General features: G+C 37.8%; 2 protein-coding genes and 1 long non-coding RNA gene across 5 annotated transcripts in view; 1 reads left to right on the top strand and 2 right to left on the bottom strand.

The window, feature by feature from the left end:
• LOC100439895 (neuroblastoma breakpoint family member 4) overlaps nucleotides 1-1,120 on the bottom strand; it is a 21,642-nt gene extending 20,522 nt beyond the window's left edge. The window contains exons 1-2 of the mRNA XM_024254787.2: nucleotides 858-1,120; nucleotides 543-755 (exon numbers count right to left, since the gene is read on the bottom strand). Of these exons, the coding sequence (XP_024110555.2) occupies nucleotides 543-755; nucleotides 858-1,053 (409 nt within the window). The 5' untranslated portion in view covers nucleotides 1,054-1,120. The remainder of the gene's footprint in view (nucleotides 1-542; nucleotides 756-857) is intronic.
• On the top strand, nucleotides 1,089-38,894 carry LOC129049830 (uncharacterized). Its single transcript, XR_008513203.1, has 3 exons — nucleotides 1,089-1,266; nucleotides 1,922-1,987; nucleotides 38,692-38,894. It is a non-coding gene; the product is annotated as an uncharacterized LOC129049830 (long non-coding RNA).
• A 7,094-nt stretch (nucleotides 38,895-45,988) lies between these two features.
• On the bottom strand, nucleotides 45,989-120,001 carry LOC100439522 (mitochondrial adenyl nucleotide antiporter SLC25A24-like). 3 transcript variants are annotated; one of them, XM_024254784.2, is made up of 10 exons: nucleotides 119,056-120,001; nucleotides 111,454-111,580; nucleotides 105,678-105,765; nucleotides 99,896-100,007; nucleotides 73,982-74,140; nucleotides 70,408-70,560; nucleotides 53,345-53,452; nucleotides 50,784-50,951; nucleotides 47,940-48,090; nucleotides 45,989-46,865 (listed from the first exon to the last, which is right to left on the bottom strand). In XM_024254784.2, the coding sequence occupies exons 1-10, from the start codon at nucleotides 119,617-119,619 to the stop codon at nucleotides 46,687-46,689; spliced, it is 1,809 nt and encodes a 602-aa protein (XP_024110552.2). In that variant the 5' UTR covers nucleotides 119,620-120,001; the 3' UTR covers nucleotides 45,989-46,686. The 3 variants fall into 3 exon arrangements, with proteins under 3 accessions (XP_024110552.2, XP_054386455.1, XP_054386456.1); XM_054530480.1 differs by lacking the exon at nucleotides 73,982-74,140; XM_054530481.1 differs by lacking the exons at nucleotides 70,408-70,560; nucleotides 73,982-74,140.
• Nucleotides 120,002-144,179: the final 24,178 nt, after the last annotated feature.

The following is a 144,179-nucleotide window of genomic DNA, read 5'->3' as shown; positions in this document are numbered from 1 at the left end:
CCTGCTCTTGATGCTGTCACTTATGGCTGCCACAATTACTATTAGGAGCAGTCTCCTCTTTAAACTCCTTAGAGCGGATGCTGTGTACTGTCATTATTTCCCCAGGCTGCCCAGAACAGAGCTCTGCCTATTGGGCCTAAAAGAAGCTTTAACTGAATGGAAGTTCATTAGTCCCAGACATTTAGATGAACAGACTAGAGGTTATTTGTCTGCAGCATCTTACATGGTACAGAGAAGATTCTCATAAACATGATTTAGCCTCTTACTGAGGAAAACAGGTGGTTCCGTGCCTGTGTCAGCAGTCAATATGTTGGATTTTAAGTCTACTCTCACCTCACACCAGAATGCAAATGTGGAAAAGTTGCTAAATACTTTGTGCCTCTGTTTTCCATCCTTAACACAATGAAGTTAAAAACCCATTTCTATTTTCCTAGAAGTATGGGAAGGATGAAATTAATTTTGATGAAGAGACCATTCAGTTTCTCAGAGAGAAGACAGGTGATCATTCATCACGTTCCTGATGGTGAATCTATAGAACTTACTGTATTTCTTCAGCTGGTTGGCCAGGGAGTAGGCAGTAGCTTGAGTCACAAGGAATTTCTCTTTGAGGTCTCGGAACTGCTGATTGCTCTCTGCCAGCTGGGAGCACAATTCCTGGTTGATTTCTAGGACGTTCATCTCTACCCTCTCGCTGGACAAAGGGTCGGCAGATACCACCATGCTGACGTTTGTGGCAGAAGAGGTAGAGCCAAGGACTGGGGAGAAGAAACCCAAACACATGATGGGTCAAAAACTAGTGAAATCAATTAGGTTTAATCAGGACTGAGAGATGACAACAACTGGAATTGTTAACTTACGGTTGAGAAAAAGTTGATGAACACGCCACAACACTTTAGAGTCCTTAACCGCAAAAACAGGGACCAGGATGCCTGAGCTCAGAGCTGAAGGCTCTGCCTGTAGCTCCAACTCTGACAAGAGTGAGGGAGGTAGCAGCCAGCGTGCCAGGTAACGGTCTGCAGTTGCAATAACAGAATTAGAAGGTGGAGGTGTCATGGAATCTTAGGAGCCCTGCATTCCAATTGCCCAGTCTGTGCTGAAACACTAGGCCCCCTGGTCTCACCTGAGGGTCACTGATGGGGACCATTTCTTCAGCAGTCACTCTCAGTATTTGTGCACCCTTGTGACAATGCCACAGGCCCACCTCTTTCCCAATACGTCTAAGCATATTCCTCATTGTTCATCTCCTGTGTGTATAAAATCATCAAGGTAGGGATAGTTTCCCAAAAGGTTATATTTTCTTAGTGGTAGTCACGAAGTCACTTCACCTTCTCTAAGTTAAATCAGATCTTAAGGCTTTTCCACAAGCGAAAGATATCAAACTTTTAGACTGCCATGATATCCTCTGGGTCTTCTGCATTTTTTTCTGTAGCTACTGACAAGTGAATGAATAATTCATTTTTAAAAATATTTTCTCTCCTGGCTCAGTATTCCTCTTGCTGCATCCCATTGTTATGTTGTTTTCTTTTCTCTTACTGGGGCAGCATCTTGGCTTTTCGTTACACTTAAGACCAGTTTCACATCCCTACATCCATAGCTCTTCCTCTGTGTGTAGGTTGATTTGTTTTTTTAATGTCACTGAACACTCGTTTCATACTTGTCACTTACGAATGTCATTCTGGTCCCACAAGAGCTCTTTTCAAGGTATCAAGTGATCAGAATCATTTGTATATATCCCCTGAAAACATGTGTGGTCATGTATCTTGGGAAGTCTTGTAAACCTGATGGTATTTTGTTGTTTTTAGTTTTCCCATATATTGAAAAGAACAGGGCATTGAATGCTTCTCAGGGAATATTGTTGGAGATATATATATATATTGAGTTGCTCTAACACTGTTGATGTGTAGTTGCATTCCCCTAACAGAGCCTGGCAAGATCAAGCTCATGGTCGGGGTGGTTGGTGATCCTCAGTGTTCCTGTGTGGCAGAAGGTGAGTTTGAGATGAGAGGGATGAGTAGGGGAGTGTGCTCCCCCAAACCACCTCCTCACTTTCTCAGCTTCCATCTTCAACTAGGTTTTGTGAGGCTAGGACTTGGGAGATTGTCCTGTAGCCCAGGTCTCCTAAGTGTGGCTGCTGGACTTGCCTGAGTTGAGGGTGTGATGAGTGTGACCATGGACCCCCCAGCATTCATGTGGAAGTGAAGGAAGACGACTGGATCAATCCCAGTGGAAAGCGCGCCTCTCAGCAGCCTGCACCATCCTCCACCTACACTGTGTAATGACAGTGCTTTGAGATGTAGCAAGGGCTGTAAATTTATCTATTCTCTGGTGTCTCAGAGACCTGACATTCTGTGTCAGAATGAGAATCTGTCTAGTTTCTTCATTTTAAAAATGATGAAACTGCAGGTTCACAAAGTTACATGGCTTACTTGAGGTCACACAGGGATGTGTTTTGAGCCCTGCCAATAAAAGGAATCACAATAATTATTCAGTAATTATTTATAGAATCCATGTAATTCAGTAAATAGTCACATAATTCTTTATTGACCAGTTCGTACTAGGCATTTTGTTCAAAACTGTACACATACTTGGATATCATATTTTCATCATAATCCTTAAGGCAATATTATTATCCATAAGAAACAGGTAAGAAACCTGAAGAAGAGGGATAGCAAATCATGTATTTGGCCATATTTATATTTTTTGGTTTCTGTGATGCTGGAAGAATGACCAGAATGAGTCATGGGAAGAGCATTCATTCCTGTGTCATTTTCCAGGACAGAGGTGTGCCCTCCTTCAGCATTGGGACCAAAATTCAGAAGTGTCTGCAACCTTGCTTTAACAGTGTGGGAAATAACCTCTATTACCTGGACTTTCACTGGAACTTTGGAATATACAAGAGAAACATGAGACTTGGGTCTTCCCTTGGCTGTTTTAATTCACTCTTCTATTGAGTACCAATGACTCTCATTAAGACTTTTGCCTTTTTATAACCACAATATATATTTTATGGAGAAGTTTTTACTCTTAGCTCTATTTAGAATGAATAAATCTAAGCTCTGGTTTAGGTTTCATGCCCTGGACTTAATATTTTTTCTGATTTCTGTTTTGAGATTAAATTCTCATGTAAGTAGAAAAATGCTTCTTATTATTTATAAGAGCAAATTAGTTATTGGTTTGAATTTCTGAAGTCGAAGCACAAACTTTTGTTTTCAACCTTTTTCTGTCCCCATCAGCGCCACTCATTGTCTCTCAGTATGACCTGGCCGTGCTCCTGCACTTACCCTCGCCTTGCTGAACCATTTCCACGCACTGTCCAATTCCTTCAGTGATTCAGGCTTTTCCCAAAGCTCCTTGAAATGGGTCCAGGTCTCAGGGTGTCAGATACCTTCCAGACACAAAAGCAACCCATAGCATAGACAGCGCAGCTGGGTTCCAACCTCCCTAAAGTTGGCAGGGATGTCTCAGGGCAGGAAGGAAGGCTTTCCCTTTTTAGCGGGTCTTTTCTTCATGTCTCAGTGCCTCTGATCTAGTGAACACAACTGTCCTGAATGTGAAAGAACTTGCTAAATTTCTGGTTTATTTTTAGGTGGCTAGAACAGATTTATAAGACTTCCTTACTTACCCATGTCTGCTGAAGTTTGAATTCTTAGTAGTAGGATTTTGTTTTTTTCCTTGTAAGGTGAGCAGCTTGCAGAAGGCTGTACAAAAAGATGTAAACTTAATTTCTACTCAAAGCAAGCTTGAATTTGAAACTAGGGCTTCCACTGTTCCAAAGTTGGACTGTCACTGCCTCGGGCATGTGTCCCGAAGGGCTAGTGTCTCTGCCGTACTCAGGATCAAGTTAAGATGGAGCTCAGCAAGCCAGCTCTCCTTCACTTCTAGGTTCCCCCAAGAGTTTTCTCTGCTTTAGAGACTGCATTGAATATATTCTTGTTCTGCCTTTGTGTTTGGGCTTTGGAATGATGTGATGCAGCTCAGTGGTTCCCACCCCCAAGTTGATCAGAATAAGAAACACCTGGAAGGTCAGTGCAAATACAAGTTCAGTGTCCTCCTTGTAGGGATTCTGATTCAGCGCACTCAGGTGGGGCCTGGAATGTTTGTTAACATGACTCAGATGTGCAGTCAGTTTGGGGACCCTCTGATACCATGGACCTGAAATTTTATGGGATGATTCTGTTTTGCTGATGAAGAAACCAAGGCACAGACAGTCTGTAACTTGCCCAAGTTCCCTTTGCTGTAAGTACTGGAGCCAGATCTCAGGTAGAGTCTCCCTCCCACAAGCCCCATTCCAAGTTTTCCAATTCAGTTGTGTGGTTCTTTCCAAGTAGGTGTTTCTCTCCCCTGTACCTCATTTCTGCCCCCAGCCTCAAAAAAAGTTTTTGAATTTAATTTGTTTCATCTAATAAATTTCCTCTTGACATGCTGTCAGCAACCTATTCTGGCCACTTACTATGTGACATGCCTCTTTTTGAGACAGGGTCTCATTCTGTTACTCAGGCTGAAGTGCAGCGGTGATTACTGCTCACTGCTACCTGAAACTCCTGGGCTCAAGCGATCCTCCTGTCCGAACTTCAGAAGTAGCTGGAACTCTATGCACACATCACCATCTTGGCTAAGTTTTTAAATTTTTTTTAAACTTTTTTTTATTATTATTATACTTTAAGTTTTAGGGTACATGTGCACAATGTGCAGATTAGTTACATATGTATACATGTCCCATGCTGCTGTGCTGCACCCATTAACTCGCCATTTAGCATTAGGTATATCTCCTAATGCTATCCCTCCCCCCTCCCCCCACCCCACAACAGTCCCCAGAGTGTGATGTTCCCCTTCCTGTGTCCATGTGTTCTCATTGTTCAATTCCCATCTATGAGTGAGAACATGCGATGTTTGGTTGTTTGTCCTTGCGATAGTTTCCTGAGAATGATGATTTCCAATTTCATCCATGTTCCTACAAAGGACATGAACTCATCATTTTTTATGGCTGCATAGTATTCCATGGTGTATATGTGCCACATTTTCTTAATCCAGTCTATCATTGTTGGACATTTGGGTTGGTTCCAAGTCTTTGCTATTGTGAATAGTGCCACAATAAACATATGTGTGCATGTGTCTTTATAGCAGCATGATTTATAGTCCTTTGGGTATATACCCAGTAATGGAATGGCTGGGTCAAATGGTATTTCTAGTTCTACATCCCTGAGGAATCACCACACTGACTTCCACAATGGTTGAACTAGTTTACAGTCCCACCAACAGTGTAAAAGTGTTCCTATTTCTCCACATCCTCTCCAGCACCTGTTGTTTCCTGACTTTTTAATGATTGCCATTCTAACTGCTGTGAGATGGTATCTCATTGTGGTTTTGATTTGCATTTCTCTGATGTCCAGTGATGATGAGCATTTTTTCATGTGTCTTTTGATGGCATAAATGTCTTCTTTTGAGAAGTGTCTGTTCATATCCTTCGCCCACTTGTTGATGGGGTTGTTTGTTTTTTCCTTGTAAATTTGTTTGAGTTCATTGTAGATTCCGGATATTAGCCCTTTGTCAGATGAGTACGTTGCGAAAATTTTCTCCCATTTTGTAGGTTGCCTGTTCACTCTGATGGTAGTTTCTTTTGCTGTGCAGAAGCTCTTTAGTTTAATTAGATCCCATTTGTCAATTTTGGCTTTTGTTGCCATTGCTTTTGGTGTTTTAGACATGAAGTCCTTGCCCATGCCTATGTCCTGAATGGTAATTCCTAGGTTTTCTTCTAGGGTTTTTATGGTTTCAGGTCTAATGTTTAAGTCTTTAATCCATCTTGAATTAATTTTTGTATAAGGTGTAAGGAAGGGATCCAGTTTCAGCTTTCTACATATGGCTAGCCAGTTTTCCCAGCACCATTTATTAAATAGGGAATCGTTTCCCCATTGCTTGTTTTTCTCAGGTTTGTCAAAGATCAGATAGTTGTAGATATGTGGCGTTATTTCTGAGGGCTCTGTTCTGTTCCATTGATCTATATCTCTGTTTTGCTACCAGTACCATGCTGTTTTGGTTACTGTAGCCTTGTAGTATAGTTTGAAGTCAGATAGCATGATGCCTCCAGCTTTGTTCTTTTGGCTTAAGATTGACTTGGCGATGCGGGCTCTTTTTTGGTTCCATATGAACTTTAAAATAGTTTTTTCCAATTCTGTGAAGAAAGTCATTGGTAGCTTGATGGGGATGGCATTGAATTACCTTGGGCAGTATGGCCATTTTCACGATATTGATTCTTCCTACCCATGAGCATGGAATGTTCTTCCATTTGTTTGTATCCTCTTTTATTTCATTGAGCAGTGGTTTATAGTTCTCCTTGAAGACGTCCTTCACATCCCTTGTAAGTTGGATTCCTAAGTATTTTATTCTCTTTGAAGCAATTTTGAATGGGAGTTCACTCATGATTTGGCTCTCTGTTTGTCTGTTATTGGTGTATAAGAATGCTTGTGATTTTTGTACATTGATTTTGTATCCTGAGACTTTGCTGAAGTTGCTTATCAGCTTAAGGAGATTTTGGGCTGAGACAATGGGGTTTTCTAGATATACAATCATGTCATCTGCAAACAGGGACAATTTGACTTCCTCTTTTTCTAATTGAATACCCTTTATTTCCTTCTCCTGCCTAATTGCCCTGGCCAGAACTTCCAACACTAGGTTGAGTAGGAATGGTGAGAGAGGGCATCCCTGTCTTGTGCCAGTTTTCAAAGGGAATGCTTCCAGTTTTTGCCCATTCAGTATGATATTGGCTGTGGGTTTGTCATAGATAGCTCTTATTATTTTGAGATACGTCCCATCAATACCTAATTTATTGAGAGTTTTTAGCATGAAGGGTTGTTGAATTTTGTCAAAGGCCTTTTCTGTATCTATTGAGATAATCGTGTGGTTTTTGTCTTTGGTTCTGTTTATATGCTGGATTACATTTATTGATTTGCGTATATTGAACCAGCCTTGTATCCCAGGGATGAAGCCCACTTGATCATGGTGGATAAGCTTTTTGATGTGCTGCCGGATTCAGTTTGCCAGTATTTTATTGAGGATTTTTGCATCAATATTCATCAAGGATATTGGTCTAAAATTCTCTTTTTTGGTTGTGTCTCTGCCCGGCTTTGGTGAGGTCATGCTATGTTTCTCAGGCTGCTCTCAAACTTCTGGCCTCAAACCATCCTCCCACCTAGCCCTCCAAAATTGCTGGGATTACAGGAGTGAGCCACTGAACCTGGCCTTAAAAAGCCTTTTTTTTTCTTTCTTAATAAAAATACAGGACATGGAGGTGTGGAAAGATACCTCTCTTTATTACTGCTGTTATTATTACTTCTAAAGTATAATTCATATATCACAAAATTCACCATTTTTATGCATATCATTCAGCGTCTTTTACTATATTCCGAAGGTTTTGCAACCATCACCACTACCTAATTTCAGAATACTTTCACAATGCTGGAAAGCATACCTGTACTTACTGGCAGTCACTCTCCAATTACCCCGTTTTTGCAGTCCCTGACAAACACTAATCTACCTTCTGTATATATAGATATACTTGATCTGGGCATTTCCTGTATATGGAATAATGCAACATTGCCTTTTGCATCTGCATCTCTTACTTAGCACAATGTTCTCAGGGTTCATCCTTGTTGTAGCATGCATCAGTACTTCAATCCTTTTTGTGTCCAAATGATATTCCATTTTATAGTTAGACCACATTTTGTTTACCTGTTCATCAACTGATGGTGGTTTGGGATATTTCCACTTTTTCACTATTATGAATAATGCTGCTATGAACATTTTTGTACACGTTTTTGAGTGAATATTTGATTTTAATTTTCTTGGTTATATACCTAGGAGTTCAATTGCTGCATCATATATGACTTTATGTTTAAGTTTTTGAGGAACTGACAGACTGTTTTCCAATCTCAGTGGCTACAGCATTTTACATTCCCACTAGTAATATATGAGAATTCCATTTTCTCTGTAACTTTCCAAACATATGTTGTGTTTTTTTTAAAGTCACCCTTGTGGGTCTGAAGTGGTATTTCATTTTAAGTTTACATTTTCCTAATGAGGAAAAACATTGAACCTCTCTGTATGTGCTTGTTGGCCATTTGTATGTATCCTTTACAGAAATGTCTATTCAAACTTTTTTCCCATTTTTAAATTGTCTTTTTTTCTCACTTATATGAATTCTTTATATACTCTAGATACTAGAGCCTTGTTAGGTATATGATTTGCAAATAGTTCTCCCATTACATTATCTTTTCACTTCCTTGACAGAGTCCTTGGAAGCATGAAAGATTTTTTATTTTAATGAAGTCCGTTTATCTTTCTATTTTGGAGTTGCTTGTGCCTACTTAAGAAATGTCTAATCCAGAGTCACAAAGATTTGTACCTATGTTTTCTTCAAGACATCGCTTTTGGAATGAGAACTTTCCTGGCTTTTAGAGGAGGACAGACATTGTTTATTTATGCCTCTTTTCTATTACCAATATTTCCCCTGATTGGTGTTGATATGCCCACCACCCCCCCAGGGAGTATCCCGTGGCCTGGAACAGAGCTCTGGGGACTGGCATCCTTCCACTGACTTTGATGCTGATGAGAGCCCTGATCATGTGATTCAGCTGGCCTTAACCCGACCCACATGCACGTATTCCTCGGCGCATCTAGAGCTGAAATCGAGAGCCTCTGTGGGAACGCTTGGCAGCCCATGCTGTTCTAAGGCTGGAGCAGACTTTCTTAGTCTATTCCAGGTTGACAGGCCTGCAGGGGGTCCAACCCCTACAAGCCCCTCTGTCTGGAATAGACTGCTTTCATCTCTGATGTTAGAAAGCAGACCTGTTTCAGGGTTTGGGGAAGGTTGTTCGATATGAACTGGGTCCTCTCTAATTATTTTTACTGTATGTGTGACTTCTTCCTAGAAAGAATGGAAGAATGTTTACGTTAGAACATTTTATCTATTCTTTGTCAAATGTTGTTTGTCTGCGATTTTAAAGTAAATAAAGGATAGCTCAATGTAAATATATTCTTAATAATTAATTACGGTTGAAGTCCACTGCCGTGAGATCATATTTACTTCTATATAGGATCTATTACTTACGAATTGTCCTGCTCCTGATGAGAAAACAGACTCAGAAAGATTACAAAATTTACCCTAGGCCACAAGTCTAGTGGGGAGAAGAATACGAATTAGAAACTAGTTTCTTTTGGCCTTCAAAGCTAACCTTATACCATTAGATTGAACTGAATGACAATACTTTTGCTAGAATAAGTCTCTGAGTTTGTGGTTCTGCATTGTGTTTCCAAGGAAACAGTATGTCACTTTAATATTATTTCAAACTTTTAAATGTCAAACTCTTTTTTTTAAATAAAACTTTTTTGTGTTTGTTCTATTCCATTGTTTTTGTTTTTCTTTTTTTTCTCAAGGGATCCCTATTATTTATCTGCTGAATATCTGTTACCTATCTTCTGTCAATTTTTACTTTTTTGAGTGTTTGTCATCTGTCACTTTGTTTTATGCTACCAGCTATTCACTAAGATATAATTTGCATGGAGTAAACTACAAAAAAACCTAAGGGTACAAATTTATGACTTTTAATATAATTATACCTTATATAATAACACCCACATCAAGAGAGGGAACATTTTCCTCTATGCCAAAAAGTTCTGACATGCTCCTTGCCAGTCAATACTCATCCCCCAAATGAAGAATATATTCTAAATTTTGTCACTATCTTAGTCCTTTTGTCCCTTTGCGTTGCTATAAAGGAATACCAGAGGCTGGGTCATTTATAAAGAGAAGAGGTGTATTTCGCTCATAGTTCTGTAGGCTGCAGAAGAAGAATGGCACCAACAACTGCTCTTAATGAGGGCCTGAGTCTGCTTCCCCACCCTGCAGAAGATGAAAGGGAACCAGTGTGTGCAAAGATCATATGGTGAAAGAGGAAGCAAAAGAGAGAGGAAAAGCTCAAGACTCTTTTTAATAACCAGCTCTTGCAGGAACTAATAGAATGAGAATTCACTCACTACCTTCTCCTGAGGAGGTGATTAATCTATTCATGGGGGATCCACTCCCATAAGCCAAACACCTCCCATTAAGCCCCACCTCCAACACTGGGGATCAAATTTAAACATGAGATTGGGAGGGGACAAATATCTAAACTATAGCAGCCACAACAGATTAATTTTGCTTAGTTTTGTGCTTCATAACAATGAAATCATTCAGTATCTTCTCTTGTTTTGACTTCTCTTAATCAGTTGGATATATCAGTATGCTACCAATTTGTTTGTGTTTTTCTTTCATTTCATTTTGTTTTGGCCTAGTAATATCCTATTTATTGTATAATTATCACACAATTTGAAATCCATTTTTGTGATGGTAGACAGGTTTACTTGCTGGCTCTTATGCATAAGTAACTGAATATTCTTATACACTTCTTTCTGTGAATATACATACTCATTTCTCCTCGGTATCGATAGCTAGGGATGGAATTTCTTGGTGAAAGGCTGAAAATGGACACAGAGTTTTGCAAAATGGTTATATTATTTTACATTTCTATGAAAAATGTAGGCTATTTCCAGTTGTTCTACATTCCCACACACTTAAATTTTAGCCCAAAAAGACCCACAGTCTTTTAAATTTTAGCCATTCTACCAGGTATGTAGGGATACTTTGGTTTTCACATGCTTATTGGTCATTTGGATATCTTCTTATGTAAAGCACCTTTTCAGATTTTTCCACTCATTGATATACTGGGTTGTTTGTCATTTTCTTTGTGATCTATTGGAGTTATTTATATATTTTGAATGAGTCCATTGTTTCATATATGTACATGTGAAGCGTTGAAGTTGAGACCCTCTCTGAGAATGCCTGGCAGCCCATGCTGCCCAGAGTGGACTTCCTCAGCCCATGCCAGACAGAGGGGACCATAGGGGTCGGACCCAGTCAAGACTAATACATATATATATTTATATTAATATATATAAATATATTTATTTGAAACATGCCTATATGTTGCAAATAATTATTCTTGGTCTCCAGATAGGTTTTGCCTTGTTAAACACTAACCTATAATAAGCAGAAGCTTTTTAAAAATGAAGTACAATTTAATTGATTTCTTATTGTGGTCAGTGCTACAGTCTAAGAAATATTTTCTGGTCTAAGAAATATTCTCCTGTGTCAAACTATTCATGAAAATAGTTTGTATTTTTTCCTTTAGAAGGTTTCTAATTATAACTTTCACATCTGAAGTTAATTTCAATGTATGGTAGAAAGTGGTTGTTACTATTAACTTTTTAAAACAACAAATATTATTTCATTCAGAAACTTTCTATTGAAAAGTCTCTCATTTCCCCAATGAAGGGCATTGGTGTCTTTGTTTCTAAAAAAATTTAAATAACTGTACATAGGGAGCGTATTTTTTGAATCTGTATTATTTTATTTTATTTATGTATACTTACACCTGTACCATAGCTTTTAAATTATTGCTCTAAAATGAGTTTTGAAATCTAGCAGAGTAAATCTTCCAACTTTTTCAAGACCAACTTGCCTATTCTAGATTATTTGATTTTCAAATACATTTTTAAATTAGCATTTACATTTCTCTAAAACTCCTACTAGAATTATTAATCAGAATTATGTTGATGTGATATCCTCACAAAATTGAGTCTTCCAATCCATGAACATGATATACATTTCTCTATTTACTCTTCTTTAATTTCTCTCACCAATAGCTTTCAGGAGCTTTGTATCTGCTTCATTATACGTATTCTTAGGCATGCAATGATTTTCGATATTAATCTCTATTATGTTTTATTGAATTTCATTTTCTATCTGGTAATTGCTAGTATGGAGATATTAAGATTATTAAATCAATGTTATAAAGGTATAAATTAAGTACAATAGACTGCAGCACTTTAAAATGTATAATTAAATGCATGTTTACAAATGTATACACAAATGGAACAACTGCTATAATCAAGACATGGGAATTTCCATAAGCCCAAAGTTTCTTGTAAGGCTTTGCAGTTCATCACTCTTTAAACCCTCAGCCCCAGGGAGCCAGTGTCACTTTAGGTCAGTTTGCGTTTGTAACCATTTTCTGTAAATGAAATTAGACCTGTGTTCTTTTGTGTCTGCCTTCTTTCATGCATCATATTAATCCATCCGTATGAGCATTTTCATCAACAGTTAATACGCTGTAATTGCTGAGTAGTATTCCTTTGTGGGGCTACACCATGTTTGTTTCCTAGGCTGACTAAGAATCCCTAAGCCTAGTTGTGACGGTGACCGCATCTACCTTTAAACAAGGGGCTTGCAACTTAGCTCACACCTGGCCAATCAGGTAGTAAAGAGAGCTCACTAAAATACTAATTAGGCAAAAACAGGAGGTAAAGAAATAAGCAATCATCTATTGCCTGAGAGCACAGTGGGAGGGACAATGATCGGGATATAAACCCAGGCATTCGAGCCAGCAACAGCTACCCTCTTTGGATCCCCTCCCTTTGTAAGGAGCTCTGTTTTCACTCTATTAAATCTTGCAACTGCACACTCTTCTAGTCTGTGTTTGTTACAGCTCAAGCTGAGCTTTCACTCACTGTCCACCACTGATGTTTGCCACCGTCGCAGACCCACCGCTGACTTCCATCCCCCCAGATCCGGCAGGGAGTCTGCTTTGCTCCTGATCCAGTGAGGTGCCCATTGCCGCTCCCTAACGGGCTGAAGGCTTGCCATTGTTCCTGCATGGCTAAGCACCTGGGTTCATCCTAATCGAGCTGAACACTAGTCACTGGGTTCCACGGTTCTCTTCCATGACCCACAGCTTCTAATAGAGCTATAACACTGCATGGCCCAAGATTCCATTCCTTGGAATCCATGAGGCCAAGAACCCCAGGTCAGAGAACACAAGGCTTGCCACCGTCTTGGAAGCGGCCTGCCACCATCTTGGGAGCTCTGGGAGCAAGGATCCCCCCCACTCCCTGCCCCCTCCCCGCTCCCCGTAACAGAAAGACTGCCCATCTGATTTGTACGTGTTTAAACTTAGAAGAAACTGTTATCCAGATTTTCAAAGAAGTCGGACCATTTTTCATTCCCACAAGTATAAGACTTCCAAGTGCTTTATATCCTCACCAACGTGGTATTTTCAGCCTTTTTAACTTTATCGTTCTCCTGAATATGTAACAGTATCTCATCATTGTATTGATTGATCTCCCAGATGACTAAAGAGTTGAGCATCTTTTCATGTGCTAATTGACCGTTCATGTATCTTCTTTTCTGAAGTATCTATTCAAGTCTTTTGCCAAATCATTTCACTGTGCTGTTTATATTATCAGACTGCATTATATACATACTATTAAAAAATCCTTTGTTGGATATAAATATAGTATCTCCTATATTGTGGCTTCTTTTTAAGTTCTCTTAATGTTCCCTATTTTGGAGGTAAAGATAGATAATCATCAAAAAGGTGATTATATATATACATATAACTATATTCATGTCTAAGAATCATTAGTTAAACATATATGTAAGGATCTATTTCTGAATTCTCTCTTCTCTTCCACTGATATATGTTCTATTTTTTTCAACAATACACGTGATCTTTATTTCCATAGCTGTATAGCTTCTCCTGCTGGTGTAAAACATTCCTTCAGCTTCTCAGACTGCAGCAACCCTTTCCAGTGTTGACCTGCATCCTGTGTGTGTGAAAGGAAAAGGAGGTGACAGGACATGGGGGAGCGGGAGCAGAAAGAGGAAGGAGGAGTGGTGACAAGAAGGCTGAAGGACAGAATGAGGAGGAAGGGAGGAGTGGGGAGGCAGGATGAGTAGGACCAGGAGAGGAAGAGGACCAGAGCCTGAATACCAAGGAATCCATATTCTCAGCCCCAGAAGGGCAACCCTATCTCTCTGGAACTCCACTAACCTCATCCTGGACACACACAGACACACACACAGACACACACACACACACACAGAGTTCTCTGATCCTCCAGCCACCTTTCTTTCTCTAAGAAGAGCCTCTCACCCTTCCTCCCATTCCTCATCCTGGGGATCCTTTCCTTTTCCACTGGGTCTTCCAGGGCTGGTTCACATCCTTCACCTGCAGCCAAACCCTTGCCTTGTGGTTCTGGAGAGTCCAGAGCAGTGAAAGCTCTCGGGAAAAGGAAGTTCAGGGCATGTGAGGTCACAGGGTCACCCTGCAGAATCTGAGTGCAGTTGTCCAAGGTCAGATGTCAAATTTTTCCCAAAGAAAATCAAAGAAGATCCTTGATCCAGGTCATTCTTTCTTGTGGACAATTAAGCTATGAAACCATAAACTCATGACCAAGTTTCTTTCTAAAGACCAAGATCAGCCTTAACAAGGGTAGAGCAAGTGTGGATGCAGATTACAGAAACTGAGCACTGAGCAAAACTTGGGCAGCTCCCACAAAGGCCCATGTAGAAGCTGACTAGGACACTGTCTAAGAAACCTTCTGAGGCAGTTCCAAGATGGCCGAATAGGAACAGCTCCAGGCTACAGCTCCCAGTGTGAGCAATGCAGAAGATGGGTGATTTCTGCATTTCCAACTGAGGTACCGGGTTCATTTCACTGGGGCTTGTTGGACAGTTGGTGCAGGACAGTGGGTCCAGCCCACTGAGTGTGAGCCGAAGCAGAGCGAGACATGGCTTCACCTGGGAAGCCCAAGGGGTCAGGGAATTCCCTTTCATAGCCCAGCAAAGCTGTGACAGATGGCACCTGGAAAATCAGGTCACTCCCACCCTAATACTGCACTTTTCCAATGGTCTTAGCAAATGGCCCACCAGGAGATTATATCCCATGCCTGGCTCGGAGGGTCCCATGCCCACGGAGCCTCACTCATTGCTAGCACAGCAGTCTGAGATCAAACTGCAAGGTGGCAGCGAGGCTGGGGGAGGGGCGCCCGCCATTGCTGAGGCTTGAGTAGGTAAACAAAGGGGACGGGAAGCTCTAACTGGGTGGAGCCCACCGCAGCTCAAGAAGGCCTGCCTGCCTCTGTAGACTCCACCTCTGGGGGCAGGGCATAGCTGAACAAAAGGCAGCAGAAACCTCTGCAGACTTAAATGTCCCTGTCTGACAGCTTTGAAGAGAGTAGTGGTTCTCCCAGCACAGAGTTTGAGATCTGAGAACGGACAGACTACCTCCTCAAGTGGGTCCCTGACCCCCGAGTAGCCTAACTGGGAGGCACCCCCCAGTGGGGGCAGACTGACACCTCACACAGCCGGGTACCCCTCTGAGATGAAACTTCCAGAGGAACAATCAGACATCAACATTTGCTGTTCAGCAATATTTGTTGTTCTGCAGCCTCTGCTGCTGATACCCAGGCAAACAGGGTCTGGAGTGGACTTCCAGCCAACTCCAACAGACCTGCAGCTGAGGATCCTGACTGTTAGAAGGAAAACTAACAAACAGAAAGGACATCCACACCAAAACCCCATCTGTACGTCACCATCATCAAAGACCAAAGGTAGATAAAACCACCAAGATGGGGAAAAAACAGGACAGAAAAACTGAAAATTCTAAAAATCAGAATGCCTCTCCTCCTCCAAAGGAAAGCAGCTCCTCACCAGCAATGGAAGAAAGCTGGACAGAGAATGACTTTGACGAGTTGAGAGAAGAAAGCTTCAGATGATCAAACTTCTCTGAGCTAAAGGAGGAAGTTCGAACCCATCGCAAAGAAGTTAAAAACCTTGAAAAAAGATTAGACGAGTGGCTAACTAGAATAACCAATGCAGAGAAGTCCTTAAAGGACCTGATGGAGCTGAAAACCATGGCACAAGAACTACATGACGAATGCACAAGCTTCAGTAGCCAATTTGATCAACTGGAAGAAAGGGTATCAGTGATTGAAGATCAAATGAATGAAATGAAGCAAGAAGAGAAGTTTAGAGAAAAAGAGAATAAAAAGAAATGAACAAAGCCTCCAAGAAATATGGGACTATGTGAAAAGACCAAACCTACATCTGATTGGTGTACCTGAAAGTGACGGGGAGAATGGAACCAAGTTGGAAAACACTCTGCAGGATATTATCCAGGAGAACTTCCCCAATCTAGCAAGGGAGGCCAACATTCAAATTCAGGAAATACAGAGAACGCCACAAAGATACTCCTCGAGAAGAGCAACTCCAAGACACATAATTGTCAGATTCACCAAAGTTGAAATGAAGGAAAAAATGTTAAGGGCAGCCAGACAGAAAAGTCGGGTTACCCACAAAGGGAAGCCCATCAGACTAACAGCGGATCTCTCGGCAGAAACCCTACAAGCCAGAAGAGAGTGGGGGGCCAATATTCAACATTCTTAAAGAATAGAATTTTCAACCCAGAATTTCATATCCAGCCAAACTAAGCTTCTTAATTGATGGAGAAATGAAATACTTTATAGACAAGCAAATGCTGAGAGATTTTGTCACCACCAGGCCTGCCCTATAAGAGCTCCTGAAGGAAGCACTAAACATGGAAAGGAACAACTGGTACCTGCCACTGCAAAAACACGCCAAATTGTAAAGACCATCGATGCTAGGAAGAAACTGCATCAACAAACGAGCAAAATAACCAGCTAACATCATAATGACAGGATCAAATTCACACATAACAATATTAACTGTAAATGTAAATGGACTAAATGCTCCAATTAAAAGACACAGACTGGCAAATTGGATAAAGAGTCAAGACCCATCAGTGTGCTGTATTCAGGAAACCCATCTCACGTGCAGAGACACACATAGGCTCAAAATTAAGGGATGGAGGAAGATCTACCAAGCAAATGGAAAACGAAAAAAGGCAGGGTTGCATTCCTAGTCTCTGATAAAACAGACTTTAAACCAACAAAGATCAAAAGAGACAAAGAAGGCCATTACATAATGGTAAAGGGATCAATTCAACAAGAAGAGCTAACTATCCTAAATATATATGCACCCAATACAGGAGCACCCAGATTCATAAAGCAAGTCCTTAGAGACCTACAAAGAGACTTAGACTCCCACACAATAATAATGGGAGACTTTAACACCCCATTGTCAACATTAGACAGATCAACGAGACAGAAAGTTAACAAGGATATCCAGGAATTGAATTCAGCTCTGCACCAAGCAGACCTAATAGACATCTACAGAACTCTCCACCACAAATCAACAGAATATACATTCTTCTCAGCACCACAACGCACCTATTCCAAAATTGACCACATAGTTGGAAGTAAAGCACTCCTCAGCAAATGTAAAAGAACAGAAATAATAACAAACTGTCTCTCAGACCACAGTGCAATCAAACTAGAACTCAGAATTAAGAAACTCACTCAAAACCAGTCAACTACATGGAAACCGAACAACCTGCTCCTGAATGACTACTGGGTACATAACGAAATGAAGGCAGAAATAAAGATGTTCTTTGAACCAATGAGAACAAAGACACAACATACCAGAATCTCTGGGACACATTTAAAGCAGTGTGTAGAGGGAAATTTATAACACTAAATGCCCACAAGAGAAAGCAGGAAAGACCTAAAATTGACACCCTAACATCACAATTAAAAGAACTACAGATACAAGAGCAAACACATTCAAAAGCTAGCAGAAGGCAAGAAATAACTAAGATTAGAGCAGAACTGAAGGAGATAGACATGAAAAACCCTTCAAAAAAATCAATGAATCCAGGAGCTGGTTTTTTGAAAGGATCAACAAAATTGATAGACAGCTAGCAAGACTAATAAAGAGGAAAAGAGAGAAGAATCAAATAGACGCAATAAAAAATGATAAAGGGGATATCACCACCGATCCCACAGAAATACAAACTACCATCAGAGAATACTATAAACACCTATATGCAAATAAACTAGAAAATCTAGAAGAAATGGATAAATTCCTGAACACATATACCCTCCCAAGACTAAGCCAGGAAGAAGATGAATCTCTGAATAGACCAATAACAGGAGCTGAAATTGAGGCAATAATTAATAGCTTACCAACCAAAAAAAGTCCAGGACCAGATGGATTCACAGCTGATTCTAACAAAGGTACAAGGAGGAGCTGGTACCATTCCTTCTGAAACTATTCCAATCAATAGAAAAAGAGGGAATCCTCCCTAACTCATTTTATGAGGCCAGCATCATCCTGATACCAAAGACTGGCAGAGACACAACCAAAAAAGAGAATTTTAGACCAATATCCCTGATGAACACTGATGCAAAAATCCTCAATAAAATACTGGCAAACCGAATCCAGCAGCACATCAAAAAGCTGATAAGCCCACCATGATAAAGTGGGCTTCATCCCTGGGATCCGAGGCTGGTTCAACATATACAAATCAATAAACATAATCCAGCATATAAACAGAACCAAAGGCAAAAACCACATGATTATCTCAATAGATGCAGAAAAGGCCTTCGACAAAATTCAACAACCTTCATGCTAAAAACTCTCAATAAATTAGGTATTGGTGGGACGTATCTCAAAATAATAAGAGCTATCTATGACAAACCCAAAGCCAATATCATACTGAATGGGCAAAAACTGGAAGCATTCCCTTTGAAAACTGGCACAAGACAGGGATGCCCTCTCTCACCACTCCTATTCCACATAGTGTTGAAAGTTCTGGCCAGGGCAATCAGGAAGGAGAAAGAAATAAAGGGTATTCAATTAGGAAAAGAGGAAGTCAAATTGTCCCTGTTTGCAGATGACATGATTGTATATCTAGAAAACCCCGTAGTCTCAGCCCAAAATCTCCTCAAGCTGATCCATCAAAAGGGTGGTTCAAAAAGCAGAAATGTACTGTTTCACAGTTCTGGATTCTAAACGTTCAAGATCAAGATTGGATCCCAATAAGAGCTCTCTTCCCAGCTTGTAGATGCACACGGACTCTGTGTCCCCACATGGCCTTCTCACTGTGTGTGATTTGTGGGAGGAGGGGTGGTGTGAACAAGCTCCCTGAGTTTCCTCTTAGAAGGACACTAATCCTATCAGATCAGGGCCCCATGCTTATGACCTCACTAATCTTAATCACTTCCTTAAAGGCCTTGTCACTATGTAAGTCACCCTGAGGTTAGGGCTTCAACATGTACATTCTGGAAGGCTATAAACCTTCAGTTCTGGCTCCTCCTCAGCCTGCTCCCCACATTTAGATATCAGCAGCTCCCAGCTCTGTGGGAGCCTCACAGGCACTGGATCATCAGGTTCTTCTCCCTCAGAGTTTCTCCTCCTCTCTCTGTTTCAGATCCCTCTGCAGTGGCACTTGCATTGTATTTCTTTATATTTTCCCCCTTCCTTGCATTCTTTTCTTCTTTCTGTTTTCTTTCTATGTAATTCTATACATGTAACATTAAGGCATTTGTCAAATGAAGAGACCACCTCATAATTTCTGCATTAATAAACACAAGTCTGCATTTATTGCTTCTTAAAGGGAGGGAGCTATGCTGATCATTCAGTCTCTCTGAGACTGGACTTAGAATTTGTGGAAAGTGTGTGGTTCAGAGACTGGTTAAGGGAACAGACATCAGTGAGCTTGTGTTGATTGGTTGGCACTCGGAGCTGCTCATTGGACAGAGTTGCTCTCATCTGGCTTACTTTCAGAAGTGAGGGGCAAGCACTGACTGAGGGGCTTGCGGAAATATGTTCACCGAGGTGAGTGGCTGTGGTAGGCAGAGTAAACTCCCCTAAAGGGTTGCTGCAACCTCTATAAGTAAGAGGAATTGGATTTCACTCTCCTGCCTGGTAAAACAAAGAAAAAAATAAAACAGACAAAATACACGAAAAGAATATTTTCAAAATTATGGATATCAGGCGAAAAAGGACATCAGGCAAAAAAGTAATCCCTGAAGAAGGGCCCCAAACAGGTGAGCCCTATAATTGCTCTAACTTACTGCCTTGAGAGGGTTTCCAATTTAGGCACAGGGAGGGGAAAGTGAAGAGGAGCTCAGTGAGCCTTTTGAGTTGAGGACACTGAGCTGAGAGTCCAGGGAAGCCAAGATAGCATAGAGTCCATAGAGAGAGTAGCAGGGTGGAGCAAGCTGTGGAAACTAAATCAGAAAGAACTGCAGAACATGACCCAGCATGCAGCACAGTGCTGATCCATATGAGGACGCCACTCAGGTTCAGAGGAAAAATCATTTGAAAAGATTAGAGAGAACAGTGCCTGGAACTCATACAGAGCTAGAATCATGCCTATTTCCCAAAGGATGACTGAAAAAAAAGGCCTCATAATTCACAAGGCATAGAGTAGCGAACTCAGGAAGGTTTTGTCTCAGTATAAGAACTAATTACCCCTAGGCTGAGCACTGCTGTGGACCTCTTGAAACAAATCGTAAAAGCAAGACCTGAAATGATCAAACTGTTTGACAGTAACTTGACTGCCTTCCTTAACAAAACTCAAAGTTATAGCGACACAAAAATATGCAGCAACCAACAAAGTAAAATTCACAGTGTCTAGTTTTCTATCAAACTTTTGAGCCACACTAAAACAGGGAAATGACCATAATGAAGGGACAAATCAATCATGTTAAACTGACTCAGAGCTGACACAGGTGTAAGAATTACCAGAAAAGAACATGAAATCAGTTTTTATAACTGTGTACTGTACATCCCCCAAATTAAGTAGACAAAAAAAAAGATATAAAAAGATTCAAGCTAACATTAAGAAAGAAAAACTGGGGCTTGGTGCTGTGGCTCATGCCTGTAATTCCAGCATTTTGGGAGGCCTATGCAGGAGGATCACTTGAGCCCAGGAGTTCAAGACCAGCCTGGGAAACATAGTAAGACCCCATCTCTACAAAAACTAAAAAGAAATAAAGAAATAAAAACTGTGATATCTGAGAGAAAATGTCCTGCAAGGGATTAACAGAAAATTAGAAAATAAAGAAAAAAATATTGTAAATGTTAAGGCATAGCAAAGAAAAGTAGCCAAAAAGAAATACTGAGAAAAAAAAATAAAGGGAAAAGCAACAATGAGCTGTGGAGCAATTCAGCTGACCTCATATATGGGTGATTAGAGTCCATCAAAGACAAACACAGTGATGACAGAAAAACTTTTGGAAGAAATAATAATCCAAAACTCACCAAGCGAGGTGTGGTGGCACGTGCCTGTGGTCCCAGCTATTCAAAAGGTTGAGGCAGGAGGATCAGTTAAGCCCAGGAGTTTGAGAACAGCCTGGGCAATGTAGCAAGATCCTGTCCCAAAGGGGAAAACAACCCCCCAAAAAACAAAAATGTAATCTTACCAAATGTAATAAGAACTATAAATCCACAGATCCAGAAAGCTCACTAGGGCTTTCAGGCACTAGAAATATGAAGAAATGACACCAAGGCATATCAAAAATTGCTCAATGATGATTTAAAAAATCTTAAAAGAAACCAGAGGAAAAACACGCCTTATCTACACTGGAACAAAGATATTTTAAGGATGACATCAGATCTGTCACCAGCAACAATGCACACAAGAATACAGAGGAGTCACATCTTTAAATACTCACAGACTAAAATTGTCCACATAGAATTCCATATGCTGCAAAATTAGCTTTCAAAAAACAAAGGTGAAATAAAGATACATTTAAAAATATAAAATGTGAAACAATTCATCACCAGCAGAACTGTGCTCCAAAAATGTTAAAGGACATCCTTCCTACAGAAGGAAAAAGGTATGAGATGGAAATCTGGGTGTCCACAAAACAATGTCAAGCACTGGAAATGGTAACACGTGAACAAATGTACACATTTCATTTTCTTATTTGTTAAAACTCGTTAAAAGACAATTGAAGCCCTGAGCAGTGGCTCATGCTGATAATCCCAGCACTTTGGGAGGCTGGAGCAGGTGGCTTGCTTGAGGCCAGGAATTTGAGACCAGCCTGGGCAACATGGTGAAACCCTGTCTCTACTAAAAATACAAAAATTACACAGACATAGTGGTGTGCACCTGTAGTCCCAGATACTTGGATGAGGTACAAGAATAATTTGAACTCAGGAGCCAGAGGTTGCAGTGAGTTGAGATTGCACCACTGCACTCCATCCTAGGAAACAGCAAGACTCATCAAAAAAAAAAAAAGAAAGGAAAATAAAAAGAAAATCGATTGTATAAACAATAATAGCAATGGATTGTGGAATTTTTTAATTTTTAAAAAATTTTTATTTTTTATTTCAATAGGCTTTTTGGGGAACAGGTGGTGTTTTGTTAAATGGACAAGTTCTTTAATAATTACTTTCAAGCTTGTGGTGCATCCATAAACTGAGCAGTGTACACTGTACCCAATGTGCAATCTTTTATCCCTCACCACTTCTCATCCTTTCCTCCCAGTCCCCAAAGTCCATTATATCATTATTTTGCCTTTCTGTTCTCATAGCGTAGCTCCCACTTATAAGAGGGAACATACTATGTTTGGTTTTCCATTCCCGAGTTACTTCACTCAGAAAAAATGTCTCCAACCCCATCCAGGTTGCTGCAAATGCCTTTATTTCATTCCTTTCATGGCTGAGTAGTATTCCATGGTGTGTCTCTGTGTGTGTGTGTGTGTGTGTGTGTGTGTATGTATCACATTTTCTTTATCCACTCATTGACTGATGGACATTTGGGCTGGTTCCATATCTTTGCAATAAGCAAATTATGCCACTATAAACATGCATGTGCAAGTGTATTTTTTATATAATGACTTCTTTTCCTCTGGGCAGATACTCAGTAGTGGGATTCCTGGATCAAATGATAGATCTACTTTTAGTTCATTAAGGAATATCCATACTGTTTTCCATACTGGTTGAACTAGTTTACGTTCCCACTAACAGTGTAAAAGTGTTCCCTTTTCACCACATCCAGGCCAACATCCATTATTTTTTGACTTTTTAATTATGGCCATGCTTGCAGGAGTAAGGTGGTATTGCATTGTGGTTTTGATTTGCATTTCCCTGATATTTAGTGATGTTGAGCAATTTTCACATTTGTTAGCTATTTGTATACATATTTTGAGAATTGTCTATTCATGTCCTTAGCCCACTTTTTGATGGGATTTTTTTTCTTGCTGATTTGAGTTCCTTGTAGATTGCTAAAATTCATATGGAGCCATAAAGAGCCCACCTAGCCAAAGCAAGATGAAGCAAAACAAAAACAAATCAGGAGGCATCATATTATCTGACTTCAAACTACACTAAAAACTCTTAGTCACCAAAATAGCATGGTACTGGTATAAATATAGGCACATAGACCAATGAAACAGAATAGAGAAGCCAGAAATAAAGCCAAATACTTACAGCAACTTGACCTTTGACAAAACAAACAAAAACATAAAATGGGGGAAAAACACCGTATTCAACAAATGGTGCTGAGAAAATTGGCAAGCCACATGTAGAAGAATAAAACTGGATCCTCATCTCTCACCTTATACAAAAATAAGCTCAAGATGGATAAAGAACTTAAATCTAAGACCTAAAACCATAAAAGTTCTAGAAGATAATATCAGAAAAACGCTTCTAGACAATGGCTTAGGCAAAGACTTCATGACTGAGTACCCAAAAGCAAATGCAACAAAACTAAAGATAAATAGATGGAATTTAATTAAACTAAAAATCTTCTGCACAGCAAAATAAATAAACAGCAGAGTAAACAGACAACTCACAAAGTGGGAGAAAATCTTCACAAACTATGCATCTCACAAAGGACTAACAACCAGAATCTACAAGGAACTCAAACAAATCAGCAAGAAAAAACAAATAATTCCATCAAAAAGTGGGCTAAGCAACATTCAAATTCAGGAAATACAGATAACACCACTAAGATACTCCTCAAGAAGCGCAACCCCAAAACACATAATCATCAGATTCTCCAAGGTTGAAATGAAGGAAAAAATGTTAAGTGCAGCTGGAGAGAAAGGTCGGGTTACCCACAAAGGGAAGCCCACCAGACTAACAGTGGAGCCCTCTGCAGAAACCCTACAAGCCAGAAGAGAGTGAGGGCCAATATTCAACATTCTTAGAGAAAAGGATTTTCAACCCAGAATTTCATAGCCAGCCAAGCTAAGCTTCATAAGTGAAGGAGAAATAAAATCCTTTCCCAACAAGCAAATGCTGAGGGATTTTGTCACCATCAGGCCTGCCTTACAAGAGCTCCTGAAGGAAGCACTAAATATGGAAAGGAGAAACCATTACCAGCCACTTTGAAAACACACCAAAATATAAATATCAATGACACTGTGAAGAAACTGCATCAACTAATGTGCAAAATAACCAGCTAGCATCATGATGACAGAATCAAATTCACACATAACAATATTAACCTTAAATGTAAATGGGCTAAACACCCCAATTAAAAGATGCAGATTGGCAAATCAGATAGAGTCAAGACCCATTGGTGTGCTGTATTCAGGAGACCCATCTCATATGCAAAGACACCCATAGGCTCAAAAAAAAAAAAAAGGATGGAAGAATATTTACGAAGCAAATGGAAAGCAAAAGAAAGCAGGGGTTGCAATTCTAATCTCTGATAAAACAGACTTTAAACCAACAAACATCAAAAAAGACAAAGAAGGGCATTACATAATGGTAAAGGGATCAATGGAACAAGAAGAGCTAACTATCCTAAATATATATGCATCCAATACAGGAGCACCCAGATTCATAAAACAAGTTCTTAGAGACCTACAAAGAGACTTAGACTCCCACACAATAATAGTGAGAGAATTTAACACCCCACTGTCAATATTAGACAGACCAACAAGACAGAAAATGAACAAGGATATTCAGGACTTGAACTCAGCTCTGGACTAAGTGGACCCAATAGACATCTACAGAACTCTCCACCCCAAATCAACAGAATATACATTCTTCTGAGCAGCACATAGCACTTATTCTAAAATTGACCACATAACTGGAAGTAAAACACTCCTCAGCAAATGTAAAAGAATGGTAATCATAACAAACAGTCTCTCAGACCACAGGGCAATCAAATTAGAACTCAAGATTAAGAAGGCCACTCAAAACAGCAAAATTCATAGAAACTGAACAAACTGCTCCTGTACGACTACTGGGTAAATAACAAAATTAAGGCAAAAATAATGTTCTTTGAAACCAATGAGAACAAAGAGACAATATACCAGAATCTCTGAAACACAGCTAAAGCAGTGTTTAGAGGGAAATTTACAGCACTAAATGCCCACACAGGAAAGCAGAAAAGATCTAAAATCGACACCCTAACATCACAATTAAAAGAACTAGAGAAGCAAGAGCAAACAAATTCAAAAGCTAGCAGAAGACAAGAAATAATTAAGACCAGAGCAGAACTGAAGAAGATAGAGACACGAAAAGCCCTTCAAAAATTCAGTGAATCCAGGAGCTGGTTTTTTGAGAAGATTAACAAAATAGACTGCTAGCCAGACTAATAAAGAAAAGAGAGAAGATTCAAATAGACACAACAAAAAATGATAAAGGGGATATCACCACCGATCCCACAGAAATACAAACTATCATCAGAGAATACTATAAACACCTCTATGCAAATAAACCAGAAAGTCTAGAAGACATGGATAAATTCCTGGACACATACATACACACGCCCCCTCAAGACTAAACCAGGAAGAAGTCAAATCCCTGAATAGACCAATAACAAGTTCTCAAATTGAGGCAGTATTAGCCTACCAACCAAAAAAAAGTCCAGGACCAGACAGACTCATGCCAAATACTACCAGAGGTACAAAGAGGAGCTGGTACTATTCCTTCTGAAACTATTCCATACAATAGAAAAAGAGGGACTCCTCCCTAACTCATTTTATGAGGCCAGCATCGTCCTGATAGCAAAACCTGGCAGAGACACAACAAAAAAGAAAATTTCAGGCCAATATTCCTGATGAATATCCATGCAAAAATCTTCAATAAAATACTGGCAAACTGAATCCAGCAGCACATAAATAAGTTTATCCACCACTATCAAATTAGCTTCATCCTGGGATGCAAGGCTGGTTCAACATAGGCAAATCAATAAATGTAATCCTTCACATAAACAGAACCAATGACAAAAGCTACATTGCTACATTATTCTCTCAATAGATGCAGAAAAGGCCTTCAATAAAATTCAACACCCCTTCATGCTAAAAACTCTCAGTAAACTAGGTATTGATGGAACCTATCTCAAAATAATAAGAGCTATTTATGACAAACCCATAGCCAATATCATACTGAGTGGGCAAAAGCTGGAAGCATTCCATTTGAAAACCAGCACAAGACAAGGGTACCTTCTCTCACCACTCCTATTCAACATAGTACTGGAAGTTCTGGCCAGGGCAATCAGGCAAGAGAAAGAAATAAAGCGTATTCAAATAGGAAGACAGGAAGTCAAATTGTCTGTTTGCAGAAGACATGATTGTATATTTAGAAAACTGCATCGTCTCAGCCCCAAAACTCCTTAAGCTCATAAGCAACTTCAACAGAGTCTCAGGATAAAAAATCAATGTGCAAAAATCAAAAGCATTCTTGTACACCAATAATAGACAAGCAGAGAGCCAAATCATGCATGAACTCTCATTCACAATTGCTACAAAGAAAATAAAATATCTAGGAATACAACTTATAAGGGACGTGAAGGACCTCTTCAAGGAGAACTACAAACCACTGCTCAAGGAAATAAGAGAGGACACAAACAAATGGAAAAACATTCCATGCTCATGGATAGGAAGAATCAATGTTATGAAAATGGCCACACTGCCCAAAGTAAGTTATAGATTCAATTCTATTCCCATCAAGCTACCATTGACTTTCTTCACATAACTAGAAAAAATGACTTTAAATTTTATATGGAACCAAAAAAAGAGCCCATACAGCGAAGACAATCCTAAGCAAAAAGAACAAAGCTGGAGGCATCATGCTACGTGACTTCACACGAGGCTACAGTAAGCAAAACAGCATGGTACTGGTACCAAAACAGATATATAGACCACTGGAACAGAACAGAGGCCTCAGAAGTAACACCACACATATACAACCATCTGATCTTCGACAACCCTGACAAAACAAGCAATGAGGAAAGGATTCCCTATTTAATAAATGGTGCTAGGAAAACTGGCTAGCCATATGCAGAAAACAGAAACTGGACCCTTTCCTTACATCTTATACAAAAATTAACTCAAGATTGATTAAATAGTTAAACCTGAAACCTAAAACCATAAAAACCCTAAAAGAAAACCTACACAATACCATTTAGGACACTGGCATGGGCAAAGATCTAACGACTAACACACCAAAAGCAATGGCAACAAAAGCCAAAATTGACCAATGGGATCTAATTAAACTAAAAAGCTTCTGTTCTGAAAAAAAAAAAAAAAAAAAAAAAAAAAAAGAACAAAAAAAACTATCATTAGAGTGAATAGGCAACCTACAGAATGTGAGAAAATTTTTGCAATCTATCCATCTGACAAAGGTCTAATATCCAGAATCTACAAGCAAGTTAAACATATTTACAAGAAAAAAAACAAACAACCTCATCAAAAAGTGGCTGAAGGATATGAACAGACACTTGTCAAAAGAAGACGTTTATATGGCCAACAAACATGAAAAAAAGCTCATCATCACTGGTCATTAAAGAAATGCAAATCAGGCTGGACAAGGTGGCTCACGCCTGTAATCCCAGCACTTTGGGAGGCTGAGGCGGGCGGATCACGAGGTCAGGAGATCGAGACCATGCTGGCTAACAAGGTGAAACCCCATCTCTACTAAAAAGAATACAAAAAATTAGCTGGGCATGGTGGCGGGCACCTGTAGTCCCAGCTACTCAGGAGGCTGAGGCAGGAGAATCGCTTGAACCTGGGAAGCAGAGGTTGCAGTGAGCCGAGATGGTGCCACTGTGCTCCAGCCTGGCAACAGAGTGAGACTCTGTCTCAGAAAAAAAAAAAAAGAAAGAAAAGAAAAGAAAAAGAAATGCAAATCAAAGCTACAATGAGATACAATCTCATGCCAGTTAGAACGGTGATTATTAAAAAGTCAGGAAACAACAGATGCTGGCAAGGATATGGAGAAATAGGAACGCTTTTACACTGTTGGTGGGAGTATAAATTAGGTCAACCATTGTGGAAAACAGTGTGGCGATTTCTCAAGGATCTGGAACCAGAAATACCATTTGACCCAGCAATCCCATTACTGGGTATATACCCAAAAGATTATAAATCATTCTACTATAAAGACACATCAGCACGTATGTTTATTGCAGCACTATTTACAATAGCAAAGACTTGGAACCCACCCAAATGTCCATCAATGATAGATTAGATAAAGAAAATGTGGCACATATTCACCATGGAATACTATGCAGCCATAAAAAAGAATGAGTGCATTTCCTTTGCAGAGACATGGATGAAGCTGGAAACATCATTCTCAGCAAACTAATGCAGGAACAGGAAACCAAACACTGCATGTTCTCACTGATAAGTAGGAGTTGAACAATGAGAACACACGGACACAGGGAGTGGAACATCACACACCGGGGCCTGTCAGGGGATTGGGGGAAAGTGGAAGGAGAGCATTAGGACAAATACCTAATGCATGCAGGGCTTAAAATCTAGATTATGGGTTGATAAGTGCAGCAAACCACCTGGGCACATGTATACCCATGTAACAAACCTGCTCGTTCAGCACATGTATGCCAGAACTTAAAGTAAAATTTTAAAAAAGTGGGCCAAGGACATGAATAGGCAATTCTCAAAAGAAAATAAACAAATGACCAGGAAACATATGAAAAAATGCTCTCAACATCACTAATTATCAGGGAAATGCAAACCAAAACTATAATGTGATACAACCTTACTCCCGTAAGAATAGCCATAATTTAAAAAATCAAAAAATTATAGATGTTGGCTTGAATTTGGTGAAAAGTGAACACTTTCACACTGTTGGTGGGAATGTAAATGAGTACAACCACTGTGGAAAACAGTGTGGAGATTCCTTAAAGAACGAAAAGTAGATCTACCATTTGATCCAGCAACCCCCCTACTGGGTGTTTAGCCAGAGGAAAAGAAGTCATTATGTGAAAAAGACAGTTTCACACTCATGTTTATAGTAGCATAATTTTCAATGGCAAAAATAGGGAGCCAGCTCAAGTGCCCATCAATCAACAAGTGTATAAAGAAAATGTGGTTTATGTATACCATGGGATACTACTCAGCCATAAAAATGAACAAAATAATGGCATTCACAGCAACCTGGATGGAGTTGGAGACCATTATTCTAAGTGAAGTAACTCAGTAATGGAAAACCAAACACCGTTAAGTTCTCACTCATAAGTTGGAGCTAAGCTATGAGGATGCAAAGGCATGTGAATAATATAATGAACTTTGGGGACTCCAGGAAAAGGGAGAGGAAGGGGGAGGGATAAAAGACTATACATTGGGTACAATGTACAATGTTTGGGCGATGGGTGCACCACAATCCTGGAAATCACCACTAAATAACTTCTCCCTGTAACCAAACACCTCCTGTTCTCCAAAAGTTATTGAAATAAAATAATTTTTAAAAGGGGAAATTAGAAATTGCTTTGAACTGAAGGAAGGTGAAAACATGAAAATGGAGAAGGGAGATTTATAGCATTAAAAGCCTATATTTATAAAGCCTATATTTATAAAAGCCCATAAAAATTTAAAAATGATTTCAAATCAGTGATTTCTGCTTCTACCACAAGAACCTGGAAGAATAAATTAATCTCAAAGTAAGAAGAAAGTAAATTACAAAGATAAAGATGGAAATCAATGAAATAGTGTTGTGGGTAGGGAGTATGTTCTCATTTTGTACTATTAGCATATAGCAAAAGTTCATAGCAGTTTTTCTCTCTGCTGCCTTCTGTTAACAAAAAGGTTGCTGGGTCAGACCACACAAGATACAAATCTCCTCAAATCCCACCAAAAATTTTTGAGCAGCTTCTGTTTCGAGCAACCCCCTCATTCTGCAGCCCTCACTTCTTCCCCATGATTTTTTCCTTTTGTCACCCAAAATGTCCGCAGAGCTTCTTCCAACAAACTGACTCTCCCCAGACCTTTATATGGTGCAACTGGTCTCCTTGCACTACCTGAGAGGCAGAGGCTGCCTTCATTTATCACATCTACTATCTGGATTCTGCGGGAGCTAGCAGGGGCAGAGACTGAAAGCCCAGGAACCCCTTCCTCAAGCATGTGACATCGGAGTCACCACCTGCTCTAAGTAACCACCTGCTGTTGACTCAGATTGTTGCACCTCAACATGCAGTGATCGTCACAGGATCACAGGACACCCAACCCTTTGATTTAGCACTTTCCTGTCCTTACTTTCGTATCAGATTCGTATATAATGAAATGGACCCATTGTAAATATGTGACTCTATATAGAGTGTCTCAGCCAGTACCATAATACACTTTTAGAACATTACCTTTACCTTCCCAATTTTTTCCAGTGCTGTTGTAGCGAATCCTACTCTCTCCTCCAGCCCCAACAAAACAATTAATCCGTTTTCTGCCTACAAATGTCAATCTTTCTGGACATATTACATAAATGGCATCAGACCATAGGCAGTCTTTTGTGACTAGCATCTTTCATTTAACCTAGTGTTTTATGATTCATCCAGGCTGTAGCATGTATCAGATTTCTCTCCTTGTTAATTGCTGACTAGAATTCCATTGTGCAGATAATACCACATTTTATTTATTCATGTAACAGTGATGGACGTTTGTTTCCAGGTTTTGCTATCATGAGTAACACTGCAACGAACATTTCAGAACAAGTTTTTGGTGGACCTATGTTCTTGCTTCTCTCAGATTTCTAAGTGTGAAATAGCTGGGTTATATGGTAAACTTATGTTTAACTTTTTTTTTTTTTTTTTTTTTGAGACGGAGTCTCGCTGTGTCGCCCAGGCTGGAGTGAAGTGGCGCGATCTCGGCTCACTGCAAGCTCCGTCTCCTGGGTTCACGCCATTCTTCTGCCTCAGCCTCCCGAGTAGCGGGGACTACAGGCGCCCGCCACCACGCCCTGCTAATTTTTTGTATTTTTTTTTTTTTTTTTTTAGTAGAGACGGGGTTTCACCGTGTTAGCCAGGATGGTCTCGATCTCCTGACCTCGTGATCCGCCCGTCTCGGCCTCCCAGAGTGCTGGGATTACAGGCCTGAACTACCGCGCCCAGCCGTTTAACTTCTTAAGAAGCTGCCAAAGTGGATTTCAAAGTAGTTCTATCATTTTACATTGTTACCAGCAATATACGAAGGTTCCGGTTCTCCACCTTCTCAGCAAACTTGCTGTTCTCTTAATTTTTTTTTTTTATCATAGCTACACTAGTGAGTGTAAAGAGGTATCTTATGTTGTTTTTACTTGCATTTTCCACTGACTAATGATATTCAGCACCTTTTCATGTGGCGATTACCCATATATATGCCTTTAGAACAGCATTAGACTAATGGTTTTACTTCATGTAGTCACTGCATTATTTCATTCTCTTCTTCATTTTTGTATTTTGTTTTTTTATATTTGTTATGTATTACCTCTCAAAAGCTCTAAGGATCTTCCATTGCTGATTATGCTAAAATTTAAGAGTGATTAAGGGGAACTGATTAATATGTTTTTTCATTTTTTTTAAAAAAAGTAAAATTTTAACATTCCTTTGATCATTCATCACTACATGTTATGGCTTAGTCTTTTTCTTATGTGGACTTATTTTTAATAGACAACATATCTTCTCTTGAGTAACCTTTACTTTTCCAAATCAACATTATGCAAAATTATATATGTATATACATATCATATGTACACACATATATACATATATACACACAGATATATGTGTGCATGTATGTGTGTGTTTCATCCGATGCACGATGGAAGACAGTAGCAACATTAGTTTAGTACAGAGTTTTTAATTTAGAGAAAAAATATGTCATGTGGATTAAAATGTTATTTTATATTTCCTTTTCAACTTTTATTTTCGGTTCAGGCAGTATATGTGCAGGTTTGTTACTCGAGTAAGTTGTGTGTCACTGGGGTTTGGTATACAAAAGTTTTTTGTCACCCAATTAGTGAGAATAGTATTTGATAGGTATTTTTTCCACCCCCACCCTCCTCCGACCCTCCACCCTCAAGCAGACTCTGTTGTCTATTTTTCCTTTGTTTCCATGTGTACTCAAGTTTAGCTCCCACTTATAAGTGAGAACATGCGGTATTTGGTTTCCTGTTCCTGCACTGATTTGCTTAGGACCTTCATCTATGTCGCTGCAAAGGATATGTTTATGCCTTTAAAAAAAAAAAAGGCATAGTATGTTATGGCTGCATAGTAGTCCATGGTGTTTATGTATCACATTTTCTTTACCCAGCCCACCACTGATGGGCATCTAGGCTAATTCCATTTCTTTGCTATTGTGACTAGTGCTGTGATGAACATATGAGTGCATGTGTCTTTTTGGAAGAATAATTTATATTCCTATGAGTATATACCCAGTGATGAGATTGCTAGTTTGAATGGTAGTTCTATTTTAAGTTGCTGGAGAAATCTCCAAACTAATGTACACAGTGGCTGAACTAAGTTATATTCCCACTAGCAGTGTATAAGTGTTCAATTTTCTCTGCAACCTCACCAACATCTGTTATTTTCTGACTTTTAATAATTGCCATTCTGACTGCTAAGAGATGGTAGCTCATTGTGGATTTGATTTGCATTTCTTTGATGATTAGTGATGTTAAGCATTTTTTCGTATGCTTGTGGGCCACATATATGTCTTCTTTTGAGAAGTATTTGTTCACCTTGTTTGCCCAGTTTTTAATGGGGTTGTTGGATTTTTGCTTGTTGATTTAAGTTCTTTATAGATTGTGGATTTTAGATCCTTGTCAGATGCATAGTTTGCAATTATTTTCTCCTTTCTGTAGGTTGTCTATGTACTCTGTTGATAGTTTCTTTTATTATGCAGAAGCAATTTAGTTTACTTACATTGTACTTGTCTGTTTTTTCATCGCTGCTGTTGTTGTTGTAATTGCTTTTGGAAACTTAGCCATGAAATCTTTGCCAAGGCCTATGTTCAGAATGGTACTTCCTAGGTTTTCCTCTAGAGTTTTTATAGGTTTAGGTCTTACATTTAAATCTCTAATTCATTTTACATTGATATTTGTATGGTGAAAGGAAGGGATTCAGTTTTAATCTGCATATGGCTATAGCCAGTTTTCTCAGTGCCCTTTATTGAACAGGGAGTCCTTTTCCCATTGCATGTTACTGTCAGCTTTGTCAAAGATCAGATTGTTTTAAGTGTGATGCTTTATTTCTGTGTTCTCGAACCTGTTTCATTGGTCTATGTGTCTGTGTTTGTACCAGCACCATGCGTTTTGGTTACTGCATCCTTTTAGTACAGTTTCAAGTTAGATAGTGTGATGCCTCTGGCTTTGTTCTTTTTGCTTATGATTGTTTTGGCTTTAGGCTCCTTTTTGGATCCATATGAATTTTACAATACTTTTGTCTAATTCTGTGAAAAATGATGTTGGTAGTTTGTTAGCAATAGCGTTGAATCTACAAATTGCTTTATGCAATATGGGCATTTTGACAATATTGATTCTTCCTATCCATGAGCGTGGAATGTTTTTCCATGTCTTTGTGTTGTCTCCAATTTATTTCAGCAGTGTTTTGTAATCTAGTTGTAGAGATCTTTCTACTCCCTGGTTAGCTGCATTCCCAGGTATTTAATTTCTTTTGTTGCTATTGTGCATGGGATTGCCTTCTTGATTTGGGGCTCAACTTGGACATTATTGGTGTATAGAAATAGTACTGATTTTTGTATATCAATTTTGTACCCTGAAACTTGACTGAAGTCATTTACCAGTTCTAGGAGCATTTGGGCAAAGACTATGGGGTTTTCTAGGTATAGAATCATCTTGTCTGCAGAGAGAGAGTCTGACTTTCTATCTTTCTATATTAATGCCTTATTTTCTTCCACTTGTGTGATTTCTCTGGCTAGGGCTTCCAGTCCTGTCTCTACTACCGTGTAGATGAATATGAATAATTTCATATTCATCCAAAGTAAGCTTCATAGTGAAGGAGAAGTCAAATCCTTTTCAGACATGAAAATGTTAAGGAAATTCATTACCACCAGACCTGCCTTACAAGATGTCTTTAGGGAAGTGTTAAACATGGAAGCAAACAAATGTTACCTGCCACCACAAAAACACGCTTAAGTACATAGACAATGACACTATATTCTACCGTGTTAGCCAGGATGGTCTCGATCTCCTGACCTCGTGATCCGCCCACCTCAACCTTCTAAAGTGCTGGGATTACAGGTGTGAGCCACCGCGCCCGACTGATTGGTAAATTTTTTATTACTGATTAAATTTTGGAACTCATTACTGGTCTGTTCAGGATTTCTATATCTTCATGATTCAATATGGTGTGTATATTCCCAGGATTCATCCCTTTCTTCTAAATTTTCTATTTTGTGTGCACAGAGGTATTCATAATAGTCTCAGATGGATTTTTGTATTTCTGTGAGGTCATCAGTGATGTCACCTCTGTCATTTCTGATTGTGTTTATCTGGATCTTCACTGGATCAAAACCAATTTTGGTTTTGTTGATCTATGGATTTTCACATCTGAATTTCACTCAGTTGAGCTCTGGTTGTGGTTGTTTCTTTTTTTCTGTTAGCTTTGGGGTTGCTCTTGTTTTTCTAGTTCCTCTAGGTGTAAGGTTATTAATTTCAGATCTTTCTAACTCCTTGGTGTAGGCATTTAGTGCATAAACTTTCATCACTGCTTTAGCTGTGCCCAGAGGTTCTCATATATGTTTGTTTTCATTAGTTTGAAGGAATTTTTTAAAATTTCTACCTTAATTTCATTCCTTACCCAATGCATTCGGGAGCAAGTTGTTTAATTTCCCTGTAATTATATGGTTTTGAGAGATCTTCATGGTATTGTTTTCAATATTTATTGCACTGTGCTCTGACAGTGTGGTAGGTATAATTTTTTGAGGGATTTTTCCTGAATTTTTTGAGAAATGCTTGATGGCTGAGCATGTGGTTGATCCTAGACAGTGTCATGCGCAGATGAGATAAATGTGTGTTCTGTTGTTGTTGCATGTGGTAGTCTCTAGATGCCTATTAGGTTCATTTGGTCAAGTGTCAAGTATAGGTCATGAATATCTTTGTTTTCTGCCACTGTTCTAACGTGTCAGTGGGGTGTTGAAGTTGCCCAGTATTATTGTTTTGTTATCTAAGTCTTTTTGTAGGTCTTTAAGATCCTGTTTTATGAATCTGGGTTCTCCACTGCTGGGTGCCTGTATATTTATGATAGTTAAGTCTTCTTGTTGAATTGAACCCTTTATCATGGTGTAATGCCCTTCTTTGTCCTTTTTGATCATTATTGGTTTAAAATCTGTTTTGCCTGAAATAAGAATTACAAGCCCTATTTTTTCTCTTTGCTTGATAGATTGTCTTCCATCTCTTTACTTTGAGCCTATCAGTGTCACTGCATATGAGATAGGTCTGTTGAAGACGGCATACAGTTGAGTCTTGCTTCTTTATATTCAACTTGCCACACTGTGTCTTTTAAGTGGGGCATTTAGTCCATTTACATTCAAGGATAGTACTGATAGGTGAGGATTTTGTCCTGTCATCATGTTGTTAGCTGGCTATTATGTAGACTTCATTATACAGTTGCTTTATAGTGTCATTGGCTGTGTACTTAAGCATGTTTTTGTGGTGGCAGGTAACATTTGTTTGCTTCCATGTTTAACACTTCCCTAAAGACATCTTGTAAGGCAGGTCTGGTGGTAATGAATTTCCTTAACATTTTCATGTCTGAAAAGGATTTGACTTCTCCTTCACTATGAAGCTTACTTTGGATGAATATGAAATTATTAACTGGAATTTATTTCCTTAAGCATGTTGAATATAGACCCCCAAATTTCTTCTGGCTTGCAAGGTTTCTCCTGAAAGATCCACTGTTAGCCTGAGGAGTCCCCGCTTTGTACATGACCCAAACCTGCTCTCCAGCTGCTTTTAAGATTTTATTATTTTATATTAACTTCGTAGAATCTGATGATTACGTGTCTTTGGGAAGGTCATCATGTATAGTACTTCACAGGGGTTATCTGAATTTCCTGAATTTGCATGTCAAGTTCTCTAGAGAAGCTGGGGGAAATGTTTGTGGACAATATCCTCAAATATGTTTTCCAGGTTTCTTGCTCTCTCTCCAATTCTTTCAGGAATGCCAATGAGTCGTAGGCTTAGTTTCCTTACAGAATTCCATATTTCTCAAGAATTTTGTTCATTTAAAAAATTCTCATATTTTTACTTTTGTATGCCTGTATTCATTTGAAGCAATGGTCTTTGAGCTCTGAGATTCTTTCCCCAGCTTGGTCTATTCTGTTATCATATTGTGAAATTCCTTATTGAATTTTTCATTTCCATAAGTTCAGTTTGGTTCTCTTTTAAAATGGCTGTTTCATCTTTCAACTCTTCAACTGTTTTTACTGGTTTCCTTAGATGGTGATTCAACCTTCTGTTGTATCTTGATGAGATTCCTTGCCTTCCAAATTCCAATCATATGTCTATCATTTCAGCTATTTCAGTCTGGTTAAGGACCACTGCTGGTGAGCTAGTATGGATGCTTGGAGGTAAGAAGAAACTCTGGCTTTTAGAGTTGCCAGAGTTCTTCACTCATTTTTTCTCATCTGTGTGAGCAGATCTTCCTTTGATCTTTGAAAAAATTATTCAAGATATATAGAAGAGATATGCTATTTGTCAACAGCATTTTTTTTGCAGGCCATTCCCAGGATAACCACAGGAAATTCTCACTGACCAATGTTACCTGACGGAACCTGTATGACAGTCGGGTTTTATAGAGCTAATGTTATCCAATTTTGGATAACATAGAACTAAACTTGTTTTCATACAGCTAAATTATCCAATTTTATTGTGTGTGATTTCTAGATGATATAAAGTTTTGCTCTCTTTAAAAGACAGTTTTCTTTTTTTTTTTTGAGACAGAGGCTTGCCCTGTCACCCAGGCTGGAGTGCAATGGCACAATCATGGCTCACTGCAACCTCTGCCTCCTGGGTTCAAGCAATTCTTCTGCCTCAGCCTCCCTAGTAGCTGGGACTACAGGCACACACCATCATGCCTGGCTAATTTTTTTTTTATTACATGATCCTAGAGGCAGACACATATGTACAGCTTTTCTTTTTTTTTTTTTTTTTTTTTTTTTTTTTTTTTTACAGTTGGCATTGTAATTCTTTTTTTTTTTTTTTTTTTCTTTTATTGTAATTATTATTATTATTATTATTATTATTATACTTTAGGTTTTATGGTACATGTGCCCAATGTGCAGTAAGTTACATATGTATACATGTGCCATGCTGGTGCACTGCACCCACCAACTCGTCATCTAGCATTAGGTATATCTCCCAATGTTATCCCTCCCCCCTCCCCCCAACCCACAACAGTCCCTGAAGTGTGATGTTCCCCTTCCTGTGTCCATGTGTTCTCATTGTTCAATTCCCACCTATGAGTGAGAATATGCGGTGTTTGGTTTTTTGTTCTTGCGATAGTTTACTGAGAATGATGATTTCCAATTTCATCCATGTCCCTATAAAGGACATGAACTCATCATTTCTTATGGCTGCATAGTATTCCATGGTGTAGATGTGCCACATTTTCTTAATCACAAGCATTCTTATACATCAATAACAGACAAACAGAGAGCCAAATCATGAGTGAACTCCCATTCACAATTGCTTCAAAGAGAATAAAATACCTAGGAATCCAACTTACAAGGGATGTGAAAGACCTCTTCAAGGAGAACTACAAACCACTGCTCAAGGAAATAAAAGAGGATACAAACAAATGGAAGAACATTCCATGCTCATGGGTAGGAAGAATCAATATCATGAAAATGGCCATCCTTCCCAAGGTAATTTACAGATTCAATGCCATCCCCATCAAGCTACCAATGACTTTCTTCACAGAATTGGAAAAAACTACTTTAAAGTTCATATGGAACCAAAAAAGAGCCCGCATCGCCAAGTCAATCCTAAGCCAAAAGAACAAAGCTGGAGGCATCACGCTACCTGACTTCAAACTATACTACAGCTTTTCTAAGTGCATAAATAGATTCCTGTTTCTCTTCAGACCAGTGGAGTTGACCAGCTTTCATAGTTCTCAATATGTCATCTCATTTTTTTTCTCACCTCATTTCAGAGAATGGGTGATTTAACTATTTAATTAAAAAAAAACGGGAAAAACGCAGCTTTGAGCTCTACAATATTGAGGCTTATTCTTTGTGGTCAAAAATTCTGAGGTTATGGGGGATGTTATGAAGGCACGCGACAGATCGGAGTTATCTTGAGACACTTTATCTCAAAGGTAAGACAGCAAACACAGCTTCCTCCCCCCCAGCATAATTTTAGAACACCTTTGTTTTCAATAGATTTGCTCATTGTTTTTCTTCTCGCTTACTTTTGGGACCCTGTACTTCCTCCTGATGGCGGTTTCTCTTCTTCTGCAGGTAGGATTGCTCCCACTCACAACAATCTCCAGGGCCCATAGAGCTAAAATAGTTGTCTGGTGGTGGGGCTGATTCATTTAGGAGCTGCCCTACTGCTGCCATGTCCTACTGGGACCTCTTTGATCATCTGACCTCTTTAAATCATTATTTCACTTCAGCTCATCTGTGTGGATTGGGAGAAAGTTGGGTCATTGATAAGATGCATAACACAACTCTTCCTCATTTCTCCTAAAACAGGAGGCAGTATCTGCAATCTTCAGGAAAATCTTCATCTAAGCTCTGAGAACCTCCAACATGGAAAGAAGAAGAAATAAACAGAGGCTGAACTGCAAGAGCTGAAAGAAACTCACTCTGGGCCCTGCAGGTGGGACCCATTCCCTGGAAAAAGGAAGCTTCTCATTAGGGGCCACTAAGGACAAAGGTTAAAAAGTTTGACTCATTCTCTTGTTTTTGGGTTTTTGAGTGTATCTTTACTTTCACTACAAATAAGACTTTTATAGTATCCAATTCACATTATGATGTTCCAAAACACTAGATATTAATACTTTTGCCTTGTTGGGCCCATTCATCTATCAAATAGTAAGATTTATATCCCATTGTGTTGTTATAAGGAGAATGTATTATTACTATATGTTAAAAGATTTTCTTAAATCCAAAAACAACATGATTTTTCTTCTGATTTTAGAATAAATGAAAACATTACTGTTTGAGCCTACTATGTGGGGTCCTATGTCCCCTAGTCTTAGCTGATCCAGGCTGAAACCACAAAACACCATGAACTCAGCAATTTTAAACAATAGAAATTAATTGTTTTCAGTTCTAGAGTCTGGAAAGAACACAATGGAGGCACTGGCCAATTTGGTGTCCAGGGAGGGCTCTTTTCCTAAATCACAGATGTCACCTCTCTCTTATGATACAAGGCACAAGGCAGCTCTCTGGGGCCTGTTTTATGAGGACCCTAATCCCATCTATGAGGACTCTGTTTTTATAATCTATAACTCCCAAAAGCTCCTACTTCCTAATATCCATTACCTTTGGGGTTAAGATTTCAATATAAGTATGTGGGGGAGTGATATGGTTAGGCTTTGTGTCCCCACCCAAATCTCATCTTGAATTGTAATCCCCATAATCCCCAAGTGTCGACGGAGAGACCAGGTGGAGGTAGTTGAATCATGGAGGCAGTTTCCCTTATGCTGTTCTCGTGATAGTGGGTGAGTTCTCATGAGATCTGATGGTTTTATAAGGGGCTCTTCCCCGTTGGCTTAGCACTTCTCCTTCCTGCCACCTTGTGAAGAAGGTGCATTGCTTCCCCCTTCACCTTCTGCCATGATTGTAAGTTTCCAGAGACCTCCCCAGCCATGCTGAACTGTGAGTCAATTAAACCTCTTTCCTTTATAAATTACCCAGTCTTGGGCAGTTCTTTATAGCAGTATGAAAATGAACTAATAGAGGCAGACACAAACTTTCAGTCCATAACAGGCCCTGTGTGTCCTCCCAGGATACAGAAGAAAGGGGAACAGAATGAGGAGACACAATAAGGGAGAAATACAAGGAGACTTGAGGAGAGGGAGGAGGGTGAGCTGAATAACAAGATAATTCTCTTCCCTGGCCCCAGAATGGCTGCATCTTCCTCTGGAACACCTCCTGATCCTATTCTGTGCCCACATATCCCTCCCTGGTCTCTCATCCTCCATTGTCCTCACTTCCCCCTAAAATAGCCTCTCACCCCAATCCTTGTTCCCTGATACTGGGTCTCTCCAGGCTTAGGCTGTGAAGTTCCACATCAGGAGCAGGACTGTTCCCTCCAACTGCCCACCTCCCCAGGCCTTCATTTGTCAACCCCTTATCTTGTGGTTCTGCGAAGTCTACAGTACAAGAATCTCCAAAATTAAATGGAAGTGCAAACCAGGCATCCTCATGGAGGGGCGGAGTCTCTCTGCTGAATCTGAATCCAGCTGTCCCAGGTCATTCCAGATGACAATTTGGAAAATATCCAGCATGAGTGGAACAGAGATAATGCACACAGAAAAGACAGTGATTAGGATTTTGGCACTTAACTCCAAATCATGTATACTGATTTGTTTTATTTTGTTCATGTACATTATATAATCTGCATACTTTGCTTTAGAAATGTTTTACCTAAAAAAGCCTTGTATTGTGGTTACTATGACCCTACAATTCCACTGCTTGTTGTATAACCCAGAGACAGGTGTGCTCCTGTGCCCCAGGACACCTTTCAAGAACAACCATAGCCACATTGTGCCACAGACTGGAAACACTCACAAACTTGAAACAACCCAAAGGCCATCATTGAGTGTGGGGCTGAACAGATTGTGGTATATTTTATTAGCAATGAAAATGCATGAATCTGTGATGACTGCTAAATCCATAGTTTTAATCATAAAAAAAGAAAAAAAAACAGGAACAAGAGGTGTGACAGATGTCTTAGGGAAGAACAGACAGCCCAGGAGTGGAAAATCTAAGAATCTCCACAAAATATACTCCAGGAGAGGGCCTGACATAGAGAAGAAACTATTGTGAACAAGTTGAAAATTGAATAGGACACCAGTGGGGCAAGGCAGAAAGAATGCTCAGAAAACGCTGGGGGATGGAGCTCTGAGAGGGCAGATTTCACAAAGTGCCCACAAACTAAAACTTCTAAAAGTGAGTGTATCATCTTGGAAGGTGATTATTGTGTTTCTTAGTCATAGTAACCCACAAAAAACCCGTGGAAGCCCACAACTCCTAAGCGAGGCTGAGTTCTGAGAACCAGACAAGATATGGCAATACAAAGGCAGCTGTTTTAAGCTGTTAACCTGAACTATGAAGCTTGGAAAACTACCCTGCCTTCTCCCACTTACTCCACTGAAACTTCTAATTCTGATTCAGAAATTTCCATTTCATTCTTCTATGATTAGTAAAAAGGAATATGCTCAGTGTTTAAACTAAGGTATTATGAGATAAAAACACAACAGTACCAACTTTCTTATAATTGAAAACTTACATGCACAAAAGTATCTGCTACAGGTATATGAAAATTGTAACCTAACATTTCTGCGTATATTTTTATTAATAATTTTTTATTTCAATAGCTTTTGGGATACAAGTAATTTCTGGTTACATGGATGAATTGTATAGTGGTGAAGTCTGAGATTTTTGTGCACCCCATCACCTGAGTAGTGTACATGGTGCCCAATATGTAGTTTGTTATCTCTCAACTCCTTCCATCCTCCCCCATCTGAGTCTCCAAAGTCCATTATATCACTCTGTATGCCTTCGTGTACCCATAGCTTAGCTCCCATTTATAAGTGAGAACATACAGTATTTGGTTTTCCATTCCTGAGTTACTTCACTTAGAATAATAGCCTCCAGCTCCATCCAAGTTTTTGCAAAGGACATTATTTCATTCTTATTTTATGGCTGAGTAGTATTCCACGGTATATGTATACCATATTTTCTTTATCCATTCATTGGTTGATGGGCACTTAGGTTGGTTCCATACTTTGTGAATTGTGCTGCAATAAACATATGTATGCAGGTGTCTTTTTGATAAATTGACTTATTTTCCTTTGGGTAGATACCCAGTAGTGGGGTTTCTGGATCAAATGATAGATCTCCTTTCAGCTCTTTAAAGAAATCTCCATACTGTTTTCCATAGAGGTTGCACTACTTTATATTCCCACCAGCAGTATCTAAGTGTTGCCTTATTACCACATCCATGCCAACATCTATTGTCTTTTGACTTTTTAATAAAGCCCATTCTTGCAGGAGTAAGGTGGTATCTCATTGAGGTTTTATTTGCATTTCCCTGATAATTAGTGATGTGAAACATTTTTAATATGTTTGTTAGCTATTTGTATATCTTCTTTTGAGAAATGTCTGTTCATATAATTTGCCCACTTTTTGATGGGATTTTTTTTCTCGATGATTTGAGTACCTTGTAGATGCTAGATATTAGTCCCTTGTCAGATGCATAATTTGCAAATATTTTCTCCCATTCTGTAGGTTGTCTGTTTACTCTGCTGATTATTCCCTTTGCTGCACATAAGTTTTCTAGTTTAATTAGGTCCCACTTATTTATTTATTTAGGTCCCATTTATTTATTTCTGTTTTAGTTGCATTTGCTTTTGGGGTCTTAGTCATGAATTCTTTGCCTACAGCAATGTCCAGAAGAGTTTTTCCTAGGTTGTCTTCCATAATTTTTATCATGTCACATCTTAAAGTCTTTGTCCATTTTGAGTTGATTTTTATATAGGTGAGAGATAGGCTCTGCCTTCATAAATGAATTAATGCCATTATCACAGGAGAGGGGTCCTTATAAAAGGGGGTGTTTGGCTTGCTTCTCTCCCTCTCTCTCACACACCAGTGTGATGCCTTTGCCATGTTATAAAATAGCAAGACGACCTTCACCAGAGACAGTCCCTCAGCCTTGGACTTCCCAGCCTCCAGAATCATAAGCCAAGTAAATTTCTGTTCTTACAAATTACACAGGCCAGGCATGGGGGCTCATGCCTGTAATCCCAACACTTTGGGAGGCCAAGGTGGGCGGATCACAAGGTCAGGAGTTTGAGACAAGCCTGGCCAATATGGTGAAACCCCGTCTCTACTAAAAATACAAAAATTAGCCGGGCGTGGTGGCACACACCTGTAGTCCCAGCTACTGTGGAGGCTGAGGCAGGAGAATGGCTTGAACCTGGGTGGCGGAGGCTACAGTGAGCCGAGATCATACCACTGCACTCCAGCCTGGGCAGCAGAGCAAGACTCCATCTCAAAAATAAATAAATAAATAAATGAATGAATGAATAAATAAATAACACAGTCTGTGGTATTCTGCTATAACAGCATAAAAAAAGACTAGGACAAGAACTCATGGTTGCTTTTTGAGTTCTGCAAAGGTTTATAACCCTCCTTTAGCATAGTATGACCAATATGCTATGACTTTCTCAGCTGCTTTCTCTAAAATAAATGGGTTAATAAACTAATTTTTTAAATATGCAGTCTGAGCAGAGTGAGAGTATCAAAACATCCAGCAGTGCCTTCAGAAACACGGGCTCTGCATGAAACTAGGGAAGTGGGCACTCTACTACAGTACTCTAGAGATCTGAGGGCTTACTGTTTTGCTTCTGTGGACTGAAAATACATTCCTGAAAGGATTCTGTACTTGTCCAGAGAGTTCTTTATCTTTCTGGATGAGGTGCAGATTTCTTGGAGTCAAAAATTTCAATAGGCACTTAATCCCAACCATCTCCCAGATGACATCTGCTATGGTCTTCTTTATATTTAATTCCTAGCCAAAAATCTTAATCATATCCTATAACATTCTACTACGCTCTTCTGGTGGTCTCTGGCTTAATTTAGCTCAAGTTCCACAATTCTCTCCACTCTCCTACTTTAGGTCTCAGGTCCTCTTCCCTTGTATACAAGGTTCCTAACTCTTCTCACCTTAATTGGGATGGGGCTGAGTGAAACAGAGTAACCCAGGGACCATGAGACAGAATTTTACTAATTTGTATCACAGGCCTGCAAGGTAACCCATGGGGAGGCTGATCTTTAAACTGTGCTATCTGAGAAACCATACAGAAATGTGCCTCTGTGTTAAACTCAACTTCTGATACCACAGACCTTATAATATTATCCAGTTATTTTCTTCTCTGATGCTTAGAAAGTATTGCTGGCATTTCTTCATGATTCATTCTAGATTCAAGTCTCAGTGTTCATGTTACATTGTGATAACCATTTTTACATAAAGGTTATCTCTCAAGCATTCTCAGTATTTAAGAGCAAGAAGAGTACCAGTCAGGCTTGGACTCAAAGAGAACTGAGAGGCTGCACACTAAGAACATGGGCTAAATCATCATTTTTAAAGTTTTTTACAAAATATCCAAGTCACAGCCAAGATTATAGCTGACAGCAGGCTCTCATGCAAAATGAAGGCCCTGAAGGTGAGAAATGAGCACAATCCTTCATAAAGGGGGAAATGTTAGGAGATTTGCTTAGGGCACTTACCTCTCTAAACTTAGTTTCTTCATTTGAAAATCAGGATAATAATCTGAACCTTCTAGTAGAGTTGATAGAATTAAGCAAGAGAATCTTTAAAAGTGCTTTGAAAGGGTACCTGGCACATATCAGGCACTTAATAAATTTTAATTTTCTAATTTTAAAAAAGACAGATTAGACTTTGACCTCAATACAATAATCAAAAAGCCTAGACTTCTACCTACTCTAAAGATAAGTCTTTACTTAGAAGCCAGCATTTTCTAACTAGATCTATGGTAATAATGTCTGAATTGATCTCCTTGGCTCTACTATCTCCTTTTTTTTTTTTTTAACTAGATGGATTCTTGCTCTGCTGCTCAGGCTGGAGTGCAGTGGCACAATCATAGCTCGCTGCAGCCTCTAACTATTGGGCTCAAGTGATTCTCCTGCCTCAGCCTCCCAGGTAGCTGGGACTCCACACATGTGCCACCATGCTAATTTTTTATATTTTTTTTGTAGAGGCAGAGTCTCACTTTGTTAACCAGGCTGATCATGAGCTCCTAGCCTCATGTGATCCTCCCATCTAAGCTTCTCAAAGCATTTGGTCTACAGGTGTGAGCCACCACACCTGGCCCTATCTCTTCTTTCAATGGTTTCATTCTATTGTCAAAGTTACCTTCTTACACTAGAGAATGTTATTAGCATATATAATCCAAAGCCCCTATTGCCAACCTACAGCAGTAGCCTTGTAGCTCACTATATCTTCCTATATACTATACATTTTCAAATGACCAGGTTACTTGCAATCTTCCCAATATTCCATGAACTCCATTTTCATGTTACTGTTCAAGTTGTTTCATCAACTTGGAATGCTTTTTAAAACAAGTACCGCCATCACTCAAATTTCTTACACACCCATTCCCCAAGGGTTCACATAAGATTTACCTTTCTCTCTTCTGTTGATCTGTGGCTTAATTTAGCTCAAGTTTCACAATTCTTTCTACTCTCCTACTTTAGGTCTCAGCTCCTCTCCCCTTGTATGCAAGGTTCCCAACTCTTTCCACCTTAACTGGGATGGGCCTGAGTAAAATATTCCTCAAAAGTATCTTCTCTTTGTTCTAATTCCACATCAGTCTTCTTATTACCTATTAGGTTTCCAAGTGGTTTGACACTAGGAAACAGTGTGCCTTGGAGAAGGGATGAAAGTTCTTTGGTTAATGGAAAGTATTAAACACCACTATAAATTAATGGGTTTGCTTTGTGATCTATATCTCAATCCTGTGAGCAATTTTTGTTAATCTAGCACCAAAAAACTGATCATTTTAAGGAAATTAATAAGGTCAAACTTTTGGACCATCAAGGCTAAAAAATCAAAGCCTGGACTTTAGTCAGTTGAGCCAGGCGTCCTTCATTTGAGGCCTGTTAGTGTCCAATCAGCCCATTACCACTGTCTCTCCACTAATTTATTTAATCCCAGGAAAGAACATAATTTTTTTTTATAAAAGTGAAGAGAAGATATTTAGGGCATCAAAGTTGAAGTAAGAATTGCTTCAACAACTATGAGATAATGGATTTAATATATAAAATTCTTCCATTCAAATGTGTTCAACCAGAAGATAAATAAAATTTGTCCAGTGTTGGATTTGTTATCAATGCCAACTTCCTTATATAAGCTGAAAATATGAAGAATTAAAATGAACCAACAGTGTTCACATTTACAAATAAAAAGGCCCAGAGATGTAAGAAAGATGTTGTCATTATTCCATCTAAAATGTGATAGAAGGAATTAGAAACCAATTTTCCATTTTGCTTAAGTAAAAGAAACAGACTCCAAATTATTTGCTATAACATCAATTTTAAATGCACTGATTTTTCTTTTAGTGTATAAAGCATTTTCAAGCTCAGCTTTTTTAAAATAAGTTTTCAAATATAAAAACATTTTCAAAGATAAACTCCTGTAACTGACCAAATGTTTTATGTTACATTCAAATCAAATCAAGAACAAATTTTAAGTTAGGATTCAAGGGAGAGTAGTAGAAAATGTAAATAGTATTCTTTGGATATTAAAGATTTTAAATTATTAAAGAACTTTATAAAAATTAGTATTTAATTTATGTATTTTGTAATAATGAAAAAATATTTTAACAATTATCTGACATTTCTTTCCTCTAAGGAAAAGATAACATCTCTTTATAACCCAGGTATTATCTTACAATTAAGTGATTATGGCAATGACAACAATTTTATATATCACTTCTAGGTTAATCCAAAAAGTGGCTTCACTTTTTCATAGGCCACACAGCCAACGCCTACTGCAGGAAGCAACTTTATGATGTTTGGGGTGAAACCCCTGTAAAATCCCAATTTTCCTTCTTTGGTATATATTTCTTGAATGAGCTGAATCATAGAAGTTGTTTTTCCTTTTTCCATTAGGGCTATAAATTGGAAAAAAAAAGTATAATTCAATATTTAATATTTATAAATTAAGAAAATCCAATGATAAATGAGAATTTACAGAGATTGAAATTACTTCAGAATATACCCCTCTCCCTACCTGTAGAATGTCTTGTGCTGTTCAATATGGTACCCACTGGACACATGTGGCTATTTAAATTTAAATTAATTAAAATTAAATAAAACTAAGAATTCATTGCCTCAGTTGCACTGGTAACAATCCCAAGTATTCACTTGGGAATAGTGACTATCATACTGAATAGTATAGATATAAAATATTTCCATCATCACAGAAAGTTCTATTAAACAACACTTGAAAGTCTTTCACGAGGGACCTCAAAGGAGTATTTGGAATTGAATTTTACACAAATAGTTAGAGAGAGGAAAGGATGGGTGATGGGATGGATAGAGAGATTCTCCACCTGGAGAATGTAAATTAAAACCAAAAATCTAACTAAAAAGACAAGAAGAAAGAGAATGTAAAATAATATCACTTAACACATGACCTTTAAACAGTTTAGTCAAGAAGATAACAATAGGATTGTCTGGGGTTTTTTTCCTTCTTGAAAAGTGATAAAGATATTTTCTTAAAAACTAAATTCCTAACATTTCACTGAGACAAAACGGATATCCTCCCTTTTCTTAATATCTCTTCCTTAAGTAAATTGGAAAAAAAATTGAGTTCAATTCCACAAATGTATTAAGTTCCAGTTGCAGAATATGACAATAATAGCAGAATTGGTAAAATTACACGATCATATGGAATAACTCTTTATTTGAAAAAAGCATAATCTTTTCTATTGTTCTGCATGGTACTTTCTAATTGTAAACTCCTTAAAGAGATCATTAGTAACTGAGGAAAATGTGGAGAGTTCCAAACAATACTTTGAGAGGAAATAAAATCTAAAATGCACAAAAAGCTTTAGTCAGTAAAATAATAAATTCAGGATTCTTGCTTATCAATTCTACAGTTTTTGTTTTTGAAGTCATTAATTTATACTCATTTAAAACATAATTTTAAACTTATTATTCATTCATTTAAAAAAAAAACTCACCTGAAGCCTGCATGCGAGTTCTAATAAGGTTCACAGGGAAACTGGCTAACTGACCACAAGTATTAGACAACGTACTACATCCCACCAAAATCATTATCCCAGGATTCACAGAGTTTCCTGCATAATTTTCTAGCCAATAATTCTTCAAAATCTGGCAGAGAAGAGAGTAGTAAATATATTACTGCGCAAATACTATGAAATAGAAAACAAAACCTACTACTATGCAACTCTAAGTGGAATAAAGTTTTAGTAAGGTGTGGGCTATCCCTGTAGTTTTTTTTTTTTTTTCTTTTGTGAAACAGAGTCTTGCTCTGTCGCCCAGGCTGGAGTGCAGTGGCACAATCTCAGCTCCGCCTCCCGGGTTCAGGCCATTCTCCTGCCTCAGCCTCCTGAGTAGCTGAGACTACAGGCGCCCGCCACCATGCCCAGCTAAATATTTTGTATTTTTAGTAGAGACGGGGTTTCACCGTGTTAGCCAGGATGGTCTCGATCTCCTGACCTTGTGATCCGCTTGCCTCAGCCTCCCAAAGTGCTGAGATTACAGGCGTGAGCCACCGCATCCGGTGGCTCTATTCCTGTAGTCTTATCAGGGACAGGGTGCACTAATGTTTTCAAACCAACATATTCATTCAGCCTCAGTTTGAGTTCCCCTGTGTTTTGTTTTGGGTTTTGGTGGGTTTTTTTGTTGTTTGTTTGTTTGTTTTTGTTTTTTTTTTTTGGGTTTGCTTTGCTTGTTCTTTGGTTTGTAATTCTATTCAAACAAAAACCTGGAGATTCTCACAGTGATCAACAGAATATTGTAGAGAGGAAGACCGCACAATCCACTCTAGGTTAACAAAATCACACTTTCTCAATTTTAAGAGTCCTCTTTCCCTATTTTCTTTTCCTTAAATAAAAGTGACTGGAAGAAATCAAGAAATATTGAGTTTAAAACATCACTAAGTGCTTCCAGAACTGTTTATTTATTAAAGGACAGCAACTTTACCATTATGCACTGCAATGATTACTATAAAATGTATAATTTGATGCTTTTGAAAAAAAAATTTTGAAATGTCTTTACTCAGTATGCATTTATTACAGTCATGTAACAATACAAAGAGAAATGTGTAATGGCATCTGGCAAATGTGTAAAGCAGAAGATACTGAACTGTAGAAATCAAAGAATGAAGACAGCCCAACACAAACAGCAGCAACAAATTTATTGTAATAAGATCATAGATGCAAGAAAACAAAAAGAAAAATAAATGCATGCTATAATATTCAATACTTTAAACATCTACGAAAATATGTGTACTTTTAAAAGTGCTAAAGGAAGTTATCTGTCTTTCACACGATGATGACACTACTTGCCAAAAATACCACTGGGCTTGTATCTAGAGAACTGTCCTTCCTCCATTGAGAATGAATTTATTCTAATCACACACCTTCACCTGGTTCTTATGACAAAATGGTATATATATTGCTAAGATGCTCTTCCTGAAACAGATGTATGGCCATAGAAATGAAATGATCAGCTGAAAGGGGAGTAAGCTGGCATCTTGCCTCTGCATTACACTATCAGCTTTTTTGTCCTATCTCCATCCTGCCTTTATTCCTCAAGACTCAATTACTCCTGTCCTCCATTCTCATTTTTACAACTCTGTGATAATATATCAGCTTTCACAATCTTACTTACACAACAGATTTTTCTGGGCAGTTAAAAAACCTGAATCCTAGGCCTCTCCTCAGGATAATTTAAAAAAATTTTTAAATTTATTTATTTTGAGACCAAGTTATGAGACTGGCCAATTTTTGTATTTTTGGTCAAGATGGGATTTCACTATGTTCTCAAGGTTGGTCTCAAACTCCTGGGCACAAGGGATCCAACCCCTCAGCCTCCCGAAGTGGTGGAATTACAGGCCTGAGCCACCGCACTCCACCTCCTTGGGATAATTAAATGAGAATATCTCATGATGAGGCCCAAGAATCCTATTTTTTTTCTTTTTTTTAATTTATTTTTTAAAATTTATTATTATTATACTTTAGGTTTTAGGGTACATGTGCGCAATGTGCAGGTTAGTTACATATGTATACATGTGCCATGCTGGTGCACTGCACCCACTAACTCGTCATCTAGCATTAGGTATATCTCCCAATGCTATCCCTCACCCCTCCCCCCACCCACAACAGTCCCCAGAGTGTGATGATCCCCTTCCTGTGTCCATGTGTTCTCATTGTTCAGTTCCCACCTATGAGTGAGAATATGTGGTGTTTGGTTTTTTGTTCTTGCGATAGTTTACTGAGAATGATGATTTCCAATTTCATCCATGTCCCTACAAAGGACATGAACTCATCATTTTTTATGGCTGAATAGTATTCCATGGTGTATATGTGCCACATTTTCTTAATCCAGTCTATCATTGTTGGACATTTGGGTTGGTTCCAAGTCTTTGCTATTGTGAATAACGCCGCAATAAACATACGTGTGCATGTGTCTTTATAGCAGCATGATTTATAGTCCTTTGGGTATATACTCAGTAATGGGATGGCTAAGAATCCTATTTTTAAAAGATCCATATGTATGTGATTCTGATATGCATCCAGGATTGAGAACCACTGTTTTATCAGAACTTAAAATTATTATTACCAAAAACTGATTCACGAAAAAACACCAAATAAAAAATTATTACTAGAATACCAGATATGTAACATATAAAATGAAAAATCAAATAAAACCATTCAATTCACTCTTTGTCAGCAGCTGTTTTAATGAAAAGTCATTTATAACCATATTTCTACAATAAAAATTGTTGTTCCATATTTTCAAATCTAACATATAATGTCATATTATGAGAATAAACTCACCTCATAAACAGCAAGATCTATGCCTGCATAAGGCACAATGCCTAGCAAGTTAGGAGTATAACCTTTGAAAAAGGATCTGACACCTTCTTGTTTTAGAAGCTTCTTGCCACAATCAATAATCCCTGAATACTCTCCAGTTTTACCTATAGCCAGTCTGGTCTTTAGTACCTAAATGTAAAAGAATATAATAAAGATATATTGATCAGATTCACCCATCTTATCTAGCAATCCAGGGATTTGCATTATCTCATGATTTTTATAAATCAGAGAAATCATAAAAGAAAGCAATCGTAAACATGATTGTAACTTCTCAATAACTGGCTCTTACTTATGAACAACTGATACAGTACAGAGATATTTTAAAATTATTCAAGCAGGAAAATAAAATCAATCCCGGTGCCTTTGAGTGATATATCCATGCAAATTCCTTTAATGTGCTGAAAGGCAACATGTTCTGAAATAAATTCATTATTGCTTCAGAATAAAGAAAACAGCCAAAATTCAAGGTAAAACATATATGGTCATGTTAAAATAAAGAACCGGTATGAATAAAACATTCTACATATGCTTAAAGTACATACTCTGGTAACTATTGTAACAGTGAGGCCCATAAACTGCAATTTTATATGAGTTGGGCTCATTCTGTGCTCATAAAGTATTGATATCCCAGAAGCTATAAGGACAATAGTAGGCCCAGGTAGGCTGTATATGATCAATATTCCTATGCACAAGTTAATTCTCCTGATAGAGTCTCACTCCTTGTCATCTTAATTCTATTAATTTAAAGGTGCTTTATACATGCTTGGAGAAATGGCTCTCTAAAACAGCCAAGACATGTACCCCTTGTATCTAAAATAAAAGCTCAAATTTTTTTTAAGTATAAACCTTGTCTTGATTGAGAAAACTGTGTATCTTGATGGGGCTGCCTCAGAGTGGTCAGTAGGAAGCCTTTTGTTTTATGGACTTCTCTGCAGAACTAGACACTTTAGGTAGTCCCATTTTTAAAACTCTATCGTCTCCAGGGCAGTGCACTCTCCTCTTACCCAAGTAAATCTTTTCTGTCTGCTTCACTGGCATGTTTTTCTCCTCTCACTCCCTAAATTAAGGCCTTCTCAAAAGTCTTCTTCTCAGCATTTTTTAAAACATTACTTTTTTCATAGGCAATCTCCTGGCCTCAAATAACACCTCTCTCAGGTGACACACCAACACTTGAAATCTTAAGTCTCAGTATCACATTTGCAATGGCCTACTGAAAATCATAACTTGGTGATCCTATCAACAGCTCCATTTAAATATGCGTAAATCTGAACTCATCACCTCTCTTGAGTCTGGCTCACTTCCTCCCGTTCTCTATCTGTTTTCAAGATGTAACTCAGATGCAACTCTCCTAAACACTCAGACACAGGACCCAAATAGAACTTTGCCCTCTTCCTTTCCCCTGCTTTCCACTTTTCGAGTTGACAGTTCTCAAGACAGCTCTATCATGAGTTAATTTCCCCTAGTCACTATCCTATTTCGAACTCTTATTATCAGTTCCCTGAATGATGGTAGTATCTTGCGTCTGGTCTTCCCATCTTTCTAGTGTTTTTCACTGTGTTGCCCAGGCTGGAGTACAATGGTGCAATCACGGTTCACTGCAACCTTCACCTCCTGACAGAGGAGTGATCCTCCCACCTCAGCCTTCTGAGTAGCTGGTGCTACAGGCACACTCCATCACACCTGGCTAATTTTTGTATTTTTTATAGAGATGAGGTTTCACCATGTTGCCCAGGCTGGTCTCGAACTCCTGGGCTCACACAGTCCACCTGCCTCACCCTCACAAAGTGCTGGGATTACAGGCACAAGCCACCACACCCAGCCTCTATTCATGTCTTTCATGAGATCCCCAGCTTGAAATAATTTCTCCCCTTCTCAATTTCCATAGCACTTTATATTGATCTTTCTATAATTTATAATTTTTATTTTAGATTATTATTGATGTGCATGTTTTATTTCCCCTTCTAGACTACAAGCTACATGGCCAAAAATCCCTGTATGACTCTTCTTTGGATCCTGCATAGCATCTAGCAAAATACCTTAAACTTAGTAGGTGTACAATACAAATTTACCCACTGAATGAATAAGTGATTCTATCAATCAATCAATCAATCAATCAACAAAATTTTTTATCTTCTTGGTTCATATACAATAATACCTGTGTCCTAAACAACAACAACAAAATCTACTGAGGCTAACTGACTTTTTTTTTTTTTTTTTTTTTACAGACATGCACCACCATGCCCGGCTAATTTTTGTGTTTTTAGTAGAGATGGGGTTTCACCATGTTGCCCAGGCTGGTCTCAAACTCCTGAATCAGGTGATCCACCCACCTTGGCCTCCCAAAGTGCTGGGATTATAGGCGTGAGCTACAGTGCCTGACCGCCAACTCACTCTTGATATGAGATTTTAATCCTATGGCTATAAAGCTGCATATTGTACAAAATACTTATCTGAGATTCATTTATGAAAAGTTATAATTTGCATTAAAAGTATGACTTTAGTTAAAATTTTGTAATACATACCTCCATGGGGTAAATACAGGTCTGGGCAGTTACACCAGCCAATGAGCCAGATATAAATCTTTCAAGAATTCCTAAATGAACACCATCAAAACTAAGCAATTTCTTATACTGTATAAAAATATTGAAATGTATAATATTAGTGAAACAAGATATACATTGTTTCTATATTTATAACATTAATTAGTAGTATAAAATTATATTTAAAAGTATACTAGATACCCATATTAGCACAACCTAGTAGAATTCCTTTCATTTTTATGCAATTGATTATCTAAGATAATAAGTAAAGCCCTTTCATTTAGTCTCTTCCTTTTTTTTGTAGAATAAGTTGACAATATTAAATCACTTTATGCATATTTATGAATGTGCTATTTCATAAGAGGCATATAAATGACACAAATGAGACAGAGATCATATCTTTTACCTCTTTTCAGCACCACACTTTACATATAGAAGGCACTCAATATTGTTCGATTGCTGGATAGTCAAGAATAGTAACTTAATGTGAGAGGCTTTTTATTTTTATTTTTACAAGAAATGCTTTACTCCTTAGCCTAAGTAATAGCTAGTATATCACAAGAACACATGTGGAAAAAAAGAGAATGTAAATCTAACCCTTTAGATCAGGCTTCACAGGAACTAAAGTCAACTTTCATGGAGATTAAAACTGGAAAACCATTTAGAATTCAAGATAGCTCTAGTAAGCACATTCTTTATAATGAATAGTAGATATAGTATTCCTTTTATTCATTTATATTTCTTCCTTTTACTAACAGGGCTGACTCAGCTACAGATTACATTTCCTTTTTCTCCTTCTTAGATAGGTTATGTGGCTAAGTGTCTAATTTTGGCTAATGAGCTATGAGGGGAAGTTGCATATACAAATTCTGAGACATCACCTTAAAGACACTTGTCTTTCCTCTACCTAGGAAATGGCAAAGACAGGTACAACCTTTGAAGCCAATTGTATTGAAAATGGCAGAGCTGTAATGTTAACCCTGTATCACTCGCCTCTATCTTATTGAAGTTACTGTATTTTGGAATCTCTTTGTTACAATAGCTTAGAATAAACCCTAACAAGTATAGAAATTTGTTCCTGGATATAGGGTGCTGCCATAACTGAAACCTAAAATATGTGGCACTTGCTTTATTGTTAGGACAGGACACAGATATTACAGGCTAAGAAGGTGATGACCTTTTTGATGTTTTATGGAAATGCTTGACTGAAATGCCTCCTGTGATAACTTTGAAGGTAGACTGTGAGCCTGAAGTTCTAGGAAAACTCATTGTAAAATCTCAGAATGTTGTTAGTGTTGTTTGCTCCTTGCTGCTTTAAGGAAGATCTATGAGACAATGCTAAAGCATTGCTCTAATTTATGCCTCAAGGCCTTCTCCAAAGCCACTTTACAAGCAGAAGTGGGAGGAATAGAGCTCTGCTAAGGGAGCTTTCTTTGCCTGGATTGAGAGTCAAGAAACATGGCACTTCAGATTTGAAAGGCACCTGCTTCTGTATCCCAACAGAAGAAAATAAGATTATACTAAAGAGCTTGGCTATCTGCAAAAATCAGATGATACTAAAGAGCTTGGCTATCTGCAAAAATCAGATGTTGCTATAATAGTCTCAAAGATCACTGATCACAGATCACTGTAACAGACATAATACTAATAGACTCTTGCAGGACAAGTCCTTTGATGACCTTGACAACCAAGCGCTTCCCTTTCTTGCTTGTAGTTCTCAAGAATAACTGTAGAATGTGCTGGAAATGCAACATCCTGAGATAGGGGAAACTGGCCAGACTAGCCTGGGCTCAGTCACCAAGCCTCCTAAAACAGGATATTCTACAGCACTAGCCCACATGCCAAGTTGCCGCTGAGTATAAAACCAAGAGCTGAGTGCCTTTCAGAGTCTCTCAGCTGCAGTGTAACATGGGACACATGTAGACAAGACTCCATCCACCCTGGATGGACTTCCTGAGCTTTGGGGGACTGGCTTGCCATGAATTCTACGCTACTGTTGGCCCTTGCTGCCTATCTATGAGTAATAAAGTTCCTTTGCTTAACTTATTGTGTGAGTGTTCTGTCTCACCAGAACCATGCAAGTGGTAGGGTAAACAATGCACAGTGAACCTGCTTCACAACCCTGAGACAAGGCATTGGAGGTGATGCTAGAACATACTGGTAGGGGACTGAGGATGTGAGAAGGGAATAGTGAAAGCTGATAAAGTATGTGTTACTAAGCAAGCTGCCATGATATGCAACTGGGGCTTAATCTTGTTAAGAACTTCTGGGAAATAATGTAGACCATAGACTTCAGAATTATCCTACCCAAGTGAACAAGGGCATTAGGGTATTTATCTACTAATGCCCATCACTTATTAGTGAAGGCTGCTCCCAGGGGCCTTCATTCCCTATCATTTCCAGCCTGCCATTTCCAGAAACAGAACAGGCTCCAGAGGCCAGAGGAAGACCCTAGGCAAATAGATTTTAGATGCTGGAAGGTAAAAGTCAGGTCACCTCTCACTGATATGGTAAAGCCCAAGGATACATAGGTGAGCACTTATATATATGATATTTTACTGCATAGTAGTAACAGTGAATGGGGTAATGATAGCAAACAAAAAGAGAGAAGAACAAAGCAACTGAAAGTTCAGATTACTCAGGGATAAAAGCTCATGTTACCCACCAAACAAAAAACTAGCCAAAGTTCTGGCCAAATGAGATAACAAATATCAAGTACAGCTTTGAGAACAGTTACAATAGTATTGGTTATAATTCCCTCCTGTTGGGTAGAGGAAACAGCATATGAGAAGGACCTGAAATAAAAAGGAGCACAGTGTACTAGAATAAGTGAAAAAAAAGCCAGTTTGGCTGCAAAGAAGAATGAAACTGAAGAAGAGGGTAGAGGCCAAGTCATTTTGCATCTTGCTAGTTAAAATAAGGATTTTAGATGTTGCAATTAAGAGAAATGAGTGACCACTGGAGGGTTTTAAGGTAGAGAGATGACATAACCAGATTTATCTTTTTAAGAGACTACTCTGGTAGCAGTGTGAAAAATGGATTGGAGATATGAAGATACCAGTTGGGAGTCTATGGCAGTAGTCCAGGCAAAAGATGACTGGCCAGCAATACTGATTAAGAGATAAGAAATAATAGATTTCTGCATGTGTTAGCAAGATGGTGGAATAAAAGGTCTCAACATTAGTCCCCCACAAAAACAATGTTTAAACTACCTACCGATGAAAATAGCTTTGAGAGAGCTCCAGAGTACAATAAAGGAGCTGCAACAACCCAATGGAGCACAAAGCTGAGACTGACCACAAAGGAAAACACAAGAAGCATTTTACCTTTGTCACCCTAGCTCTCAATCCTGTCCAGCTCTGCACCAAGAGAGATCTCCTAGGTCATAAATGCCCTCTGCACCAAGAGAGATCTCCTAGGTCATAACTGCCCTCTGGTGGGAGGAAACAAGAGCAGAAAGACCCCAGCAGCCTTCACCACCAACGACTACCACAGCCTTTGCCAGTGTTGCCCTCAGCTGACAGCTGACTGAAGTACACACTTCTGTGCCCCACAACCAGAAAGTGCTGCCACTGTGCCCTGTCCAGGCCAGAGCCATGTACTATCCAGCACCTCCACACACATACCCCCAGACCCCAGCTCTGCAACTGTTCCACTCATGCCTGCATTCCAAACATTAGCACCACCACTGCCCCACACATACTTGTGCCTCAGACTCTGATAACACACAGACAGTTTGGGTGTTCTATACTCCAGATCTAGGCACCACTGCCACTCTGTGTGTCCCGGACAATGGCACCACCACCACTATGAGTACCCTTGTATCCCAGACCCTAGTACAAAGAGGGATCCTCTCAACCACAACTTCTCCCCGTGAGTGAAAAGGAGAGAAGGGCATGCCAGCAGCCTTCACCACAGAGGACCTAATCAGCCCTCACTGTCACCACAGGCACCTTTAACCTTGGTCGCCAGGGACCACTGCAGTCTTTGCTGATGTGGACCTAAGCTGATGGAGATGCCTGCAGTCTATGCTGCTATACTTCCCCTTTAACCAGAGCTGCCACACTCCAGCCATCCACACCCTCACACCCACCTGCAGGTGATGGTTTTCCCCCACCAAAGCCAGTCTGTAAAGCCTAGAAAAAGTAACTCTTCGTTCGAATGTTTAAATGCAAACACAAAGTTACAAAGAACACAGGAAAAAATCATGGAAACTTTTCATCACCAAAAGAATATAATAATTTTCTAGTAACTGGACCCAAAGAAATGGAGATCTACAAATTGCCTGACAAATAACCCAAAGTAATTGTTTTAAAGAAGTTCAGCAAGCTAGAGAAACATATGTCAACCTGAAGACAGGTCATTTGAAATTATCCAGAAGAGAAAAAAGAAAAAAGAATGAAAAAATAAATTCTATGGAATTTATGGGACACCATCAAGCAAATCAATATATGCATTATGGAAGTTCCAGAAGGAGAAGAGAGATAAAAGGGGAGAAGAGAGATAAAAGGGAAGCAGAGAGCTTATTTAAAGAAACAATGGCTGAAAACTTGCCAAATCTTGAAAGGGAAATGGACATCCAGGTTCATGAAACTCAAAGATTCCCCAAACAGGATCAACCCAAATAGGAATACACTAAGACACTTTATGATCAAATTAAATTGCCAAGGTGAAAAACAAAGAGAATTCTGAAAGCAGTAAAAGAAAAGTGACTCATCATATATAAGGTGACCCTTATAAAACTATTAGTTAACTTCTCAGCTAAAAGATGTATAACAGCAGAGTGTGGAATGATACAGTCAAAGCACTAAAGAAGAAAAACTCTGCCAACCAATAATACTATACATGGAAAAATTACACTTTAAAATGAAAGAGAGACAAAATATTTCCCAGGCAAACAAAAACTGAGGGAGTTTGTCAACACTATACCTGTTGTACATAAATGCTTAAGAGAATTCCTCAAATTGAAAAGAAAATATGCCAAACAGCAATGCAAAAACATGTATAACAATAAATCTCACCGGAAAAGGTAAATACATAGACAAATATGTATTAATGTAACATTGTAATAGGGATGCACAAATTACTTTAAGTGTAATATGAAAGTTAAAATATAAAAATCTGTTAGCAAAATAAACTATCAACCAATCAACAATGGATCAACAGAGTAAACAAACAACCTACAGAATGGGAAAAAATTTTTGCAAACTACGCATCTGACAAAGGTCTAATATCCAGCATCTATAAGGAACTAAACAAATTTACAAGAAAAAAAAAACAAACAACCCCATAAAAAAGTGGGCAAAGGACATGAACAGATACTTCTCAAAAGAAGATATACATGTGGCCAACAAGCATATGAAAAAAAAAAACTCAACATTATTCATCACTAGAGAAATGAGCAAAACACAATGAGATACCATCTCACACCAGTCAGAATGACTATTATTAAAAAGTCAAAAAATAACAGATGCTGGCAAGATTGTGGAGAAAAAGGAACACTTATACACTGTGGGTAGGAGTGTAAAGTAGCTCAAGCATTGTGGAAGACAGTGTGGTGATTCCTCAAGACCTAAAGATAGAAATGCCATTTGACCCAGCAATCCCATTACCGGGTATATACCTAAGGGAATATAAATCATTCTGTTATGAAGACACATGCACACATATGTTCATGGCAGCACTATTCACAATAGTAAAGACATGGAATCAACCTAAATCCCCATCAATGATAGACTGCATAAACAAAATGTGGTACATATACACCCTGGAATACTATGCAGCCATAAAAAAGAATGAGATCATGTCCTTTTCAGGAACATGGATGGAGGTGGAGGACATTATCCTTAGGAAACTAATGTAGGAACAGAAAACCAAATATTACATGTTCTCACTTATAAGTGGGAGCTAAATGATGAGAACACATGGAAACATAGAGGGGAACCACACACACTGAGGCCTATTAGAAGGTAGAAGGGAGGCGGGAGAGAATCAGAAAAAATAACTAAGGGACACCAGGCTTAATACCTGGGTGATGAAATAATCTGCACAACAAGCCCCCATGACACACATTTACCTATGTAACAAACCTGCACATGTGCCCCTGAAGGTAAATGTTCAAAAAAAATAGAAAATAAAAACTTTTTAAAAATTAAAAAAGTTGTTAATGAATATACAATACAAAAAGTATCAAACTCTGATTATAAGAACACAGAATGAGAGAGAGAAGTAAAGTGTAGAGTTTTTGTATGTGACTGAAGTTAAGTTGTATCAACTTAAAATAGATTATTACAATTACAAATATTTTATGCGTCTCAAAGTAACCACAAAAGAAAAACTCTGATACACAAAAGATAAAGTGAAAAGAATTAAAGCAAATCATTGCAAAAAAAAATCATAAAATAACCAAGAAAGACAGGAAAAGAAGAAAACAACTGCAAAACAGACAGAAAACAATTAACAAGATGGCAGTAGTAAGTTTTTACCTATTAATAATCACTTTAAAGGTAAATGCATTAAACTCACCAATCAAGAAACATACAGTGGCTGAATGGATACAAGAGACCCACTTTATATATATACATATGTTGGATTTCTTTTCTCTTATTTTTGAGATAAGGTCATCTTCCTCTGTCATCCAGGCTGGAGTGCAATGGTATGATCATAGTTCACGGCAGCCTCAAACTCCTGGGCTCAAGTGATCCTCTTCCCTCAGCCTCCCAAGTAGCTAGGACTACAGGAAGGGCTATTTTTTTTCTTTTTGTAGAGATGGGGGTCTCGCTATGTTGTCCAGGATGGTCTTGAACTCCTGGCCTCAAGTGACCCTCCTGCCTCAGTCTCCAAAAGCACTGAGATTACAGGTATGAGCCACCGTGCCTGACCTCACTTTATATTTAAAGACACATATGGAGTGAAAGTGAAGGGATAGAAAAAGTTCATGCAAAAGCAACCAAAAGAAAGCATACATGGCTATACTTAGACAAAATAGACATCTCCAGAGACAAAGAATGACACAATATAATGATAAAAGGAGTGACTGAGCAGGAAGATATAACAAATATAAATATATGCGCACCCAACATCAGAGTTCCTAAATATATAAAGTAAATATTGACAAAACCGAAGGGAAAGATAGCAACACAATAATAGTAGGGAACTTTAATACCCCACTTTCAGTCATGGATAGAACCCCCAGACAGAATATCAATAAAGAAACAGGTGACTTAAACAACAAATAAACCGAATGGACCTAACAACCATATACAGAACTTACCACCCAACAGCAGCAGCAGAATACTCATTCTTGTCAAGCATACATGAAACATTCTCCAGTACAGACCACATGTTAGGTCACAAAACAAGTCTTAACAAATTTAAGAAAACTAAATTCATTCCAAGTATCTTTTATGACCACAATGGAATAACACTGGAAAATAATAAGCAACAAGAAAATGAAAAAATTCACAATATATGCATATTAATCAACATACTCTTGAACAACTAATAAATTGTTTCAAAACCAATTTAAACTCCAATTTCTTTCTTTTTTTTTTTCTTTGAGATGGAGTTTCGCTCTTGTCGCCCAGGCTGGAATGTAGTGGCGTGATCTTGGCTCACGGCACCTCCACCTCCAGGGTTCAAGCGATTCTCCTGCCTCAGCCTCCCACGTAGCTGGGATCAGGCACCCGCCACCATGCCTGGCTAATTTTTTGTATTTTTAGTAGGGACGGGATTTTGCCATGTTGGATAGGCTGATCTCAAACTCCTGACCTCAGGTGATCTGCCCGCCTCAGCCTCCCAAAGTGCTGGGATTGTAGGCGTGAGCCACTGCGACTGGCCAAACCCCAGTTTCTAAAAGGAAACCAAAAGAGAATTTTAAACATATCTTGAAAAAAAAAAAAAAACCTACAAGATATCAAACCTTACAGGATGCAGCAAAAGTAGTACTAAGAGGGAATTTTATAGCAATACATGCCTGGATGCCTGGATTAAAAAAAAAAAAAAAGATCTCAAGTAAGCAACCTAATATGAAGAAACTAGCAAAAGAAAAACAAACTAATCCCAAAATTAACATAAAGAAGGAACTCATAGAGATTAGAGAGTAGAAATAAATCAAATAGAGAATAGAAAGGCAATAAAAGAAGTCAATAAAGCTGAGTTGCTGTTGTTGTAGTTGTTGGTTTTTTGTTTGTTTGTTTTTGAAGATAAACAAAACTGACAAAACCATAGCTAGACTAAGGAAAAAAAGAGAGAAGCCTTAAATAACCAAAATTATAAATATGCCAGGCTTGGTGGCTCACACCTGTACTCCTAGCACTTTGGGAGGCCAAGGTGGGCGGATCACCTGAGGTCAGGAGTTCAAGACCAGCCTGGCCAACATGGTGAAACCCCATCTCTATTAAAAATACAAAAAGTTAGCCAGGCATGGGGGCGGGCACCTGTAATCCCAGCTACTCCAGAGGCTGAGGCAGGAGAATTGCTTGAACTCATGAGGCGGAGGTTGCAGTGAGCCAAGACCATGCCATTGCACTCCAGCCTGGGTGACAGAGCGAGACTCCATCTCAAAAAAAAAAAAAAAAAAATAGTGGCCAGGCGCGGTGGCTCATGCCTGTAATCCCAGCACTTTGGTAGGCTGAGGCGGGCGGATCACGAGATCAGGAGATCGAGACCATCCTGGCTAACACAGTGAAACCCGGTCTCTACTAAAAATACAAAAAAATTAGCCGAGCGTGGTAGCATGAGCCTGTAGTCCCAGCTACACGGGAGGCTGATGGAGGAGAATCACTTGAACTCGGGAGGCAGAGATTGCGGTGAGCCGAGATGGTGCCACCGCACTCCAGCCTGGGTGACAGAGCGAGACTCCGTCTCACAAAAATAATAAAAATAAAAATAAAATAAAATTAGAAATAAAAAGGAGCATTATGTTACAAAAATAAGGTTTATAAGAGACTGATAAGGATTATAAGAATTATATGCCAACAGATTGAATAACTTGAGAGAAACTGATATATTCCTAGGAAAATACAATCTACCAAAACTGAATGAAGAAGAAATAGAAAGCCTGAACATACCAATAACAAAAAGGAGATTGAATCAGTGATCAAAAACTTCCCAACAAAGAAAAGCCAAGGGCCAGATGACTTCATGGACAACTTCTACCAAACATTCAAACAATTAATACCAATCCTTCTCAAACACTTCCAAAAAGTGGAAGAAGAGGGAACACTCCCAAATTTATTTTATGAGGACAGCATCATGCTGATTCTAAACCAGACAAAGATAACACAAAAAAAGAAAACTACAGGCCAATATCCCTAATGAACACAGATACAAAAATCCTTCATAAAGTATTAGCGAACTGAATTCAATAGCACATTAAGAGGATCACACACTATGACCAAGTGGGATTTATCCCTGGGATGCAAAGATGGTTCAGTATACTCAAATCAATCAATGTGATACAACACAATAACAAAATGAAAGAAAAAAAAACACATAATCATCTCAATAGATGCAGAAAGAGCATTATTTAACATTCATTTATAATTAAAATGCTCAGCAAAATAGGCATAGATGGAACTTACCTCAACACAATAAAGTCCATATATTAAAAGTCCACAGCTAACATCATAATAAATGGGAAAAAAATGAAAGCTTTCCCTCTAACATCCAGTATAAGGCAAGGATGCCCACTCTTACTACTTCAACAAAGTACTGAAATCCTAGTTGAAGCAATTAGGCAAGAAAAAGAAAAGACATAACTAAAGAAAGAAGTAAAATTATCTCTGTTTTTGATGACGTGGTCATATATATAGAAAATTTTAAAGACTCATCTCTCCAAAAATGTTGTAATAAACCAATTCAGTAAATTTTCAGGATAGAAAAATCACCATACAAAATTCACTAGTGTTTCTGTACACCAACAATAAACTATCTGGAAAGGAAATTAAGAAAATAATAATCTTTAATCTTTTTTGCCATTCACAATAGCACAAAAGATTAAAATATGTAGGAACAAACTTAAAGAGGTTAAAGACTTGTACACTGAAAATTATAAAACATTGATGAAGGAAATTAAAGAAGACACAGATAAATAGAAAAACATCCATGTCCAACGATTGAAAGAATTAACATTGTTCAAATGTCTATACTACCCAAAGCTATCTACAGATTCAATGCAATCCCCAAAAATTCCAATGTTATTCCTGCCACAGAAATTTAAAAAAATCCTAAAATTCACATTAAACCACAAAAGACCCTGAATAGACAAATCAGTCTTGATCAAGAGGAACAAAGCTGGGAACAAAACCACTTTCCAGTTTCAAAACATACTAATTATAAAGCTATAATAACCAAAGGAGGATGGTAATAAAGACAGACAGCTAGACCAATGGAACAGAAGAGAAAGCCTAGAAATAAACCCATTTATCTACAGTCCTTTGATAAGATGCCAAGCACATGGAATGGGGAAAAGATAGTCTCTTCAATAAACAGTGTTGGAAAAATTGGATATTCACATGTAGAAGAAAGAGACCCTTATGTCACACCATATACAAAAACCAACTAAAAATGGATTAAAAACTTAAACATCAGGCCTAAAACAATACAACTACTAGAAGAAAACATAGGGGAGAAGCTTCTTGACATTCATCTGGGCGATGATTTTTCAGATATGATACCAAAGCATAGGTAGCAAAAGCAAAAATAAACAAGAGCAATTACATCAAACTAAATATCTTCTGCATAGCAAAGGAAATAACTGGCAGAGTGAAAAGGCATCCTACAGAATGGGAGAAAATATTTGCCAATCATATTTCTGATAAGAGTTTAGTATGCAAAATAGATAAGGAACTCACGCAACTCAATAGCAAAAGAAACAAACTGATTGTAAAATAAACAAAGAACTTGAGTAGACGTTTCTTCAAAGAAGACATACAGATGGCCAACAGGTATATGCAAAGCTGCTTAACATCACTGATAATCAGGGAAATGCAAGCCAAAACCACAGAGAAATCACCTCATACCTTTTAGAAGGACTACTATCAGAAAGACAGAAGATAACAAGTGCTGACAAAAAAAAAATGTGAATTAAAAAAAGAATTCTTATACACTCATGATGGGATATAAATTGCTATATCCATATAGAGAACAATATGTAGGTTCCTCAAAAAATTAAAAACAGAACTACCTGATGATCCAGCAATCACACTTCTGGGTGTATATCCAAAGGAAATGAAATCAGTATTTCAAAGGGATAATTGCACTCCCATGTTCATTTCAGCATTATTCACAATAGCCAAGATGTGGAGGCAACCTAAATGCCCATTGATGAATAAATGGTTAAAGAAAATGTGGTATATAATGGAATACTACAACGGAATACATACAACCCATATGATGGACTATTATTTAGTCTTTAAAAAGAAGTAAATCCTGCCACTTACAACAGGGATGAACCTGGAGGACATTACGCTAAGTGAAGTAAACCAGATACAGAAAGACAAATCCTATACAATCTTACTTATATGTGGGATCTAAAATAGTCAAACTCATAGAAGCAGAAAGTAGAATGGTGATTGCAAGGACCTGGGAGGAGGGAGAAATGGGGAGATGTTGGTCAAAGGGTACAAAGTTTCAGTTATTCAAAGTGAATCAATTCTGGAGATTTAATGTGCAACATTGTGAATATGGCTAACAATAATGTATTGTACACTTGAAATTTGCTAAGAGAATAGAACTTAAAGGTTCTCATCACACATTTCCAAAAAGAAGCTGGTAACTATGTGAAATGATGGGTATGTTAATTAGCTTGATTTTGATGATTCCCTCACAATGTATAGGTATATCAAATCATCAAGTTGTATATCTTAAATATACTATTTTTAATTGTCAGTTATACATCAATAAAGCTGTAAGGGTAAAGAACAGGCAAAAAAAGATATAAGAAATAATAATAAAAATAAATAAATAAAAGAAATAATAGCATCCCTTGATGCCAAAGAATTAGGTAGTATTTTTTTAAGCTAAAAGTTTACAAGGAAATTTCTTACCCTTAATGGTGACATTTCTAAAATGTTTTGTGTGAAGAAAAGAGTTAATATAGCAGGACTAAAACTGCTATCTTTAGAAAAGACTGCCTGCAAAGTTGGCCCTTGGCTGGTATTTGGTAACTTAGATTTGGGAAGGGTCCCCATCATTCCCTGATAAGAATGGCTCGCTGTGCCTAAACTTTTTATGCAAGCAATATTACTTGAGCTGAATATCTGCTTTCCTTGTAGGTGTCTGAAATATTGGAACATGCCATGCAGAGGGTACTTATGTGAGCAACCCCAGTGAAACCTTGGGCACTAAGTCTCTAATGGGATAGACATTTCGTGTGTTATTATAACTAATTGCTGGAGGATTTAAGCATGTGGCATGTGACTCTACAGGACACTTGAAAGTTTCCATCTGGTTTCCTTTGGTCTTCACCCTATGCACCTTTTCTCTTTGGCAATTTTGCTTTGTATCCTTTCACTGTAATGAATTATAGCCACAAGTGTGACTATACACTGAGTCCTGTGAGTATTCCTAGCAAATCACTGAAACTGGGGGTGGTTTTGCAGACCCTGACAGTCTAAAATATCTGTTAATTTTTTAGACATTCTAACCATTTTTCCAGCTTAACACATGACAGTTGACATTCACATTTGCCACACATTTCCATGGGTTATGTTTTATGTACAATTCCATGCATGCCAGTATAAGGCCCTCTTTTCTCTCCTAGTTCCAAGTAAGTAAAAGGGCCCATTATGTTAAAAATATAGTCTTGCCTATTACAAAAATAGAAATGTGCATAAATGCTTGTGTCAGATACTGTTCTAGGCACTTTATATACATGTTAATTCTTTTAATTCCCACAACAACCCTAATCATTATTTCTTCTATTTTAAGTTAAGGAACATGTAAGAAAACTGAAGCACACAGAGGTTAAGAAGCTTGCCGTATTTTGCATAGCTAGCAAGTGGTAGAGCTAGGATTAACTTAGAAAGCCTGGTTCCAGTGCCAGACCTTAAGTACTACCCTATAAAATCTCCCTTTTGAGTAAATCACTCATAAACTTTGGTATTTAACTACTATTAATCATAATTTACAACAAATCTCAGATAACCACTTTAAGCCACACTGACATGTCCTACCAGTCTGATTGAGAACCTGTACTCTAACATATTATTAGAAACATTGTCCCAAGGTAGGAGAACTGGGACCAAGGACAGGATTCTAACTCTGACTGTATTGCCAACTAAATGTGTAACTTCAAGTAATTTATCCTCTCTTGCCTCAGCTTTTACATCTATAAAATGATGACACTAGGCTCTTAGTAACACTCAATGATGTGCTGTCACTATTCTGGGAATGATGCTATGGTCCCTATTCTAAACAAGCATACTATTTTTCCGGAAGACGTTGTTTAAAACACAGGTTTTAAAGGAGAGGACACAAACTGGTTAAGTGGCAGAGGCTGCTAGTGGTATCCCAAGAATCAATCTTCCTTTTTTCCTAAGAAACAAAAACTTACAGTTGTACCTATTGTTTCCCAGCTAAAGACTATATAGTTAAATTCCTTTTCAACTAGATGTGTTCATGTGTCCAAGTTTTGGTTAATAATATATAAGCATAAGTATTGTACGTCACTTTGGGGAAGTGTCCTGCATGGAATGGGACATGCCCTTCTTTGCTTCTTCCCCTAGTTGTTGCCTGAAACTTAGATGTCATTGCTGGAGTTCCAGCTTAGAATCATGGAGACAAGGATCATACCCTACAGAGGGTAGACGGTGAGCTGGTTGCAGGTGAGTTTCTTTTCACCTTCAAGGCACTTCCATACCAGTCCTAAATTCCCTATCCCTAGACTTTGTGAGAAAGAAAGAAATTTCTATCTTATTTAAGTCACTATTGTTTGGGGTTTTCTGTCACATGCATCTAAACCTAATTCTAGTTTACTTAAGTGGTACAGGCAATAAATATACTAGGGCAGAAAGAGCAGACACCAAAATAGGTTACTTCTCAGGAAGGGAAAGACTTTAGTTCTTGAAATAACTTAGATATGTAAGAAGGAGAAAAAGGGTAACTCAATTAGAAAGAAAGTGTGAGCAAAATCAAGGAGACAGGAAAAGCACAACTTGTTAAGGTATAACAAAAAGATTCTTTTACTTGAAAAGCAATATTTGTCAAGCAGCAGTACTGGACATGTTAAGTAGGGATAAATTATGGAAAGTTTTAATGCTGGGATAAGAACTTTATAGAGGGTCCAAGAAGTAAAATACAATCTCTATTACAACTTAAAATATTACAACTTATTTTACCTGACCCCACACAACACTCCTCTCATGATAAGGTGCTCTGCTATGGGTTAAGGAAAAAACCTGAGTCCTCAAGAAAAATCTAGGGAAGTGGAAAGTGGGTTAACCAGAGAAGGTAGGGCTTCTAGACAGTAAGGAAACAAATGAGATTATATTAATAAATAAAATTGGGCAGGAGCAACTTCTGTTTTTTGCATCTTATGCGGCATTTCTTTCATTCTTTTTTTCCCCATAAGGTGGCGTGCCCTTGGAAAGCTATCAGGAATCAGGATGGGTCCAAAGGGAGCAGAAGTATGAAATGGGCTACTGCAGTCTGACTCTAGTCAAGTCTGGCACTAAATAGAGAAAAGGGTGTCCTTTGTTGCAGATTTTTGATCCACTCCAGCTCATCAGGGTTGAAGACAAGAAAGAAATTTGAAGCCAAAGTCCTGTTAGTAATAAACAGTACATTCATCTGGAGTGTCCTGTATGCCACCTGTGTATCACCATAAATAGTGAGGATGACATACTGATGATTTAGGGTCCAGGCCATTTTTTTCCATCTGTGCCTTACCTCACAAATAACAACACACATATTCCTAGTAATAATCATGAATACACAAACTGGTATGCTTCTTTTAAACTTTGCAACATAGTTTTCTTTTTCTTTTTTTTTTTTTTTTAAAGAAACAGGGTCTCACTCTGTCACCCAGGATGGATTGCAGCTGCACAATTACAGCCCACTGCAGCCTCAAACTCCTAGGTCCAAGCAATCCTCCCACCTCAGCCTCCCAAGTAGCTGGGAATACAGGAGTGTGCCTCCACATCTGGCTAATTTTATTTTTATTTTTATTTTTTGTAGAGACAAGATCTCACTATGTTGCCTAGGCTGGTCTCGAATTCCTGGGCCCAAGTGATCCTCTCACCTCAGCCTCCCAAAGTGCTGGGATTGTAGATGTGAGCCAATGTGCCCGGCCTAAATTGATATTTGCATTTAGATAAACACTTCTTAAATTTCAACATCTAGTTTTGATAGAATGTAAGGTCTAGAAGGCCAAAGACAGTGTCTATCTTGCTCTTTCATGTATTCCCAGACATAAGACCCAGCTAGCACATGGTAGGCACACAATAAATATTTAAATCTATGAAACTGCCAGAGTTCAAAACCTATTGAAAACAAGATTTTATAGATCTACATACTGCCTGATATCACTTTAAATTCATGACTACCGACTTCAACTGTACCTTCGCTGCCAGAAATCTTATTTTGTTTCCTCAATCCATGTGCTCTCCCACTCTCCTAGAAGACTATTTCATACCTTCTGTTTCTTCAAACATCCAACATGCCCTTGCTTCCCATTTCATGGAAGAAATTGAAGCACTAGGAAAAATGCTTCCACAAACCTGCTACAACTGTGTCCACATAGTAGCACTTCTCCTATAACTATGGATAAAATGCTTCACCAAGGCCAAACCCTTCCATGAGCATTAGCTCCCATCTCCTCTCACTCACTCAAAGATTTAAGGACAATCCCCTACCAACACACCCCTCCTTTCCTGTATTATCACTTGTACCCCCTCTGGTGGATTATTCCCCTAAGCATACAAACATCGCTTCTTCAATTTCTAGAAAAACATTCTCTTAATCCCATACCTCCTCCAGTTACCACTGCATTTCCCTTCTTCTCTTCACAGCAAAACTCCTTGAAAGAGTTGTCAATTTCTATCCTCTGTTTTCCCTATAGCCATTGTCACCACCTGGCATATCACATATTTCACTTCTTTAGTTATTGTCTCCCCCTACCTATATTCTAATACAAATCTGAAAAAGGAAGTCAGGTTTTTGTTTGTTTGTTTGGTTGGTTGGTTGGTTGGCTGGTTTCCTGTTTTATTTGCTATGACATTTCCATCACCTAGAAGAGAATCTGAACACATTAGGTATTCAAGAAAAATTAGTTAATAAAAGAAATACTTGCTGAATGAGTAAGCCAATCCCCATTTAAGTAAGAGATGTATGTTTTTAAGATGTGCATGCATTACAAAATATTAAAGAATGCATCATTCTTTAATATTTTCTTAAAATGTTGAGGTTCTGGTGACCTTATAAACAAGAGTCTACAAAATAAGCACTTTAATGCTATATGCTATAAAAATGTTTAAAGAAAGGAGAATTACTACAAGATTTTACAGTGAAGATGGAAAACTTGAGAGACACACAGAGCACTCTTGGACTCTTATGTGACACTAATATTTTATAATATTTGAAAATAGACATATCTCATCTAAAAGTGAATAATCTAAATGAGCTTAATAAATTTTAAAATTAAATGCATTTTTTCATCTCTTCATCACTTGACTAAATTAAGATGTTGATCCTCTATTCATTAACAAATGAACTGAAATTTCTGTAAAATTTTCAAATTTTTCAAAGAAAAAATCAATGATGAAATGTTTTGTGAAGACTTTCTGAACTGTAACATTGAAATTAAAAGATCTACTAATAGATATCAGTTATGATAATATAGAGTAATTCATGGAACTTCTCTTGTAAACAATAGTAATATGAAAACACAAAAAATCAAATGAGAATACACAAAGTCATTAATATTTACATTGAAACCTACTGCTTGTGCACACTCGTTTTCTCTTTCATGAGAGTCTGAATTTTTGAAAATTAAATTTAAAATCTGATTTTTGTTCAAAATTCTACAGACAAAAATGTTTTACCTGTTCATAGGCCCCAACCTTGAGTGCCGTCTCTGGTGCAATTTTTAAAACATTTACACCATTTCCTCGCCAAAGGGAAAAAATTCCTCCTTCTTTCACCAACTGCTCAAGGCCACTAATCAATCTCATTTTCTTTGACTTTAAACTATGAACCTATAAATAAATAGCACATTTATTTACTTTTCAATTCATTTTACTGGCTTTATGGCATTGGTATTGCTATTGCTAATAAAAAATAAATATATGCATAAATTCATGATTTTCAAGATATTTTTAATTTTCCCTCAGAGACATCTAAAACTAATATATTAATATTTCTTGTCCTGAAATACATACTTTAATTAATCTAACACACCAAAGAAAAAAGGACAACTTAAAAAAATGGAAATAACTTAATTACCAGAGAATTTTAGCATAAACAAGATGCGTTGATGGTACAAATATATTACAAGATTATTAAAGAGTGCATTGAAATATGCAATGAGAAAAGGATAAATGAAAATACATCAAACTTTCAACAGTGGATAGTCCTGGGTGGCAAGGTGTTATGGGTTAATATGTGTCTCCCAAAATTCATATGTTGAAGTCCTAACCCTCATTCCCTCAGAATGTGACCTAGAGATAGGGTCTTTAACAAGTTAAAGTGACATCATTAGGGTGTGCCCTACTCTGACTGGCATCCTTATTAAAGGCAATTTGGACACTGAGACATGACACACACAGAGAGGAAACAATGTGAAGAGACAGAGAAGACCGCCTTCTGCAAGCCAAGGAAAGAGACCTGGAACAGATTATTCTTCACACCCCTCAAAAGGAACCAACCCTACCGACACCTTGATTTTTGACTTCTAGCCTCCAGAACCAAGACAATAAGTTTCTGTTATTTGAGCCAGTCAGTTTACGGAACTTTGTTGTAGCATCCCTAACAACCTCATACATGAGGAGTACAGGTCATTTTAACGTCTTCTTTTATCCTTTTCTGTGTTTTCCCATTTTTCTAGTGTGTTATCTTACAATAAGAAAAAATGCTATTTTTAAGAAAGTAAAGTTAAAACATTAATAAAATGCCTTCCTGTCTATAAAGTAAGAGAAAAATCATAGGAGAACAAAGCAAAATGAACATTCTCTTCTGTGGGTAGAATAAATTTAGAAAACAATTTACTAAAATATTTACAGCCTTAAAAATGTTCATATCATTACTTAAACTAGGAATTTTTTAAACAAGTAATCTTAAATAGGAAAAAGATTAATAAATAATGGTGTTCATCATAAAATTATCAATAATTGCTTTAAAAAAAGGATGATTAAAAACCACCTACGTGTCTATGGATCAGAAAAAGTGATTAAAGTATCAAAAATTCCAACCCAGGGCTCTCTGAATGTAAAGTCTCTGCTCATGAATCATATTAAATTACCTCTGACCACAACACATATGTCTTCCTCTATTTCACAGAATTCTTTTCCAGTTATGTGAAGCTCACACAATAATACCTCTATCAATAGAGTGGACAAGTTTTAATGAATCCATTTCACTATCAAATATAAGGGTAAATGAAAGCTATGAGACCCAATCCAGAACAGCATAAAAGGGCAGCGACTCCTTCCTGCTTTCCATTCCTTCCTTTGCTTCTCATTATAGTACTCTCCTCACCCACTTCTAACTCACTTGTATCTGTCATCTTCCCTCCTCTTTTTTCCCCTATTTTCCTTTTCTTTTTTATGTTTCTGTCTCCCATCCTCTACCTACTCTTCTCTATCCACCTCCCTTACCCCTTTCTCTTTTTTCATTCTTTTCAGGTCTCCCTATTTGCCCCCTCCCTAATCCACTGACTCATTTCCATCCCCTCAGAAAACTGAGTACCCTTACCCTGTGTCCTTACAATAGCCATAAATATAATTTTCTATCTTGCATACGGTGATTATGTGCAATTAATTGACAATTATTGTTTTCAATATTATCATCACCATCACGTAGATATGTTGTTTGTGTCTCTGTAAGGTCCTGGAGTATAAGAAATATGCTTTTTCATCTTTGTATTTCTAGCACCTAGCATATGATGGGCGCACGACAAATACATTGTCTTTATTTTTCCTCTTGGTCCCATTCCCGTGTTTCTCATCTCCCTACATGTCTCCATCTCTGTGTAGCACTGTATCATGTCTGTATCTTTCTCCTTTAAATTTCATTATTTAATTTTCTGACAGGCCCAGTTACTGAGGAAGCTGTTTTATATTTCCACCTGCAACACAGAATTTTCAACTCCTGCTCTTACCTAAGGACTGACTGAACTGAGTCACCTATCTGAAAAGAATATAGACCACAGATGGAATCAAACATGCGGAAGGATGATGGGTTATGTGTCTTACCATCTAATGCCATTCAAAGTAATTCAGATAAACTGAATTAAAGGTTTATCTCCATGGGATGCATTAACCAGAATCTCACTCTATATTTATGTAAGAAATATTAGGCATGGGGGGAATAGAATTTACTCCCCTTGGTGCTCCCACAGTACTATGTGTATCATCTGTCTGGGTAGATAGCACTTATATCACATTTTATTATTACCTATCTAACTAACTATTGTCCAAGAAAGCTTGTAAATTCTCTAAGGACAAAAACTATGTCTAACATTTTCCTATAGTCCCTAATGCCTATTAAAGCAGCTAGTACATAATTGGCCCTAAATAAATATATGTGGAATTAATGAAGTCTTTTCCCCTGCAAAACCTATCCTTCTAACAACCTATATTTTCCATAAATGATATATTTATATAAGTTTAATTCCTAATTAAGATAAATCATTTTTTAGAATGAGGCAAAAGTATAAACTAAATAGTTCTTAAACATGTGACACTAAAGTTATTACACAATTAATTCACATTGTATAATAACTGTTCATAATGCATTACTAAAATGTCACCAACATTACCAAAAAGCAAAAGATAGTAAAACACCCACATATGTAAATTTAATTTGAAATTTAAGTTAATTAGGTTGTGGATGATTAATTTTTATATCCTTGCAGAGAAAGTATTCAGCAAATATCAAACTTTAATTGTGGATTCTACTTATGATAATTAACACATTAAGCCATGCACTATTTTATAACTACTGTTGACAATCCATTATTCAATGAAATAAATGTAATTAAACAAAATATAATAATAGACTCTAAACAACTCATTTTCTGCCTCTTGGAAATATTTTTAGTAATTAAATGGTAGAATAGAACCATGCTATTATGTTGGTGCCAGGGTTAGAGATAACCAATACAAAGTCTAATGGTATCTTCTCATTTCTTTCATAAATTTAGTTCCACTTTTAAAAAAAATTCTAATAGAGTGGTTCTATTATAATTTAAAATAAAAATTAACTTGAATACACAGTAGCTTCTTTAAGAAAATTAAATCTTTTAATATTGAAAATTAGCATTTACATTTTCAGGAAAATGTAAAATTTTAATGAGAAGTAGTATGTGAGAAAACATTTTTTTAAAACCTTTTTTGAAAGCTGCCAAAGACTTTTCAAGTTACTTTAACTCTTAAAGGGTAGGTAAGGCGAGCAATAAACCTGCATCATGACTTTCAAGCGGTCTAAAGGTGCCGTGCATGTCCGTGCAACCGCACTAGCTATTCCTGCTGACACCAAACGCTTCCACCAATCTCCAGACTGCTTTTCTTGTTCGGTAAATTCATCTGGAATAGCTATACTCTCTCCTATATCAATTAACTGATAAATAGGAAGAATTATTAGACAATAAAGAAAAGTGTAAACACTTGATACATTATAAGGGTAGCTTTCTACAAGGAGCAAAGATAACTTTTTACAAGGACCAAAAATCCAAAGATTTTTTCATGCCACTTCCTGTTACTGAAGATCAACAATTTTCTTAGCACCTGTACTACATCAAATGATTTTTAATAATGCATTAACATATAGATTTAATGTAAAATCAATTAAATTAGAGCAATTATTAATTTAAAATTCTCAAACTATTTAGTTAATCTGTTCTCTGAAAAATGTAAACCCTGAGTACAGGGATTACATCCCAGCCACTCATCACAATGTCTGCCACATACTAGGCAAGGAATAAATAATAAATATTCCTTGCTTTATTTCAAATTCTCTCAAACTCCTTTAATCACTTAAACCTAAGTCAAAATTCAAGAGTAGCATCTTATATGATTTGATTAAATTTCTTTATTATTGGCATTGGCTCCTTCTTCAAACGTCAGTTTCCTTTTTAAAAGTCTATACTCCAACCACTTTTGCATTTTACTTTATTTTCAATTATCATAGTTGCTTATGACAAGACGATCGAATTTTTCTAAATGTTGAGGCAATGTGGTTTAGTGCAGAAGTTAGTTTCTGCCCTCTAGGAATTTACAGAGTAATAAAAGAGATAGGAAAGGAAAAAAAGCAATTATAATACAGAGAAAATAAGTACAATAACAAGGGTAGCAAATAAAGGTGTCTTAAGAAGACAGTACAGAGGCTGGAGGCAAAGCAAGAGGCAGAAGACTCTACCTGTCATCCCCCTGCAAGGACACCAATTCAACAATTATCTACCCAAATAAAACACCCTCATAAGAACTAAAAATCAGATGAGCCCTCATAGTACCTGATTTTAGCTTTGTATCACTGAAAGAGGCAGTGAAGAGATAGAACAAACAGCCTTAAATCGCTGGCACCATCCCTACTACAGCCTCCCAACAGTGGTGGCAAGGTACAGGGAGTGTCTCTGGGCACTGGGGGAGGGAGAGCACAGCAATTGTGAGGCATTAAACTCAGTGCTGTCCTGTTAAAGAAGAAAGGAAAAGTGAACTGAACTCGGCGGACACCTACCCATGGAGGGAATAAGATGTATGTGTGTGCATGTGTGTGTGTGTGTGTGTGTGTATGTGTGCATATGTGTTTTTGAGACAGGGTCTCACTCTGTTGCCCAGGCTGGAGTGCAGTGGTGTGATCATGGCTGACTGCAGCCTCGATCTCCCTGGGCTCAGGTGATCCTTCCACTTCAGCCTCCCAAGTAGCTGGGACCACAGGCATGCGCCACAATGACTGGCTAATTTTTGTATTTTAGTAGAGATGGGGTTTCACCATGTTGCCCAGGCTGGTGTCAAACTCCTGGACTCAAGCAATCCTCCCATCTTGGGCTCCCAAAGTGCTGGGATTACAGGTGTAAGCAACTATGCCCAGCCAGAGGGAGCATTTAAACCAGCCCTAGCCAGAGGAGAACTGTTAATACCAGTGGTACAAACTTGAGTTCCCACAAACCTTACCACCATAGGCCAAGCTGCACTGGGTCTCTAAGTAAACTGGAAATGCAATGTAGACCACAAGGACTTCAATTGCTAGGTGAATCCTAGTGCTGAACTGGGCCCAGAGACAGGACTAGCGGGACTCAAGACCTACTCAGACAGTAGCTGAGGTGGCTAAGGGAGGGCTGACATCATCCAACCCCTAACCCCAGGCTGCACATCTTATGGCACCAAAAGAGACCCCTTCCTTCCACCTGGGAAGAGGAGAGGGAAGAGTGGGGAGGACTTTATCCTGCATCTAGAATACTAGCTCAGCCACAGGAAGATAGGGCACCACTCAGAGTTTCAAGGCTTCTGTTCCAGGCCCTACCTCCTGGATGACATTTCTAGACACACCCTTGGCCAGAAGGGAATATGTTGCCTTGAAGGGTGGGACTCAGTCCTGGCAGCATTCATCACATGCTAATTGAAGAACCCCTAGGCCCTGAATAACCAGTAGTGATACCCAAGAACTATGTCAAGAGCCTTAGGTGAGCCTATGAGACTTCAGGTGAGACTTAGTATATTACAAGCTGTGGTGGGTACAAGGCAAAACTCCTTCTGCTTGAAAAAAGCATAGGGAAAAGTAAAGGAAACTTAGGCACTGGCATGGCCACAGTGGGGGAAGGGGGTAGAGCACCAAATGGGCTCTTTAGGCCCCTGATTCCAAGACTTGACTCTTGGATGGCATTTCTGGACCTGCTGTGGACCAGAGCTGACCTGAAAGATCAGGCAGCATTCACCATAAGTGGACTTAAGAGACCTTGGGCCTTAAGAGAAAATTGGCAGTAGTCTGGCAGTATCCCAGTATTCCCCATGGCCTGTAGTGGTGGTGGCCTTTGGAAACGGGAGGGAAGAGTGGGAAAGACTGTATCTTGTGGTTTCACTGCTTTAGGTGGCTCAAAACAGAAAAGAGACTTTGTTAGTTTGGGGAAAAGTAAAGGAAGAGAAGAAGAGTCTCTTCCTGGTAATCCAGAGAATTCTCCTGGATCTTGTCCAAGACCATTAAGGCAGTACCTCTATGAGTGTGCAAGAACCACAGGGTTACTGGGTTTTGGGTGCCCTCTAAAACAGATACAGCTTAGATCACAACACTCAAGTTCTTTCAAATAACTGGAAAGTCTTCCCAAGAAGAACAGGTATAAACCAGCCTAGACAGTGAAGTCTATAATGAAAACCTAACTTTTCAATGCTGAGACACCAAAGAACATCTACTGGCATCAACACCATTCAGAAAAACATAACTTCACCAAATGAACTAAATAAGGCACCAGAGACCAATCCAGGAGAAACAGACATGTGACCTTTCAGACACAGATTTCACAATAATTTTCAGGAAACTCAAAGAAATTCAAGATAACACAGGGAAGGAATTCAGAATTCTATCAGACGAATTTAACAAAGAGATTAAAATAATTAAAATGAATCAAGAAGAAATTCTGGAGCTAAAAAATGCAACTGGCATACTGAAGAATGGATCAGAGTCTTTTAATAGCAGAATTGGTCAAGCCGAAGAATTAGTGAGCTTGAAGACAGGCTATTTGAAAACAAAAAGAAGAAACAAAACAAAACAAAAAAGAATAAAAAACAATGGAGCATGCCTATAGAATCTAGAAAAATAGCCTCAAATGGGCAAATCTGAGTTATTGGCCTTAAAAGAGGAGATAGAGACAGAGATAGGAATAGAAAGTTTATTCAAAGCAATAATATCAGAGAACTTCTCAAACATAAAGATATCAATATCCATGTAAAAGAAGGTTCTAGAACACCAAGCAGATTTAACCCAAAGAAAATTACCTCAAGGCATTTAATGATCAAAATCCCAAAGATCAAGGATAAAGATCCTAAAAGTAGCAAGAGAAAAGAAACAAATACTGTACAATGAAGCTCCAATATGTCTGGCAGCAGACTTTTCAGTGAAAATCTTACAGGCCAGTAGAGAGTGGCATGACATTTTTGTTTGTTTGTTTTTTTGAGATGGAGTCTCGCTCTGTTGCCCAGGCTGGAGTGCAGTGGCGTGATCTCAGCTCACTGCAAGCTCTGCCTCCCGGGTTCGCACCATTCTCCTGCCTCAGCCTCCTGAGTAGCTGCGACTACAGGTGCCCAGAGAGTGGCATGACATGTTTAAAGTGCTGAAAGAAAATAACTTTTACCCTAGAATAGTATATATAGCAAAAATATCCTTCAAACATGAAGGAGAAATACTTTCCCAGACAAACAAAAAGCTAAAGGATCATCAATACCAGACCTGTTCTACACGAAAGGATAAAAGGAGTACTCCGGTCAGAAAGAAAAGGACATTAATAAGCAATCAAATCATCTGAAGGTACAAAACTAACTGGTAGTAGTAAGCTCACAGAAAAACACAGAATGGTATGACACTGTAATTGTGGTGTGTAAACTATTCTTATCTTTAGAAAAACTAAATCATTAACCAATCAAAAATAACTACAACTTTACAAGTCATAGACAATACAATAAGACATAAAGAGAAACAAAAAAAGTTAAAAAGTTGAGGCATGAAGTTAAAGTATAGAGTTGTATTAGTTTTCCTTTTGCATATTTGTTTATGTAAACTGTTAAGTTCTTATCAGGTTAAAATAGTGGGTTATAAAATAATATTTTCAAGTCTCATGGTAACCTCAAACATAAAAACAGAATGGATACATAAAAAAATTAAAACCAAGAAACTAAATCATATTACTAGAAGAAATAACCTTCACTAAAGATAGGAAGTAAAGAAAGAAGGATGAGAAGATCACAAAACAACCAGAAAACAAATAACAAAATAGCAGGAGTAACTCCTTACTTATCAATAATAACATTGAATGTAAATGGACTAAACTCTCCAATCAAAAGACATAGAGTGGCTGAATGGATGAAAACACAAGACCCATTAATCTGTTGCCCACAAGAAACACACTTCGCCTATAAAGACACACATAGACTGAAAATAAAGGGATGGAAAAAGACATTCCATGCCAATGGAAACCAAAAAAAGAGCAGAAGTAGCTATACTTATATCAGACAAAATAGACTTCAAGTCAAAAGCTGTAAGACACAAAAAATGTCATTATAATGATAAAGGCATCAATTCAGTAAAAGGATATAACAATTGTATATATAAATATATGCAACCAACACTGGAGCACCCATATATATATATAAAGCAAATATTATTAGAGCTAAAGAGAGAGAGAGGCCCCAATACAATAATAGCTAGACTTCAACATCCCACTTTCTCATTGGACAGATCTTCCAGACTGAAAATCAATAAAGAGGCACTGCTCTCATGAAAAAAAGAGAGGGTGAGTAAATAAAGCACCTTCAACTGAAACATCCAGGTACACACATTGAGATTCATCAAGAAAACAACTGAACACATGGAGAATGAAGAAAAGCAAGGCAAGATGACCATCCACCCAGGAGTGACATGGAGCCAATGGAGCCTCTCCTGCCCATGAAAGTGGCGAGTGAATGCGTGACCCTGAGAACCCATGCTTCTCTCACAGATCTTTGCAACGCTTGGGTCAGGAGATCCCCTCATGAACTCACTCCAACAGAGCTTGCAGTCTGACACACTGAGCTACATGGAGTCTTGGCAAAGCAGCTGCTGAGGCATACACAGAGCCACAGAAACTTCAGATACCCCAGCTTCCTGGTGAACGCAGCTGCAACTCCAGCAAAGTGGGAGGTTGGACCCCTCTACATACCCCTAGGAAAGGGACTGAATCTACGGGGCTGAGCAGCAAAGGTCTGCAGGTCCTGCTTCCAAGGCACCTCACAGGATAAGACACACTAGCTTAGAACTCCAGCCCGCCACCAGTAGCAGTGTTATATTTCCCTGACATGGATCTCCCAGACGGAGGGGTGGGCCATGATCTTTGCTGTTTTGCAGGCTTAGCCATTGTTGCCTTCAATGCAGCTACCCTAGAAAAAGTGGCCAAACTGCTACTTTTTACATGGATACCTAACCCCACTTTTCCTAATTGAGTGGGACCTCCTGACTGGAGTCACCAGCTACCCTCACCTGTATTTTCCAGCTGGCAGTGGTTCCCTGCCTCCCTGGGATGGAACTCACAAGCAGACAGACCACCATCTTTGCTGTTTCACAGCCTATGCTGTTGTTACCTTCAGGCTCTAGGAAATCTGAAGTGACTAGTGACTGGAGCAGGTCCCCCAGCATGGTGCAGCAGCTCTGTGGAGAAGCAGCCAGATCGCTTTTACGTGAGGGTCCTGGATACCACTTCTCTTCACTGGGCAGAAACTCCTGACGGAGGTCTCTAACAACCTCCACTGCTGTTTTCCAGCCAGCAATAGTTTCAAACTGCCCTGAGATGGAGCTCCCAGAGGAATGGATGCACTCCCATCCTTGCTGTTTCTCAGCCTTAGCCATTGCTGCCTTTGGGATTTAGAGAGTCCAAAGAGACTAGAGACTAGAATGGAGCCCCATCACAGCACAACTCCTCATAAAAAGCAGCCAGACTGTTTATGCACATGGGTCCCCAATCTTGTTCCTCCTCACTAAGCAAGACCTCCCAACCAAGATATCTATCCACCCCGCTGGTGTTTTCCAGCTGACAGCAGTTTCAAAAGTCTGTGGGACAGAACTCCCAGAGGGAAGGCTGGGCTGCCATCTTTGCTGTTTTGCAGGCTTCACTGTTGATACCTTCAGCTGCTGAAAAATCTGAGGTGGTTATGGACTGGAGTGAACACCCAAGAGACTGCAGCAGCCCTAGGAAAAAGTGGCCAAACTCTTTATTATGTGGGTCCCCAATCCTCTACCTCCTCACTAGACAGGTCCTCCCAGACTGGGTCTCTAACCACCCCTGCTGGGTCTATCAAGCCAGTGGCAGCTATGCAACTCACTGAGACAAAGCTCCCAGTGAGAGGAGTTGGATGCCATCTTTGCTGTCTCCAGGCCCTGGAGAGTCCACAGGAGCCATGGCGTGGTTTGGACCCCTAGCACAGAGCACTCATCTGAAAGAAAGGTGGCCAGACTTTTCTCCATGCAGGTCCCAGTCCTCACTTTTACTCACTGGACAGGGGCACCCGACCTGGGATTCCAGAACAATCCCCCTGCCTCTACCTGACCACTTCAATCAGTGGCAGCCCAGCAGTTAAAGGAACACCCACACACAGACACACAGAGATGGGGAAAAAAACAATGCAAGAACTCTGGCAACTCAAATGGCCAGAGTATCTTATGTCCTCCAAATCACTGCACTAGTTTTCCAACAGGCATTCTTAACCAGGAAAAACTGACTGAAATGACAGAAATAGAATTTGGACTATAGATAAAAATTATTGACATTCAGGAGAATGGCAAAACCCAGTCCAAAAACACAACAGAAACAATAGAGGAGCTGACAAATAAAATAGCAAGGAAAAAAAAACCCTAATTGACTTCATAGAGCTGAAAAACACACTACAAGAATTTTGCAATGCAATCACAAGTATTAACAGCAGAATAGACTAACTAGAGGAAAGAATCTCAAAAGGTGAACACTGGCTCTCTGAAATAAGACAGACAAAAATAAAGAAAAAAGAACAAAAAGGAACAAACAAAACCTCTGAAAAATATGGAATTTTACAAAGAGGCCAAATCTATGAATCACTGGCATCCCTGAAAGAGAAGGAGAGAAAGCAGCAACTTGGAAAGCATATTTCAGGATATCATATATGAACACTTACCCAACCTCACTAGAGAGTCCAAAGTTCAAATCCAGGAAATGCAGAGAACCCCTACAAGATACTACACAAAAGATCATCCCCAAAACACATAATCATCAGATTTTCCAAGGTCAAAATGAAAGGCAAAATGTTATAAAGGCAGCTAGAAAAAAGGGCAGGTTGCCTACAAATGGAAAACCCCATCAGGCTAACAGCAGACCTCTCAGCAGAAACCCTACAATCCAGAAGAGATTAGGGGCCCATATTTACCATTCTTTAAAAAAAAAAAAAAACCTTCAACCAAAAATTTCATATCTAGCTACATTTAGCCTCATAAGTGAAGAAGAAAAAAGATCCTTCCCAGACAAGCAAATGCTGAGAGAATTCATTACCACCAGACTTGCCTTACAAGTGCTTCTAAAAATCACACAAAATATAGAAAGGAAAGATGATTACCACTGAAATACCCAAACCAGACACTACAAAGCAACCACACAAACAAGTCTGCATAACAACCACCTAACAATGTGATGACAGGATCAAATCCCCACATGTCAATACTAAATGTAAATCAGCAATACTTGAATGTAAATGGGCTAAATGTCCCAAATGAAACACACAGAATAGCAAACTGGATAAAAGAGAAAGACCTAATGTTATGCTGTCTTCAGGAGATCCATCTCACATGGCATGAGATCCATCTCACACCAAGAGGTTCAAAATAAAGTGATGAAGGAAAATCTATCAAGCAAATGGAAATCAAAAAAAGCAGGGGTTACAATCTTAATTTCAGACAAAACAGACTTTAAATCAATAAAGATAAAAAAATACAAGAACATTACATAATGGAAAAGGGTTCAGTTCAACAAGAAGATCTAATTATACTAAATATATGTGCATCTGACACAGGAGCACCCAGGTTCATAAAGCAAGTTCTTAGAGACCTATGAAGAGACTTAGACTCCCACATAATAATAGTGGGAGACCTCAACACTTCACTGACAGTGTTAGACAGATCATCAAGGCAGAAAATTAACAAAGATACTCAGCACCTGAACTCAGCAATTGACCAAAAGGACTTAACAGACATCTACAGAATGCTCCATCAAAAAACAACAGAATATATATTTTTCTCATTGCCTCATGGTACGTACTCTAAAATCGACCACACAATTGGACATAAAACAATCCTCAGGAAATGTTTAAAAAACCAAAATTATACCATCCACACTCTCAGATCTCAGGCTACAGAACAATAAAAATAGAATATGAAGAAAGTTGCTCAATCCCATACATTTACATGGAAATTAAATAACCTGCCCTTGAATGACTTTTGGGAAAATAATGAAATTAAGGCAGAAATCAAGAAGTTCTCTGAAACTGATGGGAACAAAGATACAACATACCAGAATCTCTGCAATATAGCTAAGGCAGTGTTAAGAGGGAAATTTACAGCATTAAATGCCCATACCAAAAAGTTACAAAGATCTCAAATTAACCACCTAACATCACAACTAGAAGAAATAGAGAAGCAAGAGCAAACTAACCCCAAAGTTAGCAGAAGACAAGAAACAACCAAAATCAGAGCTGAACTGAAAGAGACTGAGACACAAAAAAAACATACAAAAAATCAACAAATCCAGGTGTTGGATTTTTGAAAAAATTACTGAAATAGATAGACCACTAGTCAGTCTAATAAAGAAGAAGAGAGAAGACCCAAATAAACACAATTAGAAATTACCAAGGGGATGTTACCACTGACTCCACAGAAATACAAACAACCATGAGAGACTACTGCAAACACCTCTACGCACACAAACTAGAAAACCTAGAAGAGATGGATAAATTCCAGGACAGATATACATGCTCAAGACTGAACCAGGAAGAAATGGATTCCCTGAACAGGCTAATAACAAGTTCTGAAACTGAAACTTGAAATCATTAATACATAGCTTTCCAACCCCCAGCTGCCCAAAAAAGCCTAGGACCAGAAGGATTCACAGTCAAATTCTCCCAGATGTACAAAGAAGAGCTGGTACTATCCTTACTGAAACTTTTCCAAAAAATTGAGAAAGAGGGATTCCTCCTGAACTCATTCTAGGAAGGCAGCATCTTCCCAATACCAAAACCTGGCGGAGACACAATAATAAAAGAAAACATCAGGCCAATAACCTTGATGAAAACGATGCAAAAATCCTCAACAAAATACTTGCAAATGGCCAGGCACAGTGGCTCATGCCTGTAATTCCAGCATTTGGGGAGGCCAAGGTAAGCAAGTCACTTGAGCTCAAGAGTTTGAAACCAACCTGGACAACATGGCAAAACCCCATCTCTACCCACTCACCCCCTCAAAAAAATATAAAAACTTAGCCAGGTACAGTGGCACACACCTATGGTCCAAGGTACTCAGGAGGCTGAGGCAGGAAAATTGCTTGAGCCCAGGAGGACAAGGCTGCAGTGAGCCAAGATCATACCACTGCACTCCAGCCTGGGTGACAGAGTGAGACTCTGTCTCTAAAACTATATATATATTTGCAAACTGAATCCAGCAGCACATCAAAAAGCTAATCCACCGTGATCAAGTAAGCTTTATCCCTGGGACGCAAGGTTGGTTCAATATATTCAAATCCATAAATATGATTCATCATATAAACAGAACTAAACACAAAAACCACATGATTATCTCAATAGATGCAGCAAAGGCATTTGACAAAATCCACCATCGTTTCATGTTAAAAACTCTCAATAAACTAGGTATAGAAGAAACGTACTTTAAAATACAAAGTATTGCACTTGTACAAAGAAGAGCTAGTATCATTCCTGCTAAAATGATAAGAGCCACCTATGACAAACCTACAGCCAACATCATACTGAATGGGCAAAATCTAGAACCATAGCCCTTGAAAACTGACACAAGACAAAGATACCCTCCCTCGCCACTCCTATTCAACATTGTATTGGAAATCCTGGCCAGAGCAATGAGGCAAGAGAAAGAAATTAAGGGCTTCCAAATAGGAAGAGGGGAAGTCAAACTATCCCTGTTTGCAGATGACATGATTCTATATATAAAAAACCCAAAAGTCTCAGCCTAAAAGCTCCTTGAGCTGATAAACAACTTTGGCAAAGTCTTAGGATACAGAATAAATGTACAAAAATCACTAGCATTTCTGTACCCCAACAGCATCCAAACCAATAGTGGAATCAGTAATGCAATGCCGTTCTCAACTGCCACAAAAAGAACAAAATACCTAGGAATATAGCTAACCAGGGAGGTGAAAGATCTCTACAATTAGACTGCTCAAAGAAATGAGACAACACAAACAAATGGAAAAACATTCATGCTCATGGATAGGAAGAATCAATCTTGTTAAAATGGCTATACTGCCCAAAGCAATTTATAGATTCAATGCTATTCAATCAAACTACCAATGACATTCTTCACAGAACTAGAGAAAAACTATTTTAAAATTCATATGGAACCAAAAAAGAGCCTACATAGCCAAGACAATCCTAAGCAAAAAGAACAAAGCTGGAGGCGTCACATTACCCAACTTCAAACTATGCTACTGGGCTCTTGTAACCAAACAGCAAGACACTGGTACAAAAACAGACATATAGACCAAGGGAACAGAATAGAGAGCCCAGAACTAAGGACACACACCTACAACTATCCTGATCTTTGAAAAAGTTGACAAAAACGAGCAATGAGGAAAGGACTCCCTATTCAATAGATGGTGCTGGGATAACTGGCTAGCCATGTGCAGAAGATTGAAACTGGATCCCTTCTTTGCACCGTATACAAAAATCAACTTGAGATGAATTAAAGATTTTAAAAGTAAAACATAAAACTGTAAAAATCCTGGAAGATAGCCTAAGAAATACCACTCTGGATATAGGAATGGGCAAAGATTTCATGATAAAGACACCAAAAGCAATCGCAACAGAAGCAAAAATTGACAAATGGGATCTAACTAAACTAAAGAGCTTTAGCACAGCAAAAGAAACTATCAACAGAGTAAACAGACAACCTACAGAATGGGAAAAAGTATTTGCAAACTATACATCTGACAAAGGTCTAATATCCATCATCTATGAGGAACTTAAACAAATTTACAAGAAAAAAAAACATATAACTTCATTAAAAGGTGGACAAAGGACATGAACAGGCACTTTTCAAAAGAAGACATACACATGGCCAACAAGCATATGAAAAAATGTTCAATATCAATAATATGGTTTGGCAGTGTCCCTACCCAAATGTCAACTTGAATTGTATCTCCCAGAATTCCCATGTGTTCTGGAAGAGACCCAGGTGGTGGTAATTGAATCATGGGGGCTGGTCTTTCCTGTGCTATTCTTGTGATATTGAATAAGTCTCACAAGATCTGATGGGTTTATCAGGGGTTTCCACTTTTGCTTCTTCCTCATTTTCTCTTGCCACTGCCATGTAAGAAGTGCCTTTCGCCTCCCACCATGATTCTGAGGCCTCTCCAGCCATGTGGAACTGTAAATCCAATTAAACCTCTTTTTCTTCTCAGTCTTGGATATGTCTTTATCAGCAGTGTGAAAAAGCACTAATACAATAAATTGGTACCAGTAGAGTGGGGCATTGCTGAAAATATACCTAAAAATGTGGAAATGACTTTGGAACTGGGTAACAGGCAGAAATTGGAACAGTTTGGAGGGCTCAGAAGAAGATAAGAAAATGTGGGGAAGTTTGGAACTTCCTATAGACTTGTTGAATGGCTTTGCCCAAAATGCTGATAGTGATATGGACAATAAGGTCCAGGCTGAGGTAATCTCAGATAGAGATGAAGAACTTGTTGGGAACTGGAGTAAAGGTGACTCTTGTTATGTATTAGCAAAAAGACTGGAGGCATTGTGCCCCTGCACTAGAGATTTCTGGAACTTTGAACTTGAGAGAGATGATTTAGGGTATCTGATGGAAGAAATTTCTAAGCAGCAAAGCATTCAAGAGGTGACTTGGGTGCTGTTAAAGGCATTCAGCTTTATAAGGGAAGCAGCGCATAAAAGTTTGAAAAATTTGCAGCCTGACTATGTGATAGAAAAGAAAACCTCATTTTCTGGGGAGAAATTCAAGCCAGCTGCAGAAATTTGCATAAGTAGCAAGGAGCCTAATGTTAATCCCCAAGACCATGGGAAAAATGTCTGCAGGCCATGGCAGAAACATTCACAGCAGCCTGTCCCATCACAGGCCTGGAGGCCCAGAAGGAAAAACTGGCTTCCTGGGCCAGGCCCAGGGTCCCCATGCTGCATGCAGCCTAGAGACTTAGTGCCCTGTGTCCCAGCTGCTCCAGCCATGATTGAAATGGGCCAATACACAGCTCAGGCTGTGGCTTCAGAAGGTGGAAGCCCCAAGCCTTGGCAGCTTCCATGTGGTGTTGAGCCTGCGGGTACACAGAAGTCAAGAACTGAGGTTTGGGAACTTCTACCTAGATTTCAGAAGATGTACCGAAACGCCTGGATGCCCAGGCAAAAGTTTGCTGCAGGGGCAGAGCCCTCACGAAGAACCTCTGCTAGGGCACTGTAGGAGGGAAATGTGGGGTTGGAGCCCCTAAACAGAGTCCCTACTAAGGCACTGCCTAGTGGAGCTGTGAGAAGAGAGCTAATGTCCTCCAGACCCCAGAATGGTGGATGCACTGACAGCTTGCACTGTGTGCCTGCAAAAGCCATAGACACTCAACGCCAGCCCATGAAAGCAGCTGGGAAGGAAGTTATATCCTGCAAAGCCACATGGGCTGAGCTGCCCAAGACCATGGGAACCCACCTTTTACATCAGCATGACCTGGATGTGAGACCTGGAGTCAAAGAAGATCATTTTGGAGTTTTAAAATTTGACTGCCTCACTGGATTTTGGACTTACATGGGCCCTGTAACCCATTTGCTTTGGTCAATTTCTCTGATTTGGAACAGCTGTATTTACGCAATACCTGTACCTCCACTGTAACCAGGAAGTAATTAGTTTGCTTTTGATGTTACAGGCTCATAGGCGGAAGGGACTTGCCTTTTCTCAGATGAGACTTTGGACTGTGGACTTGTGGGTTAATGCTAAAATGTTAAGATTTGGGGGGACTATTGAGAAGGCATGATTGGTTTTGAAATGTGAGGACATGAGATGTGGAGGCACCAGGGGCAGAATGATATGGTTTGGCTGTTTCTCTACCCAAATCTCAATTTGAATTGTATCTCCCAGAATTTCTATGTGTTGTGGGAGGGACCTTGGGGGAGGTAATTGAATCATGGGGGCTGGTCCTTCCCGTGCTATTCTCATGATAGTGAATAAGTCTCACAAGATTTGATGGGTTTATTAAGGGTTTTTGCTTTTGCTTCTTCCTCATTTTGTCTTGCCACCACCACGTAAGAAGTGTCTTTCACCTCCTGCCATGATTCTGAGGCCTCCCCAGCCATGTAGAACTGCAAGTCCAATGAAAACTTTTTCTTCCCAGTCTCAGGTATGTCTTTATCAGCAGTGTGAAAATGGACTAATACAATCACTGACCATTAGAGAAATGAAAATCAAAATCATAATGAGATGCCATCTCACATCAGTCAGAATGGCTATAATGAAAAACAAAAAAAATAACAGATGCTGGTGAGGTTGTGGAGAAGAGAGAATGCTTATACACTGCTGGTGGGAATGTAAATTAGTTCAACCATTGTGGAAAGCAGTGTGGCAATTCCTCAAAGAACTTAAAACAGAACTACCATTCAACTCAGCAATCCCTTTACTGGGTATATGCCCAGAAGAATATAAATCATTCTAAGACACATGCACATGTATGTTCACTGCAGCACTATGCACAATAGCAAAGACATGGAAACAACCTAAATGCCCATCAAGGGCAGATTGGATAAAGAAAATGTGGTACATATACATCATGGAATACTATGCAGCCCTAAAAAAGAACAAAATCATGTTCTTTGCAGAAATATGATGGAGCTGGAGGCCAATATCCTTAGCAAACTAATGCAGGAAAAGAAAACTAAATACCTCATGTTCTCACTTATAAATGGGAGCTAAACAATAAGAACCAGTGGGCACTAACGGGACAATAGACACTGGAGCCTACTTGAGGAAGGAGAGAGGAGAGTGAGAGAAGGAAAAATAACTATTGGGTACTATCTTAGAACCTGGGTCACAATATGGTCTCTACACTGTACCCCCATGACAATAGTTTGCCTATATTTAAAAACCTGCACATGTACCCCTGAACCTAAAATAAAATTTTAAAAAAAGAAATCCATAACTCCTGTAAAAAGAAAGACCACAAACTGAACCTCTACTACATTATCTATTAGAATTAATAGATAGACAAATCAAGAATTTAAATACACATAATAAATATAATAAATATTCTCCAAAATATTGGAGCTATACTGCATATTATTCACAAAATGCAGGCATTAAGGTGTAAAGAAGAACCAAGTAGAAATATTAGACATGAAATATATAATAATAAAACCTACTGATGGAATAAATAGCCGAATGACTACAGCCAAACAATGGTCAAGTAAAGGAACTCTCCCAGAAAACATCAGGCAGGAAGAAAGGCACACAGATTAGAAATGAAAAGGTAAGAGACTGAAGATAGAACAAGAAAGGTTAACTTCTATGTAAGTCTTTAAAAAGTAGAAAAAACAAATGTCAAGAAAATATAAGAATAATAACCAAGAATTTTCCAGAATTGGAGAGAGATGAAGCACCTCATATTGGAAGGGCTCAGAGAACGTATCTGAGAAAAGCTTACCTAAATGTATTATATACATTATATATATAAACTATATATATATAGTTTTGTTTTTGTTGTTGTTGTTTTGTTTTCATTTTTTTTGAGACAAGGTCTCACTCCCATCACCTAGGCTGGAGTGCAGTGGCACTGTCATCGCTCACTTCAGCATTGACTTCCCTGGCTCAGATGATTCTCCCACTTCACCCTTCTGACCCTCCTGACCACCAGGCCTGGGTAATTTTTGTATTTTTTTGATGGGGTTGGGGTTTCGGCATGCTGCTCAGGCTGGCCTCCAACTCCTGAGCCCAAGAGATCTGCCCACCTTGGCCTCCCAAAGTGCTGGTATTACAGGTGTGAGCCACCACTCCTCACCATCCAAATGCATTGTAGTGAAATTTTAAAACATCAAAGACAAGGAGAGAAAAAGTTTTTTAAGCGTTCTGAGATAAAGAACAAATCAGCTGACCCTTGAACAACATAGGTTTGAACTGTGTAGGTCCACTTATACAAAGATTTTTTGCAATAAATACAGTTGGCCCTCTGTATCTGTGGGTTCGTGTCTACAACCAAACAGACTGAAACTACAGTATTCATAAGATGTGCAATTTGCTAATACCAAAGGCTGACTTTTCATATACCAGGTTCTACCAAGGCAACTTCGGGACTAGAGTATGCACGGATTTTGGTATTGCCAGCAGGCGTTGGGGTGGAGAGTGGGATCCTGGAACCATTGCCCGTGGATACTTAGGGACTACTGTACAAATAAGAATCCAATTGAGGTCATATGATGTAAGAAGGCAATGCAGTAGTAGTTTCAAACCAATCAATTAAAGAAACTTTTAATCTAGAATTTTAAACAAAAATATCACTTAAAAGCAAACATACAAGAACAGTATCTATTGAATATCTCAGCAGACTTAGCGCCCAAAGACCCTCTTTGAAAACACTCTTGGAAGAGGCACTCCAGCAAAGAGAGAAATAAACCCAGAAGAACATTAGAAGATAAATGAGAAGTAAGGATAAATAAAGTAAGCTAAAATTTATTATTTTTTAAAAAAGGCAAATATACACACCATACACATGCAACTATATCCAATAAAATCCACTAAAATTCTAGATAATACCAAGGAAATATGGGTTATGGCAAAAAACAAATGGAAGTAAGAGTATATTGAAGTACACCTATATTGTTTAAGAGAAGATACAGATTGAACTTGAGAAGAAAAACCATCATGAGAGATTGTTAAAAGGAACAACTAATCAAAAAGATATAAAATTCATGAACATATATACACGTTAACCACATAGCCTCAAAATATTTTCAGCAACAACCAGTGGAACTATAGGAAGAAATAAATTAGCAACTATACTTGCTAATTTTAAAATATTCTTCTCAGAATTTTATAGATCAAACAGAATAAAATTATAATGCATATAAATAATAAGGTTTAGCTTAATTGATTTATATAGAAATTTACACCCAACAAGCAAAAAATATACATTATTTTTTAGGACACATGCATAGAACATATTTTTTAAAACTGACCATTTAATAGGAAACAAAGGAAGCCACAATAAATTCCCAGGAATCTATATCATACCCTCTATAATTCCTGACTATATTTCAATATCATACATAACAAAAGGATATCTTTAAAAGAAAACCCTTGGCCAGAAAATTATGCACACACATAAAATAAAGATATTACCTAATTAATCCTAGGATTAAAGAGGAAATCTCAGGGAGAAGTTGTAAAATGAATGGTGCCTGAATGACAATAAAAACACTATATATCAAAACATATATGGTATCAGTTGGACCTAGGAAGGAAAAACTCATAGAATACAGGTACTAGTAGTTTGAAAAAAAGATAAAATACATCCTTCAGAAAATATGAAATGGTGAAAACATGGAAGCACTCTGTATTAGTCAGGGATCTCCAGAAAGACAGAACCAATAGGATGGATGGATAGATAGACAGACAGACAGACAGACAGATAAATAGAGAGATAGAGAGATAGTTTATTACAGGAATTCATTCATTGGGCTCATGCAATTATGGAGGCTGAGAAGTCCAAGACTGAGGGGACACATCTGTGAGAGCCTGCTTGCTGATGGGGACTTTCTGCAAATTACCATTCTTGTAGGTCAAAAATAGTTGGATGTCAGAAATTTCCTATAGTTCAACTAATAGATAGTTATCATTATTCTCATTTTACTGAAGAAATTGAAGCACAGAGGGATTCAATAACTTGCCCAAGTTACACAGACAATCATTGTCAGTGTTATAATTTGAGCCTAGGAAGTGTAGTTTCAGAGTCTGTCTCTTAACCAGCATGCTATACTGCACTGCTTTGTGGAAATTATCTCCATGGATGCAAAAAAGGCATTTAATAAATCTCATCATCAATTTATCATTAAAAAATATGTATCTGACTGAAAGTAAAGAGCAGTTGCCCAGGGATAGGTGGAAGAGTAGAGATTAACTGTAAACAAGTAACAGGAATTTTTGGGATAATGGAAATGTTCTAAAAATGGATTATGGTGATTGTTGTACTATTCTCTTAATTTACTAAAATAATTGAATTTATTTGCACTCTTAAAATGGGTGAATTTTATGTTATATAAATATGTTTAAATAATTATATTTTTAAAATTCTGAAAACTTCCTTAGTTTGCTAATAATTATAAGAACAACAACATAGTAAGCATCATATTTAATAGAAGAAATTTTAGAAGCATTTAAAAAAATTCTTCATGAATAAGAAACAATGATTGCCATCCCTGCTACTATCTAACACAGTACTGAAGATTCTAGCCAAAGATATAAGCTAAAAAGAATTTTTTTCATATGGGAACTAAAATAAAAGAAATAATATTGTTATTAAAAGAATATGGTCATAAACAAGGAAAAACAAAAGTATTAGGTGGCAAATTGTTATAATAAATAAGAGAGTTCAGCAAAGTACCAGATAGAAGATCAACTTACAAAAAGGAGTTTCTCAAAGCAGAAATAATCAGGTGGAAAATTTAATAGGAAAGAAGATACATTCACAAAAGTGGCAAAATCTATACAGCATCTAAGATTTAACCTAACAAAGAGTACAGAAGACCATTTCAGGAAAAAAAATGTAACACTCTGTTAAATAATATAACAAGAAATCTGAATAGAGATAATTTGATCATGTTTGTGGATAGAGTAACTTAAAATTATGAAGATACCTGTTTTACCCAAATTATTCTATAAATTCACTGCTGCAATGGACTGAATGTTTGTGTCCTGCTTCACCGTCAATTCAAATGTTGAAACTCTCATCCCAGTGTGATGGTATTTGGAGGTGGGGCCTTTGAAAAATAATTACATCAGAAGCCTTCATAAGAAGCCAGACAGCTAGCTAGCTCCCTTTCCATACTGTATGAGGATGGCAAGAAGATGGCTCTCTGTCAGCCAGGAAAAGGGCATTCCCCAAGAACCCAACCATGCTGGCAACCTGATCTAGGACTTCCAGCTTTCAGAACTCTGAAAAATAAATGCCTGAACTTTAAGTAGCCCAGTACATATAGCAGCATGAACTGGCTAAGACAGAAATTGGTACTGAGAAATGAGGCACTGCAATAACAAGTACATGAAAATGTGGAAGCAGTCTTGGAAGTGGGTAATGGGTAGAGGCTGCAAGAATTGTGAAGTACATGCTAGAAAATGTCAATGTTGCCATGATGGGATTTTAAAGGCAATTGTGATTATGGCTCAGAAATAAAAGAGAAGAGCTGCACAGAAAGCTTCTGTCTTCTTAAGACAGTATATAATTATGAATCATGTTAGTAGAAATATGGATGGTAGAGGCCATTCATGATAAAGCCTCAAATGGAAATGATGAAACATGTTATTAGAAACTAGAGGAAAGCCCATCCTTGTTATAAAGTGGTAAAAAACTTGGCTGAACTGTGTTTATGTTCTAGTGTTTTGTGGAATGTAGAACTTGTAAGTGATGAAACTGGATACTTAGTGGAGGAAATTTCTAGGCAAAGTGTTGAAGGAGTGGCTTACTTCTTCCCGATCACTTATAGAAAAAGGTAAGAAGAGAGAAATAAGTTGAATATGGAATCATTAAGCAAAAAGGAACCAGAACTTAAATATTTGAAAAATTCTGAACTGTTAATGTTACAAAAAAATTTTTAAAAAGCATGTTCAGAAGAGAACACTAAGGGTGTGGTGAACTAACCACTTGAAAAGGAGATTCGTGTAAGTGTGAACCATGGACTTAATCAGCCATCTCAACAGAAACCAGGAACAGAGATGGGGCAATTCTAGCAGAAATGCCAGCTGAGACTACAGGAAAGAGAGAAAATAGGATACAATTAAGGAAGACCATCAGACTTCTTAGAACTTCAGGACTACAGGACTCAACCACTGAGCAGCAAACATGCACTATCCAAAACAAGAGAAGGACCCCAAAGGAGATTCAGAAATCCACAGAGCTGCCACTCCCACCATCAGCCCAGAGTGCCACGGGCTGAGCCAGAGAATGGGGCTGCCTCCACCTCAGTTTCAAAGGGTGGAACCAACACGCAGCAGAGCCATGGGGCAGGGCTGTTGGGACCCACTGGGACACCACCCCCACTGGGCAGAGGTATAAAAGAGGAACCATTGCCACCATGAGTCCAGAGAGTAGAACATCAAAATGATTATTCTTGAGCCTTAAGATCTCACAGAGCTTGCCTTGTTATTAACTTGCCTAGGATCCATTTTTCCTTTCCTTCTTTCCTCTTTCTCCCTTTTGGAATGGGAATGTCTCTCCCATTCCTGTATATTTTGGAAGCACATAACTTGCTTACTTTCACAGGTTCACAGCTGGAGAGGAATTTGCTTCAGGATGAATTGTACTTCAATTCTTACCCACATCCAATTTATGTGATATTTAGATGAGACTTTGTACTTCAGACTTTTAAAGTTAATGCCGGAACAAGTTAAGTATTTGGGGGCTGTTGGAATGGAATGGATTTATTTTGCATGTGAGAAGAACATGAATTTGGGGGAACCAGGGGCAGAATGCAATGAATGAAATGTATGTCTCCAAATTCATATATTGAAATCCTAATCGAAATGTGATGATATTTGGAGTTGTGGCCTTTGGGAGATAATTAGGTCATGAGAGTGGATCCATCATAATTGGAATTAGTGCCCTTAAAAAGATGACACCAGAGGGCTAGCTAGCTCTCTTTCCACTATGTGAGGGAATAGAACGAAGACAGCCCTCTGTACACTAGGAAAAGTGCACTCACCAAGAACCTGACTATATCAGCACCCTGATCTCAAATTTCTAACCTCCAGAACTGTGAGAAATAAATGTTTGTTGTTTAAATCACCTAGACCATGGTAATTTGTTATAGCGGCCCAAACCAAGACAAACGTAATCACAATCAAGTTTCTAAAAATATACAGTTGAAATTAAGAAAATCAAAAATTCAGTTGAAATTAAGAAAATCTAAAATCTAAAATAAAAGTTCTTCTTTAAAAAAAAAAAAAACTAGGCTAATTTTGATAAGAAAGATCCTTTCCCCATTGCTTGTTTTTGTCAGGTTGCTGAAGATCAGATGGTTGTAGATGTGTGGTGTTATTTCTGAGGCCTCTGTTCTGTTCCATTGGTCTATATATCTGTTTTGCTATCAGTACCATGCTGTTTTAATTAGTGTAACCTTGTAGTGTAGTTTGAAGTCATGTAGTGTGAGGACTCCAGCTTTGTTCTTTTTGCTTAGAATTGTCTTGGCTATACAGGCTCTTTTTTGGTTCCATATGACCTTTAAAGTAGTTTTTTCTAGTTTGGTGAAGAAAGTCAATGGTAGCTTGATGGGAATAGCATTGAATCTATAAATTACTTTGGGCAGTATGGCCATTTTCATATTGATTCTTCCTATCCATGAGCATGGAATGTTTTTCCATTCATTTGTGTCCTCTCTTATTCCCTTCAGCAGTGGTTTGTAGTTCTCCTTGAAGAGGTCCTTCATGTTCCTTATAAGTTGTATTCCTAGCAATTTTATTTTCTTTGTAGCAATTGTGAATTGGAGTTCACTCATAATTTGGCTCTCTGTCTGTCTATTACTGGTGTATAGGAATGCTTGTGATGTTTCCACATTGAATTTGTATCCTGAGATTTTGCTGAAGTTGCTTATCAGCTTAAGGAGTTTTGGGGCTGAGACGATGGAGTTTTCTAAATATACAATCATGTCATCTGCAAACAGAGACAATTTGACTTCCCCTCTTCCTATTTGAATACCTCTTATTTCTTTCTCTTGCCTGATTGCCCTGGCCAGAACTTCCAATACTATGTTGAATAGGAGTGGTGAGAGAGGGCATCCTTGTCTTGTGCTGGTTTTCAAAGGGAATGCTTCCAGCTTATGCCCATTGAGTATAATAATGGCTATGGGTTTGAAATAAATAGCTCTTATTATTTTGAGATATGCTCCATCAATATTTAGTTTATTAAGAGGTTTTAGCATGATGGAGTGTTGAATTTTATTGAAGGCCTTTTCTGCATCTATTGAGATAATCATGTGGTTTTTGTCATTGGTTCTGTTTATGTGATGGATTACATTTATTGATTTCTGTATGTTAAACCAGCCTTGCATCCCAAGGATGAAGCCGACTTGATTGTGGTGGATAAGCTTTTTGATGTGCTGCTGGATTTGGTTTGCCAGTATTTTATTGAGGATTTTCACATCAATGTTCATCAAAGATATTGGCCTGAAATTTTCTTTTTTGTTGTGTGTCTGCCAGGTTTTGGTAACAGGATGATGCTGGCCTCATAAAATGAGTTAGGGAGGATTCTGTCTCTTTCTATTGTTTGGAATAGTTTCAGAAGGAATGGTACCAGCTCCTCTTTGTATCTCTGGTAGAATTTGGCTGTAAATCTGTCTGGTCCTGGGCTTTTTTTGGTTGGTGGGCTATTAATTACTGCCTCAATTTCAGAACTTGTTATTGGTCTATTCAGGGATTCGACTTCTTCCTGGTTTAGTCTTGGGAGGGTGTGTGTGTCCAGGAATTTAACCATTTCTTCTAGATTTTCTAGTTCATTTGCATAGAGGTGTTTATAGCATTCTCTGATGACAGTTTGTATTTCTGTGGGGTCCGTGGTGATATCCCCTTTATCACTCTTTATTGTGTCTATTTGATTGTTCTCTCTTTTCTTCTTTATTAGTCTGGCTACTATTCTATCTATTTTGTTAATCTTTTCAAAAAAACAGCTCCTGGATTCATTGATTTTTTGAAGAGTTTTTTGTGTCTCTATCTCCTTCAGTTCTGCTCTGATCTTAATCATTTCTTCTCTTCTGCTAGCTTTTGAATTTGTTTGCTCTTGCTTCTTTAGGATCCCGTATTTAATAAATGCTGCTGGAAAAACTGGCTAACCATATGCAGAAAACTCCAACAGTTACACCTTATACAAAAATTAACTCAAGATGGATTAAGGACTTAAACGTAAAACCTAAAATCATAAAAACCCTAGAAGAAAACCTAGGTAATACCATTCAGGACATAGGAATGAGCCAAGACTTTATGACTGAAACACTAAAAGCAATGGCAACAAAGGCCTAAATTTACAAATGGGATCTCATTAAACTAAAGATCTTCTGCTCAGCAAAAGAAATTATCATCAGAGTGAGCAGGCAACCTACAGAATAGGAGAAAACTTTTGAAATCTATCCATCTGACAAAGGTCTAATATCCAGAATCTACAAGGAACTTAAACAAATTTACAAGGAAAAAACAACCATATCAAAAACTGGGCAAAGAATATAAACAGACACTTCTCAAAATAAGACATTTATGCAGCCAACAAAGATATGAAAACAAGCTCATCCTCACTGATCATTAGAGAAATGCAAATCAAAACCACAATGAGATAGCATCTCACGCCAGTTAGAATGGCAATCATTAAAAAATCAGAAAAAAACATGCTGGAGAGGATGTGGAGAAATAGGAACGCTTTTACACTGTTGGTGAGACTGTAAATTAGTTCAACCATTGCAGAAGACAGTGTGGAGATTCCTCAAGGATCTAGAAGCAGAAATACCATTTGACACATCAATCTCATTACTGGGTATATACCCATGCACACGTATGTTTATTGCAGCATGGTTCACAATAGCAAAGATTTGGAATCAACCCAAATGCCCATCAATGATAGACTGGAAAAAGAAAATGTGGCACATATACACCATGGAATACTATGCAGCCATAAAAAATAATCAGTTCATGTCCTTTGCAGGGACATAGATGAATCTGGAAACCATCATTCTCAGCAAACTAACACAGGAACAGAAAACCAATCACCACATGTTTTCACTCATAAGTGGAAGCTGAACAATGAGAACACATGGACACAGGGAGGGAAACATCACACACCAGGGCCTGTCAGGGGGTAGGGGGCAAGGGGAGGGAGAGCATTAGGACAAATACCTAATGCATGCAGGGCTTAAAACCCAGGTAGTGGGTTGATGGGTGCAGCAAACCACCATGGCACATGTATACCTATGTAACAAACCTGCACATTCTGCACATGTATCCCAGAAATTGAAGTATAATAAATAAATAAATAAATAAATAAATAAATAAATAAAACGAATAAATTTTTTTTAAGATAAGAAAAATCAATGAGGGAAGGGGGACAAAGAGGAAGTATTTACTTTACCAGGTCAGTATTATACTACACAACCATAGTCATAAAGACAGTTCAATATTGGCATTAAAAAAGAAAACAATGAAACGGAAAAGGAAGCTCAAGAAAATATCCAAGTATTTATGGAAGCTTGATGTGTGAGAAAGGTGGCATCACAAATGAATGTGAAAAGAATTGAATGTGAAAAGAATTCAATGTTTAGTAGGATATACTGGGAAAATTCCCTCTACATATAAAAATAATAAAATCAGAGCCCTGCTTTTAATCATATAGAAATGTGAACTAACAGATGCATTAAAGGCCTAAATGTAAAAGCAGAAACCATAGAACTAATAGAAGATATAGAACATCTTTGTGACCAAGAGGTAGGAAAGTACTTCTTAATAAGATACCAGAATTGTAAACCATTCATATTTTGTGGATTTACTTACCAAAAATCAAAGATTTCTGTTCAACCAGGAATATCATGGACAAAACAAAGAAACAACAAATGGCATACTAGAAAAAACATGTGCAAGTCAAAGTACAACAAAGATTACTATCTAGGATAAATATGTAACTCTTATGAAACATTAGGGACATGATAGAAAATCCATAAAAAACTAGATAAAGCATATAAACAGACAATTCATAGAAAAGAACATGTGAATATCTAATATTCCTATGAAGAGATGTTCAAAATGTACTAGGAATCAAGGAAATGCATGTTAAAACAATGAAATTCTACTTTATACCAAACAGAACAGCAAATACTATAAAACTGAATAATACCTAGTAATAATACATAAAGAAATGGGAACCTTCATACGTTGCTGGCAGGAGTGTGAATTGCTACAGCTAGCCATTCTGGAAAAAAAATACGGCAATATTTCATGAAATTAAAACAAAATTGAAACTGGATACCTTAGTAGTTGTAAAATGTACAAATGCATATTCCTTATGACAGAAAACTGTGTGAAATTCTCTAAGGTACATAAAACGAAAGCATTTTTTATGGGTGAAGTTGGAGAAAAAACTAGATGTCCATTTCTTGGGGAATAGACAAGAAAGAAGTGATAAGTGCATACTATGAGTATGTTAGGAGCAATAAATTAGATAAGAATATAACATCAAGGACAAATCATAAAGTCAGAAATCAGATGTGGTCTCTAGCACAATACTAGCTATACAAATCAAAAACACATGTGTGAAACAATACTACATGCTCCCTAAGAATATGTAAATATATAAATATCCAAGAACACAGATAAAACATATTAGATAAAATAAGTGCCTATTGTAACAACTAACATTTATTGAACACTTATGTGCTTAGCCCTGTTTTAAATATACTAACTAATGTACTAATTTAATTCTCAAAACGTTTATCGTTTTTATCCCCACTGTATAACTGAGGAAAATGATGCACAGAGAGGTTGATAGAGCAAGTGGGTGGTAGATATGGAATTCAAGCCTAGGCAGTCCAGAGCCTGTGCTCTTTGCTTCCCCTACGTTCTCTGTGGAGAGGAGGCAAAAACTCAGGAGGGTAAATGAGAATAGTATGCCATGAATAAATAATTAACCCCCACACCTGAGATCTGCTAAAGGAAACAAAGTCTTCAATTACAAGATCTCCTTGTTACAACTCCAAGTCAAGTGCTTATATAAAATGAGCAGGCAGATTATTAAATATTTGACCCTTTCTGGTTCTAAAATTTTCAAATCCTAATATTTGACTTTACGTCTTCTATGATAGAAGACCCAATCAGATACAGCATATCTGTGAAAAAAGAAAAATATATTATTTTTCACTTTTCTAGGGCAATCTAAATACTACGTCATAGAAATTAATTCTTAACACAAAGTAGGCACTTTCAGCAGGTAGATTATGATTTTAAGTTCTAGACTTTGGCAAACAAAGAAATTGGTTGCTCTGTTTATACACACAATACTAATACCACTAGCTAAATTAGCAGAACATTATTAGGGGGGAAATATTGTAACTTTAGCCCCTGAGGCTGCAAGTATTGTAGGGGTTATATTATCATAACAGCTATGACATTTAGAGCAAAATAAAAACAAAGTAAAATACAAAGTAATCTTACAGTAGAACGCTTCCAGAAATGAATAATTTCAGTGATATTTGTTGCAGGATGTAGTAAAAAGTAGTACTTCCATTCATCCCAGTCTACTGTCATTGATCCATCACTATCCATGCTGAAATTTAAAAAAAAGAAAATAGTACTTGTAACATTTATATCAAAGTTAGCACCACTATAAAAATAAATACTTCTTAAATATTTATTGTTGGAGCCACTCCTTTGGACTTTGTGAAATGACTGTATTTTCATATTGTTATTTAAGTGGACTTTATTTTTTAAGTAGTTTCAGATTTTCAGAAAAATAGAGATGATAACACAGAGAGTCCCATATGTCCCCACACTCAGTTTCCCCATTGGTAACATTTTACATTATTATTGTTATAATTAATGAACCAATGTTGCTACATTATTATTCACTAAAGTCCATACTTTATTCAGTTTCTTAGTTTTTAACTAATGTCCTCTTTTTGTTTTAGGATCCCAGCTGAAATGGCACATTCTATTTGTCATCACATCTCCTTAGGCTCCTCTTGGCTATGATAGTTTCTCTTTCCCTGTTTTTGATAACCTTGATAGCTTCAAGGAGTGCTGATCAGGTAATTGGCAGAATGCCCCTCTAGTGGAATTTATGCCATATTGCTTTTTAATTATTTACTTGTATGTATTTCTCCCATATTTTCCTATGATGTTTTGAAGGGAAAGACCAAGTCATCTGTGTATCTCCAACACTTAGCATTCAATAAATATCTGTTGAATGAATGAATAAATGGGTGAAAAGTGAATAAAACTGATTGAAGGGTAATTTTATATCTTTTGGCTCTTCAAATATTATTTTTACTTCTTATCCTCTTCTCCCTATTTATACCTTTTTAATCACGTTTAAAACAACCTTTTATTTATGAATTTAAAGAGAAGACTCACTTTTTACCATGGAAAATTTAGGATTTACTCAATTTTTAAGCCTCTCAATTTTTTAAAAAAAGCATCAGAAGTTGTTTCATTGTGTCTGACTAAAAGGTGGAATTAGTGAAATGCTTTTTAAGTAGCATTCTTGCAAATACAAATTCTAAAAAACAAATTCCATCCTGCCAACAAAAAGATTAGTACAATTTCCAGTTCTAGCCAAGACAAAATAGTGGCTATAGAACTTAGATTGCCACTGTAAACCAATCTGAAACTGGACACAATATATGAAAAAACTGTTTTCAGGCATTGGTCTACAAACAGGACAGGGTTGTGATGCTTGAGAAGGAAACCGAGAAGTTGAGCTCTCCACTGATTCTCGTTTCCGGCTGGGGACACTCCAAATTGTAGCATAGACAAGTAGGAGCCTAAATAAAGAACGGGTGGGTAGAATAAACAAAGATTGGAGTTCAGGGCTGCTGAGAGGGCAGGATTTTCAGGTCAAATTTTAGACAGTGTTCCAGAAACTATACTGGTAACCTTGAATCTTTGGCCGAATACTAAGCTACACTTGACTCCATCAGCCTCACAAAAATAGCTGCTGGAGGACTGTGAGTTTATAGAAATTCAGTAGCTGAGCAATACTGGAGTTCAAAAAAGAAAGCAAAGATGGAAGTGAGGGCAAGAAACATTACATACAGGAGGAACTGAAAAAAGCAACCACTGACATCAGAGTCAGCTCTTGATAGCAGACACCATTTTTTTTTTTTTTTGAGACGGAGTTTGGCTCTTGTCGCCAAGCCCAAGCTGGAGTACAGTGGCACAATCTAGGCTCACTGTAACCTCCACCTCACAGGTTCAAGAGAGTCTCCTGCCTCAGCCTCCTGAGTAGCTGAGATTACAGGCACCCGCCACCACACCCAGCTAATTTTTGTATTTTTAGTAGAGGCAGGGTTTCACCATTTTGGCCAGGCTGGTTTCGAACTCCTGACCTCAGGTAATCTACCTGCCTCGGCCTCCCAAAGTGCTGGGATTACAGGCGTGAGCCACTGTGCCTGGCCAATAGTAGACATCTTTAGTGACAACTTCAAAGTGCTGAAAGAAAAAAAAACTCAACCTAGAATGCAATTGCAATAAAAATAACCTTCAAAAATGAAGGTGATATAAAGACATTTTCAGGTAAACTAAATATTCCCTACAAAATTCACCTGTGGGCAATGTGCACCGCTTCAATCTGCTTTGCCTTATGACACTACATTGTAATCATCTGGAGTTATCTACTAGCCTGAAACCCTCAAGTAGGGACTCTGGCTTGTTCACAACTGCATCTTTTGTAGCTGGAGCTATGACTGACATTTATAAAAGTTCTATAAATAAATTTTGAATAAATCATTGCAATCAGTAATTCATAATTTATCTTAGAGTATGATTCAGCAGGGTATTTCCAATTTTCCAAAAACAGTATAGCAACATATAAGTTTGTGAGTAGTGGCTTATAAAATACCACTTGCCATATCAATGAAAAAAATCCATAGATTGACAACACTCCCAAGTTTTTATCAAACTTGTCCTGTTATTTCTTTTTTTAAAAAAGTTTTTTTTATTTTTAAGAAAGCTTATTTCTTGTTTAATTACTTATGAATACAGAACATATTCTGTATGATTCTAGTTCTTTATTAAAATCTCTTGCATTTCTTTTATGACCCAATGTATGGGCAATTCTTATAAATGTCCTATGTGTGCTTTAGGAAACACATATTCTTCAGTTTTTGAGTGCAATATTCTATGTATGTTTGCTAGGTAAACGTTAGTGATGGTATTGCTATATTTAATCTTTAATGGTATTTTCCATCTGCTTGTTCTATTAAATGCTGAGAAATCTGAGTTAAACTCTCTTACTATAATCATTGACTACTTATCTATTCTTTCTTGTACTTTCATTAATTCTTGATTTATAAATTTGGGCTATATTATTAAATATATACAAATTTAGAATTCTATCTTCTGGGTAAATAAAATCCCTAATCATTATAAAATGCTCCTTTTATTTTTGTAACGTTTTGCTTTCTCCATCCTTTTTCTTCTAACACTTCCATTTACTTAAAAATATACCTCTTGTAACAGTATATAATTAGATTTTGTCCACAGCAACAGCCAAAACCAGATTTACACTGTCAAAGACTTAAAATATTCTGTCGGATGTAAGATACAGATTAACAGGATATATTTCATGTTAAGACATAAAAGATAGAACCATAAAACAAGCAAGAAATAAGAAACTATAAGGAATTATCAAACATATTTGAAAAAGAACCAAATGACATAAACTTCTATAAATAAAAAATTGTTAATAAACTCAATAGAATGGTTAAGTGAAGAAAAGAGATAGATGAAGAGAGGAATTGAAGATATATTTGAAGGACTTACCCAGAATGCTGCACAGAAAAAGAAGAAAGAAAATATGAAAAAAGACAAAGAAAATGAAGGGGAAGCTGTATTTTAAAATATAAAGATTGAGAATTTTCCAAAACTGTTATAAGACATGAACATAGTTTCAAGAAGTACAACATTAATATTGAGGAAGTAAAATAAATAAAAAGAAAGCAAGACAGGCCTACTCACTAGATAAAAAGCTACAGAACCCAAAAGACAAAAAGAAGATCATAAGAGAACACAGAGAGAAGAGACAAATCCCTACCAAGGATCAATATAAAGACTAGCCCAATCTTCCATCTAATAGTGCAGTCTAAAAGCAGCAGAATAATATCTCAAAGTTCTGAGAAAAAATAATTGTCAAACTAAAACTGTGTATCTAGCAAAACTCTTTTCCCAGAACAAAAGTGAAATAGACATGCTTTCAGATGCTCAACAACTGAGAGTTAAGTACCAATACATTTCCACTAAAAGAATTTCCAGAGGATGTAGTTCATGAAGAAAAATTATCCTGGATGAGTAGTGTGGGATGCAAGGAAGAATGGTGAGTAAATAAGATGCTAAATATAAAAACATCAATCAAATTTTCTGTATAAAATAACAATTACAATATCTATTCAGTTTAAAAAGAAAACAAAACAGCATATAAATTAGGAGAGGAGTAACGAGCTAAAAGTGTTCTAAACTTTATTGTTTGAAGAAGGTATAAAGATTTTGTTTAACTTCAGCCTTTAAATCAAACTTGCATAGTAAAATTTTAAGCCTAACTGCTAACAAAGTATATAAATCCAAACCACTAAAAAAAGAATAAGAAAAAAGATGAGAAAAATTTTATAGAAAAGAAAGGAAAAAGAGAACCTTATAAATACTGTAAATCAGTATTACAATCAATCCAATTTCATTCAATCTCTTACAGAGAATATAAAAAGAAACTATTCCACAATTCATTCCATGAGGTCATTGTAATCTAAGAAACAAAATCAGATTAGGACAGTAGAGAAAGAAAAGAACAAGACAATTTCAGCCATGAACATAAATGTAAAAACTATGAGTGAAATTTTAGCAAATCAAATCCACCACAATATTTTTAAGTTGTGTTTATCCTAAGAATGTAAGGATGAATCAACAAAGAGAAAAATCTGTAAGTTAATTCACATTAACAGATTAAAGAAAGATATATATGATCATCTCACAAATCTAAACCCATTTGTAATTTTTAAAAGTCTCTTGACAAAACAGAAGTGAACTTTCTTAACATGACAGATAATAAACCGCTTTTAATGGTAAAATATTAGAAGTATTCCCTTTAAGATCAGGAAAAAGAATGCCCGTCACTACCAAATATTTTTATTCAATATCATTACAGCAAGAATAGAAAAACTAATTAATCAAAGGTCTAAGGATTGGAAAGAGAGAAATAAAACCACCAGAATTCAAAGTATTATCTTTCAAGTAGTATCTTACATGGTAATTATAGCTTCTGTCTCCTCCACTTCCCCACACCACAATTTATCTGGTTCTTCTCAAGCTATAAACACATCTTGCATCCTTGTAAAAAACTGGAAGATCACAGCTTGAGGCTGTTTAAAGTCACAGATATCATCAAACATGTCATTCTAACCCAGTCAGAATCTAGTCTATGCAGAGGGCATATCAAGCACTAGACACTTGGCAGCATTATGGGCAAATCCAAACTGTTGTAATTTAAGGAATGAGCTAGCTGAAAGAGGGTTTGAAAAACCCATCTACCACCTCCAGAGGATCCTAGAGTTAACCAAAGTGCTCACTTTAGAGTTCTGACTCTCAAGCCCAAGGAAGTTTGAGAACCAGCATACTACTATCAAGCTTTTGCGCTTCACAGGGACAAGAGACAATGGCAGATTAAGAGTGAGTAAAAGGATCCAGACAACATAAGGTTTTCTCTTCATCTCCACCTTCCTCTACTTCCCCCTCCCTCCTGATCTTTTAAAATTTCTCCTTAGAATAAATTGTCTCTGTCCCTTTATATAAAAGCCTAATTGTTTCAAACATGGAATCCCTTCTTCAAAAGAAATCTTCCTGAAAGTTTAAGACATAAAACAAATGAATGCAGAACTGTTTGGTTCAAGCAATAGTTGGAAGCCAGAAACTCATTCTGATCAGTCTCTCCCTCCCTCCTCCCACAAATACACAGAGGGCTCCCTTAAGAACAGTTTGAAAAATCATTACACTAGTAGTATGTTTGATTTCATTTGGTTTCTGCTGCTTAAATGGTCAACCTAGGGAATGACTTTGCAAGTTGCTCTTAAAGGGATAGATTTCAAGTAAGATAGAATTGAGCAAATACACAAGCAGGTTTGTTTACCAAGTTATAGAATAAGGGGTAAAATGCCACATTTATAGCAATTAGTTCCTAACATCAAGTATAAAACACAAGAAAAAGTTATTAAAACTAAAGACAAGGACTGACCTGCTCAGAATTGTTTTTGCCTGGACTTCAGAAATATGCATACCCAGAGATTTCAAAGCAGCAATTATTTCTGAAGCATCTATTACTCCTTTAAAAATGAAAAAATTTCAAGTTAAAGTATCTGAAAAGACAATAAGGCATAATATACTTAGAATATAAAAGGCTTTAAAGGCCCATATGTTTTTGACCTATAATCCCATATCCACAGGTCAAAGCCTAACAAACTTTTTGGAAAATTGGTACCAAAGTTCAATTGGTGGCAAAATCTACCTTAAACAGATATTAGGTTAATTTTAGTCAATTACTTATCTAATTTAGTGTGAATATTCATGTTTCACTGCAAAAGTATTCATGCTTATAACTGCATGGTAGTGCCCCATAGTCCCTTGGAGTATTATATATCATATATGTACTGCATTACTTTTCTAAAATCCAAATTTTAAATTTCAAACCACATTTTGCCCCAGACGTTTCTAAATGGGATTGTAGGTCTATAAGAGATTCTTGACTATTATACCTACTTAGAAAGAATTGAAAAAGTCAATTCTGAAGATTTGATCCATGGGCCTGAAAATAAGGCCAGTCAATGTTTTATAAGATAAGCTTTAAAAGAAACAATTTACTTAAAATACAACACCAAACTCTTTTAACACATCGTATACTATGTTAAATAACTCAAATCAGTGAATATATTTAATATAAGCCTACTATGCATTTCACTCACAATGTTGGATGCTGTGAAGGGAAAATTAAATATTCCATATTCTCCTCAAACTCTAAAACACAAATCTAATCCTATCACTCACCAAGTCCAAAGAAACTTTGATTCCTCCCTTGTGTAAAGCAAGTAGTTGAGTATATCCAAAATTTTTAAATATAAGAACAATGTTTTAATGTAAAAATAAATTAACTTTAGTGTCTCCTAGTTGAAAAATACATAATGTCAAAAAGTTACTATAAATTTAGTCACACTTTTAATTTGTATTTATGAACTATAGCTGTCTATGCATACCTTTACCCACACATATATGTATAAGATATTACTTATTTGGCCAATAGAAAAAGCCCATTATTAATCTATAGAACCTCAGACTCTTTGCAATGACTCAAAGGCCTCCAGTATTTCAAGCTCCACAGAATGTAGTTTACTGGTCTATTACTCAATCTAGAAATCAAAGTTTCTTCAATAGGGGTGGCAGGATCCTCTGCCTTATATACCATTATAATCTTCAAATACTATACTCTTCAATTCAATTTAATAATTTTTAAAATTTGAAAACCTACTATGCAAATCACTATGCTACATGTGAAGGAATCCAAAAATTAATAAACACCCCAAAGGAGTTTACCAATTTGTATAGATGCACCAATTACTTTAAAAATAATTACTGCTCAATGTTTGTTAATGGAAGAGCTATGAATAAACTGCAATGGAAGGGTAAATAAAGGAGTAAATAAGAGTCACAAATGAGGTACTATAAAGGATAAACAAGAAACCCCTAAGAAACAAAAACCATTTTAATAATAGGTGCAGTATGAGCAAGGTACACATATTTATTTAACTAAGATGTATTGCAAACTTACATATGGTATTAGAAACCAGGATAGTAGGTACCTGCAGAGGAGGGATAGTGATTTGGAGCAGGTAAAAAAGGAATGTTTCTGAGATGCTTGTAATAATCTACTTCTTAGTCTAGATGCTATTTTAGTGCTGCATGTTTGCCTTGTGAAAATTCATGGGGCTTACATTTGTAATTTATTTATGTATTTTGCAGTATATGTTATATATCAATGAAATCTTCCAAAAAGTAGTAAGTCAGGGCCAAACTGAAAACGTCATTTAATCAGCTCTGACCTTGTCTGGTAATTTCCCAACTATGCCTTTGTTCAAGCTATTGTCTCCGCTCAAGAAACACTTTCTCTTCATTTCTGTTTATATATTAACCAAGTACAAATCTTAATTGTGCCTGGACACAATTAAGTTCTTCTTGTATCACTTTTATAGCAATGATCATAGTCTACCTTGTATATAGCTATGTACATCTTTTATTATTCCACCCAAAACTGTGTTTCTGAAGACTTTTGTTAACACAGTTCCTAGTGCACTAGCTCATATATAATGCTCAAATACTGTTTGCTTAATTGACTAAAATATATAACATAATCCTTACCTAAAAGAACCTAGAATTCAGGCAAATATGTAGAAAAAAATTAGGTAATCCAATCCAGAACATAATCAAGGTCTATGGGCTTAAAGGGACATTTAGTGTTGTCTTTAACTATATGCAGTAAGCTTTCACTGAGAAGATGGAATTGAAATGAATTGAATGGAATAACAGTATTTAGATAGATGGAGAGGGGGACTGCAACCATTTCAACAATGTAATTCCAGGGAGAAACGCAAAATATTCTATTCCTGTACCAGTGATCTATTGCTAAGTTACAAACCACCCCAAAATTTAGTGGTTTACAAAGAATATATTTAGTTATGAATATGCTATCTGAGTTTGGTTCAACTTGTTGGTTCAGTTGGTTGGTTCTTCTTCTGGTCTTGTCTTGGTCATTCATGTAAATTTAATCAACTATTGGTTCAACTGCAGCTGGCCAAGATTACTTCAATCACATGTCTGCCACCTCAGATGAGAATATAGAGCAGTTAAGGACTAACTGGGTAGCTCTCTCCATGTGACCTCTCCAGCTGGGTAGCTATGATAGCAGCAGGAGGCAGACAAATTCCCAGGCAGAAAGGGGCAAGTCCCCGGTGAAACCCAACCGTCAAACCAAAGACAGCCTAAAGTCTGAAAACTGAGCTACCAGAGTCCATGACTGAAGCGAGAACTTCCTCAATGCCTTGTAGCCAATGAAATGGTAATTTTTCCAGGCCTGCCCATGGACAAATTAGCATGCACTCCCCCATTTGGAGCCCATACAAACCCTGGACTCAGCTGCACATTATACTACCCACTTTCAGGCCCACTCTCACACAGAGGGCCACCCACTCTCGAGTCCCCTCTCTGCTGAGAGCTTTCCTCCTGTCACTCAATAAAATTCTGCCCTGCCTTGCTGACTCTCCAATGTCCATGTAAACTCATACTTCTTGGTTACAGGACAAGAACCCAGAGCCTGCCAAACAGCAGGAGCAAAAAGGGCTATAACATATTCCTGGCCAGCTCTCCGAGCTATAGGCAGTGACATGCTCCCATTTGCTGGACTATGAGAATGAAGAGCAACAACCCTTCTGGGGGCCCAGACCTCAGAATTCCCCAAGCCAGAGCTATAACATAGTAACCCTCCTGCCCAGCAATGGGCTGCCACCCCACGTGATGGGAAGCAGCAGCGGCAGGGCCGGGCCAGCCCAGGAGCCATGGCTGGAGCGGGGTGGTGGGACCAAACAAGCTGTGACAGGCCCCCATTTGCCAAAGTGGGTGGATTGCAGGAACAAATGAGCTGTAACACAAACAAGCTGTAATGTTTCCTGGGGTGCTCAGTGCTCAGTACTCCCAGAGCAAAAGGCTGTAACACCTCTTGAGGCTCTGCGGTTGCTGTCATCTCTGAGTTGTCAAGTGCTACTGCATCCCCCTCATCCAGACACTGGTGCCCAAGGTGGAAGCCATTCAAGGCAGCATGCCTGGACTAGTCATGGGCTAAGTGCAGAGCCAGCAAGTGTGGGATCCAGGCCAGCAGCACAAGCTGAATGCAGCCTGCCAGCCCAAGTGGGCAGAGCAAGCCCAGTGGGCACAAGCAAACTTGGGCAAAGGTGCCATCAGACACAAAGGTTTCCAGCTGATGAAGAAGCACCAAAAGAGTCCTATGTCAGCTAGGCTTTTTTTCTGGTGGTTTACAGTGCTCAAGAGACAGCACTCAAGAAGACACGCCCCAATGTACAAGTACTTATATCAAGATTTGCTGATGTTCCAATGGCTAAAGCAAGCTAAATGGCCAAGCCCAGGTCAGTATGGCACATGGCAACATAAGGGCATGAATCCTGAGAGGTGTGGTTCATTGGGATACCTAATGTAAGCAAAATTATTAGCATTCCTAAGCTTTGGAGTTCTCAACTATAAAACATAGCTGCTGTGATGATTGTGTGAGATAAAAATAAGATGTAGAAGGTAAAATAGGTAGAACAAATATGACAAGTAGGAGAGTCCAGTAAATGTTATTTCCTTTCCCACCATTTCCTCAATCCCCAAAAAGCTCTATCCAAAAAAGGACCTTAATGATGAAATTACATTTAATAATTACTTCATTCACATATTTGCAACAGCATTCCATGGACATTTTGGCTGAACAGAACAGGGGCTCAGAAAGTAATCACCAATCACTTTCTTGGTGATTAATATGGTTTGGTTTGTGTCCCCACCCAAATCTCACCTTGAATTGTAATAATCCCCACGTGTCAAGGGCAGGGCCAGATGATGACAATTGAATCATGAGGGCAGTTTCTCCCATACTGTTCTCATGGTAGTGAATAAGTCTCATGAGATCTGATGGTTTTATAAATGGGAGTTCCCCCGCACACGCTCTCCTGCCTGCCACCATGTAAGATGTGACTTTGCCCCTCATTCGCCTTCAGCCATGATTGTGAGGCCTCCTCAGCCATGTGGAACTGTGAGTCCATTAAACCTCTTTCCTTTATAAATTATCTACTCTCAAGTATGTCTTTATTAGCAGCATAAGAACAGATTAATACAGTGACAGAAGTTAACCAGGTCAGTTCACATGGGGCCTTGCATCCTTCTAACTAGTGAATTTGATAGTACAGCCCACATGCATCCACTTGCCTCTACTATTGGCATAAGGCCTGGAAATCCTTCTAGGCAATTGGGCAGGGGGCAGTAAAAATGAATCTTCTCCCATCCTGGCTAATACAGTGAAACCCCGTCTCTACTAAAAATACAAAAAATTAGCCAGGCGTGGTGGCGGGCGCCTGTAGTCCCAACTACTTGGGAGGCTGAGGCAGGAGAATGGCACGAACCCAGGAGGCAGAGCTCGTAGTGAGCCGTGCCACTGCACTCCAGCCTAAGCAACAGAGCGAGACTCCATCTCAAAAAAAAAGAAAAAAAAATGAATCTTCTCTACTACTAATGTTTAACACATATAAATATGTGATGAACTGGGAGAGTCCCAAGAGGAACAATAATGCCTGAAAGGACCAGAGGGAGGAATATTAAATAAACTGAAAATGCTTACAATATAAAATTAAAAGAAAAAAGGAAGACACCAAACTATACATACAGTGTGACTGCAATCACATTTAAAGAGAAAGGGAGGCAGAAAGAAACAGAGAAAAAAGTCTAGAAGGAAACATTAAAATGTATCAAAATGTTAAAACTGATCTCTAGATAGCAGTGTTACAAGTAACTTTTACTTTCTTTCCGGATCCTTTTGTGTTTTCTGACTTTCCTGCAACCAATACATTTTTATAATCATCACAAAAATAGCAAATGTCATTTTTTAATTACCATAATACTTTTAGCTCATATATTGCAGAAAAAATGGAAAGGCCTACTCACTAAGCAAAGAAATTTTAAATTTAGAAGTCACAGGCTTCTCAAAAATTATTTTATTAAAAAGATGGTAACCACATAGGAATTATAGTACTAATAAATATAGTTTATGTATTATTCTTAGAAATTTAAAAATCAGTGCTGAACAACTAGTAGAAATAATCAAATCTTTGATATTAAGAGTAAATTAAAGGCTATTAAAAGTGCCCTTTAGACTGACAGTTATATTCATATTAAGTTAACTGTAGTTGTAAAAACACACATACCATCATTATTTTTATCCAGACTATTAAATGCCAGCCTCATTTTCTTCTCATGGTCTTGAAGATACTGCATAAATTCTCCAAAGTCCAATCCTAAATCATCGTTGGTATCTCCAGACTTAAAAATTATCTACAAAAGAAGAAGAAACTCATTGCACAGATGTATCATAAGTAAAGCCACTATATCATGTTAACATGTACACATTTCACTCATACTAATTATGATTTCCATTAGCATCCATTATCCTAGCTTTTCAGTCACAGCTACAGGCTAAGTATATTAAGCGATTTTTAAATTTGTGCAATAGTAGATTAAGCAGCCACAATGTCATTTCATATAATTATAAATTTTATTAGTAAGTATTTACCTGAGGTAAACTATTAATGCCAAGTACCTGAAAGGGATAATGACACTTAGATACATAGCCTTTGCCATTGGAGACCTGAAAAATCTGTTAACTGAGAAAAAAAAATGTAGAATTCTAGCATGTCCCTCAGCATAATGGTTTGAGACTTAGCCTTATAAAGTGAGAGTTTATGTTCGAGTCCCACTGGAGCCTTATGCTTTTTTAAATAAAAAATTAATAATATTTTTAATGCACATCATATATATTTTCAGTAAACTTCTACCTCTAGACCACGTTTTTTTATCTTCAGACCATCAATATCTAGCACAAAGTATGGCATATATAAGCCCTTAATACATTTTAATTGAATTAAAAAATAAATACTGTAAGCAACTGCCACTGTCTGACTAGGTGAGGTGCTAGGGATTAAAAGACAAGAAGATACAGTCTCTGCCCTGAAGGAAGTTACAGACCAGTAGAAACCATTCATATAACCAAAGACAATGTGTTAGCTGACATAAGGGAATGTATTCAAGGTACAATGAGGTTTGGGGAGATTCAGGAGCGCCTTCACAGAGGAAGAGTGCTTGAGCTGAGACTTGTAAAGAATAATAGCTGGACAAATAAATGGGACAGGATGTTCCAGGAATATGTGACAGTGTTTGCAAGGAGACAGAATATATGCTAATTAGAAAAAGATAATAATAGTGATAATAGTAACAGCTAATATTTATTGAGCACTTCTAAGCATTTTATATGAATGAATGAAATTTAATCACCATAACAATCCTTTTTCCGATTTGCTAAGGAGAAAATGCAAGGGAAAAATGTAGAAGATAAGGCAGGCAAGGGAGAGACCATGAAAGGATTTCATGCCACAAAAAGGATTTCAAATTAATTCTGCAGGAATTTCCCAATGACTGGAGTACATATGGTGCATATGTGAAAATAGTTAAATAACACTAAATTACAGTGTGAGGAAATTATTCCTGTTCCAATTTTCTTTCAATCTTCTGATTACATCACGGAGAACATATCAATTTTGTGCTAAAATGCCTCAATACTGGCAACTTCTTACAGAAAAAATCAGAGTATAAGCCTCAGGCTCACCTTCATCAGACAATACAGACAATTCCCAACTTAAAACAGTTTGCTTACAATTTCTCAACTTTACAATGGGTTTCTTAGAGTATTGAATACATTTTGACTTACAATATTTTTAACTTATGATGGGTTTCTCAGGACATAACCCCATTGTAAGTTGAGGAGCATCTGTATAATAATTAGCCAGAATTTAATAATACTAATTTGTTTTCAATTTGTTTATTTTATGCTTACTTGTAATCTACTCATTTTCCATTTATGGCAATGATAAGTTTTTATTTTAAAATAAATTTCTTAAGCGTAACATCAGCAAAATGGTGGAATAGGAAATCTCATGCTCCACTTGCCCTCATAGAAAGTTCAACTAGGAACTATACACGGACCAGAACATCTTTTCGTAAGCTCCAATACTTGCAAACAAGCCTGAGATGTCTGTGTGAGCCAAAGAACTGAATGAAAACTGAATAGAAGAATAAGAAGACTTGTCTTACTTTGACCACACCACTAGCCTCTCCCCAAGTCAACACAACACTAGACAAATGATTTCTCTGGGCCCAGGGTTTCTACAGGGGAAAAGAGGACCAGAAACAGTCATCCAGCTTCCCTAGCATTTTGAGATTCTTCTCAGGAAGCCCAATCCAGTCTCATCTCACAGACAACAGTAAGGAAAATGGCATAGTTGGACCACTGGAGTCAGGTAGAAACAAAGAAAGGAGGCAGAGGTCATGCTACCAGCACCATGAATCTTGGTGATAACTCTGTGTTCCTGCCAGCTGTGACACCCAATCAAAGATACCAGTGAAGTTCATAGCCCACAGTGCTAAGCTAGTCACCTTCAGAAACACAGCAGGAACTAACTTGGGTCCCAAGACAGCTAGTCTTTCTGCCCAGCCTCAGAGGCTCTCAGTGACCCCAACCAGGCAGGGAGATGCCTACCTCTACCCATTTCAAAGAAGCAAAGGGACACGACCAGCTTGACTACGTAAGTCAAGCAGCAGCCATACGCTACCAAAAGCCCATCCCATGGATTCACCCTTACAGGGAAATAATCCTCAATCATGCATTTCTAAGGAGCATTGCCCCTAGTCCCACCTATCACGAGCAGCAACTCTGCTTAAACTCAGAGCCCAGCTTACGGTCTTGCCCAACTAAAGAACCCAAATAGTGAAATTGTTCATTAAAAAAATACACTGTGACTGGCCTGACCAGAAGCCATCACAGTACTGCCTGATAGCAGAGCTCAGCCAGTGGTCTCATCAGATAGTGCAGCCCAGCCAGTATCTGATACCAGATGTTGATATCAGATGACATCAGAGCAAAGGCAGCATCTCAGCCAACTAAAGAACCCACAACAAGTTCCGCCTGCCAGTGGTCATCACCAGCTGGTCCTTCCAGAATCACAGGCTGGACTAAATAGTGAAGCTTTATCCCTGCCTCAAAACAACTTTAAAGGACAGAAGGAGGCTGTCTTGCAAATATGCAGATAACAATACAAGAACACAAGGATTACAAAAAATCAAGGAATCATAACACCTCCAAAAGAAAGTAATAAAGTGCCAATGAGAGACCCCAAAGAAAAGGAGATCTATGAAATTACTGACAAAGAATTCAAAATAATCCTCTAAAAGATCAACACAAGAGTATACAAATATAACATTTAATGACATTTGGCAAAACAATACACAAAGTAAGAAGCTCAACGATGAAATAAAAACATTAAAAAGAATCAAGTAGAAATCCTAGAGATGAAGAATACAATGACTGGACTGAAAAATTCAGTAAAAATTATAAACCACAGATGCGATCTTTCTTCTGATAGAATCAATGGGCCAAAAAACAGAAAATTTGAAATTATCCAATCAGAGGAACAAAAAAACAAAAGACTGAAAAAGAATTAAGAAAACCTACAGCAACTATTGGATACCATCAAAAGATCAAACCTGGCCAGGTGTGGTGGCTCACACCTGTAATCCCAGCACTTTGGGAGGCCAAGGCAGGTGGATCACGGGGTCAGGAGATTGAGACCATCCTGGCTACCACGGTAAAACCCTGTCTCTACTAAAAGTACAAAAAAATTAGTTGGGCATGGTGGTGGGTGCCTGTAGTCCCAGCTACTTGGGAGGCTGAGGCAGGAGTTTGCAGTGAGCCGAGATCGCAACACTGCACTCCAGTATGGGTGACAGAGCGAGATTCCGTCTCAAAAAAAAAAAAAAAAAAAAAAAACCTTTGCATAATAGGATAAAGGGCAAGAGGGCAAGAACACATATTTAAAGATACATTGGCTAAAGACTTCCCTAATTGGTTATAGATGCCAACATCCAGGTATAGGAAACACAGAGATGTTCAATCAAATTCAACTCAAAGAAGAGTTCACCAAGACACATAGTAATCAAACCACCAAAAATCAAAGACAAAAAATTCTGAGAGCAGCAAAAGATAAGAAACATATCACATAAAAAGGAGTGCCAATACAACTATCAGTAGATTTCTCAGCAGAAACCCTACAGGCCAGGAGACAGTGAGATGATACATTCAAAGTGCTAAAGAAAATAACTGCCAACCAAGAATACTTTAACTGCAAAATTGTCATTCAGAAATGAGGCATAAAAACTTTCCCAGAAAAAAAGCTAAGGGAATTCATTATCATGAGACCTGCTTTGCAAGGATTGCTAAAGGGAGTTCTTTAAGCTGAAACAAAAGGCTGGTAATTAATGACATGAAACAAATGAAAGCACTAAGCTAAATGGTATAAGTAACACAGATACATATTTAGAATATTCTGGGAATGCAATGGTGACAAAGAAATTTTATCCCTGGTGCAAGGGTTAAAAGAAAACTATTAATAACTGTAGCTAAAATAAATTGTCGAAAGAAACACATTATAAAATGACATAAATTCTGACATCAAAAGCATAAAATATGGGGAAGGGGCCATAAAAGTACTTTCCTATGTACAAAGTTGAGTTGTTGTCAGCTTGAAACAGGCTATTATAAGTATAAGACGCTCTATGTAGGCCTCATGGTAACCACAAATCAAGAATCTTTAGTAGAAGGACAAAACAAAGATAGAAAGCATTCAAAGTGTTCCACTACAGAAAAATATCAAACAATAAAGGAAGATAGCAAGAGAGGGAGAGAGAAACAAAGTACCTACAAAACAAGCAGAAAGCAATTCACAAAATGGTAGTATTAAGTCCTTACCTATCAAAAATTACCTCGAATGTAAATGTATTAAATAACTGAATAGAAAGATATAGAGTGATAAATGGATTTTAAACGTCCTGTTTTTTTTAAAAAAAATTTTTTAATCGAATGCTGCGTACGAAAGACTCTTCTTACTTTTAAGGACACACATAATTGAAACTATTTTGGAAAACAAGAGAGCAGGGATAGCTAAACTTATTTAAGACAAAATAGATTTTAAGTCAAAAATTGTAAAAATTGGCAGAATAGAAGAGAGAATTCTCTTCTATCCTCCAAAAAAATGATAGCAAAATGAATTTATTAGAGTAAAAAGGTTATACACCATCCTCAAGTGACATTTATTCCTGGAATACAAGGAGGGTTCAACATTTTTAAAAAATCAATCAGTGTAATACATAACATTAACAGAATGATGGCAAAAAACACAAACATCGCAATTGATGCAGTAAAAGCATTTGACGAAAGTCAACACCCTCTCATGATAAAAGCACTCAACAAACTAGGAATACAAGAAAACTATCCTCAATATGATAAAAATTGTATGTGAAAAACCTGCAATGAACATTACACACATTAGTGAAAGACTAAAAGGTTTTCTCTAACATTAGAAATAAGCAAGTATGCCCACTTTCATCATTTCATTCAACGTAGTACTGGAAGATCTAGTCAGAGCAATTAGGTTAGAAAAAGAAATAGAAGCCATCCAATTTGGAAAGCAAGAAGTAAAATTATCCCTTTTTCAGATGATATGACTTTATATGTAGAAAATTCTAAAGACTCCACCCCCCACCCCCACACACACAAAATGTTAGAATAAACAAATTCAGCAAAGTGGCATAATACAAAAAAATCAGTTGCATTTCTATACCTATACCCTAACAATGATTAATCCAAAAAGGAAATCAAGGAAACAATGCCATTAAAGCATCAAAAGAACAAAGTACTTAGGAATTAACCTAACCAAGAAGGTAAAAGACTTATGCAATGAAAACTATAACACATTCTGAAACAAATTAAAGAAAACATTAATAAATGGAAAGATGTCCCACGTTCATGGGCTGGAAGACTTAATATTGTTAAGATGTCTATACTACCCAAAACAATTTACAGATTCAGTGCAATCCCTACCAAAATCCCAATGAAGAATTTGCAGAAGTAGAAAAACCCATACTAAAATTCACATGGAATCTCAAGGGACCCCAAATAGCCAAAACAATTCTGAAAAAGAACAAAGCAGGAGGACTCACTTCTTGATTTCAAAACTTACTGCAAAACAAGAGTGATTAAAACAGTGTGCTGCTAACATAAAGACAGACATATACACCAATGGAATAGAATAGAGAGCCAAGAAATGAACCCTTATGCATATGTGGTCAAATAATTTTTGACAACAGTGCAAAGACCATTCAATAGGGGAAAGACAGTTTTTTCAACAAATGAAGCTGGGAAAACTGAATATCTGCATGCAAAAGAATGACATTGAACCCCTAATTAACACCCTATTAAAAATTAATTCAAAATGGATCTATGACCTACATGTAACTCTTAAAATTATAAATGTCTTAGAGAAGACAACACAGGGCAAAATTCTCAACAATGGATTTGGCATTGATTTCTTAGGTATGACATCAAAGGTACAGGCAACCAAAACACGACAAATTGGACTTCATGAAAATTTAAAACTTTGTACATCAAAAGTAAAAAGGAGACTCATAAAATGGAAGTAAACATTTGCAAATCATATATATAATAAGGGGTTCATATACAAACTATATAGAAAACTCCTAAAAATCAACAACAAAAAATAACCTAATTTGAAAATGAGCAAAGAACTTGGACATTTCTCCAAAGAAGTTATACAAATGGCTACTAAGCACATGAAAAGATGCCCAGCATCACTAAAGAGGAGTCCAGATGGTTTGGACTTCTAGCAACAACCAAAAAAAAAAAAAAATCTCACCGATAAAGAGCTTCACAGTCTTCAGATCTAACTCCTAAAATTCAATAGGAATTATATCTGAAGACTGCTAAGCATTGACAGAGAAGAAATAAAATAATTTTTTTCTCTTGACATTCTGAAACTTCCATCTAAATAGTTTAAAAATAATCAAGTCAAGACTGGCCTAGAGAAGGAAGGTATTCCTAAATTAGGTGAGGTTCTAAAACAATCAGCTGAAGTGTAAACCCATGGATCAAGATCTGACTTCCCCTAGACCTTGGTGTGGATGTCAAAAAGAGAATAGCTCTGGGGCTCTTATCTGTGCCTGTCGTTTGGAGACGACCCTGAAGCACGCTGCCCTGGGCAGAGAAACCCCTAAGAAAAGAGATGGTCCTTTACTTCTGCACAAAGGCTAACATGGCGCCTGACGTTGTGTGCTGGTTCCATAAATGCTGAACGAGTCACCAGAAACAGCATCCCCCCACAAGCCCCCTGGAGGTCTTTGTCACTAAGGAAAGTGGCTTTTTTTTTTTTTTGAGACGGAGTTTAGCTCTGTCCCCCAGGATGGAGTGCAGTGGCGCGATCTGGGCTCACTGCAACTTCCGCCTTCCGGGTTCAAGCGATTCTCCTGCCTCAGCCTCCGGAGTAGCTGGGATTACAGGCGCGCGCCACCACACCCGGCTAATTTTTGTATTTGTTTAGTAGAGACCGCGGTTTCACCAAGTTGGCCAGGCTGGTCTCCAACGTCTGACCTCAGGCGATCCACCCGCCTGGGCCTCCCAAAATGCTGAGATTACAGGCGTGAGACACAGCGCCTGGCCGGAAAGTGGCTATTTTAAGAAGATTGAGAATATGTTTCGTGGGGTCGCATTATTCTGCGTGACGAGGCTCACAGAGGAGAACCCCACCCTTACTCCAAAGGCCTTTGAAAGCAGCTCTGGAAAGGGTAGGGTTTGCTTCACCCTCTGCTCAACGTCTCCCCAGGCTGCTTGTGCCACCTTCCGGTCTCACCTCCTCGGAGTTCTGGTCAAACGCGGAGCTCCAGTTTCTCAGCCCCTCCTGGAGCTCAATGATGTCCACCACGCCGTCCCCATTGCGGTCCAGGTCTTCGAAGAGGATCCCGTAGCGTAAGTAGTCATCGTCATCCTGGCAGGCCACCGCCTCCAGCACGAAGCCCTGCACCCAGAGCAGCATGGCTGGGTTCAGAGGCTGCGGGGACCACTCGGCCACCCAGCCAGCACCGCGGCACTCGCCGCCGCCTCTTCGACGCCTGGCTGCACAAGGCGGGGGGTCCTGGCCGTCCGCCAGCTTCTGCAACCGTCTAGCAGAGCCGCCGCAGTTCGGAGCCCACGCGGGCCAAACCACCCGCGCCTGCGGGCTCTCGGGCGCCACGGAGAGGCGGCGCCACCTTGGGGGACCTCTGGCCGAGGCGCCACGCGACAGTTGAAGCGCCAGATGTGAGTTGAGGTGCCAGACTTGAGTTGAGGTGCCAGACGTGGCGGCTTTGGGTACCCAGGACCCTTGGACGGGTGGTCGACGGGGGAGCCGAGGGACTTTTGGGGAAAGGGAGCGCATTCCCCAGCAGGTTCTAAAGGGCACTCGCGGGTGTAAGATTGTCGCAGTACAGACTCAGTGCCTGCCGGAAGTCACTGCGGCGGGAGATGTGGCATGGAGTGAGCTGCTTGACTTGCTCTTATGCCAGCATCCAGCACTCTAGTGCCACCCTTCCTCCCAGGAGGAACTGCACCTGGGGGTCAGGACCCCGGCGAACCCCAAAAGAGGTCTAAAGAGGGAAGGCCTCCTAAGGAGCCTCTGCCCTGTCCCTGTCTCTGTCTTCCCTCCTTGCCGGCCGAGCCCATGTTGGCAAACCTATTTTGGCCATCCTGGGATTAGACTTTTCATGGTCTTATATAACCTTTTTCCAGTTAACTGGGTTGGGTGCAGAAATACTTCTATCTCTATTAATAAACGAAAAATAAAAATAAATAATAAACAAAGGGAAGATACATACAGATTAAAATTAGAACATTTTTCCAAATCCAGAAATATGAAACACATATCATAACAGTTCCAGTTTATATGCCACATTTCTATTCATAAATTTTGTTCTAAAATATAGAGAAAGAATAAATAGCAAAATACTTTAAAGTAGATCTGAAGCATTCAAAGTATTTTTTGGTATGCATTTATTTTAAATCAATCTCTGATTTTTGTTATCTATAGGACTATTAAGGGATCCAGCTGCCATTTATTTTTCCTCTATATTTTAGAATAGAAGTTCATATAAACAAATTTAATTTCTAATTCCTTTTTAATTATGAGGCATGATAACACATACTAATTTATCAAGATGTGCTTTATATTAGTCACATTTATGTGAACCTTAGGAGTTGATTATATATGTTTCAAATCTTTCTATTAATCCTATTAAGAAAAAAAGAGAGAATCTGACTAAAAATTAACTTTGGTTACTCAAATTTATGTTAATTGTGCATTTATATTCATTTCAATTTTTAGAAAATTTAACAACTTAATTCCATCATTAATCATTTATTAAGTACCCTATCCCAACCTGAGAAAATTAAATTTCTCTAATTTCACAGCAAATTCAAACATGGCATTTAACAAGAGGGAAAAAGATTGTATCAAATATTCTTCTGAATTTTAACACTTTACAGTGAGAGCAGATTTTAACTACATTTTAATAACCTTGAGAAGTATGTTACAACCCCAAATATTAAAGTAACTCCAAATCTTTAATTTATAAAATGGCAGAAATATCTGTGTCCTGAAAAACTGGAAAAATGGACTGATCTAATGTATTACTAGTTGTTTGGTATATTATAAATTATATAATTGTAGTTACATTTATTAAATCACAATTTTAGAACCCATCTAATCTTTATAATGTAGCTATACATAGACATCTTAAAATATCTTTGGCCTAGTCTCTCTCAACATAAATTGAAAAGATAGAGGCATAAAAAGCAGGGATAGATGAGAATACTATTCATCCTTCATATAAGTTTAAGACTGTAAAGGGAAGTTCCAGTCAGCCTTTATTCTAGTAGATCAGAGCTTGAAAGTAAAGTATAAAGTACTTAGAGAAAAAAAGAAAAACTCAGTCTTTTTTAACACAAATTTAAGAATAAGAGCTCACACATTTTTCTGAATTACTTTGGTCACATTGGTGACTTTCCTGTAATGTTTAAATGTTAAAAAAAAAAAAAAAAAAAAAAAAAAAAAAAAAACAAGCATAGCTAAAAAACGTCTGTATCTCTAAATAAGAGTGCTCAGAAAAGGAATAAGAGGTCACCATTATTCCACTCACAACACTGGTAGGAGACTGAGGTATTCTGATGCCATGAAATTCTGTTTAGGACTTTCTATTTTGTTTTGTCCATTTTAGAGAAAGAAAAGGAGCCTAAATTCAACTGTTTTGCTATGAATTATGGTTTTAAATGCATGAGTTTTCTATTAGTGCTTTCAAACATTTTAAATATGCATATATGGTAAGGAGAGGTGAAAAAATAAAATAAATTTAAAATGCACATAAAGCACTAAAATGTTAGCTTTTTAAAATACAAAGTAGAGAATTCAGATAAGCTTCAAAATATTCCAACTCTTTAATATGAAATACTAGGTTAATTATATAATTAGGTTATATTCTGTATTATAAATTGCATTTTAATCCACTTAAATGCAAATTTCTATGACTGTTCATTAAAATTTGGAGAAATATAAATAGATTTTATGAATATTAAAGATTTTAATTCACCAATAAATTAATAAACTGTATTTCTGGTTTACTTAAAATTCAATATTTAATTTGTATGTTTACCTTTTGGGAAAATGGATGTAGCATCTTTTCATACAGACCTTTTGCAAATTAAGGAAAAAGCCAAGACATTTTCATATTTATAAACAAGTGTCCAGATAATGATGGTTCAAGATTTCATTTCTATTTTTTATTTTTGAGATGGAGTTTCACTCTTATTGCCCAGGCTGGAGTGCAATGGCACAATCTCGGCTCACCACAACCTCTGCCTCCTGGGTTCAAGCGATTCTCCTGCCTCAGCCTCCCGAGTAGCTGAGATTACAGACGTGTGCCACCACGCTTGGCTAATTTTGTATTTTTAGTAGAGACGGAGTTTCTCCATGTTGGTCAGGCTGGTCTCTAACTCCCAACCTCAGGTAATCCGCCCACCTCAGCCTTCCAAAGTGCCGAGATTACAGGCGTGAGCCACCGTGCCCGGCCTCAAGAGTTCATTTCTAAAATATTCCCCAAGAGCGGTTTTGCTGATTCATAAAACACACAGTTTACAACACACTGAAGTAAGAAACTTTATGAAATATGGAGTCATGCCTCTGGAAAATCCTGTCACTCCACTCCTTTTATAAATTTGAGAAAATAAGCTGATCATATTTAGCTGTGGGACTCATATCATGGCTAGAGAATTCAAGGAAAGGGAAAAGTCCAATTAATTTGATATTTTAGCTTTCTTTTAAATAGTAAGTTAAAACATGCTAAAACAGATAATAAAATAAAATTAATTAAATTACTTCACAAGGATCCCCAAGGGAAAATCTCTGGTTAATTACACTGTATAGTCAGAGGCTCTCATGGAACTATCTGATGATCGTCACTATTTAATTTTCATTCCTTTTAGGAACAAAGTCTGTCCACTAATGGTGAAATCTACTTATAATTATTGTGGAGTTACAATTTTAAAAATTCTCTAGGCATACATAGGTACCCTCATTCAACCTCTCATGTCTTAAGAACATCTCAAATTCAGAAACAAAAAAAAATATGTTTCTCATTCCACGTTTCACTTTTCAGGGAATGGCTGCACCATTCATATAGCTTCTGAAACTGAAAACCTGGAAGGTATCCATGACATTTCCCTCTCCTTCATCTTACACATCTAAACCATCACCTACCAGTTTCACTCTCCAAGTTTCTCTCAAATCCATCCAATTATCTTCATGTCCACTGCCACACCTTCTGTCTCCAAACTACCATCATCTCTTGTCTAGACTGTTGTGATTACCCTCCTCTTTCCATTTTTTTCTCTATCCTTTAACCAGAGTAAACTTCCAACAATGCAAATCTGATACTTTCCTTCTTCAGTAATTTCCCATTATGCTTAAAGACAGTATCATCTGACCTCTGTTTCCTCCTCCCAACTCACCTGTACTACTCTTGCTTTCTGTACTCCAGCCATACTAGCTACTTTTCAGTTTCTCAAAGTGTCCCATTCTTCTTCCTTCTTCAGGCTCATTACACATGCTTTCCCCTTTGCATGAAAGTCATTCCCTGTTCTTTGCTCATTTAACTCCACCTCAGTCTTCAGCTCTCAGTTCAGTATTTTTCTCAGTTCATATATATATTTTTCAAGAAACTCTTTCCAGAACTTCCTCATTTCCCCTATTAACGGTCCTCAGAGAACCCTATTTTTCCTCTGTAGCTATAATCGCAGTTTATAACTATATATTTGTATAAATGTTTAATTAATTTCTTTCTTCCCTACTAGACTATCTATTCTATAACAGCAGGGTCTCTTTTTGCTCACCCAAAACCCATGTGTTTGGCACATTGCACAGCACCTGGCTACCTTAAATTCTCAAATTACAATATACATTTGTACATTTGTACAATATACATATGTACAAAATACAAATGTACATAATACATTTATATTATGCTAGTATTTTTCTCTCTAATCTTTATATTATGCTAGCATTTTTCTCTCTAATCTTTATATTATGTTCCCAAAATTGATGTAGCTAAATAGGGTAAAATCAATAGACAATTGACAAGTAAGTCTTTCACTGTTTGTTTTAGTCTAAACATTCTGTTCCCCCCTCCCACCCACCCCTACAAGAAATTAAATAACTCCTCTAAAATGTAGAGAAGATCCCTTGAAAATTTAGAAAATATTTACTTGCCATGGAATTTCTTGGAAAATGTTCTATTGCTATATGCATCTTTTTATTTTTTTAATCAGAAACTAATAACATCCCCTCCAGTTTTTATAGTTTTGTAATTAAATTGGAAACTTTCTTACTTTTTTCTAATGTTGAACTTACTTTGCCCATCGATTTTCTCCCAACTCATTATGAAAACTGTAAACTCTAAAAAGGATGGCACAACGAACATTTATATATTCACCACCTATAAAATTTAACATTTTGCCATAATTACATTTTGTCTCTCTTTCTCCATTCTACTTAAACATATATATAAATGTGGGTGTGTCTATCTGAGCCATTTGAAAGTAAGTTACAGGTATGATGACACTTAACCATAAAGTACTTGGACATATCCTAAAAACAAGGACATTAGCTTACATAACCACAACGCCATAATTATATTTTAGAAATTTAAAAATAATTCTCTATTACTTGAGATGCTAAGGCAGGAGGATCACTTGAGCTCCGGAGTTTGAAGCCAGCCTGGGCAACATAGCAAGGCCCTGTCTCTTTAAAAATAAATAAATAAATAAATAAACAAGTAACCTCTATACCATCAATACTTATTCTATATTCAAATTTTTCCCAAGTGTCCCCAAAATGCCATTTACAGATTTTTTCAAACTAATGTCCAAATAAATTTACCCATTGCCCTTATTATGTTTATTCTCTTAATCAAGACTAGTACCAGTCCACCACCAACACTGTTTTTTCCACAGCAATGACTTTTTGAAGAACTGAGCCCAGCTGTCTTGTAGAATATTCCACAATCATGATTTGTTTGATTGTTTCTTAGGGTATTGTTTAACTTGTTCCTCCATTGCCTGTATTTTATACAGTTCTAAAGACATGGTCAGATTCTAGTAAAAAATCTGGGCAAAAATACTTCATAGGAGAGGCTGTGCAATTTACTGTCTCTTCAGTTTAATAACATCTTTGTTTTCTTTCTAAAATATTTACCATCTGTCCTGTAACTTGCACCGTATTCACCTAAGCTGAAATTTGTTAAATATCTAAGAAAAAAACAGGGTGAATGAAGTTCTTATGTCAGTGTACTTTTCTTCTCTCTCTTTGTTTTTCTTGCATTGTTTGCTCTCCCATAACTTGAAGCAGTGGCTTTCTTCCTTATTACTAGCAATAAGGAAGGACATCTTATAATAATAAAAGGGTCAACCCTAAGTTTATGTACACATAATAATATAGCTTCAAAATATATAAAGCTAAAGTGGCAAATGTAGAGGAGTGATAGGGAAATCCACAATCATGGTTAGAGATTTAAACATATCTTTTTCAGTAGCCAGTAAGAAAAGCAGACAAAAAAATTAATAAGAATCTAAAACATTTGAATAACACATTTAACTAATTGATCTTATAGAACACATATATAGAACACAAAATACAACTTCAAAATCCATTTATTTCAAGGAACAGAAATAATACAAAGCACATTCTGATGGCAGTGCAATTAAAACAGGAGTTCACCATCAGGAAGATAATTGGAAAAATCCCCAAATGTTTGTAAAATAAGCAATATATTTCTACATAACTGATGGGTCAAAAAGAAATCACGATGGAAACTGGACATTTTGAAATGAACAATAATGAAAACATTACATATCAAAATTTATTGAGTGTAGGGAAAGCAGTACTTAGAGGGAAATTAAAACTTTAAATTAATATACTAGAAAAGAAAAAAAGGTCAATTATTTAAGCCAGGGATTAGCAACCTTTTTCTGTAACTGTCCAGATAGTAAATATTTTAGGCTCCGCAGATCACGTGATCTCGCGCAGTTACTCAACTCTGCCCTTGTAGCCATAGACAATACATAAACAAATGGAAGTGGCTGTGTTACAATTAAATTTAATTTACAGAAATAGGTGACAGGTCAGATTTGGCCCTCAGGCCAAAGTTTGCCAACCCGTGACCTAAACTTCAAACTCAGGAAACTAAACAGGAAAATAAACAGAAAGAAAGGAGGATGAAAGTAGTAAAGAGAGGAGTAGAAACTAATGAAACAGGCGAGGTACGGTGGCTCACACCTGTAGTCCCAGCAATTTGGGAGGCTGGACAGGCAGATCAGTTGAGGTCAGGAGTCCGAGACCAGCCTGGTCAACAGGGTAAAAAATTAGCCAGGCATGGTAGTGCATACCTGTAGTCCCAGCTACTTGGGAGGCTGAGGTACATGACTCCCCATATCATTTCTGATTGTGTTTATTTGAATTTTCTGTCTTTTCTTCTTTATTAGTCTTGCTAGTGGTCTATTTTATTGACTTTTTTTTTTTTTTTCCAAAAAACCAGCTCCTGGATTTGTTGATTTTTTTAAGGGTTTTTCATGTCTCTATCTCCTTCAGTTTCACGTTGAACTTGGTTATTTCTTGTCTTCTGCTAGCTCTGGGATTTGTTTGCTCTTGGTTCTCTAGTTCTTTTAGTTGTGATGTTAGGATGTCAATTTGAGATCTTTCTAGCTTTTTGATGTGGGCATTTAGTGCTATAAATTTCTCTCTTAACACTACTTTTGCTGCACCCCAGAGATTCTGGTACATTGTCTCTTTGTTCCCATTGGCTTCAAAGAACTTCCTGATTTCTGGCTTAATTTCATTATATTAAGTCATTCAGGAGCATGTTGTTCAATTTCCATGTAGTCGTGTGGTTTTGAGTGGGCTTCTTAATCTTGAGTTCTAATTTGATTGCACTGTGGTCTGAGAGACTGTTTGTTATTATTTCAGTCCTTTTTGCATTTGATGAGGAGTGTTTTACTTCCAATTATGTGATCAATTTTAGATTAAGTGCCATGTGACACCAAAAAAAAAAATGTGTATTTTGTTGTTTTCAGTGGAGAGTTCTGTAGATACCTATCAGTTCCACTTGGTCTACAGCTGAGTTCAAGTCTTGAATATATTTGTAAATTTTCTGTCTCAACGATCTGTCTAATATTGACAATGGGGTATTAAAGTTTCCCACTATTATTGTGTGGGGGTCTAAGTCTCTTTGTAGGTCTTTAAGAACTTGTTTTAAGAATCTGGGTGCTCCTGCATGTATACATATGTAACTAACCTGCACATTGTGCACATGTACCCTAAAACTTAAAGTATAGTAATAAAAAAAAGAATCTGGGTGCTCCTGTATTGGGTGCATGTATATTTAGGATAGTTAGCTCTTCCTGTTGAATAGATCCATTTACCGTTATGTAATGCCCTTCTTTGTCTTTTTTGGCCTTTGTTGGTTTAAAGTTTATTTTGTCAGAAACTGGGATTGCAACCCCTGTTTTTTTTTTTCTGCTTTCCATTTGCTTGGTAAATTTTCCTCCATCCCTTAACTTTGAGTCCTATGTTCATCTTTGCACATGAGATATGTCTCTTGAATACAGCATACCGATGGGTCTTGTCTTTGTACCCAGCTTGCCATTCTGTGTCTTTTCACTGGGGGCATTTAGCTCATTTACATGTAAGTTTAATATTGTTATGTGTAAATTTGAACCTGTCATCATGATACTGGCTGGTTAATTTTGCAGATTTGTTAATGTAGTTGTTTCATAATGTCACTGATCTGTGTACTTCAGTGTGTTTTTGCTTGTGATTTCGCTATCCATGTTTAGTACTTCCTTCAGGAGCTCTTGCAAGGCAGGCCTGGTGGTGATGAAATCCCTCAGCATTTTCTTGTCTGAAAAAGATTTTATTTCTCCTTTGCTTATGAAGATTAGTTTGGTCTGATATGAAATTCTGGGTTGGCATTTCTTTTCTTTAAGAATGTTGAATATTGGCCCCCAATCTTGTCTGGCTTGTAGAGTTTCTGCTGAGAGGTCTGCTGTTAGTCTGATGGGCTTCCTTTTGTACGTGACCTGGCCTTTCTCTCTGGCTGCCCTTAACATTTTTTCCTTCATTTCAACCTTGGAGATCCTGATGATTATGTGCCTTGGGGTAGATCTTTTCGTGGAGTATCTTACTGGGGTTCTCTGGATTTCCCTAATTTGAATATTGGCTTGTCTTGCTAGGTTGGGGAAGTTCTCCTGGATGATATCCTGAAGTGTGTTTTCCAGCTTGGTTCCATTCTCCCCAACTCTTTCAGGTACTCCAGTCAGTCATAGGTTTGATCTTTTTACATAATCCCATAGTTCTCATAGGTTTTGTTTGTTCCTTTTCATTCTTTTTTCTCTAATTTTGTCTGCCTGCCTTATTTCAGCAAGATAGTCTTCAAGGTCTGATATCTTCTCTTCCACTTGGTTGCTTTGGGTACTGATGCTTGTGTTTGCATCATGAAGTTCTTGTGCTGTGTTTTTCAGCTTCATCAGGTCGTTTATGTTCCTTTCTAAACTGGTTATTTTAGCTAATACCTCCTGTAATCTTTTATCATGGTTCTTAGCTTCTTGCATTGTGTTAGAATATAATCCTTTGGCTCAGTGAAATTCATTATTATGCACTTTCAGAAACCTACTTCTGTCAGTTCATCAGTCTCAGCTTCAGCCCTGTTCTGTGCCCTTACTGGAGAAGTGTTGAGATCGTTTGGAACAAAAGAGGCATTCTGGCTTTTGAAATTTTCAGTGTTTTTGCATTGGTTTTTCCTCATCCTCATGGTTTTGTCTACCTGTGATCTTTGAAGCTGTTGACCTTTGGATGTGGTTTTTGTGGGGTCTTTTGTGTTGTTGTTGTTGTTGTTACTTTCTGTTGGTTTTTCTTCTAACAGTCAGGCCTCTCTTCTGTAGGTCTGCTGCAGCTCGCTGGGGGTCCACTCCAGACCCTGTTCGCCTGGGTATCACCAGTGGAGGCTGCAGAACAGCAAAGATTGCTGCCTGCTCCTTCCTCCAGAAGCTTCTTCCCAGAGTGGCACCAACCTGATTGATGTCAGCGGGAATTATCCTGCATGAGGTGTCTGGCAACCCCGATGGGATGTCTCACCCAGTCAAGAAGCACGGGATTGGATCGGGGACCTCCTTATGGAGGCAGACTGACTGTCCCTTAGCAGAGCTGGTGCGCTGTGCTGGAGGAATAGCCCTCATTGGGATCAGCTGTTCTCTTCAGAGCCAGCAGGCAGGAAAGATTAAGTCTGCTGAACCTGGGGCCATGGCCGCCCCTCGCCCGAGGTGCTCTGTCCCAGGGAGATAAGAGTTCTGTCTGTAAGCCCCTGACTGTAGCTGCTGGAATTCCTGCAGGGATGCCCTGCCCGGTGAGGGGGGATGGCTTCAGGTCCCACCTAGGAAGCAGTCTGGCCACGATCTGCAACAGCCACTTTGCTGTTTTATGGGGAATTCCACCCAGTCCAAATGTCCTAGTCTCCTTAGCACTCTCAGGGGAAAACCTCCAACTAAAGCCTCAGTAATGACGGTCGCCCCTCGCCCTGGGAACTGAGTTGTCCCAGGCTGACTCCAGACTGCTGTGCCAGCAGCGAGGATTTCAAGCCAGTGGGTCTTAGCTGGCGGGGTTTCCGTGGGAGTGGGACCCTCCGAGTGAGACCACTTGGCTGCCTGGCTACAGCCCCCTTTCCACAGAAGTGGACATTTCTCCTGCCTCACTGGAGTTCCAGGTGCTGCTGGAGTATGCAAAAACTCCTGCAGCTCAGCGCCTGCCCAAACAGCCGTCAACAGGCGCAGCTGTCATTGGTCTGCCCAATTTTGTGTTTGAGACCCAGGGCCCTGGTGGTATAGTCTCCCGAGGGGATCTCCTGATCTGCGGATTGCAAAAGTCTGTGGGAAAAGCTTAGTACCCTTGGTGAGTAGCACTGTCCCTCACCACTTCCCTTGGCTGAGGAGGGAGGTCCCCCTGCCCTGTGCAGTTCCTGGGTGAAGCAATACCCTGCTTCTTCTCGCTCTCTGTGGGTCATGCCGACCATCTAGTCAGTCCCAATGAGATGAACTGGGTATCTCAGTTGGAAATGCAGAAATCACCCACCCTCCTCGTTCCTCTCGCTGGCAGCTGAAGACTAGAGCTGCTTCTAGTCAGCCATCTTGTCCCCTCCCCGCCAAGGTAAGTTTAATAAGTCTTCTAAATTTGTCCTTGCCATAATGATCAGTGATGATCTGTCTTTTAATAAGTTAAATGCTTTCCAGACTTCAAGACTCTCACTAACATCAAAAATAAAATTAAATATTGGCCATATTACCAGGATTTTAGAATGTTGTATTTTATCCTCTAATTATAGGTCAAATAACTAAGGTAGAAAGGAATAAAGCAACTTCCATGTATGTAGTGAGGATGTTGGGGGGTCTGGGACTAAAATTCTGCCTTGGGATTCCCAGGAGTTGGTAATTATGATTTTTGTACTCTTAGAAACAAAAAAAAATAACATTCTATTTTGTTCCTCTGCTTACCCTATTCCGTTCTCTAAACTACAAAATCTCTGCTTATCAAAATAAGTTGGATTGTCAATTTGTTTGAGCTCAACAAATGCATTTCCTGAGCCCTTGTGAGTAAAGCTCTGTGCTGGTTACACTGGGTAACTAGTGATACAGAGGATGAGTAGAGCATTCTTTCCTGAAAAGAGCTTAAGATTTCTGTGCCCAGCTCAGCCTGGGTTGCCTGTAAGTGAGAAAATTGACAGCCAACACCCACAGGCTTATTCTGATAAAAGGGGAGATGATAATAAATGGTGGGTTTTTTTTCTTTCTTTTTTTTTTTTTAAAATGGTGTCTTGCCATGTTGCCCAGGCTGGTCTTGAACTTCTGGGCTCAGGCAGTCTTCCCTCCTTGGCCTCCCACAGTGCTGGGATTACAGCGTGAGCCACCACACCTGGCCTTGTGAATGGTGGTTCTCATAGGTCTGGGCTTTCAACCTCCCAAGGGTTCTGGTCAAACAGCCTCAGGAGAATCTTCTGCAGAGAGTGTCTGGCTGCCAACTGTCAGAGTTGAGTGTCACAGAGTCTTGGCATGGGTCTCCTCCCTCTGTTTCATTTCACAGATTACATGTTATTAGTAGGAACATCACCAGAAGGAGCATGAGGATGTTCCTTCTAAGAACTAGGAAAGATATAATAATGCTGCTGGATGGGCTGTCTATTTTAAAAAAGTAATCAAGGGCCTTCTCAGAAAGTGATTTTAGGAACTATAATGCATAGATGGGATCAATTGTAGTGTAAGAACTGAAAAATTATTGTACTGAACAGCCCCTAACAGCTTCTGGAGAAAATATATTTCCCAACTGACCCTAATGATGGACTTAAATACCAAAAAACAGAAAGAACCACTAACTTTCATTGTCTTGCAGAAACAGGAGAACCTTGATGCACTTAAAGCTGGAAAAATGTCTCTGCCTCTAGGGCCATGCGGTGAAACAGATTGCATGGTAGGTGACATGGGCAGGGGCAGAATGGAGTTTATGACAATGGCCATAAGATGATGAAAAAAATTATTTGGGGCCTTTGAAGCAGCAGATGAGCTGGCTTAGAGGAAAACTGCACAACTGTAGAAAAACAACTTTTGAAAAATTTTCATCCACTCAATGGGCACTATATACTTATTCTAGGATCTGCATTCATTCTTTCACGACTGTTTACTTATTGGCTTCGGCCTACAATGACTTTTCTGAGAGAGGTGAGGGATTAGCACAACAGCACACACACACCTGAAAGCAATAGTGAATTTCTAATTTTCAGATTTTAGTCTCTGACCTAACCAAAGAATTGACCATTATAGATTTTAACTATGAATAATATTAATGATGCTCACAAATATGAAGATTTAAGCACATCTTATGATAATAAGATATGCTTTCAAAAAAAAGAAATGGTAGAACTGTAGTCCAGGGATGTTAATAAAAGTGGCAAATAACATTACATCATCTTTTTTAAAAAAAGAAGATGAGGTCTAACTATGTTGTCCAGGCTCATCTCAAACTCCCGGACTCCAGTGATCCTCCCACCTCAGCCTCCCAAAGTGCTGGAATCACAAGCTTGAGCCGTCACCTTCAGCCCATATCATCTTTACATCCAATAGGAACAGGTAAAAGAAGGAAGAAGGCTGACAACCCAGTGTACAGAATCATATGTAATATACAAACTGTTGATTGGTTATAAATCAGCGGAATTAAATCTATGTTTATACTGGCCCTTGGGTTCTGTCATAGAGGCAGAACATGGAGAAATAAAAAACTGGAGTAGAAGATAAATTCATTTGAATAACTAGACTTTATAGACAAACATTTGAGAAACCACCTTTAAAGCTGTTTGTGAGCCATGTTTTACATAATGACAAATGAATGCTTTTGTTTTTTTGTGACACAGTCAACTGTCCCACTGGGAATGTGACCTTGTGAATCACCCAGGTGAGCAAGCTTAACACGATTGGATATAAACCTAGGTCAATAACTAAAGAGATACTCAAATGTGCTACACGTGTCAATTGTGACATAACAAACTGAAGGCCATTCATTCTCCCTTGAGGGAATGAAGCTGATAGTGCAGGGGACTGCAGATTCTACTGCAGAATCAGGGTCCTGATGCTCACATACTGACGTGAGTAGACTCCTACTTCAGATGTGTAATAGGATCTACTGCCTCCTAAGGCTGAGTATCCCACAAAGAAATCCCCTCAGCCCAACATTATTAGTTATTTTAAAGCTTTTGGTCTCATTTTATAATAGATCACATCAGAAATAAGACTAGTCAGGATCAGGTACAAACTCATGATAACTTGATAGATATATCATTGAAGACCATCCCAAAGTCTCTGATACTACATAATGCTGGGATAAATTATTGAATACTAAATTTAAAAATAAGGGATAACATTGTGGATAAACAGACATGCATGTGGGAAGCCTCATCAACTGCATGAGCACTCTTAAGGAAAACCTACTGATGAACATACAGAACATTTCACATGCATTGGTCCACAAGGTACACACTCTGCGCAGCCTCAAAACTTAATATAGGTTGGGACGTTCCTCTTCCTTGGGCTGATGATAAAGCTCCAAGTAAAATGAAAAAGATTCTTTTCACCTGGTAAATACGCAGGACCCCTCCCCCGCCAAAGATATTGTCACTGCCAAATGTAACTTCAATCTGAAAAGCATTTGTTTCTAGCAGGATACAACATCAATATACAAAAATCAATTCTATTTTATGTAATTCCAATGCACAATTCAAATGTAAAAAGTAATACCACTTACAATAGTGTCAAATGTATAAAATGCATAGGGATAAATCTGACTGAAAATTATAAAATGTTTCACAGAAAACATAATGAATACCTAAAAACTAGAAAGAAATTCTTTGTTCGTGGGTCAAGAGACTTAATATTGTTGAGGTGTTAATTTTCCCCAATCTGATCTATAAATTCAATGCAATTCCACTCAAAATCTCAGCGAGCATCTTTGGTAGAAAGTGATCAGCTGATTCCAAAATTAATATGAGCTAGCATAATCAAAATGCTAGGAAAATGAAGAACAAACTTGGAGGACTAGCTCTACCTGATTTAAAGAATTATAAAGTTATAGTAATCAAAACAGAATGGTATTGGGATATGATCTCACACCTGTAATCCTAGCACTTTGGGAGGCCGAGGTGGGTGGACTGCCTGAACTCAGGAGTTCGAGACCAGCCTGGGCAATATGGCGAAACCTCGTCTCTACTAAAAGTACAAAAACTTAGCCAGGCGTGGTGATGCACTCCTGTAATCCCAACTACTGGGGAGGCTGAGGCATAAGAATTGCTTGAACCCAGGAGGTGGAGATCACACCACTTCACTCCAGCCTGAGTGACAGAATGAGGCTCTGTCTCAAAAAAAAAAAAAAGAAAAGGAAAGGAAAGAAAAAAAAATTGATAAAATAGGAACAAAATACACAGTCCAAAAATAAGCCAATGCATATATGGATAAAAAGATATTTGACAAACATGAAAAAGAAAAATATTTAAAAATGTATATACTTTCAACAAATGGTAGAGGATTTTCTTTTAACAAATGGATATGACATCTATGTGTGTATAAAAATAAGTAAAAAATCAGATTCATGTGTCACTCCATATATAAAAATTAGTGTGTACCAGAGGCTGGGAATGAGAGTGGGGAGAGGGTAGAAGTTGGTTAATGGGTACAAAAATATAGTTAGGTTGAAGGAATAAGTTCTAGTATTCAATAGGGTAGTAGGGAGACTACTGTTAACAATTTATTGTATATTTTAAAAAATAGCTATAAGAAAATAATTGGGGTGTGTGTAATACAAAGAAAAGATAAAAGTTTGAGGTGATAGATATCCTAATTACCCTTATTTGGTCATTACATCTTATATACATTTATCAAATTATCACACATACCCCCAAAAGATGTACAACTACTATACATCAATTAAAACATTAATGAAAAGTAGATCATGAACACATTTATGATGATTGAAATCACATCAAGTATTTTTTCTGACCACAATAGTATGAAAGTAAAAATCTACAGAAGGAAAACTGGAAAATTTCACATATACATGGAAATTAAATAACATGCTTTTAAACAGCTGATGGGTCAAAGAACAAATCAAAAGGGAAATTTAAAAATATCTTGAGACAAACAAAAATGAAAACAAACATAATGGAACCTTCGGAAACAGCAAAAGCAGCTCTAAGAGGCAAGTTTATAATGATAAATGCCTACATTAGCTGGGCACAATGGCTCATGCAAGTAATCCCAGCACTTTGGGAGGCCAAGGTAGGCAGATCACTTGAGGTCAGAAGTTCAAGACCACCATGACCAATATGGTGAAACCCCATCTCTACCAAAATGTACAAAAATTAGCCCAGCATGGTGGCATGCACATGTAATCCCAGCTACTCAGGGAGGCTGAGGCAGGAGAATTGCTTGAACCAAGGAGGTAGAAGTTGCAGTGAGCCAAGATCGTGCCACTGCACTCCAGCCTATGCAATGGAGTGAGACCCTGTGAAGGAAGGAAGGAAGGAACGGAGGGAGGGAGGGAGGGAGGGGAAAGAAAGGAAAGAAAGAAAGGAGAGAGAGAGAGAGAGGAGAGAGAGAGAGAGAAAGAAAGAGAAAGAAAGAAAGAGAAAAGAAAAGAAAAAGGAAGGAAGGAAGGAAGAAACCCACATTAAGAAAGAAGATCTCTAATAAGTAACCTAACATTATACCTCAAATAACTAGGAAAAGAATGAAATAAAGTTAGCAAAAGAAAGGAAATAATAAAAATCAAAGCAGGAAAAACTCAACCAAAGAATAGAAAAACTAGAAAAATTGACGAAACTGAGTTAATTTTTTGAAAAAATAAACAAAATTGACAAACTTTTAACTAGACTAAGAAAAAAAGAGAAGAGTCAAATAGCATCAGAAATGAAGTGGAGGTATTTCAGCAGATGTGTCAGAAATAAAAAGTATCATAAGGAACTATTATGAACAACTATATAGCAACAAATTGGATAACCTGGAGAAAATGGATTAATTCCTAGACGCATACAACCTACCCAGATTCAATAAAAAAATAATAGAAAGCCTGAACAGACCAATAACAAATAAAAAGATTGAAGCAGTAACTATAAACCTCCCAAAAACACGAAAGCTAGAACCAGGACTCAGGACCAAATGGCTTCACAGTTGAACTCTACTAAACATTAAAAAAAGAATTAATGCATTTCTTCTTAAGCTCTTCTCAAAGATAGAAGTAGAGAGAATACTTCCAAAATCATTTTATGAGGCCAGCATCACTCTGATACCAAAGCCAAAGACACCAGAAGAAAATAAAACTACAGACTAATATCTCTGATGAACATAGATGCAAAATTCCTCAATAAAATACTACCAACCCAAATTCAACAACACATCAAAACGAATATATGTCTTAACCAAGTGGAATTTATCCCTGGGGTGTAAGTTTGGTGTAGTATATGCAAATCAATGTGATACAGAATGAAAGATGAAAACCACATGATCACCTCAGTAGCTCCAGAGAAAGCAGTTGACAAACCTCAACATCCTTTCATGAGAAAAACTCTCAACAAATAAGGCATAGATGAAAATTTCTTCAACATCATAAAGGCCGCTTATGAGAAGCCCACAGTTAACATGATACTCAATCAAGAAAAACTGAAAGCTTTTCCTCTAAGATCCAGTCCAAGTCAAGGATGCCCACTCTCACCACTTCTATTCAACATGGTACTGGAAGTACTAGCAAAAGCAACCAGGAAAGAAAAAGAAATTAAATGGCATTCAAATTGGAAAGGAAGAAATGAAATTATCCCTGTTTGCAGATAATATGATCCTATATGTAGAAACCTCTAAAGACTCTGCAAGAAAATCCTGTTAGAACTAATAAATGAATTCAGTAAAGTTGTAGGATATAAAATCAACTAATAAAAATCAGTTGCATTTCTGTACACCAATAATGACCTATTCAATAAAAAATTTTAAAATTATCACATTTTAAATATGATATTAAAAAGAATAAAATCAGCAATAAGTTTAACCAAGGAGGCAAAGAGCTATACACTGAAAATTACAAAATGTTGTTAAAAAAAATTGAAGCTACAAATAAATGGAAAGGTATCCCATGTTTATGGTATGGAAGAATAAATATTGTTAAAATGTTCATACTGCCCTAAAGTGATCTGCAAATTCAAGGCAATCCCTATCAAAATTCCAATAGCATTTTTCACAGAAATAGAAAAAAAACTCTAAATTTGTATGGATCTGCCAAAAAAACAGAATAGACACAGCAGTCCTGAGAAAGAAAAGCAGAGTTGAAGGGATCATACTAGCTAGTTTCAAATTATATTAAAAAGTTATAGTAATCAAAACTGTATGGGACTGGCATTAAAATAGACACATAGGCCAGGAACAGAATAGATAGCCCAGAGATAAACCCACGTACATCCAGTCAACTACTTTTTGACCATGCCCCCAATAACACACAATGAGGAAAGGATAGTCTCTTCAATAAATGGTTGGGAAAACTGGATATCCACATGCAAAAGAATGAAATTGGACTCATATACAAAATACACAAAAATCAACTCAAAATGGATTAAATACTTATGTGTAAGACAAAATCATAAAACTCCAAGAAGAAAACAAAGGGGAAAGGTTCCATGACATTGGTCTTGGCAATGGCTTTTGTTTTGCGGGGTGGGGGTTGGGGGTGCAGGGGGATAGGACACCAAAAGCAAAAACAAACAAATGGGACCAGCTGGGCATGGTGGCTCACACCTGTAATCCCAGCACTTTGGGAGGCCAAAGCGGGCGGATCACCTGAGGTCAAGAGTATGAGACCAGCCTGGCCAATATGACGAAACCCCATCTCTACTGAAAATACAAAAAAATCAGCCAGGCATGGTGGTGGGAGCCTGTAATCCCAGCTACTCGGGAGGCTGAAGCAGGAGAATCACTTGAACCCGGAAAGTGGAGGTAGCAGTGAGCCAACATTGCGCCATTGCACTCCAGCCTGGGCAACAAGAGTGAAACTCTGCCAAAAAAAAAAAAAAAAAAGACCACATCAAACCAAATAGCTTCTGCACAGCAAAGGCAACAATCAACAACATGAAAAGGCAGCCTATGGATTTGGAGAAAATATTTGCAAGCCATGTATCTGTTAAGGAGTTTACATCCAAAATATCAAAATATAAGGAACTCATAGAACTCAATCACCAAACAAATAAAAAATGGACAAAGGACCTGAATAGATATTTCTCCAAAGAGAGCAAACAAATGGCCAGCACGTAGATGAAAAGTTGCTCGATATCACTAATCATCAGGGAAATGCAAGTCAAAATCACAATGAGATATCACCTCACACTTGTTAGGTTGGCAATTGTATAAAAGACAAAGGAGAAGTGTTGGCAAGGGTGTGTAGAAAAGGAAACACTTGTACACTGGTGGAAATGTAAACTGGTATGGTCCTTATGGAGAAGAGCATTGAGTTTTCTCAAAAAATTAAAAATATGACCCAGCAATCCCTCTTCTGAGTATATGTCCAAAAGAAATGAGATCAGCACCTACTAGAGATATCTGCACTCCCATGTCCATTGCAGCATTATTTACAATAGCCAAGATACGGAAACAATTTAAATGTCCATCACAAATGATGTTTTAATTATATGTGAGAATGTGCAGTATTTGGTTTTCTGTCTCTGCATTAATTCGCCTAGGAGCATGGTATGTTTTTCTATATGTTTGTCTTGTCTCTGATTTCCTTCCACAGTGTTTTGCAATCCTTGTTGTAGAGATCTTTCACCTCCCTGGTTAGCTGTATTCCTAAGCATTTTATTCTCTTCGTGGCTATTGTGAATGGGATTGCATCCTTGATTTGGCTCTCAGCTTGGATGTTACTGGCGTACAGAAATGCTACTACTTTCGTACATTGATTTTATATCCTGAAACTTTACTGAAGTTGCTTAGCAGTTCTAGGAGCCTTTGAGCAAAGACATTCAGTCAGCTATATTTGACCATGCCCCCAATAACACACAATGAAGAAAGGATAGTCTTGGGCAAAAAAATGGAGTGTTCTAGGTATAGAATTAAATCATCAGCAAAGAGACATAGTTTCACTTCCTCTGTTTGTATTTCAATGCCTTTTATTTCTTTCATTTGCCTGATTGCTCTGGCTAGGACTTCCAGTACCATGTTGAATAGGAATGGTAAGAGTGGGCATTCTTGTAGAAGTTAGAAAGAGCTCAAATGAACAATCTATGAATCAACAACTCTGTGTTGAAAAAAAAAAGAAAAAAATTAACCTAACATTAGACCAAGGGGAACTAGAAAAAGAAGAGCAAACCAACCCCAAAGCTAGCAGAAGAAAAGAAAACCAAAATGAGAGCTGAACTGAATAAAATTGAGATGTGAAAATACATACAACAGCTCAACAAATCCAGGAAAAAAAAAAAAAACTAGAAGAAATGGGTAAATTCCTAGAAACATACATTCTCCCAAGATTGAACCAGGCAAAAACTGAAATCCCGGAACAGACCATGAGGAGTTCTGAAATTGAATTGGTAATAAAAAACCAATCAACCAGAAAAAGGCCCGGAACAGGTGGATTCATTGCTGAATTCTTATATAATAAAGAGCTGGTAACAATTCTACTGAAATTATTCCAAAACATTGAGGAGGAAGGACTCCACCCTAACTCCTGTCAGGAGGCCAGCCTCATTCTGATACCAAAACCTGGCAGAGACACACAACATAAAAAGAAAACTTCAAGCCAATATGCCTGGTGAACATAGAGACACAAAACTCCTCAACAAAATACTAGCAAAACCAACCCAGCAGCACATCAAAAAGCCAATGCACCATGAAGAAGTAGGCTTCATTCCTGGGATGCAAGGTTGGTTCAACATATGTTATGTGATTCATCACGTAAATTGAACTAAAACTGGAAACAACATGATTATTTCAATAGATGCAGAAAAGACTTTTGATAAACTGCAACATCCCTTCATGTTAAAACTCCCAACAAACTAGACACCAAAGGAACATACCTCAAAATAATAAGAGCTATCTATGACAGGCCCACAGCCAACATCATACGGAATGGGCAAAAGCTGGAAGCATTCCCCCTAAGACCTGGTAAAAGAACAAAACAATAAATTACACTTCAATAATACTTTTAAAAAATTGCTCTTCAAAGACATTGGTAAGAGAATGAAAACACAAGCCACACTTAGGAAGAAAATATTTGGAAATTATATATCTGATAGAGGACCTCTGTCTGCAACACTAAGGGAACTCTCAAAATTTATTAATAAACAGACAATCAAATTTTCAAATGAATAAAAGATTTGTAGAGATATTCCACAAAGAAGATATATGGAAGGCACATAACAATACGATAAGATATTCAATATCATTAGTCATTAGGCAAATGCAAATTTAAACCACTGTATACCAAGTAAAATGCCTAAAGTTAAAAGAATCACCATTCCACATACTGGCAAAGATGTATGGAAACAAAAACACTCATACACTGCTGATGGGAATGTGAAATTTTACAAGCTTGTTATAAAACAGTTCAGCAGCTTCTTAAAATAGTAAACCTGTACCTATCATATGATACTGCTGTTTCACTCAAATGAAAGGAAAGGATATGTCCATACAAATTCATTGATAAAAGCTTTAGTTTTAAAACCAGAGCCATCCAAATCGATGAACAGGTGAATAAATAACATAAATTGTGATATATCCATCACATGGAATATTAGCAGTATAGCTGAGTGATTTACTAATACACATGACAACAAGGCTACATCTCAAAATAATTATTATGAATAAAAAAAATCAAACCAAAATAATGTACATAGTATATAATTCTATTTATAGAAAACTTGAGAAAATTTAAATTAATCTATTATGACAGAAAGCCAACCAGTGGTTGTCTGAGGTGTGGGGAGAAAGGTGAGGGAGGAATTACTCGGTACACAAGGACACTTTGGAAGTGGTAGATATATCCACTATCTTTTTTTTTTTTGACACAGGGTCTGGTTCTATCACCCAGACTGGAGTGCAGTGGCACACTCTTGGCTCACTGCAACCTCTGTCTCCTGGGCTCAAGCCATCCTCCCAACTCAGCCTCCCAAGTAGCTGGGACTACAAGCACATGCTGCCACGCCTGGCTAATTTTTGTATATTTTTGAGACACAGGGTTTCACCACGTTTCCCAGGCTGATCTTGAACTCTGAGCTCAAGCAATCCACCTGCCTTGGCCTCCCAAAGTGCTGGGATTACAGGCATGAGCCACCATGCCCAGCCTATATTTACTAATCCTGATTGCAGATGTGTACTATGCTCAAACTTTTTAAATTATACACTTTAATTATGTGCAGTTTTTTGCATGTAAGTTATGTATCAATATAATTGCTAAAAGTTTAAAACATTATTTTAAAACTGCCATAGCTTGATTTAATACATCTTTTTATATTTTAAAAAACTGATAAAATTCTGTATATTATCAGGACAAAAGAGAAAAAGCATATGATTACTTTGACATACACAGAAAAAGCGTTTGGCAAATTGAAAACTTTTTTCATCATTAACAAAAACAAACTCTCAACTTGGTAAGAACAGAAGGGAACACTTCCAACCCTGCTAAGGTCAGATTTGAAAAACCCACAGGTAACCTTAATAAGATTGAATGCTTTCTATTAAATAGAGAAAAAGGTAGAATATCTGCAGTTACTCTTTCAATCCAGCATTAAACTAGAGATGTTATCCAATGCAATAAAGTAAGAACATAAATAAATAGAAACATTGAAAAGATTGAAAAGAATTGAAGCTGTCTGGAATTGAAGCTGTCTTTATTCACAGATCATGATTATGTATGTAAACAATTCCAGAAATCTACAAAAATATACCAAAACTATTAAGCAAGTTTGGCAATGTTGCAGAATATAAGTTCAATATAAATAATATGTTGTATTTCTGTATATTAGCAATGAGTGTTTGGAAAATAAAATAAAAATACAATTTCATTTAAAGTAACATCTAAATACATGATGTGCTTAGAAATAAATTCAACAAAATTTATGTAAGGCCAGTACACTGAAAACTACAAAACATTGCTTTGAGAAATTATATATATATATATAAACTAAATTGGTGGGGAGATAAACCTTGTCATGGATCAGAAGAGCTGTTATAGTTAAAAAGTCAGTTCTTCCCAAATTGATCTCCAGATGCAATGCAATTCTAACAAAAAATTCCAACAGGCAATTTGGTAGAAATTTACAAGCTGATTTATACGAAAATGTCAGTGATCAAGAATAATAAGAGAGCAATATTATAAAAGAACAATGGTGAATGAATTCACTACCTATTTCCAGATTTACTCTACAGCCATGGAAATCAAGACCATGTGTATTGTTGAAAAAAATAGAACATATATCAATGGAAGAGAAAAGAGAACTCAGAAATAGATCCTTACATATATGTCTAATAAATTATTCTTAGACATGAATATACTTATATGTATATATACATAATCACCTTTTTTATGATTATCTATCTTTACCTCCAAAACAGGGAACATTAAGAGAACATAAAAAGAAGCCACAATATAGGAGAAATTATATTTATCTCCAACAAAAGATTTTTTAATAGTATATATATAATGCAGTCTGATAAGATAAACAGCACAATGAAACAATTTCTCAAAAGACTTGAATAGATACTTCAGAAAAGAAGATATATGAATGGTCAATTTGCAAATGAAAAGATGCTCAACTCTTTAGTCTTCAGGGAGATCAATCAGTACAACGCTGAGATACCATTACATGTCCATGAGAATGGCTAAAATTAAAAAGACTGAAAATACCACATGTTGGTGAGGATATAAAGCACTTGGAAGTCCTATACTTGTGGGAATGAAAAATGGTACAACTCCTTTGAAAATCTGGCTAACAGTTTCTTATAAGACTAAATATGTACAGATCAGATGGACAGTCCTTCCACTCCTAGGAATTTACACTCTATGTCCACACAAGGATCTGTATGTGGATGCTCATGATACTTTATTCATTATAGCCCAAACCTAGAATGACACAAATGTCCAACAACAAGTGAATGTATAAACAAACATGGTGTAGCCACACAAAGGAATACTACTCAGCAATTACAAGGCATTAACTGTTGATGAAAATGCTCACATGGATGGATTTTCAAATTAATACAATGCATGAAAGAAGGCAGATGCAAAAGAACACAGGTATAATTTCATTTGTAGAAAATGGTTAAAAATGCACTGCCAGAAAGTGACAGTGGCTCCTTGAACTGGAGGGTTGAAATATTGATTAACTGCAAAGGGTTACAAGAAACTTTGGGCTTATGGAAATTCCTATATCTTGATTATGGCAGTAGTTCCATTAGTGTATACATTTGTGAACATGCATTGGATTACATAGTTTAAAGTGGTGCAGTCTATTGTACTTAATAAATACCTTTATAAAGTTGATTTAATCATCTTAATTTCTCCATACTAGCAATTAGCTGCTAGAAAATGAAATTCAATAAAACATAATAGAGATTAATATCCAAAATCATTACATGCTTAAGAATACATATAATGAAGCAGGTACAAAGCCCCTGAAAGCTATTGGTGAGAGAAATTAAAGAAGACTAAATAGAGAAATATATATTACATTCATGGATTGGAAGATTCTTTACAATCTTCCAATGTAGATTGGAAAGTTACAATCTTCCAATGAAGATTCTTTACAATCCTTCCAATGATGTAGGATATTACATCAACATAATTCTGATTAATATTTCTAGTAGAAATTTTTAGAGAAATGTAAAAGCTAATTTCAAAATGTATTTGAAAATCAAAGAAGCTGGAATGGGCAAGTTGGTCTTGAAGAAGCAGTAAGTTGTAGGAGTTATTCTGCTGGATTTCAAAACTCATTTAGAGCTACAATAATTTAAAAACTATAGTACTAGTGTAAGTATATAGAAGTATATCAAGATAAAAAGAATACAGACTCAAACATTATGCTCACATATATAGAGTTATTTAAAGTTTTTAAAAACAAAGACGCCAGTGCCTCTCATTGGGGAAATGAAAGACTTTTCAATAAAAAGTTCCTGAGTGAAAGAAGTTTAAGACCAGCCTAAGCAACATAGCAAGACCTTGTCTCTACAAAAAATTTTTTTTAAAAATTAGCCAGAAATGGTGATGTGTGCCTAGAGTTCGACCTACTTGGAAAGCTGAGGCAGGAGGATCACTTGTGCCCAGGAATTCGGGTATGCAGTGAGCACTCCAGCCTAGATGACAGAACCAGAACCTGTCTCAAAAAAAATAAAATAAAATAAAAGCATCTCACACTCATAGTAAGTGGCCAGAATATAATGCTGACTGCATGTTGTGAGGAAATGTATTAAATGAAACAAATTGAATTCAAGAAGGTTTTTGTTTGTTTGTTTTTTTAATGTGTGTTTGTTTGTTTTGCAGAAATGAGGTACAGGGGAGAGAAACACCTACTTGGAAAGCACCCACACAACTGAATTGGAAAATGTGGAAAGGGGATTGGGGGAGGGGGACTCTTCCTGAGATCTGCCTCTAGTACCAACAGCAAAGGGAACTTGGGCAAGTTACAGACTCTCTGTGCCTTGGTTTTGTCATCGGCAAAACAGAATCATCCCATAAACTATAACGTCCATGGTATCAGAGGGTCCCCAAACTGACTGCACATCTGAGTCATGTTAACAAACACATTCCAGGCCCCACCTGAGCGCACTGAATCAGAATCCCTGCAAGGAGGA

This window comes from Pongo abelii, chromosome 1, assembly GCF_028885655.2.
Source record: "Pongo abelii isolate AG06213 chromosome 1, NHGRI_mPonAbe1-v2.0_pri, whole genome shotgun sequence".
Classification (NCBI taxonomy): domain Eukaryota; kingdom Metazoa; phylum Chordata; class Mammalia; order Primates; family Hominidae; genus Pongo; species Pongo abelii.
This window is presented reverse-complemented; position numbering and strand designations above follow the sequence as displayed.

What these genes read in the sequence shown, in the direction of transcription:
- LOC100439522 (XM_024254784.2), bottom strand. Translation starts at nt 119,619, where the DNA reads ATGCGCTCCCTTTCCCCAAAAGTCCCTCGGCTCCCCCGTCGACCACCC. An exon ending in GCTTGAAAGTCATGATGCAG is followed by an intron (nt 70,561 to 73,981) that starts GTTTATTGCTCG and finishes ATTTATTTATAG; the next exon opens with GTTCATAGTTTAAAGTCAAA. An exon ending in TAGATCTTGCTGTTTATGAG is followed by an intron (nt 48,091 to 50,783) that starts GTGAGTTTATTC and finishes CTTCTCTGCCAG; the next exon opens with ATTTTGAAGAATTATTGGCT.